This window comes from Bufo gargarizans, unplaced genomic scaffold (genome assembly GCF_014858855.1).
Source record: "Bufo gargarizans isolate SCDJY-AF-19 unplaced genomic scaffold, ASM1485885v1 original_scaffold_1160_pilon, whole genome shotgun sequence".
NCBI lineage: Eukaryota > Metazoa > Chordata > Amphibia > Anura > Bufonidae > Bufo > Bufo gargarizans.
The window spans coordinates 73,230-217,408 of record NW_025334261.1 but is presented as its reverse complement, the minus strand read 5'-3'; the positions used below and the strand labels follow the sequence as shown (position 1 = coordinate 217,408).

Below are 144,179 nucleotides of genomic sequence, written 5' to 3'. Positions count from 1 at the left end.
CCCCCCAAATGAATTTTACCTCCTTTTCTTCTGACTAATAGAGCTTTCATTTGGTGGTATTTCATTGCTGCTGACATTTTTACTTTTTTTGTTATTAATCGAAATTTAACGATTTTTTTGCAACAAAAATGACATTTTTCACTTTAAGTTGTAAAATTTTGCAAAAAAACCGACATCTATATATAAATTTTTCGCTAAATTTATTGTTCTACATGTCTTTGATCAAAAAAAAATGTTTGGGTAAAAAAAAATAATGGTTTGGGTAAAAGTTATAGCGTTTACAAACTATGGTACACAAATGTGAATTTCCGCTTTTTGAAACAGCGCTGACTTTCTGAGCACCTGTCATGTTTCCTGAGGTTCTACAATGCCCAGACAGTAGAAAACCCCCACAAATGACCCCCTTTCGGAAAGTAGACACCCTAAGGTATTCACTGATGGGCATAGTGAGTTCATAGAACTTTTTATTTTTTGTCACAAGTTAGCGGAAAATGTGGTTTTATTTTTTATTTTATTTTTTTCTTACAAAGTCTCATATTCCACTAACTTGTGACAAAAAATAAAAAATTCTAGGAACTCGCCATGCCCCTCACGGAATACCCTGAGGTGTCTTCTTCCCAAAATGGGGTCACTTGGGGGGGTAGTTATACTGCCCTGGCATTTTAGTGGCCCATATGCTTGAGAAGTAGTTTGCAATCAAGATCTGTAAAAAATGACCAGTGAAATCCGAAAGGTGCTCTTTGGAATGTGTGCATCTTTGCCCACCTAGGCTGCAAAAAAGTGTTACACATCTGGTATCACCGTACTCAGGAGAAGTTGGGCAATGTGTTTTGGGGTGTCATTTTACATATACCCATGCTGGGTGAGATAAATATCTTGGTCAAATGCCAACTTTGTATAAAAAAAATGGGAAATGTTGTCTTTTGCCAAGATTTTTCTCTCACCCAGCATGGGTATATGTAAAATGACACCCCAAAACACATTCCCCAACTTCTCTTGAGTACGGCGATACCAGATGTGTGACACTTTTTTGTAGCCTAGGTGGGCAAAGGGGCCTACATTCCAAAGAGCACCTTTAGGATTTCACCAGCCATTTTTTACAGATTTTGATTTCAAACTACTTCTCACGCATATGGGCCCCTAAATTGCCAGGGCAGTATAACTACCCCACAAGTGAACCCATTTTGGAAAGAAGACACCCCAAGATATTCCGTGAGGGGCATGGCGAGTTCCTAGAATTTTTTATTTTTTGTCACAAGTTAGTGGAATATGAGACTTTGTAACTTGTGCTAACTTGTGACAAAAAATAAAAAATTCTAGGAACTCGCCATGCCCCTCACGGAATACCTTGGGGTGCCTTCTTTCCAAAATGGGGTCACTTGTGGGGTAGTTATACTGCCCTGGCATTCTAGGGGCCCTAATGTGTGGTAAGTAGTTTGAAATTAAAATGTGTAAAAAATGACCTGTGAAATCCGAAAGGTGCTCTTTGGAATGTGTGCCCCTTTGCCCACCTAGGCGGCAAAAAAGTGTCACACATCTGGTATCGCCGTACTCAGGAGAAGTTGGGGAATGTGTTTTGGGGTGTCATTTTACATATACCCATGCTGGGTGAGAGAAATATCTTGGCAAAACACAACTTTTCCCATTTTTTTATACAAAGTTGGCATTTGACCAAGATATTTATCTCACCCAGCATGGGTATATGTAAAATGACACCCCAAAACACATTGCCCAACTTCTCCTGAGTACGGCGATACCACATGTGTGACACTTTTTTGCAGCCTAGATGCGCAAAGTGGCCCAAATTCCTTTTAGGAGGGCATTTTTAGACATTTGGATCCCAGACTTCTTCTCACGCTTTCGGGCCCCTAAAAAGCCAGGGCAGTATAAATACCCCACATGTGACCCCACTTTGGAAAGAAGACACCCCAAGGTATTCAATGAGGGGCCTGGCGAGTTCATAGAATTATTATTTTTTTGGCACAAGTTAGCGGAAATTGATTTTTTTTTTGTATTTTCTCACAAAGTCTCCCTTTCCGCTAACTTGGGACAAAAATTTCAATCTTTCATGGACTCAATATGCCCCTCACGAAATACCTTGGGGTGTCTTCTTTCCGAAATGTGGTCACATGTGGGGTATTTATACTGCCCTGGCATTTTAGGGGACCAAAAACGTGAGAAGAAGTCTGGAATATAAATGTCTAAAAAATGTTATGCATTTGGATTCCGTGAGGGCTATGGTGAGTTCATGTGAGATTTTATTTTTTGACACAAGTTAGTGGAATATGAGACTTTGTAAGAAAAATAAAATAAAAATAAAATATCTATTTCCGCTAACTTGTGCCCAAAAAAATGTCTAAATGGAGCCTTACAGGGGGTGATCAATGACAGGGGGGTGATCAGGGAGTCTGTATGGGGTGATCACCCCTCCGTATGTGTTTTGCGGATCCGATCCATGTATCCGTGGATCCGTAAAAATCATACGGACGTCTGAATGGAGCCTTACAGGGGGGTGATCAATGACAGGGGGGTGATCAATGACAGGGGGTGATTAGAGAATCTTTATGGGTGATTACCCGCCTGTCATTGATCACCCCCCTGTAAGGCTCCATTCAGACGTCCGTATGTGTTTTGCGGATCCGATCCGTGTATCCGTGGATCCGTAAAAATCATACGGACGTCTGAACGGAGCCTGACAGGGGGGTGATCAATGACAGGGGGGTGATCAATGACAGAGGGGTGATCAGGGAGTCTATATGGGGTGATCAGGGGTTCATAAGGGGTTAATAAGTGACAGGGGGGGGTGTAGTGTAGTGTAGTGGTGTTTTGTGGTACTTTACACAGCTACCTGTTTCCTCTGGTGGTTGATCCAAACAAAAGGGACCACCAGAGGACCAGGTAGCAGGTATATTAGACGCTGTTATCAAAACAGCGTCTAATATACCTGTTAGGGGTTAAAAAAATCGCATCTCCAGCCTGCCAGCGAACGATCGCCGCTGGCAGGCTGGAGATCCTGTCTCTTACCTTCCGTTCCTGTGAACGCGCGCGCCTGTGTGCGCGCGTTCACAGGAAGTCACGGCTCTCGCGAGATGACGCGTATATGCGTCACTCTGCGCAGAGCTGCCACCTCCGGACCGCAGATCTGCGTTAGGCGGTCCGGAGGCGGTTAAACTTACTGTTTCCATAGAACGGCGCTAGAGGAATTACAGAGTAAGGCCTCATGCACACGACAGTATTTTTTCACTGTCCGCAAAATGGGGTTCCGTTGGTCCGTGATCCGTGACTGTTTTTTCATCTGTGGGTCTTCCTTGATTTTTAGAGGATCCACGGACATGAAAAAAAAGTCGTTTTGGTGTCCGCCTGGCCGTGCAGAGCCAAACGGATCCGTCCTGAATTACAATGCAAGTCAATGGGGACGGATCCGTTTGACGTTGACACAATATGGTGCAATTGCAAACGGATCCGTCCCCATTGACTTTCAATATAAAGTCTGGAGTCCCTTTTATACCATCGGATCAGAGTTTTCTCCAATCCGATGGTATATTTTAACTTGAAGCGTCCCCATCACCATGGGAACGCCTCTATGTTAGAATATACTGTCGGATATGAGTTACATCGTGAAAACTCATATCCGACAGTATATTTTAACACAGAGGCGTTCCCATGGTGATGGGGACGCTTCTAGTTAGAATATACTACAAACTGTGTACATGACTGCCCCCTGCTGCCTGGCAGCACCCGATCTCTTACAGGGGCCGTGATCAGCACAATTAACCCCTCAGGTGCCGAACCTGAAGCGGTTAATTGTGCGTATCATAGCCCCCTGTAAGAAATCAGGGCTGCCAGGCAGCAGGGGGCAGACCCCCCCCCCCTTCCCAGTTTGAATATCATTGGTGGCCAGTGCGGCCCCCCTCCCTCCCTCTATTGTAATAAGAACATTGGTGGCAGTGTGCGGCCTCCCCCGGCCCCCCTCCCTCCCTCTATTGTAATTAGAACATTGGTGGCAGTGTGCGGCCTCCCCCGGCCCCCCTCCCTCCCTCTATTGTAATTAGAACATTGGTGGCAGTGTGCGGCCTCCCCCGCCCCCCCCCCCCTCCCTCCCTCCCTCTATTGTAATTAGAACATTGGTGGCAGTGTGCGGCCTCCCCCGGCCCCCCCTCTATTGTAATTAGAACATTGGTGGCAGTGTGCGGCCTCCCCCCCCCACTCCCGATCATTGGTGGCAGCGGAGTTCCGATAGGAGTCAGAGTTTAATCGCAATGGACAATGTCGGGAGCATGAGAGCGTCTGACGTGTGACGCTAAGGCTCCGCCCCCCGCCCCTCCCCCCGGCATGCTGGCCGCCCGAACTACCGCCTGCAACATCGGCTCGCTGAGCCCGCCGTGAGCTGCCTGTTGTGTGAGCTGGGTCTGGGACCGTTTGAACCTGCCCTGGCACTGATGCTCGGATCCCAATCTATGTTTTGGCTGCGGTCGCCGAGAGTCGTCGGGTGGTGAGTCATGCTGCGGCAGTATTGAGGAGAGGAGAGAACCGCAAGTATAGATCCCGGAGCGCTGAAAACAGGACCAGGCAGGGCATGAGAGTGTCCGACCTGTGACATTAAGTTCCGCCTCCTACCTCCCATGCATACTGGCTGAATGGAATACAGAGGGCCCGTTTGCTGGGTTTGGTGTGCCCGTTTGCTGAACTATCTGTGGGGGTTGTTTGATGTATTAATGCGACGTCCGGGATCTAAGTGTTGCCTGTCTGCCTGTCGCCGCCAGGAGTTACTGGACTGCGGCACTGTTGCCCGACGGGGACGCCGCTGTCTGGGTGGTGAGTCGGGTGAAGTGGTGGTGGGACGAGCTACTGGGCTGCTGCTGGTGTGAAGCTGGTGGTGTGAAGTGCAGGTGTTGGCGAAGACCTGTACCGGTGGAGTCTTGTGGAGTCACTGGAGATAGAGTGGCGGAGTGGCGGAGACGCACATTTGAACTGTTTAGAGACATGGAGCCCACAGCATCTTTCCTTTGAGCAGGTGGACTGTCTGCCCCTTTTCTGTCCATGTGGTTGCCCATTAGAGGGTGCAAGCAGTGTTGGTGGTGAATGAAGTGGAGTGAAGAAGGAGAAAAAGAGGAAAATAACGGTGTGGAGAGAAGAATTATAGATGTGGTGGCTTTTTTTTTCCCTCTCCATCCTCCAGCTGAATTCTGACTACCTCTGATTAACCCTTTCAAGAACTGGCTTCAGGAGTAAAAGCCCTTAATAACATCATTAACATTATTAACAACTTCAAAACTCCTGTTTTTTGTTTCCTCTTTTCCTTGTTTATAGGGAAAAACGTTTGCGATTCTGCTGCTGGACTTGTGCCTTTTTTTTTTTTCTCTTCCCTTTTGTGTCCCCCCTTCCCTCATTCTCCGCTCTTATAATAGTAACTGTTATGTGTTGCTAACAATTTTTTCCTTTCCCCACTCTCTCCCTGGAGCCAAATTATATGGTCTACCTGAACTGTTAGAATTTTGGTAATAGCTCACCAGATTGTAAAGTGTATTGTGATTATGTTTTCATAGACCTGATGTTCTCTACGACAACAATTATATATATATATATTTTGGTAATACGGAAGGAGAGGGGGAGATCAGGAGTAGAGATGCCAGCTAAGAGAAGGGAGGAGCAGCGCGGCCCTACTGGCGGCGGGGGTAGGAGATCCAAACAACAAGGATTAAATAAATTTTTGATCCCAAATTCACCGGGTTCTAGCCCCTCGCAGACAAAGAAAAGTATGGATGTAGAGCCTCAGGGTTTGACACAAGAAGATAGGTTTATGGGGGGGGCTGAAGTGAGGAGACCCCCGGCGCCATCTACGGAGATAGATCTGAACATGGTAAAAGATATTTTTTGCACTGTCTCGAGGATGGAGAACGTAATGGGGAATATAGTGACGCAGATCGGGGCAGTGCAAACGGATGTTAGTATAATACGGGATGAGATGGAAAAAATTAGGCAGCGTCTATATGAGATGGAAAAAAGGGTCCCTGTTTTGGAACATTTAGTACAAAACTTACAGAAGGAGGTGGTTTGCCTAAAGGAAGGGAATACCAATATGGAACAAAAATTAATAAGTCAGGAAGATAGATCAAGAAGATCCAATATAAGATGTGTAGGGGTCCCAGAGCGCGCAGAGGGGGATAATTGTACTGAATTTATGGAAAAATGGATCAGGGAGAACTGTAAGGAGGGTACTCTCTCCCCCCTGTTCGTCATTGAAAGAGCACATAGGGTCCCTACAAAAAATAGGGCTCCAGGGGACTATCCAAGGCCGATACTGGTGAAATGCTTATTAACTAAAGATCGTGATACTATATTAGCTGACGCCAGAAATTCTGAAAAATATCAGATACAGGGTGAAAAAATAAGACTATTTCCAGATTACTCTGCAAACACCAATGCCCGTAGAAGAGAGTTTATTTCTGTAAAAAAAAGATTAAGGGAGGCAGGCTTAAAGTATAGCTTGCTCTTCCCGGCTAAGTTAAGGGTGGAATTTAAAGGAAACAGTGTGTTTTTTCAGGATCCGGAAAAGGCTAGCGAGTGGGCGGACAGGGAGGGTATTCGTGCGGGGGGGGGGGGGGGGAGGTGGTAGAGGGGGAAAAGGAGCTACTATGCTAGGTTATGGAGTCCCTCGGACTGCTGGTTAGCAGACCGGGTGACTATTTGGGGGGGGGGGGCGGGTATTGGCAGGTCGGGGGGAAGGAGAGATGCGTGTTTTTTTTTTGTTTTTTTTTCTTCTCCCCCTGCTGAATGGTTAGAATTGTTTCATTGAACGCTAGAGGATTACGTGAGAGGGTAAAGAGACATGCTATCCTTGAGTGGATGAGGAGGTTCCTGCCAGCCATCATCTGCTTACAGGAGACACATTTGGATAAGGAATCTCTAAGATGGTTGGAGAAGAGATGGATAGGGGAAAGTTACCATTCTGTATATACTACTTACTCAAGAGGGGTCTCAATTTTGGTTCATAACAAAATTAAATTTGAGTGCTTGGCACATGAGGCCGATGACTGTGGCAGGTACCTCTTCTTATATTGTAACTTAGAAGGAGTTAAAATGGTAATTGCAAACATATACATTCCTCCACCATATAAGTCAGAAGTTTTGTACCAACTGTATAGATTTATGCTGAATAGATCGGAATCTATAATGATAGCAATAGGAGATTATAATGCGGTAATGGATCCACTCAAAGAACCCTTAGCAGAGGGGGAAGAACGCAAAAAGCAGATTTTTTTAAACTAGCCCATGAATTTAATTGGGTAGATGTTTGGCGTTTTCAGAACCCGGATGAAATTATGTATTCGTGTTACTCTAAAACTCATCAAACTTGGTCCAGAATAGATATGGTCCTGGGAAACAAGAACTTAATGGCCTATAATAGGATGAAAATACAGTATTTGCCCATGGCCCTATCAGACCACAATGCGGTGGTAATGGAATTAGATTTGAATAAAAAGAGGGAATTATCACTGTTTAAGTTTAACCCACATTGGTTATCAATTATTTCAGATAAAGAAAGTATATCCGAAGAATTAAAAAAGTTTTTGGGGGAGAATAATCACTCTGCGAGTAAGTTAATTGTTTGGGACACTGCTAAAGCATATCTGAGAGGATTGCTTTTTAAAAAAGTGAACTACTTGAAAAAAAACACAAGGGAAATGGGGATTGTATTGGAAAAAAAAGTTCAAGAAGCGGGAATAATATGTGTAAAATACCCTACTGAATATAATAAGAAAATATGGGAGGAAGAACAGGAAAAACTAAAGTTATATCAAATGGAGAGAAGCAGGAAAGAACTACTTTTTAAAGGGATCCGTCTAGCCTCAGAGGGAGAAAAAGTCGGTAAAATTTTGGCAAGTATAGTGAAAAATCAAAGAGGGAAATCTTGGATAGGCGCGATTAAAGATAAAATGGGTACAATAATTAATACCCCAGAAGGAATTAAAGGAGTGTTTTTGGAATATTTTCAGGAGATATATAAGTCTAAAGCACAGTACTCAATACATGATTTAGAGGTATATCTAGACCAGATTCCCCTCAGAGAGATATCCCAGGCCCAAAAAGAATTTTTAGAAAAAGAAATATCGACGAATGAAATAAATGAGGCGTTGGGGCAGGTAAAATCTGAAAAAGCACCAGGTTGTGATGGGCTCCCCTTCGAAGTATACAAAACTTTTTCCCAGGTGTTAGTACCCGAATTAAAAACAACTTTGGATGAGGCTAAAAAGGTTGGGGATTTACCAGACTCTATGAAAGAGGCAATTATTACACTAATCCCTAAAAAGAGTAAAGAACAACTAGAACCTGGGTCATATAGGCCAATATCACTCTTAAATACGGATGTTAAAATTTTGGCAAAAGTTTTGGCAGATAGGCTATCAAAAGTGGTTAAAAGTGTAATAAATGAAGACCAAACTGGCTTTCTACCCGGTAGAACGATATATGCAAATATAAGAAGGCTGTTTCTCAATATTAAAGCCAATAGATTAGAGGCGGGGGAGAAAGCGCTACTTTCACTAGACGCCCAAAAGGCATTTGATTGTATTGAATGGGAATATTTATGGATAGTACTAAAAAGGGTTGGTATAGGGGAGGGATTTATAAGGTGGGTACAGTTAATATATCACAATCCTAGGGCTAGAGTGATGGTGGACGGGAGCTTGTCCCTGCCCCTTGCCCTATATCGGGGCACTAGGCAGGGATGCCCTCTCTCTCCACTATTATTTGCTATTGCGATTGAACCACTGGCATGCATAATAAGAAGTGATAGGGAGATTAAAGGTTTTCACTATGAGGGTGGGGAAGAAAAACTGTTAATGTATGCAGATGACATTTTGTTATTTATGCACAATACTGGGGATCAGTTTAATAGAGTTATGCACATAGTAGATAAGTTTTTTTTTTTTTCAGGATTAAATATAAATTGGGGGAAATCATATATGTTGATGTTGGGAGATGCACAACCACAGGAGGATTTAAAGGTGCAGGTGCTTGGTAAACAGGAAAACTTTAAATATTTGGGGATACAAATTTCTGGAAATGTTGAAGAATATGAAAAATTAAACGTTCTGCCCCTTATAAAAGAACTTAGGGCCAAAATACATTTTTGGCGAAGACTACCGATGTCAATACAGGGTCGGGTAAATTTAATAAAAATGGTCTTCCTCCCCAAGATACTTTATGTTCTTCAAAACGCCCCAGTTAGGTTGCCACAGGATACCTTTAGACTACTTGATAGGCTAATGGGAGATTTCCTTTGGAAAGGTACGGCCCCCAGAATAAAGAGAGAGATACTTCAGCTACCAGTGAGAGAAGGTGGGCTAGCTGTCCCAAATTGGGCTCTTTACTATTTAATTACACAATATGGTCATATTAAAGCTAGCTTAAATGGTTTAGTGGGTAGGCAAGTATTGAATAGAGTGGGGTGGAAAGAAGAATGGAATTACTTAGAGGTATTGGAATCAGGTACACTTGGTAGAAATAATATTGGAAATAGAGTTTTAAACCTATTGGAACACGTATGGATGGAAATTAAAAAGATATTAGAGATTAAAGGGTTTTTGCACTATACACCTATTTGGAAAAATATTCATCTCAAGGAATTGCAACGGATTAAGGCTTATGTAGATTGGGAAAAAAAAGGGGTGAAGTATCTAAATCAGATATTTGAACAGGGTAAATTAAAAGACTTCAATACAATGGTTAGAGAGTTTGGTATACCACAAAAGGACATATATAAATATTTCCAGCTTAAAAACGCATTGTATACAGTTAGGCACGTGGATAAATATAAGGTAGAAACATCTGACACACTGTATAATTTCATTAACGTGGTTGAAAGAGGAGGTACAACAGCTAAAAGATATAGGATATTGATGGAAGGAAAAAAAAAACAGATTACAATGCCTGCTAGGAAAAAATGGGAAAATGAATTACAATTTTTTACGGAGGAAAAATGGAATGATGCATTAAAAAGCTATGCGGGAGTCTCAAATAGGGGCTCACATAAGATCTCACAATTTTTTGTAGTCCATAGGCTCCACCGATCACCACGGATATTGAAAAGAATGGGTGTAAGAGATTCGGATAATTGTATAAAATGCGGGGGAGAGAACGCTGATCTAATACATTGTTTTTGGAGATGCCCAAAACTGTTTAGGTATTGGACAGAAATAACAGATATGATATATCTGAATTTGAAGGTTCAGATATCTGAAGATCCTATGATTTGTATCCTGGGGGCAACAGAACATCTGGGCCTAAATAGAGATATACGAACTGTTCTAAAAAAGATACTATTTCAAGCTAGACTCCTTATACTCAGGAAATGGGTAGGAGCGGACCCTCCAACAGTGGGACAGTGGAGGAAAGCAGTGGATAATCTGATTAAGGAAGAACGAATGATGGAGGGCCAAAGTAGAAAAGCAAAAAAAGTTGATGAAATATGGAATAACTGGGTACTTTAGGGCTGGATAGACTATTATTATTTATTTATGATTTTTTTTTTTGTTTGTTGGTCGTGGCTACGCATATCTCCTCCCCCCCTCCCTCTCCAAAGGGGTGGTAGGGGGTGGGTAAATGGGAAAGATGGTTTATGATTATTAATGTATTTGTCTTTTTTGTGTATTGGAAAATAAAAAGAATATTTAAAAAAAAAAGAGTTTAATCGCTGGGGCTCCGATCGGTAACCATGGCAACCAGGATGCTACTGCAGTCCTGGTTGCCATGGTTACTTAGCAATAGTAGAAGCATCATACTTACCTGCTGGCTGCTGCGATGTCTGTGTCTGACCGGGAGCTCCTCCTACTGGTAAGTGACAGGTCTGTGCGGCGCATTGCTAAATGAACTGTCACTTTCCAGTAGGAGGAGCTCCCTACCGGCCACCAATGGCCACCAATGAAATTTAAACTAGGGAGGGAGGGGGGTCTGCCCCCCGCTGCCTGGCAGCCCCGGATCTCTTACAGGGGGCTATGATACGCACAATTAACCCCTTCAGGTGCGGCACCTGAGGGGTTAATTGTACGGATCACAGCCCCTTGTAAGAGATCGGGTGCTGCCAGGCAGCAGGGGGCAGTCATGTACACAGTTCGTTGTATATTCTAACTAGAAGCGTCCCCATCACTATGGGAACACCTTTGTGTTAGAATATACTGTCGGATCTGAGTTTTCACGAAGTGAAAACTCAGCTCTGAAAAAGTTTTTTTGCAGACGGATCTTCGGATCCGTCTGTATGAAAGTAACCTACGGCCATGGATCACGGACGCGGATGCCAATCTTGTGTGCATCCGTGTTCTTTCACGGACCCATTGACTTGAATGAGTCCGTGAACCGTTGTCCGTCAAAAAAATAGGACAGGTCATATTTTTTTGACGGACAGGATACACGGATCACGGAGGCGGATGACAAACGGTGCATTTTCCAAGTTTTCAACTGACCCATTGAAAGTCAAACGGCCACGGGTGCACACAACGTTGTGTGCATGAGGCCTAATAGACAGTCTGGTTAGACTAAAAGTCAGAGATATCAAAATTCTTCTAATGCCACAGCGCCATGGGCATAGCTATAGGGGGTGCAGAGGTAGCAGTCGCTACCGGGCCCAGGAGCCTGAGGAGGCCCAAAAGTCCCTTGTGCCACATAAGAAGACACACAACGCACTGAGGGAAGGGGGGCCCAAGCTGAACTCTTGCACCAGGGCCCCATGCACAGCGCAAAAGGCAATTCATAGTGCTGCGCCTGCTACACTGTATGTATGTAGTGAACATGGTTCTGGTTCTGTATTTATGTAGTGAACTTGGTTCTGGAGCTGTATTTGACCTATAGCCTTGGTTCTGGTGCTCTATGTATGTAGTGATCTTGGTTCTAGTGCTGTATTTGTGTGTTAAATGTGCAGCTTTGATCTAATATTATTCATTCAAATCTGAGTTCGGGCCACTCTCACAGATTCGGTCAAAGAAACCGGACAAAAAAGTCCTGTATGCAATAATCTTCTGTCCACTAAAGGAGCAGCATTCTGAGCAAACCCGATATGGCCAATGGAGGTTCCTCAGCTCAGGAGTTGGTAAGTCTTGCCCCTCTAATCAGTGTCGGACTGGGGTGCCTTGGAATTGATTCTGGGGGCCCACCGTACAGCTACCATAAATGGATAGGGAACGCGCCGTCCCAAATAACGCATTGACTGAACTGTGATTTGTGCCCACTTCACTTTCGCGAATCGCTGCGGTAAATCCTATACAACGGACTGGAACTAAATAGCTTTAAATGATCCTACCATCCCCAATATTGTGCCGCTGTGCTCCCCAATATTATACTGCAGAAACAGATAAACCTCGTGATAATACTAGTACCTCCCATGATAATGCCCCCTTCAATAATTATTGGCACACAGTGCCTTAAAATAACTGTGCCCAGCAAATAGTGCCCCAGACACTAATAGTTTAAACATAACATCCCCCCCAAAAAATTGTGGCAAACTGATAATGTGCCATAGTGCCCCCACAGCAATAGTGTTCCCAAAAGTCCCACCAATAGGAATAATTATCTGCTAGAGCACACATGGTAGTAATAGTGCTCCTACAGTGACCCCAACATGTCCCCAATGTGCCGCAGAAGTAATAATGCTCCCATAGTGCCCATACTAATAATCATGTTCCCCATAGACCCCCAGTAGTAATAAAGTCCACCATAATGCCCCCCAGTAGTAATAATTCTCCTTATAATGTGACAGTACAAAAATGCCCAATTATATTGTGTGCCAGTGCAAAAAAATACAATTTCAATGGCCCCCATTTGATCTAATGTCCCCATAGTGCCCCCAAAATGTGCCAGTATAAATGCCCCCATAGTGCTCCTCGCCCCCTTCCTCCTAGTGCCCCCCATAATGTACCAGTATAAAATGCCCCATATATAGTACTCCAGTAGAGGCCCTCAGTGTCCGCCATAATTTGCAAGTATAAAATACCCCTTCTTAGTGCCACCCTGTAGATGACCCCATGGTTCTCCTCTCCCCCCTTCCCCATAGAATCCACCATGATGTGTTCCAGTATAAAATGCCCCCACACAGAGCCCCAATATAAAATTCCCCTTCTTTGTGGCCTCAGTAGAATCTCCCCCATAGTGCCCCCCATATAAAATACATAGATGCCCCCATAATAATGTGACAGTAAGAAGGGCCCCGATTGTGCCCCCAATAATGTGTCAGTGAAAAGGGCTCCCATAGTGCCCCCTCAATAATGTGCCAGTAAGAAGTTCCCCATAGATGCCCCCCAATAATGTGCCAGTAAGAAGTCCCCCCATAGATGCCCCCCAATTATGTGCCAGTAAGAAGTGCCCCCCCAATCATGTGCCAGTAAAAAGTGTCCCCTACAGCGCTCCTCTCCTGTATTGTACCATATAAAAAAATAAACACATACACTTACCACCATCATGCTGTCAGCAATGCGATGCAGGCCTTTTCCGGCGTGTGTCCTGCGCTGTATGGCTCAGGCGGCGCGATGACGTCATCACACTGCCTGCACCGGCCTCTGATAGGCTGCAGGCCTAGTGCCTGCAGCCTATCAGAGGAACGGGGAAGGGAGATGCCTCTCCCCTGCCCCGCAGCATCCATCTGCATCACTGTCCTGAGGACGGCGATACAGATGACTATGGCAATGAGCGCTTCCACAATGGAAGTTCTCATCTCCCTGTGCCCTGCCGCTACGTCAGTGCTTGCTGGTTCGGAGGCCCACCGAGAATTTCCCCGGCTCCCCGGTGGGCCAGTCCGAGCCTGCCTCTTATGACCATGTTGTTGTTACAGACTCAGTCATGTACTGTGTCTGGGATTGCACATGTGTGTACGATCCCAACATGAAAACACAACCAGTTGCCGCCTTTTAACGATTAAAAGCCCATTTACCTATACCGCCTTTATATGGTAGGGAGAGTTAAACAAGTTAGGGGTCGGCCACTGCACATGGGCCAGTGCTGTGTGCTTGTCCCTCAGGCTACAATTTGCCAGCCAGCCCTGAGACAGGGCAAATAGAAAGGTGGTGAAGTGTGCTGTATGTATCGAGTAATATGAAAAGAAGCGTGAGAGAGGCAATTGTGAATGACAAGGATGTTAAATGGGATTACAAGGAAGAAAAACACTGCAAAAACAATATTTGGCTTATTTTGTGTATTTAGAAAAAAACTGCAGCACTCTTGACTTGAAATAAAGGAAGTGGTCCTTTTATTCATCAAAATACAAGTGTAATGCAACATTTCCAATGTTAAATTCCATAAGGTGTATATGATATAAAGTCTGCATCTGATAGATTTCCAGCAGGTTAAGTGTTGCTTGAAAAAATCAAGTAATTAGTGCATTTGGGATTCAGACATCCAGGTTTCCCTGGAGCATATGCACCAAAACTAAGGTGTCTATTAGAGAGCAATTCAAAGGGCCGCCAATGTCCATAAGGGAGAATTTGTGCATCAGCCTCTCCTGACCATTTCATCACAAAGGAAGGTCAGAATCAGTTAACTTGTGGTCCGTCTACTCTGCATGCCATACCAAATCCATGCTCAAAAGGTAACATGTCAACATACTCGGTCCCTATACCGCATGTATTGTACCATAATACCGTAAGTATTGAACAGTATCACAAGTTCATAGAAAAATAAAGAGGAGGAGATAATCTCCAGAACATGAAGATCCAAGGGAGAGCTGTACGAGCTGCAATCCTGATTCAAAATAGCATTAATCCCTCAGTCTGGAATTCTTCATTCATGTTGGAGAGTTACCTCGTGTCTGTGAAGATAAATATAATTAGAATCAAAGAAACACTTTCTCTAAAATTCAACAATAAACTTCTATATATACTGTGAGGCAGTGAAAGACCTCATGGTTGTTAAGGGAGATATATGGCAGGATTTTCTGTGTCTTCCCCACAATCACCAGGTCTGAAGCAAGACCAGGTGCAGTAATCAGCTGGGATTAAAAGTATCCTCAAAGTTAGGCTAAGTCTACACGACGACATTTGTCGCGCGACAGATAGGGCACAACAACACTGCAACATTTGTAGCGCAACATTTTGTTGCACCAATGTTGTGCGACAATTTTTCTAATGGCAGTCTATGGTGTCGCACTGCAACATGCAACATCTCAAATGGATTTTCTGCGACTGTTGCATCGCAGTCACAGCATGTTGCATGTTGCAGTGCGACACCATAGACTGCCATTAGAAAAATTGTTGCACGACATTAGTGCAAAAAAATGTCGACAAATGTCGTCGTGTAGACCTAGCCTAAGAGGCTGGGAGATAGCCCGGAGACTTGGAAGCAGAGGCCTGGGATGGCTGTGAGTGTGGTCTCAGCTGGGCTACGCTGAGGAACCACGAGGCTGGGAGATAGCCTGGAGTTGGGGGACGAAGCGACACCTGGGAGGGTCGCAGGGCCATAGTCAGGCGAACTACTGAGCCTTAAGCCCCCACAAGAGACATTGGACTTAAGACAGTGTGTGAACTGTGCTCTGTACAGCCAGGAGGCTGATGAACAATGGGCTGGGAAAGCTGCACCTGAGACAGTGTATGAACTGTGCTCTGCATGTGGGTCAGGGAATATGTTATGTATTAGGTAGTGCCTAGACGGGCAGGTGTTTGTTTTGTTTGCTGTGTTTATGCTGGTGTGCCACAATAAAGCACTGTTTGGACATTAAAGCCTTTGTCTGGAAGGAAATCTGTGCTTGAAAACCCGAGAGAAGACGATCCCTTACAATATCTATGTAATCCTAATATTCCAAGCTCATCCTGATGATATACATTACCAGTATATTGTTTCAAATGACCAACTAGACCCAGGAGGTCAAAATATGCAGTTCCAATAGTCAGCGACTATAATTCTTTTCTGGTCATGTTATTAAAATATAACTTTTATTTTTACTTTATTAAACAGACATTGCCACAAAAACATAAAGTGAAAATTTAAAAATACATATGGAGGGCCGAATGTATATGGGGCTTGGGGTATAGTGTCTCTACTTGATCAGTAGGTCAGATGATATTGCTGCATATCCCTCTGACAATGGAGTGCAGGTAGTATAATTGATCTTGTGTCTGTAGTGTCAGCCGACACCAGACACTCTGTAATTTATACTGCACTCTATTAGCTAGTTACCCTGCCTAAAGCGCTATTTGCGTGGTATCTGATGGGGCTGTTTTTAATGGCATGGGGGGAGGGGGGGGTGTTATGCTGTTATTACTGGCAAAGGGGGGGGGGCTGTTATTACTGGCATGGGGGGGGCTATTATTACTGGCACAGAGGGGCGCTGTTATTACTGGCACGGGGGGGGGGCTGTTATTACTGGCACAGGGGGGCTGTTATTACTGGCACAGGGGGGGGCTGTTATTACTGGCACCGGGGGGCTGTTATTACTGGCACAGGGGGGGGGCTGTTATTACTGGCACAGGGGGGGGGCTGTTATTACTGGCACAGGGGGGGGCTGTTATTACTGGCACAGGGGGGGGCTGTTATTACTGGCACATGGGGGGGCTGTTATTACTGGCACATGGGGGGGCTGTTATTACTGGCACATGGGGGGGCTGTTATTACTGGCACATGGGGGGGCTGTTATTGCTGGCACGGGGTGGGCTGTTATTGCTGGCACAGGGGGGCTGTTATTACTGGCACATGGGGGGCTGTTATTACTGGCACAGGGGGGGGGCTGTTATTACTGGCACAGGGGGGGGCTGTTATTACTGGCACAGGGGGGGTTGTTAATACTGGCACATGGGGGCATCTACTGAGGCCACAAAGAAGGGGTATTTTATATGGGCGCTCTTTACAGTACAATTTTATACTGGTTGTATGGTTTGGTACTATGGGGAAGGGGGGAGAGGAGTACTATCGGGTCATCTAGGGGGGGCACTAAGAAGGGGTATTTTATACTTGCAAATTATGGGGGACACTGAGGGCATCTACTGGAGCATTTTATACTGGTACATTATGGGGGGCACTAGGAGGAAGGAGGGTGTGGAGCACTATGGGGACATTTACTAGGGGCACTATATAGGGGTGTTTTATACTTGCACATTACACATCAGCTCCACCGAGCCAAAGTGTTGAAGTGGTCTTTGAGATTCCCAAGGGCCAAGTCAAGTAACTGTAAGTTTTCATGTGAAATATGTTTGTTATACACATATAGCCTACACTGTGTAGTCTGTTCTATAATCACCATTGTTTTGTGGCGGCGGACAGAAAATAATCTGAAAGTGCCCCTCCCGAGACCAGGCTCTGGATCCGCCACTGCATCTAATTTAGGACCCTCACAATTGAAACTTCGATTGGGGACAGTGTGATTCTAATGTCTGTAAAGCGCTGCGGAATATAAATGTATTATAATATATAAATAAGTCATCAAAGGGTTTTGTTCTTAATTGTAAAAAGACTTCAATAAAGAATAAATTAAAAAAAGTTCTGCATCTGGGTACTAATAATCTAGATGCAACATATGTCATAGGACAGTGATGGTGAACCTATTAGAGACAGAGCGCCCAAACTGCAACCCAAAAAACACTGATTTATTGCAAAGTCCCAACACAACAATTTAACCTGAATACTGAAAATACCGGCCAAGTTGATCTGTGGGGGCGTGGCTTAACACAAACCCCAGCATAATGAATGCCCCCATTTGTGCCCCAGAATTGCACTTGGAAATTGCTCTTATTGGATGTTCCTGAAGTTACACTTTGCACTTAGTAAAAAAGACTGTTGTACATTTACTTCTGGCCTCATTCTTCAACACTACATTTCCACTGCACTGATCCCCAGGGAGCAACGACCTGAGGGAGTGCACTGTGACAGACCATTGATCAGGGCCACTATCACTCCCATCCTCTGCACCCGCTCCTCAGGGGCTCGCTGCATATGCGCCAGGCTGCATTTTAGTCTCAGTCTTGCCCTGACATTGCCTTTATATTGTAACACTAGTCTTTTGGCTGAGGTCCTTGAATGGTCTGATATGATGCTTTGATCCCATCCATATTTGTTCAGCCAGGTTGTCACGACCCCTGGTCATGGTCGTGACTCCTTGGGAGCCGCATGCAGTTATCCGCGGTCTGGTGTTGTCGCAACCGCAGCTGGGGGCACTTAGTGGTTTGCCTCAGGTGCGGTTGCCGCGAATAACAGGCATGCGTGCGGTTGCCCTTGGCAACGTGTTTTGGTGTGCACGTCCTTCGTCTGTGTTTATGTGCACTCCCTTTGTGTGTTTGTTGTGCACGAGATTGTGTTGGTTGTATGCACTTGGACGCCTCCCTTCACCTGCGGTGGTCCGCGGCAACGTCTGGTGTTGTGTGCATGTGGTGGCAGGGTCTCGGCCTGCTGGTTGTTTCTTCAGGTCACGGCTGCCACGCATGCCGTTGCCAGCGGTAACAGGTGAGTGAGTGTGTGTGCTATTTCCCTTTAAGTTGGTGTTTTCCCTTCTCTTCTGTGGTGTAGGAAGGGTTAACTCCCTTCCCAGTGTGTGTGAGTCACTGGGTGTGTCTGGCCGTTTGGGTGTGGCCACTTGGCCTATATAGCCTGAGTCTCTTGCAGGCTTCAGTAGGTTGCTCTCAGCCATGCTGGCTGGAGCAGCCTCCTGTCTCCTCCATCTGCCTGGTGAGGACCATCCTTCTGGTCACAAAACCTTGTTAGTAAAACCTTTGTTACCTTGTCTGATGTTATGTTTATGTGTATGTGGTTGCTGGCTTGTTGCACCTTATGGTTCCCTGGTTCCCTGTGTGATGTATGGGTTCCGGGAGGTGTGTTTGTGGCAGGTAGGTGAAGTTGTAGTTCCACATACCTGCCACTGCCATAAGTGGTATTGGATTCCCCTTATTACCAGCTTGGCCTTTCTAGGCTCCTGTTCCTCCGTGTTCTGGAGGAACAGGTAGTCTATCTAGCTCCTAGCCTAGGGACCTGCGGAGGGATAGTAGGGACCCGAGGTTCCTGCGCATGGGTCCTCCTACCCTAAAGGTCGGCCCATGCAGGTTAGGAGTTAGGGTCAGATCAGGGAGACTTTAGGAGGTGACCTGCTCCCTGATCCTATGGTCTTGCAGCGACCAAACATCTCCGGGTACCGCACGGCTGGGGGTTTCCCCCACCGCCAGCCGTGACACAGGTATATCACGGGTAGATTCCCCTCCTGTCCTTAGCTGCTATCATACTATTCCATATGAAAACCTAGAATCTAGAAGACATATCTGCAATGTTATTCAATGTACAGAGCTACTAGCCAGTACTGTGTAGTAACTAATGATGACCTACCTTTATATAGGTGAGGTATGGCTTCAGAGAGTCCCCTGGCAGCAGGCGGCTGATCATAAGGATTTCTGGAAAAAAGTATACATTGTGTAAGATAATATCTGCATGTTCTGATGCTATTATCCTGATGTCTTCTTCTAGTCCCGAGCATTTTCATAAGTGGACACCGGACTGCATGAGATTGGTGTGTGACCTGCAGGAGGACATAGTGCAGCCTGGAGTCTACTGACAGCCCATAATGTTTTGTGATTAGTGTTGAGCGGATCGAATCAGAAGTGGGCTTCAAATTTCAGGAAAAATTAGATTTGTCACGAAGCCGAATTTCCTCCCGATTCGTGGTAACTAATCAATTTTCACTGAAATGGTGGTAAAAAAAAAACAAAAAAAAAAACATGCCTCATCTCATCCATTTGCTATCACAGCCATCTTGATTGTAAAAACCATGCAAAATCATGCCTGGCTAGCGTGATGACATCATGATGTCACCTCTTGAGATTTCGCGTGTTGTTTTCAATCAAGATGGCTGCGACGGCTTTCCACACAAGCAAATGGATAAGGTGATTTTTATTTTTTTATTTTTACCCTCATTAACCCCTGAAAGGCCTAAATTGTAGCCTCAGATGCCGCGATCGGTAATGAATGCGGCATCTAAAGGGGTTCAATGACAGGGAACAGTGCGATCGCTGATTCCTGTGATTCCGCCCCCAACGTACAAAGAAATGCGCTTTGTGAAGAAGTAAATCATCACAAATTAAATTTCTTTGTGAAATTCAGTGAAGCAGCCAAATCAAAGTTGTGATATTCAGGTCCCGGACAGGTAAAACATTAGGTAATTTGACTTCCCTACAGCCTTGTGTGTGATATCAGTCTCCATCAGAGCCTTTAGGATGACATTAGGGGACACAATTTCTATACGTTGGTATTTACTATGACACTTACATATATAGGGTGGAGCATCGAGCATGTCAGCCGTCACTGGTGCCACATTCAGATGTTCCAATGTCTGTAAAAGACAGGATATTGTATTTCATTGAAAATATTATAATATTTATAATTAATAGTAATAATAATATATTTACTTTCAAAGATTGGATTTTCTGTTACAGGACAAGTCAGAAATGGCGCACATGTTATAATACCAGTGTAAACCCAGGAAATTCACTATCATGGCGGAGAGGTTGCAGTCACACACAGGCCCTGGTGTCTGAGAGAGCCCAAAAGTGCCCATGCCATGAAAAACTGCTGCACTATTATGGTGTATGGTAGATGCAGGGCTCTGGTATATATTTGGCATCATGGCCTTCGAAATGAAGGGATTATGATGCTTTTACTAAGTGATGGACTATCTTCAGGATAGGGCACCACTACTTGATCGGCAGTGGTCCGATGCCCCAAACTCCTGCCAATTAGTTTGGTTGTAGCTCTGGTGCTGGAAGTTGGCAGAAGAAATACACCGCTCTGTCAACTGTAGAGTGGAGGGTGCTCCCATTGAAGTCAATGGAAATAGTGCTACAGTGACAAGCTCTGTCCACTACAAAGCTGAATGGCAGGAGTGTGGGGTGTCAGACCGCCATCAATCAGCTAGTGATAGCCTATACAGAGGAAAGACCATTGCTTAGTAAAAGGTGGACAACCCTCAGGACTAGGCGATTTTCAGTTTTTTATTCTTTTTTACTCCCAGCTTTCCCAAAGCCATAACTTTTTAACTTTTCCATTCGCATAGCCGTATGTCACAACCAGACAGCTGAGAAGCTCTGACAGAAGCCTTTCAGAAGCCCTGACAGAAGCCTTTCAGAACCTCCTCCTTGAGTTCTCTTTGTTGTGCTGTTCAGTTCCTCATCTCGTTGGCCTCTCTCAGCTGTCATGTGGTTGGACTGATTGCTTCCCTTTAAATTCCTCCCCATGGTGCATTACTGGGCGGCTTATACTACTTCCTGGAGTGTGTGTGCATGCTGATCTTGTTTTCCAGTCTGCTACAAAGTTAAGTGCTGAACATTTATCTGTTATTTTCTGTTTGCTGGATCCCAGGTGACCCTGACTCCCTCTGTGTCTGGTGTAGGGAGCCGGTGGTCGTGTCCCCTCACTATTGTAGGGTGTTCAGGGGTTATATAGTCGAGGTACGTGGATATGCAACCATCCACCTCTGGGATCTTTGCATAGGCTGAGCAGCCAGGGAAAGTCTCAGGTCTTGTGCAGGGGTCTCCCTTTTGGTTCCTTAGCTTTGGATCCACCCAGTCATATATGCATGTTGCTTTGTCTTGTTTCCTGTACTCCGTCCGTGACATTATAAGCCGCCAAAACAGTCTCAAGCATGGATCCGGTTTCACTTTTGGCTGAACGCTTCCAGGGTCTTTCATTGGAGGTAGCTGATCTCCGTAAGACTTTCCTCAGCTTCATGTGACCGGTTCAGCTTGCGTTCATGGAGTTTGTTCTGAGCCTAAGATCTCGCTCCCGGATACGTTCTCCGGGGGTAGTGAGAATTTTGTGCGTTTTAGAGAGGCTTGCAAACTCCATTTTCGCCTTCTTCCCCATTCCTCTGGTGATGAGGAACGGAGGGTGGGGATCATTATATCGCTGCTCAGGGGTAACGCTCAGTCTTGGGCCTTTTCGCTGCCGGAGGGGGCACGGCCTCTCCGTTCAGTGGATGAATTCTTTTTAGCCCTGGGTCAGATATATGATGATCCGGATCGTATTGCTCTGGCTGAGTCTAGACTACGTCTATTATGCCAGGGTAAACAATCCGCAGAAATATACTGCTCAGAATTTCGGAGATGGGCAGCTGAAACTGGTTGGAATGATGCTGCACTCTGAAGTCAATTTTGCCATGGTCTTTCAGAGGGATTGAAAGATGCACTTGCCTTTCATGAGAGGCCTATTTCTTTGGACTCTGCTATGTCTCAGGCCGTTCGTATTGACAGGCGTCTTAGAGAGAGAGGAGAGATCTCCCTGTCATACTCAGTCCCAGGACAGTGCAGCGGTCTCATCCTGTGCGCAGGGGTCTCGGTCGCTGTCAGCCCCTTCTGAGCAGGAGCCCATGCAGCTGGGGTTGGTTGCTTCTGACAATAGAAGATTCAGCTCGCATGGGAGGGTTTGTTTTTGTTGTGGAGGTATAAATCATTTGGCAAATATTTGTCCCTCTAGGAGATTCAGGCAGTTTTCTGGGAGTAATAAAGAAACAAACAGGAAAAAATCTTTTAAAAATGTTCCGTCTGTTACTATTGGCAGGGTTGAGGTGGAAATTGAAGGTTTTCCGTTTGCTTGTAGTTCCCGTTTTGTCCTGCCGGCTAGGGTGGCGCTAGAGAGCAAGAACATTTTTTGTGAGATTTTTGTGGATAGTGGAGCAGTGGTCAATCTCATTGATAATCAATTTGCAATAACTCATGGTTTCCAGGTGCACACTTTGGGAAAGGATATTCCTGTTTTTGCTATTGATTCCGCTCCACTTTCTCAGAAATCATTAAAGGGCATAGTTCACAATATCCGTTTAATTGTGAGTGATGCTCATGTTGAGGATGTGTCATGTTTCGTCCTTAGCAGTTTGCCTACTCCTCTAGTGTTGGGGCTACCCTGGCTCACTAAACATAACCCCACCATTGATTGGCAAGCGAGGCAAATAAATGGTTGGAGTGACTTTTGCAGAGAGAATTGCCTCACGACATCTGTTTCTGAGGTTGCTACTAAGACTGTACCATCTTTTCTCTCAGAATTTTCGGATGTCTTCTCTGAGAGTGGAGTTCAGGATTTGCCCCCGCACAGGGAGTACGATTGCCCTATTAATCTCATCCCAGGCGCCAAACTGCCTAAATCTCGTTTATACAATCTTTCCCAACCTGAGAGGATCGCTATGCGTGCTTATATCTCTGAGAGTCTGAGAAAAGGACACATACGACCCTCGAAGTCACCTGTTGCCGCTGGTTTTTTCATTGTTAAGAAAAAAGATGGTTCTTTAAGACCTTGTCTGGATTTCAGGGAGCTGAACAGTATCACTATTCGTGACCCTTATCCGCTTCCTCTGATCCCGGACCTGTTTAACCAGGTTGTTGGGGCTAAAGTCTTTTCCAAATTAGATCTAAGAGGGTCATACAACCTGGTCAGGGTCAGAGAAGGAGACAAATGGAAGACGGCCTTCAATACCCCTGAGGGCCATTTTGAGAATTTGGTTATGCCTTTTGGTTTGATGAATACCCCAGCCGTTTTTCAGCATTTCGTGAACAGCATTTTTTATCATTTGATGGGAAAATTTGTATTGGTGTATTTGGATGACATTTTGATTTTTTCTCCTGATTTCAAAACTCATAAGGAACATTTACGTCAGGTCTTGCTCATCCTGCGGGAGAATAAATTATATGCAAAACTGGAAAAATGTGTGTTTGCGGTTCCAGAAATTCAATTTCTGGGGTTTCTTCTCTCCGCTTCTGGTTTTCGCATGGACCCCGAGAAGGTCCGCGCTGTGCTTGAGTGGGAGCTTCCTGAGAATCAGAAGGCGCTGATGCGTTTTTTGGGCTTTGCCAATTATTACAGGAAGTTTATTTTGAAATATTCCCCTATTGCTAAACCACTCACTGATATGACCAGAAAGGGGGTAGATTTTTCTTCTTGGTCAGTAGAGGCGCATAAGGCTTTTTCTAATATCAAGGAGAGTTTTGCTTCCGCTCCCATCTTGGTGCAACCTGATATTTCTTTACCCTTCATAGTTGAGGTTGATGCTTCTGAGGTGGGTGTGGGGGCGGTCTTGTCTCAGGGTTCCTCTCCTGCCAAATGGCGACCGTGTGCCTTTTTCTCGAAAAAACTCTCCTCCGCAGAGAGAAATTACGATGTGGGAGATAGGGAATTGTTGGCCATCAAGTTGGCTTTTGAGGAATGGCGCCATTGGCTAGAGGGAGCCAGACACCCTATTACCGTATTTACTGACCATAAAAATCTGGCCTACTTGGAGTCAGCCAAGCGTCTGAACCCGAGACAGGCCAGATGGTCTTTGTTCTTTTCTAGGTTTAATTTTGTTGTCACGTTCCGCCCTGGAGTTAAGAATGTGAAGGCAGATGCCCTGTCACGTTGTTTTCCGGGAGGCGGGAATTTTGAAGACCCGGGTCCCATTTTGGCTGAAGGTGTGGTGGTCTCTGCTCTTTTTTCTGAATTGGAGGCAGAGGTGCAGGCAGCCCAGTCAGAGGCTCCTGATCTTTGTCCTCCTGGGAGGTTGTTTGTGCCTCTCGCTTTAAGACACAAGATTTTTAAAGAACACCATGATACGGTCCTTGCTGGGCACCCGGGGGCAAGAGCCACACTGGATCTCATAGCTCGGAGATTCTGGTGGCCTGCGCTTCGTAAGTCGGTTGAGGGTTTTGTGGCAGCCTGCGAGACTTGCGCTCGTGCCAAAGTCCCTCATTCACGGCCATCAGGTCCTCTCCTTCCCTTACCCATTCCTTCCCGTCCTTGGACACATCTGTCCATGGACTTTATAACGGACCTGCCTCGTTCCTCGGGGAAGAGTGTGATTCTGGTGGTGGTGGACTGTTTTAGCAAAATGGTGCATTTCATCCCTTTTCCTGGTTTGCCCAATGCTAAGACGCTGGCGCAGGCATTTATTGATCACATTGTCAAATTGCACGGTATTCCTTCAGACATAATCTCTGATCGGGGCACGCAGTTTGTTTCCAGATTCTGGAAGGCTTTCTGTTCTCGCTTGGGGGTTCGGTTGTCATTCTCTTCTGCTTTCCACCCGCAGTCGAATGGCCAGACAGAGCGCGTCAATCAGAATCTGGAGACATATCTGCGCTGTTTTGTGGCGGAGAATCAAGAGGATTGGTGTTCTTTTTTGTCCCTTGCTGAGTTTGCTTTAAATAACCGTCGTCAGGAGTCCTCTGATAAGTCACCATTTTTTGGTGCATATGGGTTTCATCCGCAGTTTGGGACTTTCTCGGGAGAGGGGTCTTCTGGTTTACCTGATGAGGACAGATTCTCCTCGTCTTTGTCATCTATTTGGCAAAACATTCAGGATAATCTAAAGAGCATGAGTGAGAGATATAAGCATGTGGCAGATAAGAGACGTGTGCTTGGTCCGGACCTGAATGTTGGTGATCTGGTGTGGTTGTCTACCAAGAATATCAAATTGAAGGTTCCCTCCTGGAAGTTGGGTCCTAGGTTTATTGGGCCTTACAAAATCCTGTCTGTCATCAATCCTGTTGCCTACCATCTTGATCTTCCTCAGACTTGGAAGATCCATAATGTTTTTCATAAGTCCTTATTGAAACCTTATGTTCAACCCATTGTACCCTCGCCTTTGCCTCCTCCTCCGATAATGGTTGATGGGAATCTTGAATTTCAGGTCTCTAGGATTGTGGATTCTCGTCTTGTCCGCGGTTCTCTTCAGTACCTTGTTCATTGGGAGGGTTATGGTCTTGAGGAGAGGATGTGGGTCCCAGTGACGGACATTAAGGCCTCTCGTCTCATCAGGGCTTTCCATAGGTCCCATCCTGAGAAGGTGGGCTCTGAGTGTCTGGAGTCCACTCGTAGAGGGAGGGGTACTGTCACAACCAGACAGCTGAGAAGCTTTGACAGAAGCCTTTCAGAACCTCCTCCTTGAGTTCTCTTTGTTGTGCTGTTCAGTTCCTCATCTCGTTGGCCTCTCTCAGCTGTCATGTGGTTGGACTGATTGCTTCCCTTTAAATTCCTCCCCATGGTGCATTACTGGGCGGCTTATACTACTTCCTGGAGTGTGTGTGCATGCTGATCTTGTTTTCCAGTCTGCTACAAAGTTAAGTGCTGAACATTTATCTGTTATTTTCTGTTTGCTGGATCCCAGGTGACCCTGACTCCCTCCGTGTTTGGTGTAGGGAGCCGGTGGTCGTGTCCCCTCACTATTGTAGGGTGTTCAGGGGTTATATAGTCGAGGTACGTGGATATGCAACCATCCACCTCTGGGATCTTTGCATAGGCTGAGCAGCCAGGGAAAGTCTCAGGTCTTGTGCAGGGGTCTCCCTTTTGGTTCCTTAGCTTTGGATCCACTCAGTCATATATGCATGTTGCTTTGTCTTGTTTCCTGTACACCGTCCGTGACACCGTATGAGAGCTTGACTTTTGAAGGACAAGTTGTGCTTTCTAATGGCACCATTTACAGTTGTAGTGGGAAGCGGGATAAAAATTCCAAATGGGGCGGAATTATAAATAAAAAAAATAGCTTTTACAGTGTTCACTGTGCGGTAAAGCTGACCTGTTACTTTCATTCTCTGGGTCAGTGCGATTATGGCGATACCACATATGTATATATTTTTTTTTTTTTAACTTTTTAATAGTTCCCCTAGGGAACCTTAACAAGCAATCATTAGATAGCTTCTCTCATAGACTTCATTAGCACTGGACTCTATGGAGATTACACTATGGGGGTCATTTATTATCCAGAAATATGCCTATATTGGGTGTATTTCTTGCACAGATTGTGCAGCAAAGGTTACTTGCACCGCAATCTGTGAATTTTCCCTGTCACGTCTAAAAAAGTGGGCGTTATGTGGAAGGGGTGGGCCAGCAGGCCTGTCTCATTTATAATTTTCTACTCCTGTTTCAGGCGTAGAAAATGGTCTAAATCAGTGATAGGCAAACTACGGCTCTCCAGCTGTTGGGAAACTACGCCCTGCTGTAGGCTGAAAGCTGTTGGCAGTCTTTGCATGCTGGGAGTTGTAGTTCTGCAATAGCTCGAGTTTGCCTATCACTGGTCTAAATGCAGGCTCTCCATAGGAATAAATGTGTGGCAGCCCAGTATCACTTAGCAATACGGAGGTTGTCGCACGCACACTCGGACTTCCCCGATCCTCACTGGAGGGAGCATGTCCAGGAGTTGCGTGCGCCTGGTTTTCGACCTCCCAGATGATCATATCAGACCACGGCATCTAAGGGGTTAAGTGTATGCGTACGGTGTTTTTGTCGATCACATACATTAGTCTTGACTGTAACCTGTTTTAAACAGGAGGCACCCGTTGGCTATGGTGCCCTCTTTAAACCCCCCACTGCCGGCACAATTTTACATTGGAGCAGCAGGAAGGGGTTAAAGTCATGCCTCTGTATGAACTTAGCCTTAAATGGTAACTATAGGGAAAATAAAACTCCTCTTCTTCATTTTTTGGGCTATGACAGTATAAGCATATTACTGGGTGTAATAGCAGATAAGTTTAGGTGGCAGCTTAGTGATAAGCCTGGCAGCTGGAGGTCACCATGCTCTAGTGGTCAGCAGCATGGTCTCCCTTTCTATATTATAGGGTGGCAGCTTAGTGATAAGCCTGGCACTTGGGGGTCACCATGCTCTAGTGGTCAGCAGCATGGTCTCCCTTTTTATAATATTATAGGGGGGCAGCTTAGTGATAAGCCTGGCAGCTGGGGTCTCCGTGCTCTAGTGGTCAGCAGCATGGTCTCCCTTTCTATAATATTATAAGGTGACAGCTTAGTGATAAGCCTGGCAGCTGGGGGTCACCATGCTCTTATGGGCAGCAGCATGGCCACCTTTTCTATAATATTATAAGGTGGCAGCTTGACAATAGAGACACTGGTTATATTTTGATAGATTGCTGTTTTTGAGAGTCAAAGTGGGAAGTGAGACCTCGGGTACCAGAAAGAATATTCAATAATGCTATAAGCAATCTGCCTGGAAAATGTGGGTGAGTGCAGAGATGGAGGAGATTGCGCTGACCTTGGACTCTCCTACTTCATGCTGGTGTCTTTCTTCAGTTGGGGGTGAGGTGGAGAGCTCGTCTTATTCTTTTAGCAGCTCTCCTACACCCGGACCTGATCCCATTAAACAGATGCCGTAAAGGTCTGAATGACCATCTGCATTGGCAGGTCAGATCAATGGTTATGACGTCGTACTGCGGTTCTGCTGGTGGATTTTGCTCTTGGACAACCATAGCCTGTAATAAATAGCATGGTTATACAGTGTATCAGCATTATGGTCATATTGCAGTATACAGCATCTAGTCTCAGGCTGGTCTGGATATGCTGTAGCTTTATATATGTATGTATATTACTTCCTTTCATAGGGGACTAGATCAGGGTATGGAATCAAGAACATGATTATGAGGCGGCCATCTTCCCTGAGCTGTTATAAAGGGCATCTGTCAGCAGTTTTGCACCTATGACACTGGCTGACCTGTTACATGTGCACTTGGCAGGTGAAGGAGTCTGTGTTGTGGACAATACTTATGGAAATTGTTGGTAAGCTGGGAAGGAAGGACATATGTGTAATGGCCATGTGAAGCCGTTTATTGCTGTATACTCCACACCTGGAGGATAGTCAGCCAGAAGTCACCACAGCCTGAGTGTGAGCAGAGTCTATACCTCACCCAGAGCCTGTTACTAGGAATACAGATAGAGCTGACTGTGATGTGCTTCAGGGGCGGACATGGCTCCTGTGCAGCCGGTTCAGCATGGGAGGGTCCTGTACTCGCCTCTCTCTTCCAGCCGACACCGAGCACAGCAGGATCGTTCAGTGCTCGGGAGGAAGGTCCTGCCCTGAGAGGACATGAGAACTCCAGTACAGCTTAAGGGCCTTTGATGATGTCATCAATGGGAGGAGCCAGAGCAGGAAGATTGTACAGCCAGCACTGGTGTAGGGAGATGGGAGTTTTTAACTGAAGGTGCTAAGTGAGTAAGTGTGTGTGTATGTGTGTGTATGCATGTGTGCATGTCTGTGTGTAGCAGAGCTGTGTGTGTGTATGTGTGTGTATGCATGTGTGCATGTCTGTGTGTAGCAGAGCTGTGTGTGTGTATGTGTGTGTATGCATGTGTGCATGTCTGTGTGTAGCAGAGCTGTGTGTGTGTAACTGAACTGTGTGTCGTAAACACTTAAAAATAATTTAGAAGAACAGGAAGCATGAAGTAAAGCAACAGAGACACATTTATTAGGATAGGTACATTTAATGAGGTGACCATATGCACTATTGCTGGTTGTAACAATGGTCAGCAGAGGAAATATTAAGGGCTACAGGAGCTGACCAAAACTATCCCCCCCCCCCCCCATACCCTATCGTTTCTGACCTTGACCCCTCCACTTCCATAAAACACTAGTAAACCACATTACCTTCAAAGAGGTAGAAAGTATTTTTTATCATTTTCTGTTTAAACTGGGGTGTGGCATATAGTCCAGTGCGTCTTATAAAGCAAAACATACGGTAGATCCTGTGGTGTAGCTACAGATGTCGCAACCGTCACAATTGCAACCGTCTCCTAAGCCAAGGCCCCTTGCCAGTGGAGCAGTGCTAATTACCGTATATTTCACTTTATAAGGCGCAATGTGTCCAGTGAATACTAGTGAGCTCACTAGTCTGCAGGAAGCAGGGGAGTGAAGCGCTGTGAGAGCTGTACTCACCCCTCTTCTCTGGTCTCCTCCGGACCGCTCTGCACTGTCCTATGAACATCTTCAGCGCTCACTATGACCTGACATTGTACGCAGCCAGGTGACAGTGCAGCGCGGGCTGGAGGAGGCCAGTGAGCAGGGACTGCAGGAGAGACCGCTGGACATGGATAGCATCTGATATGGGGGTCTGAGGATCTGATATGGGGGTCTGAGCATCTGATATGGGGGTCTGAGCATCTGATATGGGGGTCTGAGCATCTGATATGGGGGTCTGAGCATCTGATATGGGGGTCTGAGCATCTGATATGGGGGTCTGAGCATCTGATATGGCGATTTGATTTGAGGATCTGATTTGAGGTATGATATGGGGGGTCTGAAGGGAAAAGGGGTGTGTTTTTTTATTGTCGGACATTAATGGGAGTATTTTTGTACTGGTGCGCATTATAAGGGGGCATTGTTCTATGTTCTAATGGTGCCCCCTAGTGTTTAATCTGTATAGTAATGTACACATCCACTATTGAGCTGGATAAGCATGGTTGCACATTCTCAGTTCAATCCTATGTTTGTCACAAGCAATATCTAGTGTTAGAATCTGTAAAAGTTACAAGCAGAGAACTGCAGCAAAAAGGACACAACTAAAAATGACACGTTCCTTAAAGGACACACCCACTGATCTATGTCTCAGAAAGAGAGCTGTAGCAGAAAAAGAAAAATGTGAGCTTCCAGCTTGAAATAAATATAACAGCGCAAGTAAAGCAAAGATTGATGAGACATTAAACCTCAGGGCTGATAAAGGAAAGAGCACCATGAGTTTTTTTTAATGGCAGATTTTTGTGTACTCCTTTTCTTGTACCATGTCACATTTGAAGAGACCCTGAGGTACCCCGAAAATTTGACCCCATTTTGGAAAGTACACCCCTGAAGGAATGTACCGAAGGGTGTAGTGAGTGCTTCGACCCCACCGACGTTTCATAGCATTTAGAAACACTTGACTGTTAAAATTAAAATTTTTATTTTTTTTCAATAAAATGCTGCTTTAGCCCCAGATTTTTCACTTTCACAAGGGGTAACAGTAGCAAAAAATACCCTACACTTTGTCATGAAATTGCTATTGAATACAGTAGCACCCAATATATGGTCATAAAATGCTGTACAGGCACACCACAAGGCTCAGAAGGGAAAGAGCGCCTTGTGCTTTTGGAAAGCAGATTTTGCTGGAATGGTTTTTGGGTGCATGTTGCATTTGAAGAGACCCTGAGGCACCCCGATAGTAGAAACCCCCCAAAAATGACCCCATTTTGGAAACAGCATCCCCAATGGAATTTTCAAGGAGTGTAGTGAGCACTTTTACCCAACAAGCGTTTAACAGAATTTAGACATATTTGGCTGTGAACAATAAATATTACATTTTTTACAAGAAAATGTTACTTTAGGCCCAGATTTTCCATTATATAAAGGGGTAAAAGGAGAAAGGTGCACTCTAAAGTAAGCTGCAGTCTACTGTGCTTTCTTACATAGTTAAAAATGTACATTATCACCACTTAATGCCCAAAATTAGGCTAAAAGGTCTCTGTCAAGTGAATAAAGGCCAGTATGTGAACATAGACTTGTCAGTTTTGTACATACCTCATGGATGTCATTCAGGTCATGTGTTGGTGAAGGTTTTAATGCCCTCAATTCATTCCCCTATAGTGAACAAGAGTAAACAATCATGAATTATAATAGTAATTGTTAAAGTGACGGCCTGTGGCCACTGCTGCTTCACCCACCGGTCCCGTGTTTTGGCTTCCAGGAGGTTTGAACTCCCCCCTGACTAGGCTTGTGCTGGCTGGCCTGGCCTCTCATTCTGTGGCCATAGGGTGGTCACACACTCCCCTTTAGCTCTTCAAAGGCCAGCATGCACTCACCCTAATCTGCTCCAGCCTATGCTTGCTACCTAAGGGATCTTAAGGCACCTTCCCCTGTGGCAGTGTGCCTGAGCAACGGGTTCAATAGCTTGTTACTAAATTCCTGAAAAGGTGTGCTGTCGCTGTTGTCTGCATGTGTACCGGCCTCTGCCTGTTTATTTCAATCTGACCCTCTACTGTCTGACCTTAACCATGACTGACCGCCATACTGACCCTCTACTGCCTGACCTGATCCATGCCTCACTTCTGTATTGATCCTTCTCTTCATACAATGATCTCTGACCATTTACCATTAAGCACATACTCTGACTGCCCTGATCTTGGCCTGTCCTTGACTATGATGTTGGCCTGACCTTGACTATCAGCTGTTTGAAGAGGAGGCTTTGCTCCATTTGAGCGCAACTACTTCATTACTCAGTGCATTGTTTCCCTTGCAACAGCAGAGCAGTGTAATTACAAGTACTCACTTTATTCAAGTGAATGTATTGTGTACTTGTAACCGTACTGCGTCTCCGAGACTTCCAAGACGGCGGGCGGTGTAATGAAGAAGAAGTAGTGTTTGCATGGAGCACTGCCACCTCTTCAAACAGATGATGGGCTGGGATGCCTGGTGTAGGGCCCCCGCCAATCAGATATTGATGACCTACTGTATCCTGAGGATAGATCATCAATATAAAACCTCTGCACACCCCTTTAAATGGGATATAACTTGGAGCTAACTTATATGACATTCGAAAAACATGGCTGCTTTTTCTAGAAGCAGTACAGTAGGTAACTATAACATTTTGTAGAAGTCTTCACAACTGAATATCTATAGAAAATACCTCAGCATATTCCTCCATGCTGCTCTCATTTGATGTGGACATCGGAGGTGAAGACCTCGTCATATCGTCCTATAGTGAACACAGAGGAGAAGAGGCAAAAATCAGAAAACACTCCTGTAATTTGTCCCATGTGGCACATGAACATTACAGAGAGCTGGTGTAGAAGAGATGTTATAGAGAGGGCAGTACATACAATACCAGGATCCTGCTAAACCATTAAACATATAAATGATACCTAACCTAGTACTGGGTTGAATAATGAAAACTTCCTAACCAGTATCTTAAAAGGGTTTTTCGAGTTCAGCATTGATAGTGTATCCGATAGTCCATCACTATCTGGTCAGTGATGGTCCAACTCCCAGCACCTCCACTGGCCAAATGTTTAAAGAGGCAGCTACACTCCAGTGAGTGCTGCGGCCTCCTCACAGCATAACGTCACTGGCCTAAGAGGAGGTTACAGTCAATGGCGGATTATAATAGGGGCGTTCGGGTCGGCAGCCCTGGGCCCGGCATCGCTGGGGGGCCCAACACCCACCCGAACGCACACATACTGTGTTGCCTATAACCACCATAGACTTCAGGCCTAGTAGGGTAAAAGGCAGGCGCACGCGATGGCTTCATCACGCGCGATGATGTCATTGCGTGCCTGTGTCGGGGTGCAGGGCTTTGATGTACGCACACCTGCCTTACTATCACGGACACAGGTAAGTATTTGAGTTTAGTTATCTTTTTTGTGTGTGTGTCAACTTTGGGTGGGCAGAGAAGGTTATATTCATGCAGGGACAGTGGGGGGCAAATGATTACATGGGGGAAAATCACTTAATGGGGCAGTGTGGTGGTAAATTACTTAATGGGGCAGTGTGGTGGCAAATTACCTAATGGGGGCAGTGTGAGGGAAATTTCATTAATTGGGGCAGTGTGGGGGAAAAATTTTTCATGGGGCAGTGTAGGGGGCAAATTACTTTGTGGGGGCAGTGTGTGGTCAAAATACTTTATGGCAGGCAGTGTGGGGGCAAACTACTGCATGGGGGCAGTGTGGGGGAAATTACTTCATGGGCAGTGTGGGGGCAAATTAATATTTGGGGGCAGTCTGGGGACAAATTACTTTGTAGGGGCAAACTACTACATGGGGGGCAGTCTGAGGGCAAACTACTTTGTGGGGACAGTATGAGGGAAATTACTATATTGTGGCAGTGTTGCAGAAAATACTATATGGGGCAGTGCAGGAGAAATTACTATATGGGGGAAGTGTGGGGGAAATTACTATATGGGGCAGTGTAGGGAAAATGACTATATGGGGCAGTTTGGGGGAAATAAATATATAGGGCAGTGTGGGGACAATTACTATATGTGGCAGTGTGGGGGAAATTACTATAGGGGGCAGTCTGAGGGCAAAATAATATGTGGGGGCAGTCTGGGGACAAATAACTTTGTGGGGTCAAACTACTACATGGGGCAGTGTGGGGGAAAATTACTTTGTGGGGGCAGTGTGAGGGAAATTACTATATGGTGGCAGTGTAGGGGAAATTACAATATGGTAGCAGTGTTAGGGAAAATACTATATGGGGCAGTGTGGGGGGAATTAATATATGAGGTTAGTGTAGGGGAAATTACTATGTGGTGTCATTGTGGGGGACGTTGATATTGGGGAGGCGCTGTAGGGGCATTTCTATTACAGGACATTTAAGTGAACATTTTTTTGGGGGACACACTATTCAGGCATTATTACTTGGAGCACAATAGAGGGTGGTATTATTACTGGGGGCACTCTATGGGGCATTATAACTGCTGTAGACACTATAGGGACCTTTGGGATAATTTATCAAACTGGTGTAAAATAGAACTAGCTTTGTTGCCCATAGCAACCAATCAGATCCCACCTTTCATTTTTGACAGCAGCTCCTTTGGAAAATGAAAGGTGGGATCTGATTGACTGCTATGGGCAACCAAGACAGTTCTACTTTCAACCAGTTTGATAAATGACCCCAATTATGTCTACCGGGGTCACTATTTTTTCAGCAGTATAGTACCTGGGACACTGGGGAGCACAACGGGCACAGTATGGGGAGTGGCAGCAGGATGACACTGTTGGGACACCAGGATGGAGAGGTTGATGGAAAAATGTAGAAATCTAATGTGTCTGTGTAACAAACTCTGTAGAGACGAGATGTGGCTGAAAAAATTTGTCATGGTGGTCTGGGTCAGACGCAGGAGAAGAGGAAAGAGAAGGTCTACATGACAGCAGATGTCCCTGGATGTAAGAGATATGTGGTGCTGTATTCTCCTCCAAGTCTTTTTTATTATAATCATATGTATTTTAAATTTGGCAAATTTGTAACAGCCCAGATAACAGTGAAAACTTTGTGTGTACAGATAACGTAGTAGATGTTCTCTGCAGTCCTATGTAGCACCTAACATAACACGATAATTCACTGTGTTATGTGAGGTGTTACATAGGACTGCAGTAGCATCTATGACATCTGTACTCAAAGAGTTATGACATGGTGGGGGGTCCGACTCCTGGTGTAAGAGATTTCAAAAATAGGCACCCCATAAGAATAAACTAATATCTATATAATTTCTAGCTTCAACAATCCACAAGTATGACTGTACAGTATACTGAAGGTCATGTGTTTGTTCATTCCAGAACATGTTCAATAAAATCACTTCTGTCTTCACCCAGCCCGCTCCCTTCGCAATTGGAATTATTGACTATACTTTCAGCATATGTGCAACACTGGCACCCCCTCCAATAAGCTGCTTGAGGAGACCGCGATGTTCCAGTGAGCACCGCAGCCTCTTTACCAAGCACAGCGCTGTCCATTTGATAGCACTCTGCTTGGTATCGCAGCTCAGACCCAATCACCCTGATGGGACAGAGCTGCACCTAGGGCATGTGAACGATGAATGTGATGTCATATGGCCTAGGAAGAGACTGTGGTGCTCACGAAGCACTGCAGCCAATTCATACAGATTTTTTTAACTAAAATGGAGGGAGGGGCCCAAGATGGGTAGACAACCCCGGACCTATCATGTACTTAGGCTACTTTCACACTTGCGGCAGTGTGATCCGGCAGGCAGTTCCGTGACTGAAAGCATTTGTGAGACGGATCCGGATGCGGATCTGTCTCACAAATGCATTGCAAGAACGGATCCGCCTCTCCGCTTGTCATGCGGACAGACGGATCCGTCTTGTATTTTTTTTTCACATGTTTACCGGTCTGCGCATGCACAGGCCAGAAGGATGGATCCGGCATTTTGGTATTTTGAATGCCGGATCCGGCACTAATACATTCCTATGGGGAAAAATGCCGGCATTCAGGCAAGTCTTCAGTTTTTCTCGCTGGAGATAAAACCGTAGCATGCTACGGTTTTATCTTTTGCCTGATCAGTCAAAACGACTGAACTGAAGACATCCTGATGCATCCTGAACAGATTACTCTCCATTCAGAATGCATGGGGATATGCCTGATCAGTTCTTTTTCGGTATAGAGCCCCTGTGACGGAACTCAGTGCCGGAAAAGAAAAACGCTAGTGTGAAAGTACCCTTAATCCTCCGCTGGTTACAGTTCTCACCAGGGAGCTTCGGCCTCCTTAGGCTACTTTCACACTAGCGTTCTGCTGTCCGCTCGTGAGCTCCGTTTGAAGGAGCTCACGAGCGGAGCAGAACGCTTCCGTCCAGCCCTGATGCAGTCTGAATGGATGCGGATCCGCTCAGACTGCATCAGTCTGGCGGCGTTCAGCCTCCGCTCCGCTCGCCTCCGCACGGCCAGGCGGACAGCTGAACGCTGCTTGCAGCGTTCAGCTGTCCGCCTGGCCGTGCTGAGGCGTGCGGATCCGTCCAGACTTACAATGTAAGTCAATGGGAACGGATCCGCTTGAAGATGACACCATATGGCTCAATCTTCAAGCGGATCCGTCCCCCATTGACTTTACATTGAAAGTCTGAACGGATCCGCTCAGGCTACTTTCGCACTTAGAAATTTTTCTAAGTTATTAATGCAGACGGATCCGTACTGAACGGAGCCTCCGTCTGCATTAATATGATCGGATCCGTTCAGAACGGATCCGATCAAGCGCAAGTGTGAAAGTAGCCTTAAACAGCTGATCTGTGTGGGTGCCGGGAGTTGGGCCCCCACCCAGTGCAGTTTCTAGGTAAAATTTCTCTCAGGGCGAGTGTCAAAAAAACTCCCCCCCCCCCCGGTAACAGACAGGCAGGCAGTGCGGGCGGTACAGTGAGTGAGCGCCGCCGCCCGCACTGCCTGCCTGTGGGGGGACATTATTTTTAATAAGGATCACTATGGACATTATTTAGAATGGAGGCTGCTGTGGATGTCATTATAACTGTATAATGTCTGATAGGCCTAGTCCTGAGTTATATTACCCTGCCCTGTATAATAATGTACCCTGATACCCCTTAGTTATATTACTCCAGTGGGGTAATATAACTAAGGGGTATCAGGGATGGGTACATTATTATACAGGGCAGGGTAATATAACTCAGCTCAGGACTAGGCCTATCAGACATTATAGTTATAATGAGTAATGACACCAACAGCAGCCTCCATTCTAAATAATGTCCATAGTGATCCTTATTAAACTTAATGTCCCCCACAGTGACAGTGGCCCCCATTTTCATGTCTCCCACAGTGGCCCCCCCATTGTAATTAATTCCCCCCATTGTAATTAATGCCCCCCCCCTATTGTAATAACCCCCATCCCCCCCATTGTAATTAATGCCCCCCCAGGACCATCACTCGCCTCACAGCAGGCATCAGCACTGCTCAGGGGCTCAGGGCGGGCGGTAACAGGCAGGCAGTGCGGCGCTCACTCAGTCACTGTATGTCACGCGCCTGCGCCGCCTAGTGGGAGGATCAGGCGCGTTACATCAGTAAGTCTGACCAGGGCCGGTGCAAGGATTTTTGCCGCCCTAGGCAAGATAAAAATTGGCACCCCCGCCCCCCCCTTATCAGATCCGGAATTGCAGACCCGGATCCGAAATTCCGAACCTGAAAAAAAATAGTACATGTCCTATTCTTGTCCCCAATAACGGACAAGAATAGGCATATTCTCTTAGTGCCGGCAATGTGCGGTCCGCAAAATGTAGTATTAATAACTAAACAATTAAATAATACACATATTGCATTGTCGGACTCCCTTGTCACTCTCTTCCCCTCCCCCCCTCCCTTGTCACTCTCTTCTCCCCCCCCCTCCCTTGTCACTCTCTTCTCCCTCCCCCCCCTCCCTTGTCACTCTCTTCTCCCTCCCCCCCTCCCTTGTCACTCTCTTCTCCCTCCCCCCCTCCCTTGTCACTCTCTTCTCCTCCCCCCCTCCCTTGTCACTCTCTCCTCCCCCCTCCTTGTCACTCTCTTCTCCCTCCCCCCCTCCCTTGTCACTCTCTTCTCCCTCCCCCCCTCCCTTGTCACTCTCTTCTCCCTCCCCCCCCTCCCTTGTCACTCTCTTCTCCCTCCCCCCCCTCCCTTGTCACTCTCTTCTCCCTCCCCCCCTCCCTTGTCACTCTCTTCTCCCTCCCTTGTCACTCTCTTCTCCCTCCCTTGTCACTCTCTTCTCCCTCCCTTGTCACTCTCTTCTCCCTCCCTCCCCCCCTCCCTTGTCACTCTCTTCTCCTCCCTCCCCCCCTCCCTTGTCACTCTCTTCTCCCTCCCCCCCCCCCCTCTCTTGTCACTCTCTTCTCCCTCCCCCCCCCCCCTCTCTTGTCACTCTCTTCTCCCTCCCCCCCCTCCCTTGTCACTCTCTTCTCCCTCCCTCCCCCCCCCTCCCTTGTCACTCTCTTCTCCCTCCCTCCCCCCCTCCCTTGTCACTCTCTTCTCCCTCCCCCCCCTCCCTTGTCACTCTCTTCTCCCTCCCTCCCCCCCCTCCCTTGTCACTCTCTTCTCCCTCCCTCCCCCCCTCCCTTGTCACTCTCTTCTCCCTCCCTCCCCCCCCTCCCTTGTCACTCTCTTCTCCCTCCCCCCCCCCTCCCTTGTCACTCTCTTCTCCCTCCCCCCCCTCCCTTGTCACTCTCTTCTCCCTCCCCCCCCCTCCCTTGTCACTCTCTTCTCCCTCCCTCCTCCCCCCCTCCCTTGTCACTCTCTTCTCCCTCCCTCCTCCCCCCCTCCCTTGTCACTCTCTTCTCCCTCCCTCCTCCCCCCCTCCCTTGTCACTCTCACCTCTAATGTAGTGGCCGAGCTCTGTTCGCTCCGCGGTACAGGAGCTTTTGTTTCCTGTACCCGGCTGACAGGAAGTGCTCACTTAGTGTGCACTTCCTTTCAGTCCGGCCGGGTACAAGAAACAAATGCTCCTGTACCCCGGGCCGGACCGAACAGAGCTCGGCCACGCTACACTAACAACTCAGCAGTCTGCAGCGCAGGCAGGCTGCGCAGCACTGAGCCGGCCGCTCAGGAGGCTCAGCATGAGGGGCGCCGCCGGCCGGCCGCCCGATCCTTTACCATCATAACGAATTTTTTTTTTTTTTTTTTTTTTTTTTTTTACACCTCAACGGGCGCCCCCTGCTTCTGACAGCGCCCCGGGCGGCCGCCCGTCCCGCCCGCCCCTAGAAACGGCCCTGCCCCCACCAATCAGATGTTGATGACCTATCCTGAGGAAAACTATATTTTCATGGACAGGACGTTATGGAGCTGTTCTGGAAACAGACTCAGTATACATCTGTACAGTGTACATATAGAGCAGATGTTATTCCCAGGCCCTACAGAGCCAGGTCTTCTAATGTTCTCCTAATAAAACACAGGTTAGGAAAGTACAGATCAGAAGAGGGAACCGGAGATTTACCATTTTACCATCTAATGATCCATAGAAAGAAGAAGGACTAATGGATAATAGAGTAGGAACATTGCTGCATTTCCCCATAATACTCAACTTTTGCAACTTTTTCACATATTAACGATAGATTCTTATAAGAGGTCTCTAGTTTATGACTGTTTCCATATCTCCGATAACTTATAATAGAGAGTGAACAAATACAAGCACAGCCGCCTCTCAACCTGGAAAGAGGGACTAGAGCTGGAAAACCATTTAGATATGCATTAATTCCATAGTTTTATTGTTCATCTCATCCCTAGTATTGAAGGTCAGACATAAAAATAAGAGCAAAGAAAACCAGAATAGTCTAAGGCAGACAGAGAGATAGATAGATATATTGATAGATATTAGATCGATAAATAGAGATACCTCAGAGATGTAAAACTGAGAGAGCTGGGATGTTGCTTTTGGGGGAACCTGAAATAAAATTAGCGGTGAGTGTAATCCATAAGTATAAAAGTTTTACATCAGATCTTCTCCAGCCTTTAATAACACAGACACATACGGGGGTCTGGTAAATCCCTTGAGCCCCTTCTTAGAAGATTATTCTTATCAGTTATAAAGTGGTGTTCACTATGACCGGCATTTTATGTTCTGCTAATTCTATAAGGAATCATTTCTTACATTTGTACTTGTGAAATTTCAGTTTAGTAAAGAAAAAAAAAAGAAGTGGAAGCAGATTCTTATAGTCTGTTCTTGGAGGATATGAAATCTATCCACACATCTATAGAACACTTCGGGTGGGAACATTACTTGGAAGAAGAGAGTTGTGGGGCTACCATCTAAGAACATCAGTAGGGTTTTTCCTCAGTTAGTAGGATCACCTATTCTATTAGTAAGGCCACGTTCACAGTTACGTTTGGAATCTGGTAGTCTGATCCATCTGAGGATCAGGCTAATGGAGCTCACAGTATCTGGCATTGTCAGATACGACTGTATACTGCCAGATGTCCGTGATTTTGTCTGGTCGATTCATGGCATATACTGTATGCTAAAAATTGTCCGAATCTCTGCTGGATCCCATTATAGTCAATGAAGATCCAGCGATACACAGTCATATCCGGAAATGCCGGGTACGGTGAGCTCCGGTAGCTTTATAACGGATTCCAAACACAACTGGGAATGGGGCCTAATATTCTTATTTCAAACAAAATAAAGATAACAAAATCTATAACATTTATACATAAGGGTGCTTTCACACTAGCGTTAAACTTCTCCGGTATTGAGTTCTGTCCTAGGGGCTCAATACTGGAAAAAACTGATAGTTTTGTCCCAATGCATTCTGAATGGAAAGCAATCCGTTCAGTTTGCATCAGGATGCCTTCGGTTCAGTCACTTTTACGGTATTTGGACGGATAAAATAACTCAGCATGTTATGTGTTTGTGATGGTGGTGACGCCCTCAATTCATTCCCCTATAGTGAAAAAGAGTAAACAATCATGAATTATAATTGTAATTGTTAAAGTGACGGCCTGTGGCCACTGCTGCTTCACCCACCGGTCCCGTGTTTTGGCTTCCAGGAGGTTTGAACTCCCCCCTGACTAGTCTTGTGCTGGCTGGCCTGGACTCTCCTTCTGTGGCCATAGGGTGGTCACACACTCCCCTTTAGCTCTTCAAAGGCCAGCATGCACTCACCCTAATCTGCTCCAGCCTATGCTTGCTACCTAAGGGAACTTAAGGCACCTTCCCCTGTGGCAGTGTGCCTGAGCAACGGGTTCAATAGCTTGTTACTAAGTTCCTGAAAAGGTGTGCTGTCACTGTTGTCTGCATGTGTACCGACCTCTGCCTGTTTATTTCAATCTGACCCTCTACTGCCAGACCTGATCCATGCCTTACCTCTGTATTGATCCTTCTCTTCATACAATGATCTCTGACCATTTACCATTAAGCACATACTCTGACTGCCCTGATCTTGGCCTGTCCTTGACTATGATGTTGGCCTGACCTTGACTATCAGCTGTTTGCAGAGGAGGCTTTGCTCCATTTGAGCGCAACTACTTATTACTCAGTGCATTGTTTCCCTTGCAACAGCAGAGCAGTGTAATTACAAGTACTCACTCCATTCAAGTGAATGTATTGTGTACTTGTAACCGTACTGCGTCTCCGAGACTTCCAAGGCGACGGGCGGTGTAATGAAGAAGAAGTAGTGTTTGCATGGAGCACTGCCACCTCTTCAAACAGATGATGGGATGGGATGCCTGGTGTAGGGCCCCCGCCAATCAGATATTGATAACCTACTGTATCCTGAGGATAGATCATCAATATAAAACCTCTGCACACCCCTTTAAATGGGAAATAACTTGGAGCTAACTTATATGACATTCGAAAAACATGGCTGCTTTTTCTAGAAGCAGTACAGTAGGTAACTATAACATTTTGTAGAAGTCTTTACAACTGAATATCTATAGAAAATACCTCAGCATATTCCTCCATGCTGCTCTCACTTGGTGTGGACATCAGAGGGGAAGACCTCGTCATATCGTCCTATAGTGAACACAGAGGAGAAGAGGCAAAAATCAGAAAACACTCCTGTAATTTGTCCCATGTGGCACATGAACATTACAGAGAGCTGGTGTAGAAGAGATGTTATAGAGAGGGCAGTACATACAATACCGGATCCTGCTAAACCATTAAACATATAAATGATACCTAACCTAGTACTGGGTTGAAAAATGAAAACTTCCTAACCAGTATCTTAAAAGGGTTCTTCGAGTTCGGTATTAATAGCGTATCCGATAGTCCATCAATATTTGGTCAGTGATGGTCCACTGGCCAAATGTTTGAAGAGGCAGCTACACTCCAGTGAGTTCTGCGGCCTCCTCACAGCATGATATCACTGGCCTAAGAGGAGGTTACAGTCAATGGCGGATTATAATTCAGGCTTTCGTGTCGGCAGCCCTGGGCCCAGCATCGCTGAGGGGCCCAACACCGACCCGAAAGCCCGCATACTGCGTTGCCTATAACCGCCATAGGCTTCAGGCCTAGTAGGGTAAAAGCCCGTCGCAGGCGTGCGCGATGACTTGACTTCATCACGCGCGATGATGTCATCGTGTGCCTGTGCCGGGGTGCAGGGCTTTGATGTACACGCGCCTGCCTTACTATCACGGACACAGGTAAGTATTAGAGTTAAGTGTTTTTTTTTTTTTTGTGTGTGCCAACTTTGGGGGGCAGAGGAGGTTATATTAATGCTGGGACAGTGGGGGGGCAAATGATTACATGGGGCAAATTACTTAATGGGGCAGTGTGTAGGCAAATTACTTAATGGGGCAGTGTGTAGGCAAATTACTTAATGGGGCAGTGTGGGGACAAATTACTTAATGGGGACAGTGTGGGGGCAGATTACTTAATGGGTGCAGTGTGGTGGCGAATTTCTCAATGGGGGCAATGTGGGGGGAAATTACTTAATGGGCAGTGTGGGGGAAAATTTCTTCATGGGGCAGCGTGGGGGCAAATTACTTTGTAGCGACAGTCTGGGGGCAAATTACTTTGTGGCGACAGTCTGGGGGCAAATTACTTAGTGGGGGCAAACAACTACATGAGGGCAGTGTGGGGGAAATTACTATATGGGGCAGTGTGGCAGAAATTACTATGTGGCGACAGTCGGGGGGAAAATTACTTTGTGGGGATAAACTAATACATGGGGGCAGTGTGGGGGCAAATTACTTTTTGGGGGCAGTGTGAGGGAAATTTCTATATAGTGGCAGTGTAGGGGAAATTACAATATGGTAGCAACGTGGGGCCAAATACTATATGTGGCAGTGTAGGGGAAATTACTATATGAAGGGATTGTGGGGGAAATTAATATATGTGGGAAGTGTGGGGTAAATTAGTATATGGGGCAGTGTGGGGGAAATTAATATATGAGGGAAGTGTGGGGGAAAGTACTATATGGGGGCAGTGTAAGGAAAATTACTATATGGGGCAGTGTAATGAAAATTACTATTTGGGGCAGTGTTGGGGAAATTACTATATGGAGCAGTGTGGGGGAAATTACTAAATGGGGCAGTGTGGGTGACGTTGCTATTGGGGAGGCGCTCTAGGGGCATTTCTATTACAGGACATTTTAGTGGACATTATTTTTGGGGACACTCTATTCAGGCATTATTACCTGGAGCACAATATAGGATGTTATTACTGGGGCACAACTGGTGTAAAATAGAACTAGCTTTGTTGCCCATAGCAACCAATTAGATCTCACCTTTAATTTTTGACAGCTCCTTTGGAAAATTAAAGGTGGAATCTGATTGGCTGCTATGGGCAACCAAGACAGTTCTACTTTCCACCAGTTTGATAAATGACCCCAATTATGTCCACTTGGGTCACTATTTTTTCAGCAGTATAGTACCTGGGACATTGGGAGCACAAAGGGCACAGTATTGGGAGTGGCAGCAGGATGACACTGTTGGGACACCAGGGTGGGGAGGTTGATGGAAAAATTTAGAAATCTAACGTGTCTGTGTAACAAACTCTGTAGAGACGAGATGTGGCTGAAAGAATTTGTCATGGTGGTCTGGGTCAGACGCAGGAGAAGAGGAAAGAGAAGGTCTACATGACAGCAGATGTCCCTGGATGTAAGAGATATGTGGTGCTGTATTCTCCTCCAAGTCTTTTTTATTATAATTATATGTATTTTAAATTTGGCAAATTTGTAACAGCCAGATAACAGTTAAAACGTTGTGTGTACAGATAACGTACTAGATGTTCCCTGCAGTTTTATGTAGCACCTAACATAACACAATAATTCACTGTGTTACGTGGGGCGTTACATAGGACTGCAGTAACATCTATGACATATGTATGAAAGTTATGAGATGGTGGGGGGGGGGGTCCGACTCCTGGCACCCCCACCAATAAGCTGATTGAGGAGACCGCGATGTTCCAGTGAGCACCGAAGCCTCTTTGCTCTTTACCAAGCACAGCGCTGTCCATTTGATAGCACTCTGCTTGGTATTGCAGCTCAGACCCAATCACCCTGATGGGACAGAGCTGCACCTAGGGCATGTGAACGATGAATGTGATGTCATATGGCCTAGGAAGAGACTGTGGTGCTCACGAAACACTGCAGCCTCTTCATGCAGAAAATAAGAGCAAACAAAACCAGAATAGTCTAAGTCAGACAGAGAGATAGATAGATACAGGTGAAACTCGAAAAATTAAAATATTGTGCAAAAGTCCATTTATTTCAGTAATGCAAATTAAAAGAAATTGCATTAATGCAGCTTAATATTAGAAATTTGTGAAAAGATTCAATATTCTAGGCTCAAAGTGTCACACTCTAGTCAGCTAATTAATCCATACTCCCTGAGCAAAGGGTACCTCAAAATTAAGACTTTGGGGTTTCATAAGCTGTAAGCCATAATCATCCAGATTATAACAAATAAAGGCTTGAAATATCTCGCTTTGCCTGTAATGAGTCTCATATGTTAGTTTCATCTTTTAAGTTGCATTACTGAAATAAATAAACTTTGCACGATATTCTAATTTTTCGAGTTTCACCTGTAGTTAGATATATTAATAGATATCAGATCGATAAATAGAGATACCTCAGAGATGTAAAACTGTGAGAGCTGGGATGTTGCTTTTGGGGGAACCTGAAATAAAATTAGCGGTGAGTGTAATCCATAAGTATAAAAGTTTTACATCGGATCTTCTTCTCCCTTTAATAACACAGACACATACGGGGGTCTGGTAAATCCCTTGAGCCCCTTCTTAGAAGATAATTCTTATCGGTTATAAAGTGGTGTTCACTATGACCGGCATTTCATGTTCTGCTAATTCTATAAGGAATTATTTCTTACATTTATATTTGTGAAATTTCAGTTTAGTAACAAAAAAAAAAAAAAAAGTGAAAGCAGATTCTTATAGTCTGTTCTTGGAGGATATGAAATCTATAAAACACTTCGGGTGGGAACATTACTTGGAAGAAGAGAGTTGTGGGGCTACCATCTAAGAACATAAGTAGGGTTATTCCTCAGTTAGTAGGATCACCTATTCTATTAGTAAGGCCACGTTCACAGTTACGTGAATCTGGTAGCCTGATCCATCTGACAATCAGGCTACCGGAGCTCACAGTATCTGGCATTGTCGGATACGACTGTATACTGCCAGATGCCCGAGATTTTGTCTGGTCTGGCATGCGCAGACCTTCAAAAATTTGAAAAATAATAAATACCGGATCTGTTTTTCCGGATGACACCGGAAAAATGGATCTGGTATTGCAAAGTATTTGTCTGACTGATCAGGATCATGATCAGTCTGCAAATGACATGCGTTTGCGCACAGTTTTCCTGATCAGGCAACTGAACTACCTGCCGGAATCAAACAACGCAAGTGTGAAAGTACCCGAACAAGTAAGATGCAAGACACAATAAATCTAACCTCCACTCTACATTCAAACCATTGTCCTGGCAGCTCTGGGAATTGTGTCATAATCTGTGAAGACAAGATGAAAGAATATGATATAAAAATGACCATTTCTGAGTATGGTGTCAGTATTAGTAAGGGAATGATAAAGAAGAAACGTAAATGACTTATGTGGGATACAACGTGTATGAGATTAGAAAATCATGGCTGCTTCTTCCAGACACAGTACAGTAGGTAACTATAACATTTTATAGAAGTCTTCACAACTGAATATCTATAGAAAATACCTCAGCATAATTGTGGATGCTGGTCTCACTTGTTGAGGACATCGGAGTTGAAGACCTCGTCATATCGTCCTATAGTGAAGACAGAGGAAAAGAGGCAAAAATCAGAAAACACTCCTGTAATTTGTCACATGTGACACATGAACATTACAGAGAGCTGGTGTAGAAGAGATGTTATAGAGAGGGCAGTACATACAATACCAGGATCCTGCTAAAACATATAGATAATAACTAATCCCGTATTATAGAAAATAAAAAACATAGTAACCAGAATCTTAAAGGGGTTTTTCGAGAGTTTGATGTTGATCATTTTACCATCTAATGATCCATAGATAGAAATAGGCAGACAGAGAGATAGACAGACAGATAGTTAGATATATTGATAGATATTAGATCGATAAATAGAGATACCTCAGAGATGTAAAACTGTGAGAGCTGGGATGTTGCTTTTGGGGGAATCCTGAAATAAAATTAGCGGTGAGTGTAATCCATAAGAATATAAAAGTTTTATATCGGATCTTCTTCTCCCTTTAATAACACAGACACATACGGGGGTCTGGTAAATCCCTTCAGCCCCTTCTTAGAAGATAATTCTTATCAGTTATAAAGTGGTTTTCACTATGACCGGCATTTCATGTTCTGCTAATTCTATAAGTTTCTTTTTTTTACATTTATATTTGTGAAATTTCAGTTTAGTAAAAAAAAAGAAAAAAAAAGTGGAAGCGGATTCTTATAGTCTGTTCTTGGAGGATATGAAATCTATAGAACACTTCGGGTGGGAACATTACTTGGAAGAAGAGAGTTGTGGGGCTACCATCTAAGAACATAAGTAGGGTTTTTCTTCAGTTAGTAGGATCACCTATTCTATTAGTAAGGCCACGTTCACAGTTACGTGAATCTGATAGCCTGATCCATCTGACGATCAGGCTTCCGGAGCTCACAGTATCTGGCATTGTCGGAAACGACTGTATACTGCCAGATGCCCGTGATTCTGTCTGGTCGATTCATGGCATATATGCTGGAAAGCGTCCAAATTTCTGCTGGATCCCATTATAGTCAATGAAGATCCAGTGATACACAGTCATATCCGGCAATGCTGGGTACGGTGAGCTCCGGTAGCTTCATACTCAGCCGGTTTAGGCTACCGGATTCCAAACTCAACTGGGAATGGGGCCCAATATTCTTATTTCAAACAGAATAAAGATAACAAAATCTATAACATATATACATAAGGGTACTTTCACACTAGTGTTAAACTTTTCCGGTATTGAGTTCTGTCCTAGGGGCCCAATTGTAACGGGGTGCCGAAGGCGCACTCGGTCTCCCATCAGCCACAGACCTGCTGCTTAGCTTTGGGAGCGAGGATCTGTGTTTGACCTCGTTCCAAGGGCGGCTTTGCTAGCTGGGAGGCTCCCTGCTCCTAGGTCTGCCTTGAGCGCCGAGCTGATCACTCGGTGCTCGACTGGTCGATCTGTCGGTCATGTGAAGCTGTCCACGTCACATGTCCCTCACTCCCCACTATAAATACAGGCAGCCTTCTGACCCGGTCCGTTCATGTTCCGTATTTTGTCTTGTCTGTCTTCCCTGCACATATCCTAAGTAAGGGACTGTCGTCCAGTTGTCCCCTGTCATCAGGACTCGTGAGGCAAGTAGGCAGGGCCAGGGGGGAGGGTGGAGTGCAGTGGTCACTATCCTTCCCCCTGTGTGTGTGTGGACGTGACCGTTACACCAATACTGGAAAAAAAACTGATCACTTTTGTCCCAATGCATTCTGAATGGAAAGCAATCCGTTCAGTATGCATCAGGATGTCTTCAGTTCAGTCACTTAGAGTATTTGGACGGAGAAAATACCGCAGCATGCTGTGGTATTTTCTCCGGCCAAAATTCCGGTTCACTTGCCTGAATGCCCGTCATTAATTTCCATTGAAATGTATTAATGCCAGATCCAGTATCAAGTGTTCCAGTAAAACTGATCTGTTTTCCAGGTCAGCGCGTGCGTAGACCTTTAAAAATTTGAAAAATAATAAACATCGGATCTGTTTTTCCAGAAGACACCGGATCCCGTATTGCAATGCATTTGTCCGATTGACCAGGATCATGATCAGTCTGCAAATGACATGCGTCTGCGCACAGTTTTCCTGATCAGGTAACTGAACTACCTGCCGGAATCAAACAACGTAAGTGTGAAAGTACCCTAACAAGTAAAATGCAAGACACAATAAATCTAACCTCCACTCTACATTCAAACCAGTGTCCTGGCAGCTCTGGGAATTGTGTCATAATCTGTGAAGACAAGATGAAAGAATATGATATAAAAATGACCATTTCTGAGTATGGTGTCAGTATTAGTAAGGGAAGGATAAAGAAGAAACGTAAATGACTTATGTGGGATACAACGTGTATGAGATTAGAAAATCATGGCTGCTTCTTCCAGACACAGAACAGTAGGTAACTATAACATTTTATAGAAGTCTTCACAACTGAATATCTATAGAAAATACCTCAGCATAATTGTGGATGCTGGTCTCACTTTTTGAGGACATCGGAGTTGAAGACCTCGTCATATCGTCCTATAGTGAAGACAGAGGAGAAGAGGCAAAAATCTGAAAACACTCCTGTAGTTTGTCACATGTGACACATGAACATTACAGAGAGCTGGTGTAGAAGAGATGTTATAGAGAGGGCAGTACATACAATACCGGATCCTGCTAAACCATTAAACATATAGATAATAACTAATCCCGTATTATAGAAAATAAAAAGCATAGTAACCAGAATCTTAAAGGGGTTTTTCGAGAGTTTGATATTGATCATTTTACCATCTAATGATCCATAGATAGAAATAGGACGAATGGATAATCTAGCAGGAACATTGCTGCATGTCCCGGCCAACATTTCGCCATAATACTCAAATACAACTTTTTCCCATATTAACCTCCTCAGGACCGCCGTACGCAGGATTGCGTCCTGCCGGCGGCCCTGCTCTTCTGGGTGGACGCATATACGCGTCCTCCCGCGAGAGCCGAGATTTCCTGTGAACGCGCGCACACAGGCGCGCGCGCTCACAGGAACGGAAGGTAAGCGAGTGAATCTCCAGCCTGCCAGCGGTGATCCCTCGCTGGCAGGCTGGAGATCTGATTTTTTTAACCCCTAACAGGTATATTAGACGCTGTTTTGATAACAGCGTCTAATATACCTGCTACCTGGTCCTCTGGTGGTCCCTTTTGTTAGGATCGACCACCAGAGGACACAGGTAGGTCAGTAAAGTCGCACCAAACACTACACTACACCCCCCCGCCGTCACTTATTAACCCTTTATGAACCCCTGATCACCCCATATAAACTCCCTGATCACCCCCCTGTCATTGATCACCCCCCCCTGTCAGGCTCCGTTCAGACGTCCGTATGATTTTTACGGATCCACGGATACATGGATCGGATCCGCAAAACACATGCGGACGTCTGAATGGAGCCTTACAGGGGGGTGATCAATGACAGGCGGGTGATCACGCATATACACTCCCTGATCACCCCCTGTCATTGATCACCCCCCTGTCATTGATCACCCCCCTGTAAGGCTCCATTCAGACGTCCGCATGTGTTTTGCGGATCCGATCCATGTATCCATGGATCCGTAAAAATCATACGGACGTCTGAATGGAGCCTTACAGGGGGGTGATCAATGACAGGGGGGTGATCACCCATATACACTCCCTGATCACCCCCTGTCATTGATCACCCCCCTTCAAGGCTCCATTCAGACGTCCGCATGATTTTTACGGATCCATGGATACATGGATCGGATCCGCAAAACACATGCGGACGTCTGAATGGAGCCTTACAGGGGGGTGATCAATGACAGGCGGGTGATCACCCATATACACTCCCTGATCACCCCCCTGTCATTGATCACCCCCCTGTCATTGATCACCCCCCTGTAAGGCTCCATTAAGACGTCCGCATGATTTTTACGGATCCATGGATACATGGATCGGATCCGCAAAACACATGCGGACGTCTGAATGGAGCCTTACAGGGGGGTGATCAATGACAGGGGGTGATCAGGGTGATCACCCCCCTGTCACTGATCACCCCCCCTGTAAGGCTCCATTCAGACGTCCGTATGATTTTTACAGATCCATGGATACATGGATCGGATCCGCAAAACACATGCGCACGTCTGAATGGAGCCTTACAGGGGGGTGATCAATGACAGGCGGGTGATCACCCATATACACTCCCTGATCACCCCCCTGTCATTGATCAACCCCCTGTAAGGCTCCATTCAGACGTCCGCATGTGTTTTGCGGATCCGATCCATGTATCCATGGATCCGTAAAAATCATACGGACGTCTGAATGGAGCCTTACAGGGGGGGTGATCAGTGACAGGGGGGTGATCACCCTGATCACCCCCTGTCATTGATCACCCCCCTGTAAGGCTCCATTCAGACGTCCGCATGTGTTTTGCGGATCCGATCCATGTATCCATGGATCCGTAAAAATCATACGGACGTCTAAATGGAGCCTTACAGGGGGGTGATCAGTGACAGGGGGTGATCACCCTGATCACCCCCTGTCATTGATCACCCCCCTGTAAGGCTCCATTCAGACGTCCGCATGTGTTTTGCGGATCCGATCCATGTATCCATGGATCCGTAAAAATCATACGGACGTCTGAATGGAGCCTTACCAGGGGGGTGATCAATGACAAGGGGGTGATCAGGGAGTCTATATGGGTGATCACCCCCCTGTCATTGATCACCCCCCCTGTAAGGCTCCATTCAGACATTTTTTTGGCCCAAGTTAGCGGAAATTTTTTGTTTGTTTTTGTTTTTTCTTACTAAGTCTCATATTCCACTAACTTGTGTCAAAAAATAAAATCTCACATGAACTCACCATACCCCTCACGGAATCCAAATGCGTAAACATTTTTAGACATTTATATTCCAGACTTCTCACGCTTTAGGGCCTCTAAAAAGCCAGGGCAGTATAAATACCCCACATGTGACCCCATTTCGGAAAGAAGACACCCCAAGGTATTCCGTGAGCGGCATATTGAGTCCATGAAAGATTGAAATTTTTGTCCTAAGTTAGCGGAAAGTGAGACTTTGTGAGAAAAAAACAAAAAAAATCAATTTCCGCTAACTTATGCAAAAAAATAAAAAATTCTATGAACTTGCCAGGCCCCTCATTAAATACCTTGGGGTGTCTTATTTCCAAAGTGGGGTCACATGTGGGGTATTTATACTGCCCTGGCTTTTTAGGGGCCCGAAAGTGTGAGAAGAAGTCTGGGATCCAAATGTCTAAAAATGCCCTCCTAAAAGGAATTTGGGCCCCTTTGCGCATCTAGGCTGCAAAAAAGTGTCACACATCTGGTATCGCCGTACTCAGGAGAAGTTGGGCAATGTGTTTTGGGGTGTCATTTTACATATACCCTTGCTGGGTGAGAAAAATATCTTGGTCAAATGCCAACTTTGTATAAAAAAATGGGAAAAGTTATCTTTTGCCAAGATATTTCTCTTACCCAGCATGGTTATATGTAAAATGACACCCCAAAACACATTCCCCAACTTCTCCTGAGTACGGCGATACCAGATGTGTGACACTTTTTTGCAGCCAAGGTGGGCAAAGGGGCACACATTCCAAAGAGCACCTTTCGGATTTCACAGGCCATTTTTTACACATTTTGATTGCAAAGTACTTCTTACACATTTGGGCCCCTAAATTGCCAGGGCAGTATAACTACGCCACAAGTGACCCCATTTTGGAAAGAAGACAACCCAAGGTATTCCGTGAGGGGCACGGCGAGTTCCTAGAATTTTTTATTTTTTGTCACAAGTTAGAGGAAAATTATGATTTTTCGTTTTTTTTCTTTTTTCCTTACAAAGTCTCATATTCCACTAACTTGCGACAAAAAATAAAAAATTCTAGGAACTCGCCATGCCCCTCACGGAATACCTTGGGGTGTCTTCTTTCCAAAATGGGGTCACTTGTGGCGTAGTTATACTGCCCTGGCAATTTAGGGGCCCAAATGTGTGAGAAGAACTTTGCAATCAAAATGTGTAAAAAATGGCCTGCGAAATCCGAAAGGTGCACTTTGGAATATGTGCCCTTGCCCACCTTGGCTGCAAAAAAGTGTCACACATCTGGTATCGCCGTACTCAGGAGAAGTTGGGGAATGTGTTTTGGGGTGTCATTTTACATATACCCATGCTGGGTGAGAAAAATATCTTGGTCAAATGCCAACTTTGTATAAAAAAAATTGGAAAAGTTGTCTTTTGCCAAGATGTTTCTCTCACCCAGCAGGGGTATATGTAAAATGACACCCCAAAACACATTCCCCAACTTCTCCTGAGTACGGCGATACCAGATGTGTCACACTTTTTTTGCAGCCTAGGTGGGCAAAGGGGCACATATTCCAAAGTGCACCTTTCGGATTTCACAGGCCATTTTTTACACATTTTGATTGCAAAGTTCTTCTCACACATTTGGGCCCCTAAATTGCCAGGGCAGTATAACTACGCCACAATTGACCCCATTTTGGAAAGAAGACACCCCAAGGTATTCCGTGAGGGGCATGGCGAGTTCCTAGAATTTTTTATTTTTTGTCGCAAGTTAGTGGAATATGAGACTTTGTAAGAAAAAAATAAAAATAAAAAATCATCATCATTTTCCGCTAACTTGTGACAAAAAATAAAAAGTTCTATGAACTCACTATGCCCATCAGCGAATACCTTAGGGTGTCTACTTTCCGAAATGGGGTCATTTGTGGGGTTTTTCTACTGTTTGGGCATTGTAGAACCTCAGGAAACATGACAGGTGCTCAGAAAGTCAGAGCTGCTTCAAAAAGCGGAAATTCACATTTTTGTACCTTAGTTTGTAAACGCTATAACTTTTACCCAAACCATTTTTTTTTGCCCAAACATTTTTTTTTTTATCAAAGACATGTAGAACTATAAATTTAGCGAAAAATGTATATATGGATGTCGTTTTTTTGGCAAAATTTTACAGCTGAAAGTGAAAAATGTCATTTTTTTGCAAAAAAATCGTTACATTTCGATTAATAACAAAAAAAGTAAAAATGTCAGCACCAATAAAATACCACCCAATGAAAGCTCTATTAGTGAGAAGAAAAGGAGGTAAAATTCATTTGGGTGGTAAGTTGCATGACCGAGCGATAAACGGTGAAAGTAGTGTAGTGCAGAAGTGTAAAAAGTGCTCTGGTCATGAAGGGGGTTTCAGCTAGCGGGGCTGAAGTGGTTAATAATAGATTCTGATAAGAAGTCTCTTGTTTATGACTGTTTCCATATATATCTCCCATAATCTATAACAGAGAGAGGCCAAGTACAAGCACCGCCGCCTCTCAACCTGGAAAGAGGGACTAGAAAAACCATTTTGATAAGAATTAATTACATAGGTTTATTTTAAAGAACCGTTGCATTCATCTCATTCCTAGGCCACAATGTAAGTGTAGTACCGCAAAGGGGGCACTACAATTCCTACACCTAGCTGTTATCTCTAATGGCTAGCAAAGAATCCGCCGAACATTTGAACATATGCAATGTTCGCGGGCGCCATATTCTTTTGCATTGCACCGAACTTTGACCCATGACACATCCATCAGATAGGACAGGACAGCCAATTGAGACATTTCAGCACATGGACATACCCCCTACCGTATCAATAAACCTGATCTGGCAGACATTTTACATTCAGTCTTTTGCCAGTGTAGGGAGAGGTTGCTGTGTGGAGCAGGGACAGGCTGTTAGGGACGCCAAACGCTAGCTAATAGGGCCACAAAAGTCCTTTTAAGGACTGGTATAGGTGTGCTATCGATAGGTGTGATATAAAGAGGAGTGTGATATACTTATAATATACTTTCTAACATAGAAAGTATATTATTGTACATTTGTACTGTGCAGCAGTTGTGTGCGGTTCTGCTGCGATACTGCAGCTACATAGAGGGACAAACGGTATCGGAACAACTAATTGCAACGGCTGTGATATACCTGTAGACAGTGCCATTTTTATCCAGTGACCTCCTAATGTACCTCCAGCCACATAATGACAAGTTCTTTTCTGTGAGGTGAATGCCTAATTGTTGGGGACCGTACTCCCGTGGCCAAAAATAAAACATTTCTAGGCTCCAGCAGGGCACATTTTTGAGAGTTTCCCTTTAATACGCATAAAAATGGCCCCTAATTAAAATACATATTTTTGTGGGAATTGTTGCCAATGATCCCCCTCTGGTATATCACTGTACATGTGGTGGGACTATTTGTGTACTTCTAGTAAGTGTTTTCTGGCTACAAATATGACCTGAAGGTTTTTCAGGTTCGCCTGCCATTAAAGTGAATGTCCCGGACGTTGTTCGTCCATCACTAGCAGAGAAAATCTTTGGACAGAATGGAACTTACCATCCCATTCTTCCTCCTTTTAGGCAGAAGTGAGCTAGTCCTGTTTCCTACCAAGGGAGGAGTTGCAGGAAGCTGTGGGGAGTTGAATTGAGAGTCCAAGGAACCAGACATGAAGCAGTGTCATGGTCTTACCTTCTTACTGTTCTCCTTCGTTTGACATGTGCTGGCGGCCATCTTGGTTTCTGGGTTTCTTGTAGCCTCCCACCCTGCGGCTTCTCCTTCCCACTGGGAGGAGCTGGATGCCTAGCTCATATATATAGGAGGTCTGTGGCTTCAGTTCCTTGCTTGGTCCTCCTGTGTTCACATGCTTCTAAGACTGCTACTGCTTCTGGTTCCTGATCCTGGCCTCGTCTGACTACCCCGTTGGTTCCTGATCCTGGCTTCGTCTGACTACCCTGCTGGTTCCTGATCCAGGCTTCGTCTGACTACCCTTTTGGTTCCTGACCTCTGTCTACGCAAGACCCTGCTTCGGTTTAGCCATCCGTTTGGACTTTTGCTTACAGCTTGATTTTCAATAAAGCCTTCTTATTTCCACTTATCTCTTGTTGTACGTCTGGTTCATGGTTCCATGACATTAGGACCAAGCCATGAATTTTGACGGTACAGGGCCATCCTCGCTACCTACGCTGGTTGCCAGACTTGATCAGCAGGATCACCTGTTGGGTCGGTTCGCTGTGGCGTTGCAAACCCTGCTTGAACGCACGGCTCATTTAGCTTCCGTTGCCGATGGGTCGGTTGTCGCTCCTGGGCCCGCTCCTACTGCCGCTCCGGTTGTTGCGCCAGAGTCTACCCCGACACCTGTTGCTGCGCCTGCGGTGTCTCGGGGTATGACCGGTTCTGCCCCCCTTCCACAGCGCTTTGGGGGAGAGCCAACTCAGTGCCGAGGTTTCCTTAACCAGGTGGGCATTTATTTCGAGTTGCTGCCACATGCCTTTCCTACTGAGAGATCAAAGGTGGGCTTCTTGATCTCGCTGCTCTCGGACAAGGCCTTGGCCTGGGCCAGCCCTTTATGGGAGAACAACAATCCGGTGGTTGCCGAGTTTTCCGGTTTTGTTGCTTCTCTTCGGAAGGTATTCGATGTGCCGGCTCGTGCTGCCTCTGCTGCGAAGCTCCTTATGTCCATCAGACAGGGTTCACGATCCGTAGCTGAATACGCCATTGAGTTTCGTACCCTGGCAGCAGAGGTGGGCTGGAATAATGAGGCTCTGGTCGCTGCTTTCTCTCATGGTCTCTCGGATGCCTTGAAGGATGAGGTTGCAGCTAAGGACCTACCAGTGGAGCTCGAGTCTCTTATTTCTTTCCTGATTTTGATTGACACCAGACTCAGGGAGCGACCTTCCTTTAAGGAGAGCCTGCGGAGGTCTTCTAACAGATTGGCGCCTACGTTTGCTGTCCCACCCGTGCCTCCCTCTCCTCCCACGCCTCCTGGGGATGACTTGTCTGGGGGTGAACCCATGCAGCTGGGGTTTGCTCGCCTGTCCGAGGGGGAGAGGGTACTCCGGAGACGCGAGGGCCGATGCATGTACTGTGGTCTCGGTGGGCATTTTCGGTTGGCATGTCCGAACCGTCCGGGAAACGCTCGCACCTGAGATCCTGTCGGGGGCAGATCTTGGGTGGAGTCTCCTCGTCCCCGGTTTCCCGTGTTGACAAACCACTGATCACTGTTGTCCTCTCCTGGGTCGGGGGCTCGGTGACGACCCAGGCGTTGGTGGACTCTGGTGCTGGTGGTTTGTTCATCGATAGTGTGTTCGCTGCCGCCAATTCCATTCCTCTGCAGCCTCGAGGTTCCCCACTGGCTCTTGAGGCGATAGACGGCAGACCCCTTCTGCCGCCACACGTGACTCATGAGACCCTTCCAGTGGGGATAGCCATTGGTGCCGTTCACAGAGAGTCGGTCTGTCTCCAGGTGATTTCGTCTCCACACTACTCGGTGGTCTTGGGGTACCCCTGGCTCCAGAAGCATAATCCGACTTTCGATTGGAGATCGGCCGAGATCCTCTCGTGGTCACCGCAGTGTGGGGCTAGTTGCATCCATGGGCCTGTCAAGTTGCTGTGTACTTCCTCGGACTCTCTGTTGCCTCCTGAATACGAAGAGTACCGGGATGTATTCGATAAGGTGCGCGCGGTTGCCCTACCTCCGCACCGCCCATACGATTGTGCCATAGAGTTACAATCTGGTGCCGTTCCTCCTCGTGGCAAAGTCTATCCACTGTCGGTAGCGGAGAATGAGGCCACGGAGGAGTACGTGAGGGAGGCGCTTTCACGCGGACACATTCGCAAATCCTCGTCCCCGGCAGGGGCTGGATTTTTCTTTGTGAAAAAGAAGGGCGGTGAGTTGAGGCCTTGCATCGATTACAGGGGTCTCAATCGCATCACGATCAAGAACGCTTACCCGATACCCTTGATTTCCGAGCTGTTCGATCGCCTCAAAGGGGCCACGGTCTTTACCAAACTCGACCTGAGGGCGGCATATAACCTGGTAAGGATCAAGGCGGGCGATGAGTGGAAGACCGCGTTTAACACCAGGACCGGTCATTATGAATCCTTGGTTATGCCCTTTGGGTTGTGCAATGCGCCCGCAGTCTTCCAGGAATTCATCAACGATGTTTTCCGTGACCTGTTGCAGCAGTGTGTGGTGGTCTATTTGGATGACATCTTGGTATATTCTGAATCCATGGAGGCCCACATTATGGATGTCAGACGAGTGTTGCAACGGTTACGAGAGAACAGGCTGTTCGGTAAGCTTGAGAAATGCGAATTTCACCGATCCCAGGTAACCTTCTTAGGTTACATCATTTCCGCTGAGGGGTTCTCCATGGATCCTGAGAAGGTTTCGGCTGTCTTACAGTGGCCCCAGCCCAGTGGTCTCCGTGCCCTGCAGCGCTTTTTGGGCTTCGCCAATTATTATCGGAAGTTCATCAGGGACTTTTCTATGCTAGCCAAGCCTCTCACGGATCTGACCAGGAAGGGCAGTAATTTCCAGGTCTGGCCGCTCGAGGCCATCCGAGCTTTTGAGGCTCTAAAGTCCGCCTTTGTGTCGGCTCCGATTCTGTCGCATCCCAACCCTGGGTTGCCCTTTGTCCTCGAGGTGGACGCGTCTGAGACGGGAGTAGGCGCCCTTCTGTCTCAGCGTAGAACACCAGAGGGTCCTCTGCTTCCTTGTGGGTTTTACTCCCGGAAACTGTCTTCCGCGGAGTGCAACTATCAGATTGGTGACAGGGAGTTATTGGCCATCGTGCAGGCCCTTAAAGAATGGAGGCACTTGCTCGAGGGTTCGGTGGTTCCGGTTCTCATCCTGACGGACCACAAGAATCTGACCTACCTTTCTGAGGCCAAGAGATTGACACCACGTCAGGCCAGATGGGCTCTGTTCTTGTCACGTTTTAATTACGTGGTCTCCTACCTACCCGGTTCCAAGAACATCAGAGCGGATGCCTTATCACGGCAGTACTCCGAGCTGTCCGGGGAGGAGTCGATTCCGACTTCGGTCATACCTCCGAATCAGATCCTGGCCGCCATTCGCACCAGCCTGACCTCTCCCCTGGGTGAGCAGATTTTGGCGGCTCAATCTGGTGCTCCCTCTGGGAGACCCAACGGCAGGTGTTTTGTGCCTGAGGAGTTGCGCACTCGGTTGTTGCGAACCTACCATAACTCCAAGGCCGCGGGGCATCCTGGAAAGAATCAGCTGTCCTGGGCTGTTTCACGTCTGTTCTGGTGGCCTTCTCTACGTTCCGACATTGCCGCATATGTAGCGGCATGCTCCGTTTGTGCCCAGAGTAAGTCCCCTCGGCACCTTCCGTTGGGCCTTTTGCAACCCATAGCCACCGGGGAGCGCCCATGGTCACACCTGGGGATGGATTTCATTGTGGACCTCCCTGCATCCCGAGGCCATACGGTCATTCTCATGATTGTGGATCGGTTTTCCAAAATGTGCCACTGTGTTCCTCTCAAGAAGTTACCCTCTGCACAAGAGTTGGCCACGATTTTCGCCAGGGAGGTCTTCCGGTTGCACGGTTTGCCCAAGGAGATTGTGTCGGATCGGGGGAGTCAGTTTGTGTCCAGGTTCTGGCGCGCCTTTTGCTCCCAGTTGGGGATTCATCTCTCTTTCTCCTCGGCCTACCACCCTCAGTCCAATGGGGCCGCAGAACGATCCAATCAGGCCTTGGAGCAATTCCTTCGTTGCTATGTCTCCGATCACCAAGACAATTGGGTTGACCTCCTGCCTTGGGCTGAGTTTGCCAGGAACACGGCGGTGAACTCTTCCTCTGGGACGTCTCCCTTCATGGCCAATTATGGGTTCCAACCTGCCGTGTTACCGGAGGTATTCTCTCCCCAGGATATTCCGGCTGTGGAGGATCACCTTTCCGTCCTACGTGCTTCTTGGGTACAGATACAGAGGTCCCTTGAGGTCTCTGCGCAGCGCCAGAGACTCCAGGCTGATCGCAGACGAGCACCCGCTCCTTCCTACCAGGTCGGAGACCGTGTATGGTTGTCCACCCGCAACCTCAACCTTCGAGTGCCCACTCCCAAGCTGGCGCCTCGCTTTGTTGGTCCCTTCCGAGTGCTTCGCAGGGTAAACCCGGTAGCCTATGCCCTTGCGCTTCCTCCTGGCATGCGGATCTCCAACGTGTTTCATGTCTCCCTGTTGAAGCCATTGGTGTGTAATCGTTTCACTTCCTCGGTTCCTCGGCCCCGTCCGGTCCAAGTGGGTAATCGTGAGGAATATGAGGTGAGCAATATCCTGGACTCACGCCTGGTCCGCGGTCGGTTGCAGTTTTTGGTCCACTGGCGTGGTTATGGTCCAGAGGAGCGTTCCTGGGTTCCCTCCGCAGATGTCCATGCTCCTGCTTTGCTCCGAGCCTTCCACGCACGCTTCCCTCAGAAACCGTTCCTTACTCCGTGGAGGAGGGGCCCTTGAGGGGGTACTGTCATGGTCTTACCTTCTTACTGTTCTCCTTCGTTTGACATGTGCTGGCGGCCATCTTGGTTTCTGGGTTTCTTGTAGCCTCCCACCCTGCGGCTTCTCCTTCCCACTGGGAGGAGCTGGATGCCTAGCTCATATATATAGGAGGTCTGTGGCTTCAGTTCCTTGCTTGGTCCTCCTGTGTTCACATGCTTCTAAGACTGCTGCTGCTTCTGGTTCCTGATCCTGGCCTCGTCTGACTACCCCGTTGGTTCCTGATCCTGGCTTCGTCTGACTACCCTGCTGGTTCCTGATCCAGGCTTCGTCTGACTACCCTTTTGGTTCCTGACCTCTGTCTACGCAAGACCCTGCTTCGGTTTAGCCATCCGTTTGGACTTTTGCTTACAGCTTGATTTTCAATAAAGCCTTCTTATTTCCACTTATCTCTTGTTGTACGTCTGGTTCATGGTTCCATGACAAGCAGTGAGCGGAACGTTGTTCCCTCCTGCAGCAGAAGTCTTCTAGGAGGAGCAGATTTTGGTAAGCTCCCTGACTCCTTGCAGTTCAAAAACAGTATAATGAGGGGGTCAACAGCCAAAAGGCACCCCACTTAACGGTACCAGAACCTCTACAAAGTCCAGTAACTAGAGACATAAAGCAAAGTATACAAGTTTACCTGCTATTTTACCCTTAGCCTGCTGGAGCCAAGAGAAAGATCGAGTATTGTCTGGAGGACACAAGTTTATTGCACGTTTATTCAAGTAACAACCGTTGAAGTTTACCAAGTCTGGACTCTACTTATTCCACCAACTACAACTCCTTTGTTGCTACGGAGCCTAACTCCAAGGACCGACAGTATTCAGGTAGGAGCACCGTGACACAAACTATAAAGGCCACAGCACCACTCTCCATTTCTAAACACTGGGACCCAATCGGCCCTTGGGCGCTGCATTTAGCAAATGTATTGAATATCAAACATGAAAATGAGAGCAAAGAAAGACACAATAGTCTAAGGCAGACAGATAGATCGGTAGATAATTAGATCTAATATCTATTAATATATCAATAAATAGAAATACCTCAGAGTCATAAAAGTGTGAGAGCTGAGATGTTACTTTAGGGGGAACCTGAAATAAAATTAGTGGTGAGTGTAATCCATAAGTATAAAAGTTTTACATCAGATATTCTTCTCCACCCTTTAATAACACAGACACATACGGGGGTCTGGTAAATCCCTTGAGCCCCTTCTTAGAAGATAATTCTTATCAGTTATAAAGTGGTGTTCACTATGACCGGCATTTCATGTTCTGCTAATTCTATAGGGAATTATTTCTTACATTTTTAATTGTGAAATTTCGGTTGGAGTTTAGTAAAATAGAAGCAGATTCTTATCGTCTGTTCTTGGAGCACATGAAATCTATCCACACATCTATAGGACCCTTCAGGTGGGGACATTACTTGGAAGAAGAGTTGTGGGGCTACCATCTAAGAACATAAGTAGGGTTTTTCCTCAGTTAGTAGGATCACCTATTCTATTAGTAAGGCCCCATTCACAGTTAGGTTTGGAATCTGGTAGTCTGATCCATCTGAGGATCAGGCTAATGGAGCTCACAGTATCGGGCATTGTCGGATACGACCATCTACCACCGGATGCCCGTGATTTTGTCTGGACGATTCATGGCATAGATGCCGGAAAGCATCCGGATCTCTGCTGGAGTAAAATGGAAGACAAAATAAATCTAACCTCTACTCGATATTCAAACCAGTAGCCTGGTAGTTCAGAGAATTCTGTCATAATCTGTGAAGACAAGATGAAAGAATATTATATAAAAATGACCATTTCTGAGTATGGTGTCAGTATTAGTAAGGGAATGATAAAGAAGAAACGTAAATGACTTATGTAGGATACAACGTGTATGAGATTAGAAAATCATGGCTGCTTCTTCCAGACACAGAACAGTAGGTAACTATAACATTTTATAGAAGTCTTCACAACTGAATATCTATAGAAAATACCTCAGCATAATTGTGGATGCTGGTCTCACTTGTTGAGGACATCGGAGGTGAAGACCTCGTCATATCGTCCTATAGTGAAGACAGAGGAGAAGAGGCAAAAATCAGAAAACACTCCTGTAATTTGTCACATGTGACACATGAACATTACAGAGAGCTGGTGTAGAAGAGATGTTATAGAGAGGGCAGTACATACAATACCAGATCCTGCTAAATCATTAAACATATAGATAATAACTAATCCCGTATTATAGAAAATAAAAAACATAGTAACCAGGATATTAAAGTTTTTTTTCCGAGAGTTTGATATTGATCATTTTACCAGCTAATGATCCATAGATAGAAATCGGACGAATGGATAATCTAGCAGGAACATTGCTGCATGTCCCGGCCAACATGTCACCATAATACCTCATTAACTAATCCCTTACTATAGTAAATAATGAAAAACGTCCTAACCAGAATCTTAAAGCGGCTTCTCGAGAGTTCGATATTGATGGCCTATCCGACAGGACATTAACATCTGATTGGTAAGGGTCCATCTCCCAGCACCTCCAGTCGGTCAACTGTTTGAAGTGGCCGCTGCGCTATATTGAGTGCTGCCGCCTCCTTACAGCGTACCAAGCACAGCGCCGCACGTTGTATAGTGGCTGCGCTTTGAAGCCATTCCCCTGACGAAGCCATTGGGCGAAACGCAGTGGATAAGTGAGGGACACTGGTGTTGCAGAGATGTATTAGATAAGCAATTGGTATATTATTGTTCTATATATGCGAGTCACTGCTTTAGGCTTTTCCGCCTCTGTTACCGCTTTGATCGCATCGGTTGACTGTATATAACTTATGAAGGTATCTACATGCTATTTTAAACTTTGATCCTATGAAATGTAGTAAGGTATTGACATGCCATTAGTCTATGCTGGTCTATGTATACATCTAATGTCTCATCGCTAGCCTCACTCCAGTGGTCCCTCTTATGCAGGTCACCTTGCAATGTGGACCTCTATGTATGTTTTTTAGCCTTTTATTAGTATGACATTAAATAAAGATTTTTTGATACTTTATGATCGTTTGGATTCTGAATGATCTGGGCATCCATGTGTTTTTGTAGGTATTGTATGGTTACGGTATATACCAGAGATGTGCGGATTATACACAGACACGGTATATAAGCCACTAGTACATAGACAGAAGGGTAAGATAAAGCAGTTTACCTCAGTGGAAAAATTCAGACTTCTTAAAGTCTTCATAATAACTAAGAAAATAAAGAATTATTCATATATTATAAAGTATTCAGACAGTGAACTAAACAAAACAAGACGCCATATGCAAAACTAAAAAAGTCTAAAACAAAGGAAGAAGCAAATATTTCCCGACCATCATCCAGCAGCAATAATCTGCCCTCTGGTTCAGCTGCAGTTAGGCTACTTTCACACTCGCGTTTGGTGCGGATCAGTCATGGATCTGCACAGACGGATCCGTTCAGATAATACAAACGTCTGCATCCGTTCAGAACGGATCTGTTTGTATTATCTTTAATTAACATAGCCAAGACGGATCTGTCTTGAATACCATTGAAAGTCAATAGAGGACGGATCCGTTTTCTATTGTGCCAGATTGTGTCATAGAAAACGGATCCGTCCTGACACACAATGTAAGTCAATGGGGACGGATCCGTTTGGCTCAGTTTCATCAGATGGACAGCAGAATGGAGACTGAACGGAGGCAAACTGATGAATTCTGAGCGGATCCTTTTCCATTCAGAATGCATTAGGGCAAAACTGATCCGTTTTGGACGCTGGTGAGAGCCCTGAACGGATCTCACAAACGGAACGCCAAAACACCAGTGTGAAAGTAGCCTTACAGGCAGCAATCCTCCCTGTGTACGGGGGTGAACAATCATTACCACCATCGCTCATCCCCATACAGATTCATTATCTGTCGGTGGCAGATCCCTGGTCACACACAGAGCTGTGCTGCCGACAAACGCTGATGACTTGTGTGGCGTAAATGTGGCATCGCTCAATCGGCAGCATTTTTACAAAACACATTTAGCACACAATCCCGATAACCGGTCTGACAATCTGTCCCTGTAAATGGCCATAACTGTGGTAAATGACCGACCAGATGACATCATCAGAAATGGTGGAAGCAGCAATCTATAGGAGATGCAGCTTCAGCTATAACTACCCATTACAATGTGGACGCCGATCACCAGCACGTGGAAATGTGGCCCCTTTATTGACCCCATCTGTGATTGAAATTCACAGAAAATGAAAATGAATGACTTCTATACGTTCCTTTGTCACTGGACTCACTGCCCCCAATAAACGTTTCCATCTGTGACTGACCTATAGATAGAATCATATATACCCATGTGTTTGACCTCCTGTGTTTTATTTGAGGTCATCATGTGAATATTGTGAAATACAGCATCGAATCGTTCAGGAGGACTTAGACCGCCACACACAGCGCTCCCCGGACCTTTAGTCCCCAGATGCCATGGTCACCGCATCTGAGGGTTAATTTCCTGCGTTCGATCTTATCACCGATCGCAGACATCAGCCCTTGGTGTCTGCTGTAGAAAACAGAAGTCCCCCAGTGCCTATGCGCCCGCTCGTCTCACTTGGGAAGGGGGTAAACACCTGTCTGCAGGATCAAGCCTATAAGACTGGCATACTGCTGGTAGTGTTACTCCTGTTGATTAAAACGATATCTTAAAACCTGCTGCTCCATTCCAGAGATCTGGTCGTTTTTAATCAATATGCAAATTAGGACTTCAGTGCACCGAGGGGCAGACCCTAGGCCCTTGTCCTCTGGCCTGGCCCTGTAAGGCCCACAAAAACATTGTTGACTCTATTATCACCGCTTGCCCCGTGCACTTCACTAGGTTTTCCTGCTGATAAAATGCTTACTGCCAGTGGGTTAGTACCATCAATGGAGGCAGACCACACAGTCCCTATGGGGACCCTGAGGTCAGTGGGCCAGGCTGGGCTGAATGGCAATGACGGTCTTCTGACCTAAATTCACCCCATGGCATTGACACAGTAACACTAGACCAGCAGCTGCCGGATCAGGAGAACATATTGTACGCTCCTGCCCCTGGGCATCCTGTCCCTGTCCTCCTCCAGATGCTTCCTCCAGGGAATGGAGTAAGGAGAGGCTGAAGAGGAGGAAAGCTTAGCACATCAGGGGTAATTTACAATGGTCCCTATGCCAGAAGCTATTTTATAAAAATTGGCAAACTGTGGGTTTGCCATTGTTTAAACGCCATTGCGACTAAATGTAGTGATGGTTGGCATGGTGAGAACAGGGCCACCCGCCCTGGTAGATTTATCATTTATGCCAGTTTTCCAATGAGAATATAGAGGCTAGTTACAATGATTGTACTTTGGGGGAAGGGGGACCAATTCTGAGTTTTGCTATAGGGCCCTATTATTTCAAGGACACCTCTACTTACTGTGCATGTCTGGATTATACCTGGATTGGTCCTGCTGACTGCTCCTCTTTCAGGTCTAGTTCACACATCAGAGTCTACATTCAGCTTTACAATGTTTTTTTATTATTTTAATGAAAATGGCGAACTCCAACTTCCATTGCCACATTATTGACCAACACGTTTTCGAGGAGGAATTAATTAGAGAAATCTGTATCTACAATGAGGAAATATGTCACAAGCTCCACTGGTCCAGTTTGGACTTGGCAGTTTATAAGACATTTCCCTGAATCACAGCCCAACTGCTGATAATCCGGATGAAGAGAAGTCCTCCCGCGTACAGCTGTGGTGAGGTATCGGTGTGATTAGAAACGGTATCACTTGTGTCCAGAGTCAATCTGGCCGTATATAAGACGCAGAGAGAGTATACACCTCGTATAGTAACCTACAGAGTTATACCTAATGACATTATAGCGGATAAATGCTGCGCCTTACCTGTCAGTCAGACAGTAACGTCCTGGTCCAGATGTTATTTCCAGAAAGCAAAGAAATAGCCAAAAAATTGCGAGCGATAGGATACACACCGATCAACTATCTAGCGCAAAATGGGAATAAATCATCTATGGGAACTTTAGGACTAGAACTCTGTTGTGACATCATCCTCAGAAGCAGCTGCAATTGTTACATCACCATTAACCACTTAGTGACCAGACTGTTACAGACCAAGCAATATTTTTTTTTCTTTTTTTTTTTTCTTTCAAGAACTATAACTTTATTATTTTTCTGTTGATGTAGCCATATGGGGGCTTGCATTTTGCAGGACAAGTTCTAGTTTTTAATGTTATCATTTTGCGGTTACACATAACTTACTGATTAACTTTTATTAAAGGGAACCTGTCACCTCCAAAAGTGATATAAAACTGCCAGCATTACCTTATAGCAGCCCCCAGTCTGTTATTGATCATGTGTGTGAGCCAGAGGTTCGATAATCCATACTTGAGAAAAACGCTTTTTTAATCTCCATGAGCGCTCTGTTTCCTGTGAGATTGAAGTCAAGCAAAGCCTGCCTCTTACCCGTCCCCTCTTGACTTTGATTTATATATTTTCTATTCCTTCGGATCGCGCAAGTCTGGCGCCTGCGCGGTGCGCCCATTGTGACTGCACGATCCCGTCTCCGGCTCCCGCAGTCAGCCGGGCATAATTTTCTCTGTGCGCACGGCAGCAAGAATCAGTGTGTGCGCTGGCGCCGGTGAGGTATATTCACAGCGCAAGCGTGATCACTGGTTGCAGGAGCAGAAGAACTCAAGCCAGTGATCACGCTCGTGCTGTGAATATACCTCGCCGGCGCGAGCACTCACACTGATTCTTGCCGGTGCATGGGCAGTGAGAAAATTATGCCCGGCTGACTGCAGAACCCCGAGACGGAATTATGTAGTCACAAGGGGCGCACCGCGCAGGCGCCAGACTTGCCCGATCCAAACGAATAGAAAATATGTAAATCACAGTCAAGAGGGGACGGGTAAGAGGCGGGCTTTACTTGACTTGAAGCAAGGAGGCCGCTGCCCCCTTGACTTCAAGCTCACAGGAAACATATCGCTCATGGAGATTAAAAAATTGTTTTTCTCAAGTATGGATTATCGAACCTCTGGCTCACACACATGATCAATAACAGACTGGGGGCTGCTATAAGGTAATGCTGGCAGTTTTATATCACTTGGAGGTGACAGGTTCCCATTAACCACTTCAGCCCCGCTAGCTGAAACCCCCTTCATGACCAGAGCACTTTTTACACTTCGGCACTACACTAGTTTCACCGTTTATCGCTCGGTCATGCAACTTACCACCCAAATGAATTTTACCTCCTTTTCTTCTCACTAATGGAGCTTTCATTTGGTGGTATTTTATTGCTGCTGACATTTTTACTTTTTTTGTTATTAATCAAAATGTAACGATTTTTTTTGCAAAAATAAGACATTTTTCACTTTCAGCTGTAAAATTTAGCAAAAAAAACGACATCCATATATAAATTTTTCGCCAAATTTATTGTTCTACATGTCTTTGATAAAAAAAAAATGTTTGGGCAAAAGTTATAGCGTTTACAAACTATGGTACAAAAATGTGAATTTCCGCTTTTTGAAACAGCTCTGATTTTCTGAGCACCTGTCATGATTCCTGAGGTTCTACAATGCCCAAACAGTAGAAAAACCCCACAAATGACCCCATTTCGGAAAGTAGACACCCTAAGGTATTCGCTGATGGGCATAGTGAGTTCATAAAACTTTTTATTTTTTGTCACAAGTTAGCGGAAAATGATGATGATTATTTTTTTTTTTCTTACAAAGTCTCATATTCCACTAACTTGCGACAAAAAATAAAAAATTCTAGGAACTCGCCATGCCCCTCACGGAATACCTTGGGGTGTCTTCTTTCCAAAATGGGGTCACTTGTGGCGTAGTTATACTGCCCTGGCAATTTAGGGGCCCATATGTGTGAGAAGAACTTTGCAATCAAAATGTGTAAAAAATGGCCTGCGAAATCCGAAAGGCGCACTTTGGAATATGTGCCCCTTTGCCCACCTTGGCATCAAAAAAGTGTCACACATCTGGTATCGCCGTACTCAGGAGAAGTTGGGGAATGTGTTTTGGGGTGTCATTTTACATATACCCATGCTGGGTGAGAGAAATATCTTGGCAAAAGACAACTTTTCCCATTTTTTTATACAAAGTTGGCATTTGACCAAGATATTTATCTCACCCAGCATGGGTATATGTAAAATGACACCCCAAAACACATTCCCCAACTTCTTCTGAGTACGGCGATACCAGATGTGTGACACTTTTTTGATGCCAAGGTGGGCAAAGGGGCACATATTCCTTTTAGGAGGGCATTTTTAGACATTTGGATCCCAGACTTCTTCTCACGCTTTAGGGCTCCTAAAAAGCATGGGCAGTATAAATACCCCACATGTGACCCCACTTTGGAAAGAAGACACCCCAAGGTATCCAATGAGGGGCCTGGCAAGTTCATAGAATTTTTTTTTTTTTCGCATAAGTTAGCGGAAATTGATTTTATTTTATTTTTTTCTCACAAAGTCTCACTTTCCGCTAACTTAGGACAAAAATTTCAATCTTTCATGGACTCAATATGCCCCTCAGCGAATACCTTGGGGTGTCTTCTTTCCAAAATGGGGTAATTTGTGGGGTGTTTGTACTGCCCTGGCATTTGAGGGTCTCCGCAATCATTACATGTATGGCCAGCATTAGGAGTTTCTGCTATTCTCCTTATATTGAGCATACAGGTAATGAGATTTTTTTTTCCGTTCAGCCTCTGGGCTGAAAGAAAAAAATGAACGGCACAGATTTCTTCATTCGCATCGATCAATGTGGATGAAAAAATCTCTGGCAAAAAAAAAATAATGGAGGGGAAAGGCGTCTGCCAGGACATAGGAGCTCCGCCCTACATCCATACCCACTTAGCTCGTATGCCCTGGCAAACCAGATTTCTCCATTCGCATCAATCGATGTGGATGAATAAATCATTGCCGGGATTTTTTTATATTTTTTTTATATATATACAAAGTGTTTGCCAAAGCATAGGAACGCCGCCTCCTCCTCAGCTCGTATGCCTTGGCAAACGTATCTGTCACTGCAGAGGAGAAAATCCCGTCTTGCAGCGCCGCATACACTGACTTGCGTGTAATCTGACAGCAGCGCAATGCTTCTGTCAGAAGGTAAAAAAAAAAAAAAAAAAACAGGCCACAACGCAATAATTTTATTAACTTTGGAACAGAACATGTAAACTTTAACTTTTTGAACTAAACATTAACGTGTTTGCTTACCTTTATAGAACAAACCTCTCCTTCCCCATGGGTCAATGTGCAAAGCGCAAATCGCCCAAAGATGTGGCGAAGTGCGTTATGCACTTTGTCCCATGTGAAAGGAGACGTTTGCAGCAGCTGTGAGTGAATGGGCCCTAATAGCCCTGTGTGCCTGTCCTGGTGAGATGATCCCTATGCTAGGTGTACCTGTGTGTGGTACTTCCGGAAACACTCCCCTAAGCATAGGGCAGGGTGGTCAGGACAGTCAGGACAGAAATAGCGGGTGTCACGCCTTATTCCACTCCTGCTACAGACACGACATCTTTTTCGGGGTGACGGGTGGGTTGAGGTACCAGCAACGACATTGGGGAAATGTCGCTCGTGTAGACGGCTAACTACACTGGTGGATGGGGCCACGGAACCTCCTGGATACAGGAGGTTCTCGATGATCTCTTCCTGAAATTTGAGGAAGGATCCAGTTCTCCCAGCCTTACTGTAGAGAACAAAACTATTATATGCAGCCAATTGAATTAAATATACAGACACCTTCTTATACCAGCGTCTGGTTCTGCGGGAAACTAAATACGGAGACAACATCTGGTCATTGAAGTCCACCCCTCCCATGTAAAGGTTATAGTCGTGGACTGAGAGGGGCTTTTCAATGACACGGGTTGCTCGCTCAATTTGTATTGTCGTGTCTGCGTGAATGGAGGAGAGCATGTAAACGTCACACTTGTCTCTCCATTTCACCGCGAGCAGTTCTTCGTTACACAGTGCGGCCCTCTGCCCCCTTGCAAGACGGGTGCTAACGAGCCGTTGGGGGAAGCCCACGCGACTAGTTCGCGCGGTACCACAGGCGCCAATCCGTTCTAGAAACAAATGCCTAAAGAGGGCCACACTTGTGTAAAAATTGTCCACATAAAGATGGTACCCCTTGCCGAATAAGGGTGACACCAAGTCCCAAACTGTCTTCCCACTGCTCCCCAGGTAGTCAGGGCAACCGACCGGCTCCAGGGTCTGATCTTTTCCCTCATAGACACGAAATTTGTGTGTATAGCCTGTGGCCCTTTCACAGAGCTTATACAATTTGACCCCATACCGGGCGCGCTTGCTTGGGATGTATTGTTTGAAGCCAAGGCGCCCGGTAAAATGTATAAGGGACTCGTCTACGCAGATGTTTTGCTCTGGGGTATACATATCTGCAAATTTCAGGTTGAAATGGTCTATGAGGGGCCGAATTTTGTGGAGCCGGTCAAAAGCAGGGTGGCCTCTGGGACGGGAGGTGGTGTTGTCACTAAAGTGCAGGAAACGCAGGATGGTCTCAAATCGTGTCCTGGACATAGCAGCAGAGAACATGGGCATGTGATGAATCGGGTTCGTGGACCAATATGACCGCAATTCATGCTTTTTTGTCAGGCCCATGTTGAGGAGGAGGCCCAGAAAAGTTTTAATTTTGGAAACTTGGACTGGTTTCCACCGGAAAGGCTGGGCATAATAGCTTCCCGGGTTGGCGGTTATAAATTGTGTGGCATACCGGTTTGTCTCTGCCACAACTATGTCCAAGAGCTCCGCAGTCAAGAACAGCTCAAAAAATCCCAGGGCCGAACCGATCTGAGCTGTTTCAACCCGAACTCCAGACTGGGCGGTGAAAGGGGGAACTACAGGTGCGGCTGAAGTTGGGGACTGCCAATCAGGGTTTGCCAGCACCTCTGGGATTCTAGGGGCTCTACGGGCACGTCTTTGTGGTGGCTGCGACGGGGTCACTACTGCACGTGCCACCGTACCAGCTTCAACTGCCCTTCTGGTGCTCGCTACTTCACCATGTTCTACGGCAGTGCTGGTACTAGGTCCAGGAAGGGCTGGGCTGCTGGTGTATGCCTCACCACGTAATCCGACAGCACCAGCCCCACTCTGCTGCTCTTGAAGCGGATCCTGCGCAACCTGCGGTCTAGCGACACGGGGCCGGGTACGCCTGCTGCTATCAGGGACCTCAGCCTCCTCGTCCGAACTTTGGGTCAGACTGCCACTGCTTTCTACAGGTTCGTATTCTGACCCGCTGGATTCATCAGACGAGGGTTCCCACTCCTCATCCGACTGGGTCAGAAGCCTGTAGGCCTCTTCAGAGGAATACCCCCTGTTTGACATGTGGGCAACTAAATTTAGGGGTATTCCCTGAGACTACCCAAGAAAAAAAAAGCAAGCCTGTCTTACAAAGGGGAGGCTAGCGAAGTACCGGAGGCTGCTGCGGTTGATAAAAAATATCAAAACTGATTTTTTTATCGCCGCAGTGCGTGTAAAGTGAATGTGCAGCGATCAAAAAAAAATTTTTTTTTGCACTGCGGTGGGGCGGGCGTGGGCGAACGCACGTGTGGGCGACCGATCAGGCCTGATCGGGCAAACACTGCGTTTTGGGTGGAGGGAGAACTAAAGTGACACTAATACAATTATAGATCTGACCGTGATCAGTTTTGATCACTTCCAGATACTATAAAAGTACAAATGCTGATTAGCGATACGCTAATCAGCGAATAGCGGACTGTGGTGCGGTGGGCTGGGCGCTAACCGATCCCTAAACTACCTAACCAAGGGGCCTAAACTATACTAAAACCTAACAGTCAATACCAGTGAAAAAAAAAAGTGACAGTTTGCACTGATCACTTTTTTCTTTTCACTTGTGATTGACAGGGGCGATCAAAGGGGTGATCAAAGGGTTAATAGGGGTGATCTGGGGGCTAAGTGTGGTGTAGTGGGTACTCACAGTGATGTGTGCTCCTCTGCTGGAACCAACCGACCAAAAGAAGGAGCAGAGGAGCACAGCAGCCATATAACCACATCATATTTACTAATATGATGGGTTAAATGGCTGCTGATTGGATTTTTTAAAAATCAGCAACCTGCCAGCCAATGATCGTGGCCGGCAGGCTGCTGACGAAATACTCTGCTGCAAAATGCCGGCCCGCGATGCGCATGCGCGGGTCGGCTGTGACGTAATCTCGCGTCTCGCAAGATGACGCGCCGATGCGTCCAGGAGGAACAAATCAACCACCTCCCGGACGCATCGGTGCGTTAGGCGGTCGGGAGGTGGTTAAGGGCTGCTTCAAACTGAGCGAGTCAATTGTGGGAATCACGCCCTGTGTGTGAGCGTGACCCTCCGTTCTGGACTTGCAGGAGCGCAGGCATGATACTGATTTATAATGCTTTGTGCCTCTGTATGACCTTATTGCTACAGGATCATATTGTAGAAGGAAGGTCAAGCAGACAGCATTATAAATCAGTATAATGCCTGCGCCGCTCCTGTAAATCACACTCACACACGAGCGCGATTCCCGCAATGGATTCGCCCATGTACAAAAGCCCTAACTATCTGGGAGGGGGGTAGAAAAAATCAGCAATACTGCCATTGAGTTTTTTTTGTTTTTTTTTGCAACATTCTCTGTATGGGATAAATTACATGATAATTGTGTAGTGTGGTTCGTTATGGATGCGGTAATACCACGTGGAAGAGATTTTATTTTTGCCATTGAAAAAAGTTTTATCCAAGGAAAAAGATGTCGTTTTTATATGGATTTTCTTATTTATTATATATTTTTGGGTGGTAGCTGGGGTGCCCGTGAGGTTAGATGTTGCAGGGCCGATTCTAGCTTTTCAGCTTCCTGAGGCTAAAATTGAAATGGTGCCCCAACCCCCAAAGGTAAAAAGCCAAGTAGCCAACTGAATATACCACACACATAAATATATACCGGCAGTGAATAAACATACCAATATCTACCAGCAGTGAATATACAGCACATACCAATATCTACCAGCAGTGAATATACAGCACATACTAATATCTACCAGCAGTGAATATACAGCACATACCAATATCTACCAGCAGTGAATATACTACACATACCAATATCTACCAGCAGTGAATATACTACACATACCAATATCTACCAGCAGTGAATATACAGCACATACCAATATCTACCAGCAGTGAATATACAGCACATACCAATATCTACCAGCAGTGAATATACAGCACATACTAATATCTACCAGCAGTGAATATACAGCACATACCAATATCTACCAGCAGTGAATATACTACACATACCAATATCTACCAGCAGTGAATATACTACACATACCAATATCTACCAGCAGTGAATATACTACACATACCAATATCTACCAGCAGTGAATATACTACACATACCAATATCTACCAGCAGTGAATATACTACACATACCAATATCTACCAGCAGTGAATATACTATACATACCAATATCTACCAGCAGTGAATATACTACACATACCAATATCTACCAGCAGTGAATATACTATACATACCAATATCTACCAGCAGTGAATATACTATACATACCAATATCTACCAGCAGTGAATATACTACACATACCAATATCTACCAGCAGTGAATATACAGCACATACCAATATCTACCAGCAGTGAATATACAGCACATACCAATATCTACCAGCAGTGAATATACTATACATACTAATATCTACCAGCAGAGAATATGCAACACGCCAGACCTGCAGGGTATAGCGAAGTGAGGTCACGGTAAATGGGCAATCGAGGGTTGCTCACTGTATTGGAGAACCCTGGGCAGGCGCGTGGCAGTGAAGGAGAGGTAGACACGGTTCCTCTGGGGCACACTCTGTATGTAGGGACCAGGCCTGATGGTGGATGAGGTGCCCTGGATGTTACGGGTATTTTGAGTGCCTGGGGCAAGGTCCCTTTAAGGTTCGTGACGCCAGTGCCTGTGACGGTGGCACACCGATTTATAGTTGGAATAAGTGAGGTACACAGGTGGTATAGTGAACCAAACGTTGCTTTACTTAACAGTCCAACTTTATACATCAAGTACAGAAGAGGTTAATACAGTCCTTTACAGTTCCAAAAGCACAGCAGGTTTATATCACAGCAGGTTGATATCACAGTAGCTTGCAATCTTGCAAGATACTTGGAGGGTATATAATTAATGCTTGGCAGTGCTATGCTGCTCTATCCCCACAGCTATTCTAGCTGGCTGGATCCCAAGGCCCGGATGCCTATTCGCTGGCTTAAATCCTTGGTAAGAATTCCTTCCTCCAGTATTAGCGCTTGCTTAAGGTTACAAATACCTTTGCTTCCTAGCTGTATCTCTCTGCTTCCGCTGACAGGTGACTGCAGGTTTCTCCCAGGAGGTGCTGTCCTACTACTGGGGTGTCTCAACTGAGCTATCCTTAGCCTCAGGAGCTTCAGGCTGACGAGGTAACTCCTCTAGTCCCCTGGAATACACCACGGTCTCCAAGCAGGCTGTACTCCATCTAGCCTCCTGGTGCAGCTAGAAACCAGGACTATCCAGCTGCATGTCAGGAGGAGGCCCTCAGCATATCCTGGGCTGGTGCCTTCTCACTTCTGTCTCCACAGACTCCTGACTATGACCTAACCCCTCCCTGTCTGGGCCTGGACATTTATACTAGGGGCTCCCTATTTCCCTCTAGTGTCTGGGAGGCTAAATTACACCCCACTAGGCCTGCAAAGCATATAACAGGGAAAACCATTGCATGTAAAACACACAGTAAATTACATTAAATGCATAGATCAATACAATATCACTGTCCCTTGTGAGTAGAAGTACACGCTACCCAATTGACCCTTGTGTAGTGCCCACTCCTACCTAGTGGGACACTACAAATATACTACACATGCCAATATATTCCAGCAGTCAATATACCGCACATACTAATATCTACAAGCAGTCAATGTACCACATACACCACTATGTTCAAGCATTCAATATACAGCACATACCGATATCTGCCAACAGTCAGTATACTGCACACACCAATACCTACCAGCAGTGAATATACAGCACATACCAATATCTACCAGCAGTCAATATACTGTACACACCAATACCTACCAACAGTGAATATACAGCACATACCAATACCTACCAGCAGTGAATATACAGCACATACCAATATCTACCAGCAGTCAATATACTGTACACACCAATTTGTACCAGCAGTCAATATACTGCAGTAAACAATATCTACCACAGGGGCGAGCTGGGCCGGGGGGTAAGGGTACACATACCCCCTGGGCTGGTAAATGTTCAAGGCGGCCGGTTTCTGTGCGGCCCCTGAACTCAATTGTATCTGTGTCCACTGGATGCAGGTACAAGTAACCATGCAGAAGTGCTGGCCGGACAAGTGAACCACTGGTTCCCTGCCATCCTATTCCAGGAGCATCGATGTGAGGTAGGGTGTGCAAGCACTCGCGTCGCATGCAACATTCCACAGGAGCAGACCCGCCAGAGGAGGCCAGGTCTGCATCGCTGCATTGTGGGATTGTGCCGGAACAGGTAAGTATAGACTGCCCTCCCCTATTCTCTTTATGTGCCCTAACCCTGACCGTAACCTTAATTACAACCCCCAAAACCTCATGTACCTCACACAGTGACCATAATATATGACTGTCCACATATATCTGTACCTACTGAATCTATTATACCTGACACATAGTATACACATAGAGTACCGTTACGTCAGGTACGAGGTATAATAGACGCAGTATGTACAGATATATAGTATATAAAGCAGTGTATTGATATGTCAGATACAAGGAATAAAAGAAGAAGTGTGTACAGGTATATATGTAATGACCCAGAGTGCCATTACCACTCCTTTTGACACCTTGCTACCATTTCCTATGTGCTAATACCTGTCATCCAATGTAATTTATGTCATCTTCTGATAATGTGCATATTTACTCCAAGTAATTGTTATGTTCATGTAATGTGCCAGGTTGCCACAAGGTGTCAGCAAAACTTGGCAGTGCTATTAGCAGGGAATGGACTGGATTGTCCATTCTCTCTCTCCCTCTAGAGGGAGAAGGAGAGGAGGAGTTTAGTGTTAGTGGGAGTCTAGCTTAGCCCCTGTAAGGGGAAGCAGCAGAATTTCGGCCCTCCTGGGCGAGCCTGCAGAGAGTTCTAGTCCACCCTCCCAAGGGATAGGTTGTGTACAGACCAGCAGAGCATTGCCTGCTCTTCTGGGCCTGCAGGTTCTGCCTGCAAAGGACTATATAGTTGTGCATGTCCCCTCCTTGGGCTTGCATTGCCTTCACCCAAGCTGAGCCGAAGCTTGAGGTACTAAATACCAGGACAACAAGTTCCTAGGAATACATACAGAAAGAGACTACTACTATTGCTAACATAGCAGAGCTGAGGAAGCTACAGCACAGCAGACTAAGATTTTTTTTCAGAAGTATTTGCCTGCCATTTGCCTGCTGAAAACGATTGGAAACCACGATAAAGTCTGGAAACTGTATGGATTACCTTTTATGCCAAGTAATAGCGACTGTTCAATTTTTACCAAGTTTGGACTCAACTTTGTTCTACCCCATCCAAGTTCTTCATCCCCTTTTGTACTGCTTCGGTGGACCACATCTGGGATCCAACAGTATTCAGGTAGGAGCACCGTGACAAAAGTGCTACACAACATCTCCAGGGATATTGTTACCTATTCAACACCACTTTGGCCTTCCTACACTGGGTACCAACATTACCATCTACAAAGGAGACTCCACATCCTCGTTGCTTAACTGGCATCACGTTTACTTGCTCTATAAGAGGGTCATATTTCGTAGAAACCTCCTAAGGGGCAAGGGATCCCTCAGGCGCTGGGCCCAGCCGTTGCATATAGTATATACAGTAGTGTCGAGCGAGCATGGTCAGCCAAATACCTGTTCGGCTAGAGCATCGTTATGCTCGGCACATGGCGGTACTCGGCCGAGTACTGCATGTGTTCGAGTGACATGCTCGAGTCTCCTTCCCGCACGTTTCCCGGCTGCTAAGCAGCCAATAAACGTGCAGGTAAGTACTGCCATCTCTGTAATACCAGTAACCATGTTGGCTACTGGCATTACAGTGATTGGCTGGCTGGAACACGTTATCGGGTGCTATATAGCACCCGATTACGCGGGTTCGGCTCATTGTGAGTCACGGAGAGCTGCGATTAGAAGGGACAGATAGTGTAGAGAGTGTGATCGCAATATATTCAATAGAAAAACGTTTCAAAGACCCAAAAGTCCTTTTAAGGACTATTGTGTGTGGTGGCAGGCTGGCAGCAATATAATATATCCAGCAAAAAAATTTTTTCCCATACTTTGCAATACTTTTTCGATAGAGGGTGTCTGCAGTGACTTGTGACATCTGTTCAGCATTACCTTCTGTGTGTCAGGAGCAGAGATAGGAAGAATATTATTGAAAACAATTATATTATTTCCATAATTTATCAACATTTTATCTATAAACGGTCCCTGCAGTGAATTGTCACATTTTGCTGCAATAGGGTGTGTCCGTCAGGCCCAGATATTGGAAAAAATATTACTGACAACAAATATATTTTTTACATAATTGTCCTATAAACGGTACCTGACAGAAATTGTTACATTTGTTCTGCAATAGTGTGTGTGCGTGTCAGGGCCAGATATTGGGAAAAATATTAGCGAAAACATATTTTTTACATAATTTATCCACATTTTTCCTATAAACGGTCCCTGCAGTGAATTGTCACATTTGTGCTGCAATAGCTTCTGTGTGCCACGGCCAGATATTGGGAAAAATATTACTGACAACAAATATATTTTTCCATAATTGTCCTATAAATGGTCCCTGCAGTGAATTGTTACATCTGTGCTGCAATAGTGTGTGTGTGTCAGGGCCAGATATTGGGAAAAATATTAGCGAAAACAATTATATTTTTTTCATAATTTATCCACACTTTGCCTATAAATTGTGTCTGCAGTGAATTGTTACATCTGTGCTGCAATAGCGTGTGTGTGTCAGGCCCAGATATTGGGAAAAATATTAGCAAATTTTTCCATAATTTATCCACATTTTTCCTAAAAACGGTCCCTTATAACATATAACATTTAATATTAAGAAGGCGAGCATTAAGGGACGGGGAAGTGGCCATGATGCTGATGGTGCACCCAGATGCTGTGACCCTGGGCGCGTTGAAACTGTGCCTGCTGCCAGAGCACAAGAAAAACAATCATGCCAGAGCACAAGAAAAACAATCATACCTATCTTCATGTCCCAGTTTGCAGGGCGGCGCAGGAGATCACTCTTGAAGTCAGCCCTGTGCAAGCAGGTGGTCGGTTGGATTGCAGCAGATAGGGCTTCCAGTCGGTAAAGCACCACCCTGTCTTCCACCAAGTCCAGTCTCAGTAGCCTGGAGTCTGGTCCACACAATCCTCACTCACCCTGATCCTTCTTCCTCGCACCATTTACAGTTTGGTCAAACAAGTGATCCCACACTCGGATATCCCGAGGACCTCTTTGCATCTCCATTAAAGGATTTGGCCCTCTCACCAAGCACGCTTGAAGAGGGACCGAAGATCTTGTGCCCTAATTCCTAACCTCTTGAGCATCCAGAGTCACAAGAACATGACGCTGGGGAACGGCAATTAGTGTTTAATGAGGTGGATGATGATGAGACACAGTTGCCAATGACTCAACCACAATTACTGTTTTAAAGAGGAAAACAGTAGGAAGAGGATGATACACAGTGTCAATCACTGAGGTTGTGGTTAGGTCAACAAAGAACAGAGGGGGAGGGATCTGCAGCACTGCAACAGGCTGGAAGAGGCAGTGGTGTGGCAAAAGATAGAAGGCGGGCACCAATGAACAGGCCCGCAACTGTTCCACGGAGCACCCCCTTGCGTAAATCTCCCTTGCCAAGGGGTAGGTGTTCGGCAGTATGGTGATTTTTTGTGGAAAGAGTGGACGACAAAAGAATAGTAGTGTAACGGTCACGTCCACACACACACAGGGGGAAGGATAGTGACCACTGCGCTCCAACCTCACCCCTGGCCCTGCCTACTTGCCTCACGAGTCCTGATGACAGGGGACAACTGGACGACAGTCCCCTACTTAGGATATGTGCAGGGAAGACAGACAAGACAAAATACGGAACGTGAACGGACCGGGTCAGAACCAAGAGAGCTACGCAGTACAAAGGGTTAAGCAAAGATTGGTCAGGAGAAGCTGGGGTCAAATACCAGGAGAGTAGAGAGGTACCAGAGGAGTCCGCAAAGAGTAGTCAGGTGGGAGCCGAGGTCACAATACCAGGACGGATGCGCAGTACAGGAGGAGCAGGCAAAGGATCGTCAGGGAACAGGATCAGGTGAGTATTCAGTAGTCCAACAAATAGACAGGAACCTAGAAATTAACAGGCAACCTGTGGCCAGCAGGCTGCCTGTATTTATAGTGGGGAGTGAGGGTCATGTGACGTGGCCAGAGTCACATGACCGACAGTCCGACCAGTCGAGCACCGAGTGATCAGCTCGGCGCTCAAGGCAGACCTAGGAGCAGGGAACCTCCCAGCTAGCAAAGCAGCCCTGGGAACGAGGTCAAACACAGATCCTCGCTCCCGAAGCTAAGCAGCAGGTCTGCGACTTATGGGAGACCGAGTGCGGCTTCGGCACCACGTTACAAGTAGTTTGCAACCTGTGCCACACCAAAATGACCCGAGGCGTGAACACTAGCAACCTCACCACCACCAGCATGGTCTGCCACATGGCATTACAGCACCCTAATAGGTGGGCCGAACGCCTGGGTCCCAAATCTCTGTTTGCGGGTCATACCACTGCTGCCTCTTCCCCTGTGTTACGTGCTGGCCAATTCCCTGTCCAAGACGCAGGCCCGGATGCCTCTCGCCCTGCACCTGGACCTTCGCGACCACATCCACTTCCCTGTCCCAGTGCAGCGTCCAAATGTCATTACCCCAGGCATTTGAACGCAAGCGCAAATATCCTACCACCCACCCACAGGTCATAACACTAAATGCACAGCTTTCCAAATTACTGGCCCTGGAAAGGTTGCCATTTAGGCTTGTGGACACTGAGGCCTTCTGCACCCTGATGTCGGTGGCCGTCCCTCGTTACTCAGTCTCAAGCCGCCACTATTTTTCAAGGTGTGCCGTGCCAGACTTACACCAACATGTGTCCCTTAACATCACACGTCCCCTGACCAACGCAGTTACTGGGAAGGTCCACTTAACCACGGACACATGGACAAGTGCTTTCGGCCAGGGATGCTACATTTCCCTGATGGCACACTGCGTGAATGTTGCGGAGGCTGGGAGCGACTCGTACCCTGGAAAGACGCCAAGGGTTGCGGGCCCCAATTCCATCAGGGTTTCCGCCACCACCTACGTTAGTGGATCCAACCCCCACTTCCCCTCCTCTGCCTCCTCCTCCACTTCCACCTCCGAAGTGTCCGCGTGCAGCACCAGCCAGTCATCAGTCGGTAGCTGGAAGCAGTGTAGCACAGCAGTGGGGAAGCGGCAAAAGGCTGTGATGAAGCTGATCTGCCTAGGTGACAAACAGCACCTGTCGTAGAGATGTGGCAGGGGATAAGAGACCAGACTGAGGTGTGGCTCTAGCCACTCAACCTAGAACCAGGCATGGTTGTGTCTGATAATGGCCGTAACTTAGCGGCTTTGGAGCTGGGCAACCTTAGACACATCCCATGCCTTGCCCACGTATTCAACCTTGTGGGGTCAGTGGTTTCTAAAAACATACCCCAATCTGCCTGAGCTACTGTTGAAAGTGTGCTGCGTGTGTGCACATTTCCGCAAGTCACCGACAGCTTTGGCTGGTCTGTGAAGGCTGCAGCAGCGCTTGAAATTACCAGCTCACCGACTGTTGTGCGACGTGAGCACACGCTGGAACTCCATTTGACATACAAGGTGTACCGTAGTTTATACTGAGTACCACACATATCAGCACACTGCTGTATATAGAAAAACAAAAAAGACCAAGGGTGTCCCAAAGGGGAATGGAAAACAGTGCCCACCTAATATAGCCACAAAGGACACCCATAATTTGTAACCCGGTACAAGCTCCCGAGTAAAATAGCGAAAAAACAAGAGAACGGAGCTCATAGTACCAAAAGTAAAAATATTTATTTTATTGTAACATGATGGGGTAGCGTCATCCTGGGTGACATAGCACACAGTCTTTTTCAGGTGAGTCTCCGTTCTCCTCCTACCTATACGGCATTAGATTCATGGCATATTTTATACCTGGCCTCACTGTGGTTTGTTTTCTGCTCTCCATGTTGCACTTGCAATACAAACCCTGCTCTATTGCCGTGTAGGTTCATTTTTGACTGTTGACTCACCTGTGCATCAAGGTTATTATACTGTTCCCTGGTCATTGGCTGGTCACTGTACCATGTATTTTCCATTGATCCATATATATATATATTTTACAACTGACACATGTGCTATCCCAGGGTGGCGCTTTTTTTCTGCTCTCATTCACTTTTTAATGGCATATTATTTACTTGTTTCTTTACATATAATTTTTTTTTACTCATGTTACAATAAAATATATATTTTTACTTTTGGTACTATGAGCTCCGTTCTCTTGTTTTTTTCACCACTGCTGTATATAGTATCTATATCCACTGCATCTATTATAACTCTTACAACGATTATCAAAAAAATGTGAGGCCTTATGCACGCGGCTGTTGGGCGGCCGTGGCCATATTGTGGCCAGCAAAGAACGGATCGGCAATCCACAGCCGCCAGCCATGTGCACCCCGCATCACGGTTGCGGACCCATTCCTTGAAGTTGGTGACATAGTGTTAGTGAAAGAAGAAGAATTATCTAGCAGTTCTAGAAGTTCAAAAGGATGAAGACAAACTAGAGTGTTGTTATAAATAGGACACTCAAAACCTGACAAAAAAGGAAAACGTCTCACTACTCCACTCAAGTTGGAACCTCCTATACAGAAGTTAGTTGTTCTACTTGAGAGTGATAAAAGACACTTGGAAGTTGAGAACTTGATGGAAAATTCCTCAAATTCATGTTCAAGTCCTACCACTAAGAACATAGAATTATAGGCAATTTTTGTGGGAGTGTAGCTGGCCAATTAAGACCTGTCCTAGGTTGCTAATATAGCTTATATGTTTATTTAGCTAGACCTGCCAATAACCTTAATACAGCTCCTATGTTTGTGTGTTAAAGACAAATACAGAGTTATTTACAGTGACTTCATGTTTGGATGTCATATAACTGTTATATATTGTGTTCACAGAAGATGGAGATAATATGCCTTTAAGATTCATTATATGGATGTGAGATAAGCTCAATGACACAGCAGAAACAACAGAAAGCATAGAGTTAAACTGTTGTTGCTGGGCAGGAGTCTTGACCAATCACAGCCAGCCTCACACACAGCAGGAGTTTTGACCAATCACAGCCAGCCTCACGCACAGCCTGTGTGGGAAATTCCCCTAGCAGGAGCTGCTTGAATAATTACACCAGAAAGAGGAGCAGAACAGACACACACTACACTAAGAGCTGTGTTTTATGGAAGTAAGAGGCCAAAATAGTTCCATCAAACCATAAATTCAATTGCAAAATACAAAGTTCACAATCCAAATTCAAATTCCATATTGCAATCCAAATTGCATAAAACCATACCAGATCATACTCAACCAATCTGCAAATAGTTACTGCTAACTGCATACTGCAAATTGTGACCTAATTCAGCAAATGAACTATTAGTTAGACCTCAAATATACTTGAGTACAGATACTTTTCTCTTGAGTACAGATACTCAAGAGAAAAATACATCCACCATTTTTTGTTGAATGACAAGATTGAACAGTTGAACCACCATCTTATGCATACCGCCATTTTGCGATACTTTATTCAACACGTGTTTTGTTGCGGTGGCGACAGTGTTATATGAAGAAAAGTTGAAGGTCATAAAGAAGTTATTTCAAGCATTTGGTGTGCTCTTTAACCACTTCAACCCCGCTAGCTAAAACCCCCTTAATGACCAGGCCACTTTTTACACTTCTGCACTACACTACTTTCACCGTTTATTGCTCGGTCATGCAACTTGGTGGTATTTCATTGCTGCGGACATTTTAACTTTTTTTGTTATTAATCGAAATTTAACAATTTTTTTGCAAAAAAATGACATTTTTCACTTTAAGTTGTAAAATTTTGCAAAAAAACCGACATCCATATATACATTTTTCGCTAAATTTATTGTTCTACATGTCTTTGATTAAAAAAAAATGTTTGGGTAAAAAAAAATAATGGTTTGGGTAAAAGTTATAGCGTTTACAAACTATGGTACAAAAATGTGAATTTCCGCTTTTTGAAACAGCTCTGACTTTCTGAGCACCTGTCATGTTTCCTGAGGTTCTACAATGCCCAGACAGTAGAAAACCCCCACAAATGACCCCATTTCGGAAACTAGACACCCTAAGGTATTCACTGATAAGCATAGTGAGTTCATAGAACTTTTTATTTTTTGTCACAAGTTAGCGGAAAATGATGTTTTATTTTTTATTTTATTTTTTTCTTACAAAGTCTCATATTCCACTAACTTGTGACAAAAAATAAAAAATTCTAGGAACTCGCCATGCCCCTCACGGAATACCCTGAGGTGTCTTCTTCCCAAAATGGGGTCACTTGGGGGGTAGTTATACTGCCCTGGCATTTTAGTGGCCCATACTCTTGAGAAGTAGTTTGCAATCAAAATCTGTAAAAAATGACCGGTGAAATCCGAATGGTGCTCTTTGGAATGTGTGCATCTTTGCCCACCTAGGCTGCAAAAAAGAGTTACACATCTGGTATCACCGTACTCAGGAGAAGTTTGGCAATGTGTTTTGGGGTGTCATTTTACATATACCCATGCTGGGTGAGATAAATATCTTGGTCAAATGCCAACTTTGTATAAAAAAAATGGGAAATGTTGTCTTTTGCCAAGATATTTCTCTCACCCAGCATGGGTATATGTAAAATGACGCCCCAAAACACATTCCCCAACTTCTCCTGAGTACGGCGATACCAGATGTGTGACACTTTTTTGTAGCCTAGGTGGGCAAAGGGGCCTACATTCCAAAGAGCACCTTTAGGATTTCACCAGCCATTTTTTACAGATTTTGATTTCAAACTACTTCTCACGCATATGGGCCCCTAAATTGCCAGGGCAGTATAACTACCCCACAAGTGAACCCATTTTGGAAAGAAGACACCCCAAGATATTCCATGAGGGGCATGGCGAGTTCCTAGAATTTTTTATTTTTTGTCACAAGTTAGTGGAATATGAGACTTTGTAAGAAAAAAAATCATCATTTTCCGCTAACTTGTGACAAAAAATAAAAAATTCTAGGAACTTGCCATGCCCCTCACGGAATACCTTGGGGTGTCTTCTTTCCAAAATGGGGTCACTTGTGGGGTAGTTATACTGCCCTGGCATTCTAGGGGCCCTAATGTGTGGTAAGTAGTTTGAAATCAAAATGTGTAAAAAATGACCTGTGAAATCCGAAAGGTGCTCTTTGGAATGTGTGCCCCTTTGCCCACCTAGGCGGCAAAAAAGTGTCACACATCTGGTATCGCCGTACTCAGGAGAAGTTGGGGAATGTGTTTTGGGGTGTCATTTTACATATACCCATGCTGGGTGAGAGAAATATCTTGGCAAAACACAACTTTTCCCAGCGATACAGCGAGTACAGCGATACCACATGTGTGACACTTTTTTGCAGCCTAGATGCGCAAAGTGGCCCAAATTCCTTTTAGGAGGGCATTTTTAGACATTTGGATCCCAGACTTCTTCTCACGCTTTCGTGGGCAGTATAAATACCCCACATGTGACCCCACTTTGGAAAGAAGACACCCCAAGGTATTCAATGAGGGGCCTGGCGAGTTCATAGAATTTTTTTTTTTTGGCACAAGTTAGCAGAAATTAATTTTTTTTTGTATTTTCTCACAAAGTCTCCCTTTCCGCTAACTTGGGACAAAAATTTCAATCTTTCATGGACTCAATATGCCCCTCACGGAATACCTTGGGGTGTCTTCTTTCCGAAATGGGGTCACATGTGGGGTATTTATACTGCCCTGGCATTTTAGGGAGAAAGCGTGAGAAGAAGTCTGGAATATAAATGTCTAAAAAATTTTATGCATTTGGATTCCGTGAGGGGTATGGTGTGTTCATGTGAGATTTTATTTTTTGACACAAGTTAGTGGAATATGAGACTTTGTAAGAAAAATAAAATAAAAATAAAATATCTATTTCCGCTAACTTGTGCCCAAAAAAATGTCTAAATGGAGCCTTACAGGGGGTGATCAATGACAGGGGGGTGATCAGGGTGTCTGTATGGGGTGATCACCCCCCTGTCATTGATCACCCCCCTGTAAGTCTCCATTCAGACGTCCTTATGTGTTTTGCGGATCCGATCCATGTATCCGTGGATCCGTAAAAATCATACGGACGTCTGAACGGAGCCTGACATGGGGGTGATCAATGACAGGGGGGTGATCAATGACAGGGGGGTGATCAATGACAGGGGGTGATCAGGGAGTGTATATGAGGTGATCACCCCCCCTGTAAGGCTCCATTCAGACGTCCGTATGTGTTTTGCGGATCCGATCCATGGATCCGTAAAATCGTACGGACGTCTGAACGGAGCCTGACATGGGGGTGATCAATGACGGGGGGTGATCAATGACAGGAGGTGATCAGGGAGTGTATATGAGGTGATCACCCCCCCCTGTCATTGATCACCCCCCTGTAAGGCTCCATTCAGACGTCCGTATGTGTTTTGCGGATCCGATCCATGTATCCGTGGATCCGTAAAAATCATACGGACGTCTGAATGGAGCCTTACAGGGGGGTGATCAATGACAGGGGGGTGATTAGGGAATCTTTATGGGTGATTACCCGCCTGTCATTGATCACCCCCCTGTAAGGCTCCATTCAGACGTCCGTATGTGTTTTGCGGATCCGATCCATGTATCCGTGGATCCGTAAAAATCATAAGGACGTCTGAACGGAGCCTGACAGGGGGTGATCAGGGAGTGTATATAAGGTGATCACCCCCCTGTCATTGATCACCCCCCTGTAAGGCTCCATTCAGACGTCCATATGTGTTTTGCGGATCCGATCCATGTATCCATGGATCCGTAAACATCATACGGACGTCTGAATGGAGCCTTACAGGGGGGTGATCAATGACAGGGGGGTGATCAATGACAGGGGGTGATCAGGGAATCTTTATGGGTGATCACCCTCCTGTCATTGATCACCCCCCTATAAGGCTCCATTCAGACGTCCGTATGTGTCTTGCGGATCCATGTATCCGTGGATCCGTAAAAATCATACGGACGTCTGAACGGAGCCTGACAGGGGGGTGATCAATGACAGGGGGGTGATCAATGACAGAGGGGTGTACAGGGAGTCTATATGGGGTGATCAGGGGTTCATAAGGGGTTAATAAGTGACAGGGGGGGGGGTGTAGTGTAGTGGTGTTTTGTGGTACTTTACACAGCTACCTGTTTCCTCTGGTGGTTGATCCAAACAAAAGGGACCACCAGAGGACCAGGTAGCAGGTATATTAGACGCTGTTATCAAAACAGCGTCTAATATACCTGTTAGGGGTTAAAAAAATCGCATCTCCAGCCTGCCAGCGAACGATCGCCGCTGGCAGGCTGGAGATCCTGTCTCTTACCTTCCGTTCCTGTGAACGCGCGCGCCTGTGTACGCGCGTTCACAGGAATTCACGGCTCTCGCGAGATGACGCGTATATGCGTCACTCTGCGCAGAGCTGCCGCCTCCGGACCGCAGATCTGCGTTAGGCGGTCCGGAGGCGGTTAAACTTACTGTTTCCATAGAACGGCGCTAGAGGAATTACAGAGTAAGGCCTCATGCACACGACAGTATTTTTTCACTGTCCGCAAAACGGGGTTCCGTTGGTCCGTGATCTGTGACCGTTTTTTCGTCCGTGGGTCTTCCTTGATTTTTGGAGGATCCACGGACATGAAAAAAAAGTCGTTTTGGTGTCCGCCTGGCCGTGCAGAGCCAAACGGATCCGTTTGACGTTGACACAATATGGTGCAATTGCAAACGGATCCGTCCCCATTGACTTTCAATATAAAGTCTGGAGTCCCTTTTATACCATCGGATCAGAGTTTTCTCCAATCCGATGGTATATTTTAACTTGAAGCGTCCCCATCACCATGGGAACGCCTCTATGTTAGAATATACTGTCGGATATGAGTTACATCGTGAAAACTCATATCCGACAGTATATTCTAACACAGAGGCGTTCCCATGGTGATGGGGACGCTTCTAGTTAGAATATACTACAAACTGTGTACATGACTGCCCCCTGCTGCCTGGCAGCACCCGATCTCTTACAGGGGGCCGTGATCAGCACAATAAACCCCTTAGCACAATTAACCCCTCCCCCGGCCCCCCTCCCTCCCTCTATTGTAATAAGAACATTGGTGGCAGTGTGCGGCCTCCCCCGGCCCCCCTCCCTCCCTCTATTGTAATTAGAACATTGGTGGCAGTGTGCGGCCTCCCCCGGCCCCCCTCCCTCCCTCTATTGTAATAAGAACATTGGTGGAAGTGTGCGGCCTCCCCCGGCCCCCCTCCCTCCCTCTATTGTAATTAGAACATTGGTGGCAGTGTGCGGCCTCCCCCGGCCCCCCCTCCCTCCCTCTATTGTAATTAGAACATTGGTGGCAGTGTGCGGCCTCCCCCGGCCCCCCCTCCCTCACTCTATTGTAATTAGAACATTGGTGGCAGTGTGCGGCCTCCCCCCCCCCCCCACTCCCGATCATTGGTGGCAGCGGAGTTCCGATAGGAGTCAGAGTTTAATCGCTGGGGCTCCGATCGGTAACCATGGCAACCAGGACGCTACTGCAGTCCTGGTTGCCATGGTTACTTAGCAATAGTAGAAGCATCATACTTACCTGCTGGCTGCTGCGATGTCTGTCTCTGACCGGGAGCTCCTCCTACTGGTAAGTGACAGGTCTGTGCGGCGCATTGCTAAATGAACTGTCACTTACCAGTAGGAGGAGCTCCCGGCCGGACACCAATGGCCACCAATGAAATTTAAACTAGGGAGGGAGGGGGGTCTGCCCCCTGCTGCCTGGCAGCCCCGGATCTCTTACAGGGGGCTATGATACGCACAATTAACCCCTTCAGGTGCGGCACCTGAGGGGTTATTTGTACGGATCACAGCCCCTTGTAAGAGATCGGGTGCTGCCAGGCAGCAGGGGGCAGTCATGTACACAGTTCGTTGTATATTCTAACTAGAAGCGTCCCCATCACTATGGGAACGCCTCTGTGTTAGAATATACTGTCGGATCTGAGTTTTCACGAAGTGAAAACTCAGCTCTGAAAAAGTTTTTTTGCAGACGGATCTTCGGATCCGTCTGTATGAAAGTAACCTACGGCCACGGATCACGGACGCGGATGCCAATCTTGTGTGCATCCGTGTTCTTTCACGGACCCATTGACTTGAATGAGTCCGTGAACCGTTGTCCGTCAAAAAAATAGGACAGGTCATATTTTTTTGACGGACAGGATACACGGATCACGGAGGCGGATGACAAATGGTGCATTTTCCGAGTTTTCAACTGACCCATTGAAAGTCAAACGGCCACGGGTGCACACAACGTTGTGTGCATGAGGCCTAATAGACAGTCTGGTTAGACTAAAAGTCAGAGATATCAAAATTCTTCTAATGCCACAGCGCCATGGGCATAGCTATAGGGGGTGCAGAGGTAGCAGTCGCTACCGGGCCCAGGAGCCTGAGGAGGCCCAAAGACCCTTGTGCCACATAAGAAGACACACAACGCACTGAGGGAAGGGGGGCCCAAGCTGAACTCTTGCACCAGGGCCCCTGCACAGCGCAAAAGGCAATTCATAGTGCTGCGCCTGCTACACTGTATGTATGTAGTGAACATGGTTCTGGTTCTGTATTTATGTAGTGAACTTGGTTCTGGAGCTGCATTTGACTTATAGCCTTGGTTCTGGTGCTCTATGTATGTAGTGATCTTGGTTCTAGTGCTGTATTTGTGTGTTAAATGTGCAGCTTTGATCTAATATTATTCATTCAGATCTGAGTTCGGGCCACTCTCACAGATTCGGTCAAAGAAACCGGACAAAAAAGTCCTGTATGCAATAATCTTCTGTCCACTAAAGGAGCAGCATTCTGAGCAAACCCCCGATATGGCCAATGGTGGTTCCTCAGCTCAGGAGTTGGTAAGTCTTGCCCCTCTAATCAGTGTCGGACTGGGGTGCCTTGGGCCCACCAGTGGAATTGATTCTGGGGGCCCACCGTACAGCTACCATAAATGGATAGGGAACGCGCGGTCCCAAATAACGCATTGACTGAACTGTGATTTGTGCCCACTATACAACGGACTGGAACTAAATAGCTTTAAATAATCCTACCATCCCCAATATTGTGCCGCTGTGCTCCCCAATATTATACTGCAGAAACAGATAAACCTCGTGATAATACTAGTACCTCCCATGATAATGCCCCCTTCAATAATTATTGGCACACAGTGCCTTAAAATAACTGTGCCCAGCAAATAGTGCCCCAGACACTAATAGTTTAAACATAACATCCCCCCCAAAAAATTGTGGCAAACTGATAATGTGCCATAGTGCCCCCACAGCAATAGTGCTCCCAAAAGTCCCACCAATAGGAATAATTATCTGCTAGAGCACACATGGTAGTAATAGTGCTCCTACAGTGACCCCAACATGTCCCCAATGTGCCGCAGAAGTAATAATGCTCCCATAGTGCCCATACTAATAATAATGTTCCCCATAGACCCCCAGTAGTAATAAAGTCCACCATAATGCCCCCCAGTAGTAATAATTCTCCTTATAATGTGACAGTACAAAAATGCCCAATTATATTGTGTGCCAGTGCAAAAAAATACAATTTCAATGGCCCCCATTTGATCTAATGTCCCCATAGTGCCCCCAAAATGTGCCAGTATAAAATACCCCTATATAGTGTCCCCAGTAAATGCCCCCATAGTGCTCCTCGCCCCCTTCCTCCTAGTGCCCCCCATAATGTACCAGTATAAAATGCCCCATATATAGTACTCCAGTAGAGGCCCTCAGTGTCCGCCATAATTTGCAAGTATAAAATACCCCTTCTTAGTGCCCCCCCGTAGATGACCCCATGGTTCTCCTCTCCCCCCTTCCCCATAGAATCCACCATGATGTGTCCCAGTATAAAATGCCCCCACACAGAGCCCCAATATAAAATTCCCCTTCTTTGTGGCCTCAGTAGAATCTCCCCCATAGTGCCCCCCATATAAAATACATAGATGCCCCCATAATAATGTGACAGTAAGAAGAGCCCCGATTGTGCCCCAAATAATGTGTCAGTGAAAAGGGCTCCCATAGTGCCCCCTCAATAATGTGCCAGTAAGAAGAGCCCCCATAGATGCCCCACAATAATGTGCCAGTAAGAAGTGCCCCCATAGTTGCCCCCATAGTGCCACCCAATAATGTGCCAGTAAGAAGTTCCCCATAGATGCCCCCCAATAATGTGCCAGTAAGAAGTCCCCCCATAGATGCCCCCAATAATGTTCCAATAAGATGTTCCGCCCATAGATGCCCCCCAATCATGTGCCAGTAAGAAGTGCCCCCCAATAATGTGCCAGTAAGAAGTCCCCTCATAGATGCCCCCCAATTATGTGCCAGTAAGAAGTGCCCCCCCAATCATGTGCCAGTAAAAAGTGTCCCCTACAGCGCTCCTCTCCTGTATTGTACCATATAAAAAAATAAACACATACACTTACCACCATCATGCTGTCAGCGATGCGATGCAGGCCTTTTCCGGCGTGTGTCCTGCGCTGTATGGCTCAGGCGGCGCGATGACGTCATCACACTGCCTGCACCGGTCCTCTGATAGGCTGCAGGCACGAGGCCTGCAGCCTATCAGAGGAACGGGGAAGGGAGATGCCTCTCCCCTGCCCCGCAGCATCCATCTGCATCACTGTCCTGAGGATGGCGATACAGATGACTATGGCGATGAGCGCTTCCACAATGGAAGTTCTCATCTCCCTGTGCCCTGCCGCTACGTCACTGCTTCCTGGTTCGGAGGCCCACCGAGAATTTCCACAGCTCCCCGGTGGGCCAGTCCGAGCCTGCCTCTTATGACCATGTTGTTGTTACAGACTCAGTCATGTACTGTGTCTGGGATTGCACATGTGTGTACGATCCCAACATGAAAACACAACCAGTTGCCGCCTTTTAACGATTAAAAGCCCATTTACCTATACCGCCTTTCAATGGTAGGGGGGGTAAACAATTTAAGGGTGGGCGCTACACATGGGCCAGTGCTGTGTGCTTGTCCCTCAGGCTACAATTTGCCAGCCAGCCCCTGAGACAGGGCAAATAGAAAGGTGGTGAAGTGTGCTGTATGTATCGAGTGATATGAAAACAAGCGTGAAAGAGGCAATTGTGAATGACAAGGATGTTAAATGGAATTCCAAGGAAGAAAAACACTGCAAAAACAATATTTGGCTTATTTTGTGTATTTAGAAAAAAACTCTTGACTTGAAATAAAGGAAGTGGTCCTTTTATTCATCAAAATACAAGTGTAATGCAACATTTCCAATGTTAAATTCCATAAGGTGTATATGATATAAAGTCTGCATCTGATAGATTTCCAGCAGGTTAAGTGTTGCTTGAAAAAATCAAGTAATTAGTGCATTTGGGATTCAGACATCCAGGTTTCCCTGGAGCATATGCACCAAAATTAAGGTGTCTATTAGAGAGCAATTCAAAGGGCCGCCAATGTCCATAAGGGAGAATTTGTGCATCAGCCTCTCCTGACCATGTCATCACAAAGGAAGGTCAGAATCAGTTACTTGTGGTCCGTCTACTCTGCATGCCATACCAAATCCATGCTCAAAGGTAACATGTCAACATGCTCGGTCCCTATACCGCATGTATTGTACCATAATACCGTAAGTATTGAACAGTATCACAAGTTCATAGAAAAATAAAGAGGAGGAGATGATCTCCAGAACATGAAGATCCAAGGGAGAGCTGTACGAGCTGCAATCCTGATCCAAAATAGCATTAATCCCTCAGTCTGGAATTCTTCATTCATGTTGGAGAGTTACCTCGTGCCTGTGAAGATAAAATATAATTAGAATCAAAGAAACACTTTCTCTAAAATTCAACAATAAACTTCTATATATACTGTGAGGCAGTGAAAGGCCTCATGGTTGTTAAGGGAGATATATGGCAGGATTTTCTGTGTCTTCCCCACAATCACCAGGTCTGAAGCAAGACCAGGTGCAGTAATCACCTGGGATTAAAAGTATCCTCAAAGTTAGGCTAAGTCTACACGACGACATTTGTCGCGCGACAGATAGGGCACAACAACACTGCAACATTTGTAGCGCAACATTTTGTTGCACCAATGTTGTGCGACAATTTTTATAATGGCAGTCTATGGTGTCGCACTGCAACATGCAACATCTCAAATGGATTTTCTGCGACTGTTGCATCGCAGTCACAGCATGTTGCATGTTGCAGTGCGACACCATAGACTGCCATTAGAAAAATTGTCGCACGACATTAGTGCAAAAAAATGTTGCGCGACAAATGTCGTCGTGTAGACCTAGCCTAAGAGGCTGGGAGATAGCCCGGAGACTTGGAAGCAGAGGCCTGGGATGGCTGTGAGTGTGGTCTCAGCTGGGCTACGCCGAGGAACCACGAGGCTGGGAGATAGCCTGGAGTTGGGGGACGAAGCGACACCTGGGAGGGTCGCAGGGCCATAGTCAGGCGAACTACTGAGCCTTAATCCCCCACAAGAGACATTGGACTGAAGACAGTGTGTGAACTGTGCTCTGTACAGCCAGGAGGCTGATGAACAATGGGCTGGGAAAGCTGCACCTGAGACAGTGTATGAACTGTGCTCTACATGTGGGTCAGGGAATATGTTATGTATTAGGTAGTGCCTAGACGGGCAGGTGTTTGTTTTGTTTGCTGTGTTTATGCTGGAGGGCCACAATAAAGCACTGTTTAGACATTAAAGCCTTTGTCTGAAAGGAAATCTGTGCTTGAAAACCCGAGAGAAGACGATCCCTTACAATATCTATGTAATCCTAATATTCCAAGCTCATCCTGATGATATACATTACCAGTATATTGTTTCAAATGACCCACTAGACCCAGGAGGTCAAAATATGCAGTTCCAATAGTCAGCGACTATAATTCTTTTCTGGTCATGTTATTAAAATATAACTTTTATTTTTACTTTATTAAACAGACATTGCCACAAAGACATAAAGTGAAAATTGAAAAATACATATGGAGGGCCGAATGTATATGGGGCTTGGGGTATAGTGTCTCTACTTGATCAGTAGGTCAGATGATATTGCTGCATATCCCTCTGACAATGGAGTGCAGGTAGTATAATTGATCTTGTGTCTGTAGTGTCAGCCGACACCAGACACTCTGTAATTTATACTGCACTCTATTAGCTAGTTACCCTGCCTAAAGCGCTATTAGCGTGGTATCTGATGTCTGCCTGGATACTCTTAGTGGCACCGCCACTTGCACTTCAATTTATCGGCACTGCCCCTTTAATGTGATTATGTATACAGCGTCTGCAGTTCGCCGTACATCTATTGGTTTCCTTTCCCTGCCATAATAAAAAAAAAAAAAAGAGAATGCAGCTTCCCCTGGGGGGGCTGTTATTAATGGCACGGGGGGGGGGGGGGGGGCTGTTATTACTGGCACAGGGGGGGGCTGTTATTACTGGCCAAGGGGGGGGGCTGTTATTACTGGCATGGGGGGGGCTATTATTACTGGCACAGGGGGGCGCTGTTATTACTGGCAAAGGGGGGGGGCTGTTATTACTGGCACGGGGGGGCTGTTATTACTGGCACAGGGGGGGCTGTTATTACTGGCACAGGGGGGGCTGTTATTACTGGCACAGGGGGGGGCTGTTATTACTGGCACAGGGGGGCTGTTATTACTGGCACAGGGGGGGCTGTTATTACTGGCACAGGGGGGGCTGTTATTACTGGCACAGGGGGGGCTGTTATTACTGGCACAGGGGGGGCTGTTATTACTGGCACAGGGGGGGCTGTTATTACTGGCACAGTGGGGGGGGGCTGTTATTACTGGCACAGGGGGGGGCTGTTATTACTGCCACAGGGGGGGGCTGTTATTACTGGCACGGGGGGGCTATTATTACTGGCACAGGGGGGCGCTGTTATTACTAGCAAAGGGGGGGGCTGTTATTACTGGCACGGGGGGGGCTGTTATTACTGGCAAAGGGGGGGGCTGTTATTACTGGCACAGGGGGGCTGTTATTACTGGCACAGGGGGGCTGTTATTACTGGCACAGGGGGGCTGTTATTACTGGCACAGGGGGGCTGTTATTACTGGCACAGGGGGGCTGTTATTACTGACACGGGGGGGCTGTTATTACTGGCACAGGGGGGGGGCTGTTATTACTGGCACAGGGGGGGCTGTTATTACTGGCACAGGGGGGGCTGTTATTACTGGCACAGGGGGGGCTGTTATTACTGGCACGGGGGGCTGTTATTACTGGCACATGGGGGGGCTGTTATTACTGGCACATGGGGGGGCTGTTATTACTGGCACATAGGGGGGCTGTTATTGCTGGCACGGGGTGGGCTGTTATTGCTGGCACGGGGTGGGCTGTTATTATTGGCACATGGGGTGGCTGTTATTACTGGCACATGGGGGGGCTGTTATTACTGGCACATGGGGGGGCGGTTATTACTGGCACAGGGGGGGGTTGTTAATACTGGCACATGGGTGGCTGTTAATACTGGCACATGGGGGGCATCTACTAAGGCCACAAAGAAGGGGTATTTTATATGGGCGCTCTTTACAGTACAATTTTATACTGGGACACATTATGGTTTGGTACTATGGGGAAGGGGGGAGAGGAGTACTATGGGGTCATCTAGGGGGGGCACTAAGAAGGGGTGTTTTATACTTGCAAATTATGGGGGACACTGAGGGCATCTACTGGAGCATTTTATACTGGTACATTATGGGGGGCACTAGGAGGAAGGAGGGTGTGGAGCACTATGGGGACATTTACTAGGGGCACTATATAGGGGTGTTTTATACTGGCACATTACACATCAGCTCCGCCGAGCCAAAGTGTTGAAGTGGTCTTTGAGATTCCCAAGGGCCAAGTCAAGTAACTGTAAGTTTTCATGTGAAATATGTTTGTTATACACATATAGCCTACACTGTGTAGTCTGTTCTATAAGCACCATTGTTTTGTGGCGGCGGACAGAAAATAATCTGAAAGTGCCCCTCCCGAGACCAGGCTCTGGATCCGCCACTGCATCTAATTTAGGACCCTCACAATTGAAACTTAGATTGGGGACAGTGTGATTCTAATAGTCTGTAAAGCGCTGCGGAATATAAATGTATTATAATATATAAATAAATCAAAGGGTTTTGTTCTTAATTGTAAAAAGACTTCAATAAAGAATAAATTTAAAAAAGTTCTGCATCTGGGTACTAATAATCTAGATGCAACATATGTCATAGGACAGTGATGGTGAACCTATTAGAGACAGAGCGCCCAAACTGCAACCCAAAAAACACTGATTTATTGCAAAGTCCCAACACAACAATTTAACCTGAATACTGAAAATACCGGCCAAGTTGCTCTGTTGGGGCGTGGCTTAACACAAACCCCAGCATAATGAATGCCCCCATTTGTGCCCCAGAATTGCACTTGGAAATTGCTCTTATTGGATGTACCTGAAGTTACACTTTGCACTTAGTAAAAAAGACTGTTGTACATTTACTTCTGGCCTCATTCTTCAACACTACATTTCCACTGCACTGATCCCCAGGGAGCAACGGCCTGAGGGAGTGCACTGTGACAGACCATTGATCAGGGCCACTATCACTCCCATCCTCTGCACCGGCTCCTCAGGGGCTCGCTGCATATGCGCCAGGCTGCATTTTAGTCTAAGTCTTGCCCTGACATTGCCTTTATATTGTAACACTAGTCTTTTGGCTGAGGTCCTTGAATGGTCTGATATGATGCTTTGATCCCATCCATATTTGTTCAGCCAGGTATATCACAGGTAGATTCCCCTACTGTCCTTAGCTGCTATCATACTATTACATATGAAAACCTAGAATCTAGAAGACATATCTGCAATGTTATTCAATGTACAGAGCTACTAGCCAGTACTGTGTAGTAACTAATGATGACCTACCTTTATATAGGTGAGGTATGGCTTCAGAGAGTCCCCTGGCAGCAGGCGGCTGATCATAAGGATTTCTGGAAAAAAGTATACATTGTGTAAGATAATATCTGCATGTTCTGATGCTATTATCCTGATGTCTTCTTCTAGTCCCGAGCATTTTCATAAGTGGACACCGGACTGCATGAGATTGGTGTGCGACCTGCAGGAGGACATAGTGCAGCCTGGAGTCTACTGACAGCCCATAATGTTTTGTGATTAGTGTTGAGCGAATCGAATCAGAAGTGGGCTTCAAATTTCAGGAAAAATTAGATTTGTCATGAAGCCGAATTTCCTCCCGATTCGTGGTAACGAATCAATTTTCACTGAAATGGTGGTAAAAAAAAAAAAAAAAACATGCCTCATGTCATCCATTTGCTATCACAGCCATCTTGATTGTAAAAACCATGCAAAATCATGCCTGGCCAGCGTGATGTCACCTCTTGAGATTTCGCGTGTTGTTTTCAATAAAGATGGCCGCAACGGCTTTCCACATGAGCAAATGGATAAGGTGATTTTTATTTTTTTATTTTTACCCTTATTAACCTCTGAAAGGCCTAAATTGTAGCCTCAGATGTCGCGATCGGTAATGAATGCGGCATCTAAAGGGGTTCAATGACAGGGAACAGTGCGATCGCTGATTCCTGTGATTCCGCCCCCAACGTACAAAGAAATGCGCTTTGTGAAGAAGTAAATCATCACGAATTAAATTTCTTTGTGAAATTCAGTGAAGCAGCCAAATCAAAGTTGTGATATTCAGGTCCCGGACAGGTAAAACATTGGGGAGTTTGACTTCCCTACAGCCTTGTGTGTGATATCAGTCTCTATCAGAGCCTTTAGGATGACATTAGGGGACACAATTTCTATACATTGGTATTTACTATGACACTTACATATATAGGGTGGAGCATCGAGCATGTCAGCCGTCACTGGTGCAACATTCAGATGTTCCAATGTCTGTAAAAGACAGGATATTGTATTTCATTGAAAATATTATAATATTTATAATTAATAGTAATAATAATATATTTACTTTCAAAGATTGGATTTTCTGTTACAGGACAAGTCAGAAATGGCGCACATGTTATAATACAAGTGTAAACCCAGGAATTTCACTATCATGGCGTAGAGGTTGCAGTCACACACAGGCCCTGGTGTCTGAGAGAGCCCAAAAGTGCCCATGCCATGAAAAACTGCTGCACTATTATGGTGTATGATAGATGCAGGGCTCTGGTATATATTTGGCATCATGGCCTTCGAATTGAAGGGATTATGATGCTTTTACTAAGTGATGAACTATCTTCAGGATAGGGCACCACTACTTGATCGGCAGTGGTCCGATGCCCCAAACTCCTGCCAATTAGTTTGGTTGTAGCTCTGGTGCTGGAAGTTGGCAGAAGAAATACACCGCTCTGTCAACTGTAGAGTAGAGGGTGCTCCCATTGAAGTCAATGGAAATAGTGCTACAGTGACAAGCTCTGTCCACTACAAAGCTGAATGGCAGGGGTGTGGGGTGTCAGACCGCCATCAATCAGCTAGTGATAGCCTATACAGAGGAAAGACCATCGCTTAGTAAAAGGTGGACAACCCTCAGGACCAGGCGATTTCAGTTTTTTATTTTTTTTACTCCCAGCTTTCCCAAAGCCATAACTTTTTAACTTTTCCATTCGCATAGCCGTATGTCACAACCAGACAGCTGAGAAGCTCTGAAAGAAGCCTTTCAGAACCTCCTCCTTGAGTTCTCTTTGTTGTGCTGTTCAGTTCCTCATCTCGTTGGCCTCTCTCAGCTGTCATGTGGTTGGACTGATTGCTTCCCTTTAAATTCCTCCCCATGGTGCATTACTGGGCGGCTTATACTACTTCCTGGAGTGTGTGTGCATGCTGATCTTGTTTTCCAGTCTGCTACAAAGTTAAGTGCTGAACATTTATCTGTTATTTTCTGTTTGCTGGATCCCAGGTGACCCTGACTCCCTCTGTGTCTGGTGTAGGGAGCCGGTGGTCGTGTCCCCTCACTATTGTAGGGTGTTCAGGGGTTATATAGTCGAGGTACGTGGATATGCAACCATCCACCTCTGGGATCTTTGCATAGGCTGAGCAGCCAGGGAAAGTCTCAGGTCTTGTGCAGGGGTCTCCCTTTTGGTTCCTTAGCTTTGGATCCACCCTGTCATATATGCATGTTGCTTTGCCTTGTTTCCTGTACACCGTCCGTGACATTATAAGCCACCAAAACCGTCTCAAGCATGGATCCGGTTTCACTTTTGGCTGAACGCTTCCAGGGTCTTTCATTGGAGGTAGCTGATCTCCGTAAGACTTTTTCTCAGCTTCAAGTGACCGGTTCAGCTTGCGTTCATGGAGTTTGTTCTGAGCCTAAGATCTCGCTCCCGGATACGTTCTCCGGGGGTAGTGAGAATTTTGTGCGTTTTAGAGAGGCTTGCAAACTCAATTTTCGCCTTCTTCCCCATTCCTCTGGTGATGAGGAACGGAGAGTGGGGATCATTATATCGCTGCTCAGGGGTAACGCTCAGTCGTGGGCCTTTTCGCTGCCGGAGGGGGCACGGCCTCTCCGTTCAGTGGATGAATTCTTTTTAGCCCTGGGTCAAATATATGATGATCCGGATCGTATTGCTCTGGCTGAGTCTAGACTACGTCTATTATGCCAGGGTAAACAATCCGCAGAAATATACTGCTCAGAATTTCGGAGATGGGCAGCTGAAACTGGTTGGAATGATGCTGCACTCCGAAGTCAATTTTGCCATGGTCTTTCAGAGGGATTGAAAGATGCATTTGCCTTTCATGAGAGGCCTATTTCTTTGGACTCTGCTATGTCTCAGGCCGTTCGTATTGACAGGCGTCTTAGAGAGAGAGGAGAGATCTCCCCTCCCTGTCATACTCAGTCCCAGGACAGTGCAGCGGTCTCATCCTGTGCACAGGGGTCTCGGTCGCTGTCAGCCCCTTCTGAGCAGGAGCCCATTGTCATGGAACCATGAACCAGACGTACAACAAGAGATAAGTGGAAAATAAGAAGGTTTTATTGAAGAGCAAGCCGTAAGCAAAGTCCGAACGGATGGCTAAACCGAAGCAGGGTCTTGCGGAGACAGAGGTCAGGAACCAGAAGGGTAGTCAGACGAAGCCAGGAACAGGAACCAACGGGGTAGTCAGACGAAGCCGGAATCAGGAACCAACGGGGTAGTCAGACGAAGCCGGAATCAGGAACCAACGGGGTAGTCAGACAAGGCCAGGATCAGGAACCAGAAGCAGCAGCAGTCTTGGAAGCATGTGAACACAGGAGGACCAAGCAAGGAACTGAAGCCACAGACCTCCTATATATATGAGCTGGGCATCCAGCTCCTCCCAGTGGGAAGGAGGAGCCGCAGGGTGGGAGGCTACAAGAAAACCCAGAAACCAAGATGGCCGCCAGCACATGTCAAACGAAGGGAACAGCAAGGAGGTAAGACCATGACAGTACCTCCCCCTCAAGGGCCCCTCCTCCGCGGAGTAAGGAACGGTTTCTGAGGGAAGCGTGCGTGGAAGGCTCGGAGCAAAGCAGGAGCATGGACATCTGCGGAGGGAACCCAGGAACGCTCCTCTGGACCATAACCACGCCAATGGACCAAAAACTGCACCCGGCCGCGGACCAGGCGTGAGTCCAGGATATTGCTCACCTCATACTCCTCACGATTGCCCACTTGGACCGGACGAGGCCGAGGAATCGAGGAAGTGAAACGATTACACACCAGTGGCTTCAACAGGGAGACATGAAACACGTTGGAGATCCGCATGCCAGGAGGAAGCGCAAGGGCATAGGCTACCGGGTTTACCCTGCGAAGCACTCGGAAGGGACCAACAAAGCGAGGCGCCAGCTTGGGAGTGGGCACTCGAAGGTTGAGGTTGCGGGTGGACAACCATACGCGGTCTCCGACCTGGTAGGAAGGAGCGGGCGCTCGTCTGCGATCAGCCTGGAGTTTCTGGCGCTGCGCAGAGACCTCAAGGGACCTCTGGATCTGTACCCAAGAAGCACGTAGGACGGAAAGGTGATCCTCCACAGCCGGAATATCCTGGGAGAGAATACCTCCGGTAACACGGCAGGTTGGAACCCATAATTGGCCATGAAGGGAGACGTCCCAGAGGAAGAGTTCACCTGCCGTGTTCCTGGCAAACTCAGCCCAAGGCAGGAGGTCAACCCAATTGTCTTGGTGATCGGAGACATAGCAACGAAGGAATTGCTCCAAGGCCTGATTGGATCGTTCTGCGGCCCCATTGGACTGAGGGTGGTAGGCCGAGGAGAAAGAGAGATGAATCCCCAACTGGGAGCAAAAGGCGCGCCAGAACCTGGACACAAACTGACTCCCCCGATCCGACACAATCTCCTTGGGCAAACCGTGCAACCGGAAGACCTCCCTGGCAAAAATCGAGGCCAACTCTTGTGCAGAGGGTAACTTCTTGAGAGGAACACAGTGGCACATTTTGGAAAACCGATCCACAATCATGAGAATGACCGTATGGCCTCGGGATGCAGGGAGGTCCACAATGAAATCCATCCCCAGGTGTGACCATGGACGCTCCCCGGTGGCTATGGGTTGCAAAAGGCCCAACGGAAGGTGCCGAGGGGACTTACTCTGGGCACAAACGGAGCATGCCGCTACATATGCGGCGATGTCGGAACGTAGAGAAGGCCACCAGAACAGACGTGAAACCGCCCAGGACAGCTGATTCTTTCCAGGGTGCCCCGCGGCCTTGGAGTTATGGTAGGTTCGCAACAACCGAGTGCGCAACTCCTCAGGCACAAAACATCTGCCGTTGGGTCTCCCAGAGGGAGCACCAGATTGAGCCGCCAAAATCTGCTCACCCAGAGGAGAAGTCAGGCTGGTGCGAATAGCGGCCAGGATCTGATTCGGGGGTATGACCGTAGTCGGAATCGACTCCTCCCCGGACAGCTCGGAGTACTGCCGTGATAAGGCATCCGCTCTGATGTTCTTGGAGCCGGGTAGGTAGGAGACCACGTAATTAAAACGTGACAAGAACAGAGCCCATCTGGCCTGACGTGGTGTCAATCTCTTGGCCTCAGAGAGGTAGGTCAGATTCTTGTGGTCCGTCAGGATGAGAACCGGAACCACCGAGCCCTCGAGCAAGTGCCTCCATTCTTTAAGGGCCTGCACGATGGCCAATAACTCCCTGTCACCAATCTGATAGTTGCACTCCGCGGAAGACAGTTTCCGGGAGTAAAACCCACAAGGAAGCAGAGGACCCTCTGGTGTTCTACGCTGAGACAGGAGGGCGCCTACTCCCGTCTCAGACGCGTCCACCTCGAGGACAAAAGGCAACCCAGGGTTGGGATGCGACAGAATCGGAGCCGACACAAAGGCGGACTTTAGAGCCTCAAAAGCTCGGATGGCCTCGAGCGGCCAGACCTGAGGATTACTGCCCTTCCTGGTCAGATCCGTGAGAGGCTTGGCTAGCATGGAAAAGTCCCTGATGAACTTCCGATAATAATTGGCGAAGCCCAAAAAGCGCTGCAGGGCACGAAGCCCACTGGGCTGGGGCCACTGTAAGACAGCCGAAACCTTCTCAGGATCCATGGAGAACCCCTCAGCGGAAATGATGTAACCTAAGAAGGTTACCTGGGATCGGTGAAATTCGCATTTCTCAAGCTTACCGAACAGCTTGTTCTCTCGTAAGCGTTGCAACACTCGTCTGACATCCAGAATGTGGGCCTCCATGGATGCAGAATATACCAAGATGTCATCCAAATAGACCACCACACACTGCTGCAACAGGTCACGGAAAACATCGTTGATGAATTCCTGGAAGACTGCGGGCGCATTGCACAACCCAAAGGGCATAACCAAGGATTCATAATGACCGGTCCTGGTGTTAAACGCGGTCTTCCACTCATCGCCCGCCTTGATCCTTACCAGGTTATATGCCGCCCTCAGGTCGAGTTTGGTAAAGACCGTGGCCCCTTTGAGGCGATCGAACAGCTCGGAAATCAAGGGTATCGGGTAAGCGTTCTTGATCGTGATGCGATTGAGACCCCTGTAATCGATGCAAGGCCTCAACTCGCCGCCCTTCTTTTTCACAAAGAAAAATCCAGCCCCTGCCGGGGACGAGGATTTGCGAATGTGTCCGCGTGAAAGCGCCTCCCTCACGTACTCCTCCATGGCCTCATTCTCCGCTACCGACAGTGGATAGACTTTGCCACGAGGAGGAACGGCACCGGATTGTAACTCTATGGCACAATCGTATGGGCGGTGCGGAGGTAGGGCAACCGCGCGCACCTTATCGAATACATCCCGGTACTCTTCGTATTCAGGAGGCAACAGAGAGTCCGAGGAAGTACACAGCAACTTGACAGGCCCATGGATGCAACTAGCCCCACACTGCGGTGACCACGAGAGGATCTCGACCGATCTCCAATCGAAAGTCGGATTATGCTTCTGGAGCCAGGGGTACCCCAAGACCACCGAGTAGTGTGGAGACGAAATAACCTGGAGACAGACCGACTCTCTGTGAACGGCACCAATGGCTATCCCCACTGGAAGGGTCTCATGAGTCACGTGTGGCGGCAGAAGGGGTCTGCCGTCTATCGCCTCAAGAGCCAGTGGGGAACCTCGAGGCTGCAGAGGAATGGAATTGGCGGCAACGAACACTCTATCAATGAACAAACCACCAGCACCAGAGTCCACCAACGCCTGGGTCGTCACCGAGCCCCCGACCCAGGAGAGGACAACCGTGATCAGTGGTTTGTCAACACGGGAAACCGGGGACGAGGAGACTCCACCCAAGATCTGCCCCCGACAGGACCTCAGGTGCGAGCGTTCTCCCGGACGGTTCGGACATGCCAACCGAAAATGCCCACCGAGACCACAGTACATGCATCGGCCCTCGCGTCTCCGGAGTACCCTCTCCCCCTCAGACAGGCGAGCAAACCCCCGCTGCATGGGTTCACCCCCAGACAAGTCATCCCCAGGAGGCGTGGGAGGAGAGGGAGGCACGGGTGGGACAGCAAACGTAGGCGCCAATCTGTTAGGAGACCTCCGCAGGCTCTCCTTAAAGGAAGGTCTCTCCCTGAGTCTGGTGTCAATCAAAATCAGGAAAGAAATAAGAGACTCGAGCTCCACTGGTAGGTCCTTAGCTGCAACCTCATCCTTCAAGGCATCCGAGAGACCATGAGAGAAAGCAGCGACCAGAGCCTCATTATTCCAGCCCACCTCTGCTGCCAGGGTACGAAACTCAATGGCGTATTCAGCTACGGATCGTGAACCCTGTCTGATGGACATAAGGAGCTTCGCAGCAGAGGCAGCACGAGCCGGCACATCGAATACCTTCCGAAGAGAAGCAACAAAACCGGAAAACTCGGCAACCACCGGATTGTTGTTCTCCCATAAAGGGCTGGCCCAGGCCAAGGCCTTGTCCGAGAGCAGCGAGATCAAGAAGCCCACCCTTGATCTCTCAGTAGGAAAGGCATGTGGCAGCAACTCGAAGTAAATGCCCACCTGGTTAAGGAAACCTCGGCACTGAGTTGGCTCTCCCCCAAAGCGCTGTGGAAGGGGGGCAGAACCGGTCATACCCTGAAACACCACAGGCGCAGCAACAGGTGTCAGGGTAGACTCTGGCGCAACAACCGGAGCGGCAGTAGGAGCGGGCCCAGGAGCGACAACCGACCCATCGGCAACGGAAGCTAAATGAGCCGTGCGTTCAAGCAGGGTTTGCAACGCCACAGCGAACCGACCCAACAGGTGATCCTGCTGATCAAGTCTGGCAACCAGCGTAGGTAGCGAGGGTGGCCCTGTACCGTCAGAATTCATGGCTTGGTCCTAATGTCATGGAACCATGAACCAGACGTACAACAAGAGATAAGTGGAAAATAAGAAGGTTTTATTGAAGAGCAAGCCGTAAGCAAAGTCCGAACGGATGGCTAAACCGAAGCAGGGTCTTGCGGAGACAGAGGTCAGGAACCAGAAGGGTAGTCAGACGAAGCCAGGAACAGGAACCAACGGGGTAGTCAGACGAAGCCGGAATCAGGAACCAACGGGGTAGTCAGACGAAGCCGGAATCAGGAACCAACGGGGTAGTCAGACGAGGCCAGGATCAGGAACCAGAAGCAGCAGCAGTCTTGGAAGCATGTGAACACAGGAGGACCAAGCAAGGAACTGAAGCCACAGACCTCCTATATATATGAGCTGGGCATCCAGCTCCTCCCAGTGGGAAGGAGGAGCCGCAGGGTGGGAGGCTACAAGAAAACCCAGAAACCAAGATGGCCGCCAGCACATGTCAAACGAAGGGAACAGCAAGGAGGTAAGACCATGACACCCATGCAGCTGGGGTTGGTTGCTTCTGACAATAGAAGATTCAGCTCGCATGGGAGGGTTTGTTTTTGTTGTGGAGGTATAAATCATTTGGCAAATATTTGTCCCTCTAGGAGATTCAGGCAGTTTTCTGGGAGTAATAAAGAAACAAACAGGAAAAAATCTTTAAAAAATGTTCCGTCTGTTACTATTGGCAGGGTTGAGGCGGAAATTAAAGGTTTTCCGTTTGCTTGTAGTTCCCGTTTTGTTCCCGTTTGTGGCGCTAGAGAGCAAGAACATTTTTTGTGAGATTTTTGTGGATAGTGGAGCAGCAGTCAATCTCATTGATAATCAATTTGCAATAACTCATGGTTTCCAGGTGCGCACATTGATAAAGGATATTCCTTGTTTTTGCTATTGATTCCGCTCCACTTTCTCAGAAATCATTAAAGGGCATAGTTCACAATATCCGTTTAATTGTGAGTGATGCTCATGTTGAGGATGTGTCATGTTTCGTCCTTAGCGGTTTGCCTACTCCTCTAGTGTTGGGGCTACCCTGACTCACTAAACATAACCCCACCATTGATTGGCAAGCGTGGCAAATAAATGGTTGGAGTGACTTTTGCAGAGAGAATTGCCTCACGACATCTGTTTCTGAGGTTGCTACTAAGACTGTACCATCTTTTCTCTCTGAATTTTCGGATGTCTTCTCTGAGAGTCGAGTTCAGGATTTGCCCCCGCACAGGGAGTACGATTGCCCTATTAATCTCATCCCAGGCGCCAAACTGCCTAAATCTCGTTTATACAATCTTTCCCAACCTGAGAGGATCGCTATGCGTGCTTATATCTCTGAGAGTCTGAGAAAAGGACACATACGACCCTCGAAGTCACCTGTTGCCGCTGGTTTTTTCTTTGTTAAGAAAAAAGATGGTTCTTTAAGACCTTGTCTGGATTTCAGGGAGCTGAACAGTATCACTATTCGTGACCCTTATCCGCTTCCTCTGATCCCGGACCTGTTTAACCAGGTTGTTGGGGCTAAAGTCTTTTCCAAATTAGATCTAAGAGGGGCATACAACCTGGTCAGGGTCAGAGAAGGAGACGAATGGAAGACGGCCTTCAATACCCCTGAGGGCCATTTTGAGAATTTGGTTATGCCTTTTAGTTTGATGAATGCCCCAGCCGTTTTTCAGCAATTCGTGAACAGCATTTTTTATCATTTGATGGGAAAATTTGTATTAGTGTATTTGGATGACATTTTGATTTTTTCTCCTGATTTCAAAACTCATAAGGAACATTTACGTCAGGTCTTGCTCATCCTGCGGGAGAATAAATTATATGCGAAACTGGAAAAATATGTGTTTGCGGTTCCAGAAATTCAATTTCTGGGGTTTCTTCTCTCCGCTTCTGGTTTTCGCATGGACCCCGAGAAGGTCCACGCTGTGCTTGAGTGGGAGCTTCCTGAGAATCAGAAGGCGCTGATGCGTTTTTTGGGCTTTGCCAATTATTACAGGAAGTTTATTTTGAATTATTCCTCTATTGTTAAACCACTCACTGATATGACCAGAAAGGGGGTAGATTTTTCTTCTTGGTCAGTAGAGGCGCATAAGGCTTTTTCTAATATCAAGGAGAGTTTTGCTTCGGCTCCCATCTTGGTGCAACCTGATATTTCTTTACCCTTCATAGTTGAGGTTGATGCTTCTGAGGTGGGTGTGGGGGCGGTCTTGTCTCAGGGTTCCTCTCCTGCCAAATGGCGACCGTGTGCCTTTTTCTCGAAAAAACTCTCCTCCGCAGAGAGAAATTACGATGTGGGAGATAGGGAATTGTTGGCCATCAAGTTGGCTTTTGAGGAATGGCGCCATTGGCTAGAGGGAGCCAGACACCCTATTACCGTATTTACTGACCATAAAAATCTGGCCTACTTGGAGTCAGCCAAGCGTCTGAACCCGAGACAGGCCAGATGGTCTTTGTTCTTTTCTAGGTTTAATTTTGTTGTCACGTTCCGCCCTGGAGTTAAGAATGTGAAGGCAGATGCCCTGTCACGTTGTTTTCCGGGAGGCGGGAATTTTGAAGACCCGGGTCCCATTTTGGCTGAAGGTGTGGTGGTCTCTGCTCTTTTTTCTGAATTGGAGGCAGAGGTGCAGGCAGCCCAGTCAGAGGCTCCTGATCTTTGTCCTCCTGGGAGGTTGTTTGTGCCTCTCGCTTTAAGACACAAGATTTTTAAGGAACACCACGATACGGTCCTTGCTGGGCACCCGGGGGCAAGAGCCACACTGGATCTCATCGCTCGGAGATTCTGGTGGCCTGCGCTTCGTAAGTCGGTTGAGGGTTTTGTGGCAGCCTGCGAGACTTGCGCTCGTGCCAAAGTCCCTCATTCACGGCCATCAGGTCCTCTCCTTCCCTTACCCATTCCTTCCCGTCCTTGGACACATCTGTCCATGGACTTTATAACGGACCTGCCTCGTTCCTCGGGGAAGACTGTGATTCTGGTGGTGGTGGACCGTTTTAGCAAAATGGTGCATTTCATCCCTTTTCCTGGTTTGCCCAATGCTAAGACGCTGGCGCAGGCATTTATTGATCACATTGTCAAATTGCACGGTATTCCTTCAGACATAGTCTCTGATAGGGGCACGCAGTTTGTTTCCAGATTCTGGAAGGCTTTCTGTTCTCGCTTGGGGGTTCGGTTGTCATTCTCTTCTGCTTTCCACCCGCAGTCGAATGGCCAGACAGAGCGCGTCAATCAGAATCTGGAGACATATCTGCGCTGTTTTGTGGCGGAGAATCAAGAGGATTGGTGTTCTTTTTTGTCCCTTGCTGAGTTTGCTTTAAATAACCGTCGTCAGGAGTCCTCTGATAAGTCACCATTTTTTGGTGCATATGGGTTTCATCCGCAGTTTGGGACTTTCTCGGGAGAGGGGTCTTCTGGTTTACCTGATGAGGACAGATTCTCCTCGTCTTTGTCATCTATTTGGCAAAAGATTCAGGATAATCTAAAGAGCATGAGTGAGAGATATAAGCGTGTGGCAGATAAGAGACGTGTGCTTGGTCCGGACCTGAATGTTGGTGATCTGGTGTGGTTGTCTACCAAGAATATCAAATTGAAGGTTCCCTCCTGGAAGTTGGGTCCTAGGTTTATTGGGCCTTACAAAATCCTGTCTGTCATCAATCCTGTTGCCTACCGTCTTGATCTTCCTCAGACTTGGAAGATCCATAATGTTTTTCATAAGTCCTTATTGAAACCTTATGTTCAACCCATTGTACCCTCGCCTTTGCCTCCTCCTCCGATATAGGTTGATGGGAATCTTGAATTTCAGGTCTCTAGGATTGTGGATTCTCGTCTTGTCCGCGGTTCTCTTCAGTACCTTGTTCATTGGGAGGGTTATGGTCTTGAGGAGAGGATGTGGGTCCCAGTGACGGACATTAAGGCCTCTCGTCTCATCAGGGCTTTCCATAGGTCCCATCCTGAGAAGGTGGGCTCTGAGTGTCCGGAGTCCACTCGTAGAGGGAGGGGTACTGTCACAACCAGACAGCTGAGAAGCTTTGACAGAAGCCTTTCAGAACCTCCTCCTTGAGTTCTCTTTGTTGTGCTGTTCAGTTCCTCATCTCGTTGGCCTCTCTCAGCTGTCATGTGGTTGGACTGATTGCTTCCCTTTAAATTCCTCCCCATGGTGCATTACTGGGCGGCTTATACTACTTCCTGGAGTGTGTGTGCATGCTGATCTTGTTTTCCAGTCTGCTACAAAGTTAAGTGCTGAACATTTATCTGTTATTTTCTGTTTGCTGGATCCCAGGTGACCCTGACTCCCTCCGTGTTTGGTGTAGGGAGCCGGTGGTCGTGTCCCCTCACTATTGTAGGGTGTTCAGGGGTTATATAGTCGAGGTACGTGGATATGCAACCATCCACCTCTGGGATCTTTGCATAGGCTGAGCAGCCAGGGAAAGTCTCAGGTCTTGTGCAGGGGTCTCCCTTTTGGTTCCTTAGCTTTGGATCCACTCAGTCATATATGCATGTTGCTTTGTCTTGTTTCCTGTACACCGTCCGTGACACCGTATGAGAGCTTGACTTTTGAAGGACAAGTTGTGCTTTCTAATGGCACCATTTACAGTTGTAGTGGGAAGCGGGTAAAAAATTCCAAATGGGGCGGAATTATAAATAAAAAAAAATAGCTTTTACAGTGTTCACTGTGCGATCAAGCTGACCTGTTACTTTCATTCTCTGGGTCAGTGCGATTATGGCGATACCACATATGTATATATATATATTTTTTTTTACTTTTTAATAGTTCCCCTAGGGAACCTTAACAAGCAATCATTAGATAGCTTCTCTCATAGACTTCATTAGCACTGGACTCTATGGAGATTACACTATGGGGGTCATTTATTATCCAGAAATATGCCTATATTGGGTGTATTTCTTGCACAGATTGTGGAGCAAAGGTTACTTGCACCGCAATCTGTGAATTTTCCCTGTCACGTCTAAAAAAGTGGGCGTTATGTGGAAGGGGTGGGCCAGCAGGCCTGTCTCATTCATCATTTTCTACTCCTGTTTCAGGCGTAGAAAATGGTCTAAATCAGTGATAGGCAAACTGGTGCTCTCCAGCTGTTGCAAAACTACAACGCCCACCATGCCCTGCTGTAGGCTGAAAGCTGTAGGCAGTCTTTGCATGCTGGGAGTTGTAGTTCTGCAACAGCTGGAGTTTGCCTATCACTGGTCTAAATGCAGGCTCTCCATAGGAATAAATGTGTGGCAGCCTAGTATCACTTAGCAATACGGAGGTTGTCGCACGCACACTCGGACTTCCCCGATCCTCACTGGAGGGAGCATGTCCAGGAGTTGCGTGCGCCTGGTTTTCGACCTCCCAGATGATCATATCAGACCACGGCATCTAAGGGGTTAAGTGTATGCGTTCGGTGTTTTTGTCGATCAGATACATTAGTCTTGACTGTAATCTGTTTTAAACAGGAGGCACCCGTTGGCTATGGTGCCCTCTTTAAACCCCCCACTGCTGGCACAATTTTACGTTGGAGCAGCAGGAAGGGGTTAAAGTCATGCCTCTGTATGAACTTAGCCTTAAATGGTAACTATAGGGAAAATAAAACTCCTCTTCTTCATTTTTTGGGCTATGACAGTATAAGCATATTACTGGGTGTAATAGCAGATAAGTTTAGGTAGCAGCTTAGTGATAAGCCTGGCAGCTGGGGGTCACCGTGCTCTAGTGGTCAGCAGCATGGTCTCCCTTTCTATAATATTATAGGGGGGCAGCTTAGTGATAAGCCTGGCAGCTGGGGGTCACCATGCTCTTATGGGCAGCAGCATGGTCTCCCTTTCTATAATATTATAGGGGGGTAGCTTAGTGATAAGCCTGGCAGCTGGGGGTCACCATGCTCTTATGGGCAGCAGCATGGCCACCTTTTCTATATTATAAGGTGGCAGCTTGACAATAGAGACACTTGTTATATTTTGATAGATTGCTGTTTTTGAGAGTCAAAGTGGGAAGTGAGACCTCGGGTACCAGAAAGAATATTCAATAATGCTATAAGCAATCTGCCTGGAAAATGTGGGTGAGTGCAGAGATGGAGGAGATTGCGCTGACCTTGGACTCTCCTACTTCATGCTGGTGTCTTCCTTCAGTGGGGGGTGAGGTGGAGAGCTCTTCTTATTCTTTTAGCAGCTCTCCTACACCCGGACCTGATCCCATTACACAGATGCCGTAAAGGTCTGAATGACAATCTGCATTGGCAGGTCAGATCAATGGTTATGACGTCGTACTGCGGTTCTGCTGGTGGATTTTGCTCTTGGACAACCATAGCCTGTAATAAATAGCATGGTTATACAGTGTATCAGCATTATGGTCATATTGCAGTATACAGCATCTAGTCTCAGGCTGGTCTGGATATGCTGTAGCTTTATATATGTATGTATATTACTTCCTTTCATAGGGGACTAGATCAGGGTATGGAATAAAAAACATGATTATGAGGCGGCCATCTTCCCTGAGCTGTATAAAGGGCATCTGTCAGCAGTTTTGCACCTATGACACTGGCTGACCTGTTACATGTGCACTTGGCAGCTGAAGGCGTCTGTGTTGTGGACAATACTTATGGAAATTGTTGGTAAGCTGGGAAGGTAGGACATATGTGTAATGGCCATGTGAAGCCGTTTATTGCTGTATACTCCACACCTGGAGGATAGTCAGCCAGAAGTCACCACAGCCTGAGTGTGAGCAGAGTCTATACCTCACCCAGAGCCTGTTACTAGGAATACAGATAGAGCTGACTGTGATGTGCTTCAGGGGCGGACATGGCTCCTGTGCAGCCGGTTCAGCATGGGATGGTCCTGTACTCGCCTCTCTCTTCCAGCCGACACCGAGCACAGCAGGATCGTTCAGTGCTCGGGAGGAAGGTCCTGCCCTGAGAGGACATGAGAACTCCAGTACAGCTTAAGGGCCTTTGATGATGTCATCAATGGGAGGAGCCAGAGCAGGAAGATTGTACAGCCAGCACTGGTGTAGGGAGATGGGAGTTTTTAACTGAAGGTGCTAAGTGAGTAAGTGTGTGTGTATGTGTGTGTATGCATGTGTGTATGTCTGTGTGTAGCAGAGCTGTGTGTGTGTGTATGTGTGTGTATGCATGTGTGCATGTCTGTGTGTAGCAGAGCTGTGTGTGTGTGTATGTGTGTGTATGCATGTGTGCATGTCTGTGTGTAGCAGAGCTGTGTGTGTGTATGTGTGTGTATGCATGTGTGCATGTCTGTGTGTAGCAGAGCTGTGTGTGTGTGTAACTGAACTGTGTGTGTCGCAAACACTTAAAAATAATTTAGAAGAACAGGAAGCATGAAGTAAAGCAACAGAGACACATTTATTAGGATAGGTACATATAATGAGGTGACCATATGCACTATTGCTGGTTGTAACAATGGTCAGCAGAGGAAATATTAAGGGCTACAGGAGCTGACCAAAACTATCCCCCCCTACACCCTATCGTTTCTGACCTTGACCCCTCCATTTCCATAAAACACTAGTAAACCACATTACCTTCAAAGAGGTAGAAAGTATTTTTTATAATTTTCTGTTGTTTAAACTGGGGTGCGGCATATAGTCCAGTGCGTCTTATAAAGCAAAACATACGGTAGATCCTGTGGTGTAGCTATAGATGTCGCAACCGTCACAGTTGCAACCGTCTCCTAAGCCAAGGCCCCTTGCCAGTGGCGCACTGCTAATTACCGTATATTTCACTTTATAAGGCGCAATGCGTCCAGTGAATACTAGTGAGCTCACTAGTCTGCAGGAAGCAGGGGAGTGAAGCGCTGTGAGAGCTGTACTCACCCCTCTTCTCTGGTCTCCTCCGGACCGCTCTGCACTGTCCTATGAACATCTTCAGCGCTCACTATGACCTGACATTGTACGCAGCCAGGTGACAGTGCAGCGCGGGCTGGAGGAGGCCAGGGAGCAGGGACTGCAGGAGAGACCGCTAGACATGGATAGCATCCGATATGGGGGTCTGAGCATCTGATATGGGGGTCTGAGGATCTGATATGGGGGTCTGAGGATCTGATATGGGGGTCTAAGCATCTGATATGGGGGTCTAAGCATCCGATATGGGGGTCTGAGCATCTGATATGGGGTCTGAGCATCCGATATGGGGGTCTGAGGATCTGATATAGGGGGGTCTGAGGATCTGATATGGGGGTCTGAGCATCTGATATGGGGGTCTGATCATCTGATATGGGGGTCTAAGCATCTGATATGGGGGTCTAAGCATCTGATATGGGGGTCTTAGGATCTGATATGGGGGTCTAAGCATCTGATATGGGGGTCTGAGCATCCGATATGGGGGTCTGAGCATCCGATATGGGGGTCTGAGCATCTGATATGGCGATTTGATTTGAGGATCTGATTTGAGGTATGATATGGGGGTCTGAAGGGAAAGGGGGTGTGTTTTTTTATTGTCGGACATTAATGGGAGTATTTTTGTACTGGTGCACATTATAAGGGGGCATTGTTCTATGTAGGGCTGCAACGATTAATCGATGTAATCGATTATATTCGATAACTGGATTCGTTGTCGACGAATCCAGTTATCGAATAATCGCCGATTCGTTGCTATGCGGGCGGGCGGTCGCTGCATCTTTATTTTACCTTTTTACAATGACGCTCCTGTAACAGCCAGGCAGAGCGGACGGCGGCGTAACGTCACTCACTCACGTGACACGCCTGCTCCGCCTCCTTCATTCATGAGGTGGGCGGAGCAGGTGCGTCACGTGAGTGAGTGACGTTGCGCCGCCGTCCGCTCTGCCTGGCTGTTACAGGAGCGTCATTGTAAAAAGGTAAAATAAAGATGCAGTGATTAATCCGACTTAAGCATCGGGGCCGGGGCTGTTATGGGGAGGGGGGAGGATCTGTCTATGGCACTGCTATGGGGAGGGGGGGGTCTGTGTATAGCACTGCTATGGGGAGGAGGGGGGGTCTGTGTATGGCACTGCTATGGGAAGGGGGATCTGTGCACTGTTATGAGGAAAGGGATCTGTGCACTGTTATGCCCATAATAGTGCACATATCCCCCTCTCCATAACAGCGCCACCCACAGATCCCCCTCTCCATAACTGCGCCGTCCACAGATCCCCCTCTCCATAACAGCGCCGCCCACAGATCCCCCTCTCCATAACTGCGCCGTCCACAGATCCCCCATAATAGTGTCGTCCACAGATCCCCCATAAGTGTCATCCACAGATCCCCCATAAGTGTCGTCCACAGATCCCCCATAAGTGTCGTCCACAGATCCCCCCCATAAGTGTCGTCCACAGATCCCCCCCATAAATGTCGTCCACAGATCCCCCCATAAGTGTCGTCCACAGATCCCCCCATAAGTGTCGTCCACAGATCCCCCCATAAGTGTCGTCCACAGATCCCCCCATAAGTGTCGTCCACAGATCCCCCCATAATAGTGTCGTCCACAGATCCCCCCATAATAGTGTCGTCCACAGATCCCCCCCATAATAGTTTCGTCCACAGATCCCCCCCATAATAGTTTCGTCCACAGATCCCCCCATAATAGTGTCGTCCACAGATCCCCCATAATAGTGTCGTCCACAGATCCCCCATAATAGTGTCGTCCACAGAGCCCCCATAATAGTGTCGTCCACAGAGCCCCCATAATAGTGTCGTCCACAGAGCCCCCATAATAGTGTCGTCCACAGAGCCCCCATAATAGTGTCGTCCACACAGCCCCCATAATAATGTCGTCTACAATTTGTTTTAATATGGCCTTTGAACATCATTTTTCAAGTAAGATCATATAAACCTCTCTGTTTTGTAATTTTGTCGTTTTTCCCGATTAATCGATTAATCGTAGAAATTAATCGGAAACTAATCGATTATTCAAATAATCGTTAGCTGCAGCCCTAGTTCTATGTTCTAATGGTGCCCCCTAGTGTTTAATCTGTATAGTAATGTACACATCCACTATTGAGCTGGATAAGCATGGTTGCACATTCTCAGTACAATCCTTCATTTGTCACAAGCAATATCTAGTGTTAGAATCTGTAGAAGTTACAAGCAGAGAACTGCAGCAAAAAGGACACACCTAAAAATGACACGTTCCTTAAAGGACACACCCACTGATCTATGTCTCAGAAAGAGAGCTGTAGCAGAAAAAGAAAAATGTGAGCTTCCAGCTTGAAATAAATCTAACAGAGCAAGTAAAGCAAAGATTGATGGGACATTAAACCTCTGGGCTGATAAAGGAAATAGCACCATGAGTTTTTTTTAATGGCAGATTTTTGTGTACTGCTTTTCTTGTACCATGTCACATTTGAAGAGACCCTGAGGTACCCCGAAAATTTGACCCCATTTTGGAAAGTACACCCCTGAAGGAATGTACCGAAGGGTGTAGTGAGTGCTTTGACCCCACCGACGTTTCATAGCATTTAGAAACACTTGACTGTTAAAATGAAAAATTTTATTTTTTTCAATAAAATGCTGCTTTAGCCCCAGATTTTTCACTTTCACAAGGGGTAACAGTAGCAAAAAATACCCTACACTTTGTCATGAAATTGCTATTGAATACAGCAACACCCAATATATGGTCATAAAATGCTGTACGGGCACACCACAAGGCTCAGAAGGGAAAGAGCGCCTTGTGCTTTTGGAAAGCAGATTTTGCTGGAATGGTTTTTGGGTGCATGTTGCATTTGAAGAGACCCTGAGGCACCCGATAGTAGAAACCCCCAAAAAATGACCCCATTTTGGAAACAGCATCCCCAATGGAATTTTCAAGGAGTGTAGTGAGCACTTTTACCCAACAAGCGTTTAACAGAATTTAGACATATTTGGCTGTGAACAATAAATATTACATTTTTTACAAGAAAATGTTACTTTAGGCCCAGATTTTCCATTATATAAAGGGGTAAAAGGAGAAAGGTGCACTCTAAAGTAAGCTGCAGTCTACTGTGCTTTCTTACATAGTTAAAAATGTACATTATCACCACTTACTGCCCAAAATTAGGCTAAAAGGTCTCTGTCAAGTGAATAAAGGCCAGTATGTGAACATAGACTTGTCAGTTTTGTACATACCTCATGGATGTCATTCAGGTCATGTGTTGGTGATGGTGGTAATACCCTCAATTCATTCCCCTATAGTGAAAAAGAGTAAACAATCATGAATTATAATTGTAATTGTTAAAGTGACGGCCTGTGGCCACTGCTGCTTCACCCACCGGTCCTGTGTTTTGGCTTCCAGGAGGTTTGAACTCCCCCCTGACTAGGCTTGTGCTGGCTGGTCTGGACTCTCCTTCTGTGGCCATAGGGTGGTCACACACTCCCCTTTAGCTCTTCAAAGGCCAGCATGCACTCACCCTAATCTGCTCAAGCCTATGCTTGCTACCTAAGGGAACTTAAGGCACCTTCCCCTGTGGCAGTGTGCCTGAGCAACCGGTTCAATAGCTTGTTACTAAGTTCCTGAAAAGGTGTGCTGTCGCTGTTGTCTGCATGTGTACCGACCTCTGCCTGTTTATTTCAATCTGACCCTCTACTGTCTGACCTTAACCTTTACTGACCCTCTACTGCCTGACCTGATCCATGACTGACCTCCATACTGACCCTCTACTGCCTGACCTTAACCATGACTGACCTCCATACTGACCCTCTACTGTCTGACCTGATCCATGCCTTACTTCTGTATTGATCCTTTTTTTCATACAATGATCTCTGACCATTTACCATTAAGCACATACTCTGACTGCCCTGATCTTGGCCTGTCCTTGACTATGATATTGGCCTGACCTTGACTATCAGCTGTTTGCAGAGGAGGCTTTGCTCCATTTGAGCGCAACTACTTATTACTCAGTGCATTGTTTCCCTTGCAACAGCAGAGCAGTGTAATTACAAGTACTCACTTTATTCAAGTGAATGTATTGTGTACTTGTAACCGTACTGCGTCTCCGAGACTTCCAAGACGACGGGCGGTGTAATGAAGAAGAAGTAGTGTTTGCATGGAGCACCGCCACCTCTTTAAACAGATGATGGGATGGGATGCCTGGTGTAGGGCCCCCGCCAATCAGATATTGATGACCTACTGTATACTGAGGATAGATCATCAATATAAAACCTCTGCACAGCCCCTTTAAATGGGATATAACTTGGAGCTAACTTATATGACATTCGAAAAACATGGCTGCTTTTTCTAGAAGCAGTACAGTAGGTAACTATAACATTTTGTAGAAGTCTTCACAACTGAATATCTATAGAAAATACCTCAGCATAATTGTGGATGCTGGTCTCACTTTTTGAGGACATCGGAGTTGAAGACCTCGTCATATCGTCCTATAGTGAAGACAGAGGAGAAGAGGCAAAAATCAGAAAACACTCCTGTAATTTGTCCCATGTGACACATGAACATTACAGAGAGCTGGTGTAGAAGAGATGTTATAGAGAGGGCAGTACATACAATACCGGATCCTGCTAAACCATTAAACATATAAATGATACCTAACCTAGTACTGGGTTGAATAATGAAAACTTCCTAACCAGTATCTTAAAAGGGTTTTTCGAGTTCAGCATTGATAGCGTATCCGATAGTCCATCACTATCTAGTCAGTGATGGTCCAACTCCGAGCACCTCCACTGGCCAAATGTTTGAAGAGGCAGCTACACTCCAGTGAGTGCTGCGGCCTCCTCACAGCATAACGTCATTGGCCTAAGAGGAGGTTGTTACAGTCAATAGCGGATTATAAAAGGGGCGTTCGGGTCGGCAGCCCTGGGCCCAGCATCGCTGGGGGGCCCAACACCCACCCGAACGCACACATACTGTGTTGCCTATAACCACCATAGACTTCAGGCCTAGTAGGGTAAAAGTCCGGCGCAGGCGCACGCGATGGCTTCATCACGCGCGATGATGTCATCGCGTGCCTGTGCCGGGGTGCAGGGCTTTGATGTACGCACACCTGCCTTACTATCACGGACACAGGTAAGTATTTGAGTTTAGTTATCTTTTTTGTGTGTGTGTCAACTTTGGGTGGGCAGAGAAGGTTATATTCATGCAGGGACAGTGGGGGGCAAATGATTACATGGGGGAAAATCACTTAATGGGGCAGTGTGGAGGAAATTTACTTAATGGGGCAGTGTTGGGGCAAATTACTTAATGGGGTCAGTGTGGTGGTAAATTACTTAATGGGGGCAGTGTGGTGGCAAATTACCTAATGGGGGCAGTGTGAGGGAAATTTCATTAATTGGGGCAGTGTGGGGGAAAAAAATTTCATGGGGCAGTGTAGGGGGCAAATTACTTCGTGGGGGCAGTATGTGGTCAAAATACTTTATGGCAGGCAGTGTGGGGGCAAACTACTGCATGGGGGCAGTGTGGGGGAAATTACTTTATGGGCAGTGTGAGGAAAATTTCTATGTGGGGGCAGTCTGGGGACAAATTACTTTGTAGGGGCAAACTACTACATGGGGGGCAGTCTGAGGGCAAACTACTTTGTGGGGACAGTATGAGGGAAATTACTATATGGTGGCAGTGTTGCAGAAAATATTATATGGGGCAGTGTAGGAGAAATTACCATATGGGGGAAGTATGGGGGAAGTATGGGGGAAATTACTATATGGGGCAGTGTAGGGGAAATTACTATATGGGGCAGTGTAGGGGAAATTACTATATGGGGCAGTTTGGGGGAAATTACTATATGGGGCAGTTTGGGGGAAATTACTATATAGGGCAGTGTGGAGGAAATAAATATATAGGGCAGTGTGGGGACAATTACTATATGGTTCAGTGTAGGGAAAATTACTATATGGGGCAGTGTGGGGGAAATTACTATAGGGGGCAGTCTGAGGGCAAAATAATATGTGGGGGTAGTCTGGGGACAAATTACTTTGTGGGGTCAAACTACTACATGGGGGGCAGTGTGGGGGAAAATTACTTTGTGGGGGCAGTGTGAGGGAAATTACTATATGGTGGCAGTGTAGGGGAAATTACTATATGGTGGCAGTGTAGGGGAAATTACTATATGGTGGCAGTGTTAGGGAAAATACTATATGGTGGCAGTGTTAGGGAAAATACTATATGGGGCAGTGTGGGGGGAATTAATATATGAGGTTAGTGTAGGGGAAATTACTATGTGGTGTCATTGTAGGGGACGTTGATATTGGGGAGGTGCTGTAAGGGCATTTCTATTACAGGACATTTAAGTGGACATTTTTTGGGGGGACACACTATTCAGGCATTATTACTTGGAGCACAATATAGGATGTTATTATTACTGGGGCACTCTATGGGGCATTATAACTGCTGTAGACACTATAGGGACCTTTGGGATAATTTATCAAACTGGTGTAAAATAGAACTGGCTTAGTTGCCCATAGCAACCAATCAGATCCCACCTTTCATTTTTGACAGCAGCTCCTTTGGAAAATGAAAGGTGGGATCTGATTGACTGTTATGGGCAACCAAGACAGTTCTACTTTCCACCAGTTTGATAAATGACCCCAATTATGTCTACCGGGGTCACTATTTTTTCAGCAGTACATTGGGAGCACAAAGGGCACAGTATTGGGAGTGGCAGCAGGATGACACTGTTGGGACACCAGGATGGAGAGGTTGATGGAAAAATGTAGAAATCTATTGTGTCTGTGTAACAAACTCTGTAGAGACGAGATGTGGCTGAAAAAATTTGTCATGGTGGTCTGGGTCAGACGCAGGAGAAGAGGAAAGAGAAGGTCTACATGACAGCAGATGTCCCTGGATGTAAGAGATATGTGGCGCTGTATTCTCCTCCAAGTCTTTTTTATTATAATCATATGTATTTTAAATTTGGCAAATTTGTAACAGCCAGATAACAGTTAAAACGTTGTGTGTACAGATAACGTAGTAGATGTTCCCTGCAGTCCTATGTAGCACCTAACATAACACAATAATTCACTGTGTTATGTGAGGTGTTACATAGGACTGCAGTAGCATCTATGACATCTGTACTCAAAGAGTTATGACATGGTGGGGGGTCCGACTCCTGGTGTAAGAGATTTCAAAAATAGGCACCCCATAAGAATAAACTAATATCTATATAATTTCTAGCTTCAACAATCCACAAGTATGACTGTATTATATTAAATTTATGACATTGCTATTAACCACCAGTAGATGGCAGCAGAGCAAAAGCTTGACTAGCAGAGCTGCAAACAGCAAAGGGGAACTGAATAACGCAGATCTTGGTTTATGGGAGGACAGGATTTACTGCTACATTTCCAGTATCCCCATACTGAAGGTGATGTGTTTGTTCTTTCCAGGTAAGGGAACACAAATTCAGAGCCATAAATAGGCTAAAATGATGTAAAACACATTCCTATAATCAGCTAAGGCTGCTGTGATGCAGTGTGAGAATATAAAATATGCACCAGTGCTAGTGAAGTACAATGAGGTTTCACATGGTACTAATATGTAGTGACTATGATTACTGTAGAAGCTGATGTCACTATGATATTATACTGCACTATTGGTTTACTGTGATGCAGATTAAATAATCCGAGAGCAACTCTCATGTTAATGGTTTAATATCTCTTATAGGAAAGTTATACCTGTTATAGAGAATGTATTATTGAATATAGAGATGTGCATTAATATGGGAGGACAGGATTTACGGCTACATTTCCTATATCTCCATTCTGAAGGTCATGTGTTTGTTCATTCCAGAACATGTTCAATAAAATCACTTCTGTCTACACCCAGCCCGCTCCCTTCGCAATTGGAATTATTGACTATACTTTCAGCATATGTGCAACACTGGCACCCCCTCCAATAAGCTGCTTGAGGAGACCGCGATGTTCCAGTGAGCACCGCAGCCTCTTTACCAAGCACAGCGCTGTCCATGTGATAGCACTCTGCTTGGTATCGCAGCTCAGACCCAATCACCCTGATGAGACAGAGCTGCACCTAGGGCATGTGAACGATGAATGTGATGTCATATGGCCTAGGAAGAGACTGTGGTGCTCACAAAGCACTGCAGCCAATTCATACAGATTTTTTAAACTAAAATGGAGGGAGGGGCCCAAGATGGGTAGACAACCCCGGACCTATCATGTACTTAGGCTACTTTCACACTTGCGGCAGTGTGATCCGGCAGGCAGTTCCGTGACTGAAAGCATTTGTGAGACGGATCCGGATGCGGATCTGTCTCACAAATGCATTGCAAGAACGGATCCGCCTCTCCGCTTGTCATGCGGACAGACGGATCCGTCTTGTATTTTTTTTCCACATTTTTACCGGTCTGCGCGTGCACAGGCCAGAAGGATGGATCCGGCATTTTGGTATTTTGAATGCCGTATCCGGCACTAATACATTCCTATGGGGAAAAATGCCGGCATTCAGGCAAGTCTTCAGTTTTTCTCGCCGGAGATAAAACCGTAGCATGCTACGATTTTCTCTTTTGCCTGATCAGTCAAAACGACTGAACTGAAGACATCCTGATGCATCCTGAACAGATTACTCTCCATTCAGAATGCATGGGGATATGCCTGATCAGTTCTTTTTCGGTATACAGGTCCTTCTCCAAAAATTAGCATATTGTGATAAAGTTCATTATTTTCTGTAATGTACTGATAAACATTAGACTTTCATATATTTTAGATTCATTACACACAACTGAAGTAGTTCAAGCCTTTTGTTGTTTTAATATTGATGATTTTGGCATACAGCTCATGAAAACCCAAATTTCCTATCTAAAAAAATTAGCATATTTCATCCGACCAATAAAAGAAAAGAGTTTTTAATACAAAAAAAGTCAACCTTCAAATAATTATGTCCAGTTATGCACTCAATACTTGGTCAGGAATCCTTTTGCAGAAATGACTGCTTCAATGCGGCGTGGCATGGAGGCAATCAGCCTGTGGCACTGCTGAGGTGTTATGGAGGCCCAGTATGCTTCGATAGCGGCCTTAAGCTCATCCAGAGTGTTGGGTCTTGCGTCTCTCAACTTTCTCTTCCCAATATCCCACAGATTCTCTATGGGGTTCAGGTCAGGAGAGTTGGCAGGCCAATTGAGCACAGTAATACCATGGTCAGTAAGCCATTTACCAGTGGTTTTGGCACTGTGAGCAGGTGCCAGGTCGTGCTGAAAAATGACATCTTCATCTCCATAAAGCTTTTCAGCAGATGGAAGCATGAAGTGCTCCAAAATCTCCTGATAGCTAGCTGCATTGACCCTGCCCTTGATAAAACACAGTGGACCAACACCAGCAGCTGACATGGCACCCCAGACCATCACTGACTGTGGGTACTTGACACTGGACTTCAGGCATTTTGGCATTTCCCTCTCCCCAGTCTTCCTCCAGACTCTGGCACCTTGATTTCCGAATGACATGCAAAATTTGCTTTCATCCGAAAAAAGTAGTTTGGACCACTGAGCAACAGTCCAGTGCTGCTTCTCTGTAGCCCAGGTCAGGCGCTTCTGCCGCTGTTTCTGGTTCAAAAGTGGCTTGACCTGGGGAATGCGGCACCTGTAGCCCATTTCCTGCACACGCCTGTACACGCTGGCTCTGGATGTTTCTACTCCAGACTCAGTCCACTGCTTCCGCAGGTCCCCCAAGGTCTGGAATCGGTCCTTCTCCACAATCTTCCTCAGGGTCCGGTCACCTCTTCTCGTTGTGCAGCGTTTTCTGCCACACTTTTTCCTTCCCACAGACTTCCCACTGAGGTGCCTTGATACAGCACTCTGGGAACAGCCTATTCGTTCATAAATTTCTTTCTGTGTCTTACCCTCTTGCTTGAGGGTGTCAATGATGGCCTTCTGGACAGCAGTCAGGTCGGCAGTCTTACCCATGATTGCGGTTTTGAGTAATGAACCAGGCTGGGAGTTTTTAAAAGCCTCAGGAATCTTTTGCAGGTGTTTAGAGTTAATTAGTTGATTCAGATGATTAGGTTAATAGCTCGTTTAGAGAACCTTTTCATGATATGCTAATTTTTTTAGATAGGAATTTGGGGTTTTCATGAGCTGTATGCCAAAATCATCAATATTAAAACAATAAAAGGCTTGAACTACTTCAGTTGGTGTGTAATGAATCTAAAATATATGAAAGTCTAATGTTTATCAGTACATTACAGAAAATAATGAACTTTATCACAATATGCTAATTTTTTTAGAAGGACCTGTAGAGCCCCTGTGACGGAACTCAGTGCCGGAAAAGAAAAACGCTAGTGTGAAAGTACCCTTAATCCTCCGCTGGTTACAGTTCTCACCAGGGAGCTTCGGCCACCTCAAACAGCTGATCTGTGTGGGTGCCGGGAGTTGGGCCCCCACCAATCAGATGTTGATGACCTATCCTGAGGAAAACTATATGTCCATGGACAGGACGTTATGGAGCTGTTCTGGAAACAGACTCAGTATACATCTGTACAGTGTACATATAGAGCAGATGTTATTCCCAGGCCCTACAGAGCCAGGTCTTCTAATGTTCTCCTAATAAAACACAGGTTAGGAAAGTACAGATCAGAAGAGGGAACCAGAGATTTACCATTTTACCATCTAATGATCCATAGAAAGAAGAAGGACTAATGGATAATATAGTAGGAACATTGCTGCATGTCCCAGCCAACATTTCCCCATAATACTCAACTTTTTCACATATTAACGATAGATTCTTATAAGAGGTCTCTAGTTTATGACTGTTTCCATATCTCCCATAACTTATAATAGAGAGTGAACAAATACAAGCACAGCCGCCTCTCAACCTGGAAAGAGGGACTAGAGCTGGAAAACCATTTAGATATGCATTAATTCCATAGGTTTATTGTTCATCTCATCCCTAGTATTGAAGGTCAGACATAAAAATAAGAGCAAAGAAAACCAGAATAGTCTAAGGCAGACAGAGAGATAGATAGTTAGATATATTGATAGATATCAGATCGATAAATAGAGATACCTCAGAGATGTAAAACTGTGAGAGCTGGGATGTTGCTTTTGGGGGAATCTGAAATAAAATTAGCGGTGAGTGTAATCCATAAGTATAAAAGTTTTACATCAGATCTTCTCCCTTTAATAACACAGACACATACAGGGGTCTGGTAAATCCCTTGAGCCCCTTCTTAGAAGATAATTCTTATCAGTTATAAAGTGGTGTTCACTATGACCGGCATTTCATGTTCTGCTAATTCTATAAGGAATTATTTCTTACATTTGTACTTGTGAAATTTCAGTTTAGTAAAGAAAAAAAAAAAAAAAGAAGTGGAAGCAGATTCTTATCGTCTGTTCTTGGAGGATATGAAATCTATCCACACATCTATAGAACACTTCGGGTGGGAACATTACTTGGAAGAAGAGAGTTGTGGGGCTACCATCTAAGAATATAAGTAGGGTTTTTCCTCAGTTAGTAGGATCACCTATTCTATTAGTAAGGCCACGTTCACAGTTACGTTTGGAATCTGGTAGTCTGTTCCATCTGACGATCAGGCCACCGGAGCTCACAGTATCTGGCATTGTCAGATACGACTGTATACTGCCAGATGTCCGTGATTTTGTCTGGTCGATTCATGGCATATACTGTATGCTAAAAATTGTCCGAATCTCTGCTGGATCCCATTATAGTCAATGAAGATCCAGCGATACACAGTCATATCCGGAAATGCCGGGTACGGTGAGCTCCGGTAGCTTTATAACGGATTCCAAACACAACTGGGAATGGGGCCTAATATTCTTATTTCAAACAGAATAAAGATAACAAAATCTATAACATTTATACATAAGGGTGCTTTCACACTAGCGTTAAACTTTTCCGGTATTGAGTTCTGTCCTAGGGGCTCAATACTGGAAAAAACTGATCAGTTTTGTCCCAATGCATTCTGAATGGAAAGCAATCCGTTCAGTATGCATCAGGATGCCTTCAGTTCAGTCACTTTTACGGTATTTGGACGGATAAAATAACGCAGCATGCTATGTGTTGGTGATGGTGGTGACGCCCTCAATTCATTCCCCTATAGTGAAAAAGAGTAAACAATCATGAATTATAATTGTAATTGTTAAAGTGACGGCCTGTGGCCACTGCTGCTTCACCCACCGGTCCCGTGTTTTGGCTTCCAGGAGGTTTGAACTCCCCCCTGACTAGGCTTGTGCTGGCTGGCCTGGACTCTCCTTCTGTGGCCATAGGGTGGTCACACACTCCCCTTTAGCTCTTCAAAGGCCAGCATGCACTCACCCTAATCTGCTCCAGTCTATGCTTGCTACCTAAGGGATCTTAAGGCACCTTCCCCTGTGGCAGTGTGCCTGAGCAACCGGTTCAATAGCTTGTTACTAAGTTCCTGAAAAGGTGTGCTGTTGTCTGCATGTGTACCGACCTCTGCCTGTTTATTTCAATTTGACCCTCTACTGTCTGACCTGATCCATGCCTTACCTCTGTATTGATCCTTCTCTTCATACAATGATCTCAGACCATTTACCATTAAGCACATACTCTGACTGCCCTGATCTTGGCTTGTCCTTGACTATGCTCTTGTCTGACCACTAAGGGCTCTGCACCGATGTGTCTGACCCCCCTGGATCAGCTGTCAATCACACAGAGACTATTACAGAAGGTAGCGTGTCAATCAGCTGTTTGCAGAGGAGGCTTTGCTCCATTTGAGCGCAACTACTTCATTACTCAGTGCATTGTTTCCCTTGCAACAGCAGAGCAGTGTAATTACAAGTACTCACTCCATTCAAGTGAATGTATTGTGTACTTGTAACCGTACTGCGTCTGTGAGATTTCCAAGACGACGGGCGGTGTAATGAAGAAGAAGTAGTGTTTACATGGAGCACTGCCACTTTTTCAAACAGATGATGGGATGCCTGGTGTAGGGCCCCCGCCAATCAGATATTGATAACCTACTGTATCCTGAGGATAGATCATCAATATAAAACCTCTGCACAACCCCTTTAAATGGGAAATAACTTGGAGCTAACTTATATGACATTCGAAAAACATGGCTGCTTTTTCTAGAAGCAGTACAGTAGGTAACTATAACATTTTGTAGAAGTCTTTACAACTGAATATCTATAGAAAATACCTCAGCATATTCCTCCATGCTGCTCTCATTTGATGTGGACATCAGAGGTGAAGACCTCGTCATATCGTCCTATAGTGAACACAGAGGAGAAGAGGCAAAAATCTGAAAACACTCCTGTAATTTGTCCCATGTGACACATGAACATTACAGAGAGCTGGTGTAGAAGAGATGTTATAGAGAGGGCAGTACATACAATACCGGATCCTGCTAAATCGTTAAACATATAAATGATACCTAACCTAGTACTGGGTTGAAAAATGAAAACTTCCTAACCAGTATCTTAAAAGGGTTCTTCGAGTTCGGTATTAATAGCGTATCCGATAGTCCATCAATATTTGGTCAGTGATGGTCCAACTCCCAGCACCTCCACTGGCCAAATGTTTGAAGAGGCAGCTACACTCCAGTGAGTTGTGCGGCCTCCTCACAGCATGATATCACTGGCCTAAGAGGAGGTTACAGTCAATGGCAGATTATAATACGGGCTTTCGGGTCGGCAGCCCTGGGCCCAGCATCGCTGAGGGGCCCAACACCGACCCGAAAGCCCGCATACTGCGTTGCCTATAACCGCCATAGGTTTCAGGCCTAGTAGGGTAAAAGCCCGGCGCAGGCGTGCGCGATGACTTGACTTCATCACGCGCGATGATGTCATCGTGTGCCTGTGCCTGGGTGCAGGGCTTTGACGCGCCTGCCTTACTATCACGGACACAGGTAAGTATTAGAGTTAAGTGTTTTTTTTTTTTTTGTGTGTGCCAACTTTGGGGGCAGAGGAGGTTATATTAATGCTGGGACAGTGGGGGCAAATGATTACATGGGGCAAATTACTTAATGGGGCAGTGTGTAGGCAAATTACTTATTAGGGCAGTGTGGGGGAAAATTACTTAATGGGGGCAGTGTGGGGACAAATTACTTAATGGGGACAGTGTGGGGGCAGATTACTTAATGGGTGCAGTGTGGTGGCGAATTTCTTAATGGGGGCAATGTGGGGGGAAATTACTTAATGGGGCAGTGTGGGGGCAAATTACTTAATGGGCAGTGTGGGGGAAAATTTCTTCATGGGGCAGCGTGGGGGCAAATTACTTTGTAGCGACAGTCTGGGGGCAAATTACTTTGTGGCGACAGTCTGGGGGCAAATTACTTAGTGGGGTCAAACTACTACATGAGGGCAGTGTGGGGGAAATTACTATATGGGGCAGTGTGGCAGAAATTACTATGTGGCGACAGTCGGGGGGAAAATTACTTTGTGGGGATAAACTAATACATGGGGGCAGTGTGGGGGCAAATTACTTTTTGGGGGCAGTGTGAGGGAAATTTCTATATAGTGGCAGTGTAGGGGAAATTACAATATGGTAGCAACGTGGGGCCAAATACTATATGTGGCAGTGTGGGAGAAATTACTATATGGGGCAGTGTGGGGGAAATTACTAGATAGGGGCAGTGTGGGGGAAATTACTATATGGGGCAGTGTGTGGGAAATTACTATATGGGGGCATTGTGGGGGAAATTAATATATGTGGGAAGTGTGGGGTAAATTAGTATATGGGGCAGTGTGGGGGAAATTAATATATGAGGGAAGTGTGGGGGAAAGTACTATATGGGGGCAGTGTAAGGAAAATTACTATATGGGGCAGTGTAAGGAAAATTACAATTTGGGGCAGTGTTTTTTTTTTTTTTTTTTTTTTAAGTATCTTTATTATTTTTTCCAAATATGAACAGTATAAAAACAGATATCTGATCACAGGAAATGAACACATATAACAATTACATATAAAACAATGTATCGCTTCCATACCATAGAGCAAACATATATAGAGAGATATCTATAATCAGGGTAGCCCAGCTTTGATGTCGATTCTCTGGCCTAGATATCAAGACCCAAGAAAAGACCCATCCCCCCCTCCCTCATCACCCCCCACCCATCCCACCTGGCTTGGTGCGGCCGCCGCGAGGGGCGGCGGGGTACTCTTGCCCCCCTCATAGATATTTTCTTCAATCCTTTATAATATCAAACCTGCTTACTGTGGGCTGTGTTGATAGAATTTATCATTTAAGGATGTATAATGATTTGTAGGGTTGTAATTATGCCGTAGTCTCCACCGATAAATGGTCGTCAGTTCTAATCAGGATGTTTCTTCTAGCTGTTTCCCCTCTCTATACGCCCATTCCTATGGCATCGCTCAACCCGCGTCGTTTCATGCCCTCAAAATGTGTTATTCTCGTCATTAAATTTTGCCATTCATTTATTGTTGGAGGTCTATCTTTCACCCACTGTCTCAGGATTATCACCTTAGCCAATAGAAATCCCTTCAGCCAGTACGCCTGTTCATTTTTGGTGGTTTTATTTTTGTACTCGGGGGGGAAAAGTCCAAGCACAACTACTTGGATAGTCAAGGGGGGGCTGTTCCTACTGTTTACCGCCATTGTCTGAAATATGCAGCCCCAAAAGGTCCTAATAGCAGGGCAGTCCCACAACATGTGTACAAGCCCTGCGGCAACAAAAGAGCATTTCAGACAACTAAATTCTTGACCCTTATTGATGTACATTTTGGATAATAGACTCGGGGTAACATATAGACGATGTATTATTTTAAATTGTATCAATCGGTGTTGTCGTGAAAGGGAAGCCTTCTTAATGTTTTGGTATATTTCCCGCCATTGTGAGGGGTTACATTCCCCGATGTCCATCTTCCATTTATCTACACTTTTAAATTTAGTGATAGTGCTTAATTCCTCAATGAATCTCCTATATATTAGTGAAATCTTAACTTTATTCCCTACTATATTATAACAAAATAGTAAAAACCCCTGAGTGACTCTTGTCAGAGGTGTTTTTTTAAGCGTGTATGCTAATGCGTGTTGTAATTGACAATATCTATAGTGCTCTAATATTGTTATTGGTGTCTGTTGTATCAGTTCCCTTATTGGTTTGATTTTCCCTTTAGTGTATATATGTGAAACTAATGTGATACCTTTTCGAGTCCAGTATTCGTTTTCGTTAAGTGTCAGAAATTCTGTTAGCGCGGGATTATCCCATAACGGGGAGAAGTCCAGGATTTGAGGAGCATGGATAAGTACCTTGATTTTATTCCAGGCTTTCTGTAGCGCGGCCCCGATGGGGCAAGAGTAATCTGCACGCTGAAGCAGCCCGGATTCCAATATACTGAAAATGTTATTTACAGTGCTGTTGGCGTTGACCTAGGATATGGGATAGTAATACTCCATCCCCGGTGTTAACACACCATTGTAGTTGTGCACACAGATAATAGATTTGAAAATGGGGCAGGCCTAGGCCCCCATTACTTGCGGCCATTCGCAAATATTGTAATTTAATGCGGACCCTTTTTCTGCCCCATATCAAATCATTTATCAAGCGATCAATCAAATTGAAAACACTATCCTCAATCCAAGCAGGGCAGGAGCTGACCGTGTACAATATCCAAGGCAGCAAAACCATTTTAATCAGCGCAATCCTGTTAATCTGCGAAAGCGGAAGTTTCTGCCAAACTCTTATTTTTTCTTTTATCTTCCCGACTAAAGGGGTAATGTTTAGCTGATTATACTCCCTAATGTTATTGCTAATTTTTATCCCAAGATAATCTAAGTGGTCTGTTGGGGCAATAATTCTGATCCTGAGGTCGTTTGGGGGGGGCATCCGGTTCAGGGGGAAGAGTACAGACTTTACCCAGTTTATCTCATATCCGGCAATTCTGCCGAATTCCTCTGTTATCCGCATAACATCAGAGACGCTTCTCCATCCATCATTCAGGTAGAGTAAAACGTCATCTGCGTATAAACAAATCTTGTCATCCGTCCCTCTCCCCCCGAAACCCACTATACCAGGTTCAGCCCGTATCCTGCAGGCAAGGGGTTCCATAAAGATTGAAAAGAGAAGTGGAGAGAGGGGGCATCCCTGACGTGTTCCCCGCTTTAGGGAGACAGCCGGGGTGAGCACCCCGTTAACCTTAATTCTGGCAGTTGCTTCACTATATAGCAATTTAACCCATCCAATAAATTCCTGGCCCAGATTCATCCTATACATAACACGCCAGAGGAAGGGCCACTCGACCCGATCGAACGCCTTAGCGGCGTCCAATGACAGGATCGAGCGGTCCTCCCCCCCTCCAATCTGAATGTTAAGGATGGTCCGGCGTATATTGGTCTGTATCTGTCGCCCAGGAATAAACCCTGTCTGGTCTACATGGACCAGGCGGGTTATTACTTTTTTTAACCTGTTAGAAAGAACTTTTGCGATTATTTTATAATCTGCATTAAGCAGTGATATTGGGCGATAATCCTCAACTTTATTGCCCTTTTTCCCTTTTTTGAGGATCAATGTAACCGTTGCTTCAGTCAAAGACGGGGGCAGCTTTCCACATTTGCTAGACTCATTTAGGACCTGCAACAGTCCAGGCAGAAGCACCTCCGCATGGCGCTTATATATGCCAAATGGGAGTCCATCCGATCCGGGCACCGAAGAACCCCGAGTCTCATGCAGAGCCGCCTGTAGTTCCTCCAAAGAAATGGGGGCGCTCAAGGGGGCAGAGTCGGAGTCCGACAGCACCGGGATCTTGACTTGTTCTAGAAAGTCATCTATTTTAGTCACTGTATCTACCACGCCGGATCGATATAAATTGTCAAAATGATTAAAAAACTCTGCCACCATCTCCATTCCTCTTTCCAATCTACGCCCATCACCCGTCAGTATTTGTCTAATTCTTTGGGGGGGTTTTTGATTCGCTATAATAGAGGCCAATAGCTTACTCGGGGTGCCACCCTCGCAGAAATCTTTATAGCCCATAAAAAATAATTGATTCTGCGCTTTTTCCTTCATAAAGGTGGTATAGTGGTCTTTAGTAGATTTTAACTTGGTGCGCATATTCGCATCGTTCCGTACTCGGATACAGCCCTCCAGGTATGCAATATTTGCCTCCAACTTTTTTTGTTCCGCAAAAAATTCATTTTTTTTCTTTTTTATTCTAGAAAAATAAAGCCCGCGCATAAATGCCTTCATGGCATCCCAAACAAAGTGGACATGTGCTGTACCAATATTCTCTTGCCAAAATTGTAAAAGTTCTTTATCTATCCCTACGGGGTCGTTTAGTATGGTTAGCCAGTGTTCATTCAATCTGAACGATCTGCTAATCCCAGCTTGTTGTCCGGTCTTCATCACCAGTAAAATCGGTGAGTGATCGGAGATGCCATGGATCTCATATGTCATTTTTAAGATGGATTCAAGCATCTGCTCATTGGCCAAGGCCATATCAATCCTGGACATAGCGCTGTACGCTTTACTAAAGCAAGAGAACACCTGTTTGTTGCCATAGAGCCATCGCCAAACATCTGTTAAACCTATCTCCTCACAAAACCCTCGAAGTAAGGCATGTTTTCCCTGCGCACTTTTCCGGGCAACTGAAATTCTATCCAGCGCCGGGTCAAGCACGCAGTTAAAATCGCCGCATATTAATATCGGAGATCGCTCTATATTATGCATAAAAAGCGCCAGCTGCTTTAGGACTGTCATTGTAAACGGTGGCGGGATATACAGGAAAGCAAGGACGCACTTTCTGCCATTCCATTGGGCAAAGAGGAAGATATATCTCCCATCTCTATCAATCGACTGGTCAAGCAGGATAAAGTCAATGCTTTGATGTATATACACGCTGATCCCTCGGGAATATGCCGAGAAACCAGAGTGGAATTGATGCCCTGCCCATCTCTTTATTAAATATTCAGGGATATTAGGTGTAGCGTGCGTTTCTAGTAGAGCTACTATTGCAGGGAGATGTCGAATAATCAAATCAAAAACCACTACCCTTTTCGTTCTATCAGCCAGTCCACGCACATTCCATATCATGACTCTATTATTAGTCATATCATGAATTATAAAGGAGGCGTCCGTCGCCCCCCAAAGGCAACCGCAACCAAGCCAGGGTCCCCCCCCACCCACTACCCGCCCACCCCCTTTGACCCCCACCCCCCGGTGACCCCCTTACTGGTTCACTGATGCGAAGCATCGTTGTCAACCTCTTACATTTCGCCCATCCGTCCATGGGCCGCCCACCGCTATTCCCCCACCCCTTGATTGAGTGGCATTCCTGCCACATCAACCAAGACCCGGCGTCTAAACCCTGACAGAATCTAGCCATTCTAAGGTTTCTCTAGGGGAATGAAAAAACATTACGGTATCTCTATACACCACTCTTAACTTGGCGGGATATAACATAGAATATTTAATATTTCCCTCACGTAATCTTTTCTTGATATCAAAATATTCCCTGCGCTTGCTTTGGGTATCCCTGGAAAAGTCGGGGTATATCTGTATCGAATGTCCGTCAAGTATAGTGTCAGCTAGATCCCTCTTGCGTCGAAGCACCCAGTCTCTATCACTGGAGGAAAGTATCCTGATTAGGATGGCTCGGGGGGGGCCACCCGGCGGGGTCTTTTTTGCAGGAATTCTATGCGCTCTCTCCACACATAGTGCAGGAGTATCTCCACCGGATCCTAGCGTTTCAATCAGCCATTTTTGCATAAACGCCACGGGGTTCCCCCCCTCTACCCCCTCAGGGAGGCCCACTATTCTGAGATTGTTACGGCGTGCCCTATCCTCCATATCAGTTAGTCTTGCATTAATCCGTTTGTTTTCTTTGTCCAATTCTTCTATTTTTTTTGACATCTGTAGCTGTTCTGTTTGAACCTTGGATAACCCAGTTTCTACAAGTGAGATGCCGGCCCTAATTTGGTTCATATCTTCTCTAATGAGAGTAAGTTCAGTCTGCAGTGTCTGTGCGGTGGTGGAGACGTCTAGGACTGATTGATTGGTGGTCTGCACTACCGATAATATGTCCGTTAATTTGTTCTCAATAATGTCAAATCTCATACATTGTTCAGTCTGTGCGGATGGGTCTATCTGTATTTCCGCCAGTTCGGGTATTTTTTTCCCCCCCCCTCTGTTTAGGTGGAGGCGATTTCAGGTATTTATCCATTCTCGCCTGTGGACTGCTACCACCGCCCGCCCTAGGGGATCCCGTACCCCCGGATCTCCTATTATATTTAGGAGGCATATTTTCAAATCTTTCAAACAAGGGTACACCGTATACTATTCCAAAAGCAGATGCTCTCGCAGTGCCGCCCCCTGGCGAAAATATCCCAACACTATTTCAGCATCTGGTTTTGTAGTTGTATCTATCAAATAGCAAAATGAAGTTTATATGCAAACCTGACATTAATTTGTACAAACCCATCTAGGGGGGGGGTATAGCTATATAAACATATACATATATAATGAAACCAGCGCTTGTTTACATGGCATAAAAATCAATAAATATCAAAAGCTTGACCAGTAGCAAACTATGAAAACAGATGTCAAGCGTGAACAAGGCACCCATTTAGATCAGTGGTACAAGCGAAGTCAGTAGTAGTGGATAAGGGTCACGGACACCGTCACCGCGCACCACATGTACCCAGGTGATGCCCGGTAACCATTAGGGCCCCAGATTGACGTCAGCGAATGGTGTCCATCGCGGAAACTCCAGAGTAGTGGAGAGTAATCCCTCATATAAATTGCCGCGGAGGTAGTCCAACCGATCCGGCCAAGCTCAGCACAATAACGTAGAGGTAACCTCTATTAGCTTTTTATAAGGGAAAGTATCAGCAATAGGCCCCCATAGACCCTTATATGTTCCTTGTAGTTTTAGATTCTTCTACGGCACATATTCAATGTTCATTCATCGTGGGGGAGCGTGTAAAGGCTGCTGCCATTGAGGGGTTAAATAGACATCAACTGGAGCTTGAGAAAGAGCCACATAACGGCTAACCGCGTAATTGGCTCGCACCCACGTATCAAAAGGAGTGTCGGGATTCCAGCCCCCCGTCACCAACCATCAATTTCATAGGGGGTTGTCACGGGGTCATCCCGTATAGCCATTTCAATAGTATATGCAGGAGTCATGCTCCTAACTAACCCAATAGCCAGTAATCAACAGATAGACCAAAACTGGACCAAGCAGGCGGCAGCCATCCGTACACGCAGGGTTAGAATAAGCGACGTTGGTTAGTAGGGAGGGATGACAATGGGCGACTTGACACAGAGGCGATCTCGATCTCACCAGTCTTCAGCAGCAGCCAGCCATCAAATACATCCGGCGCATCACTGCCACATGACAGGTACCCCTCAGTCATCAGCCATCCATAGTCGGCGATCCCAACGTGCAGCAGACGGCACCCGACGATACCTCTAGGTCCGCCACCGGCAGGCATCAGGTGAGCGCCGCTCCATGAGCCTCAGTCCACATTCTTCCTCCAGGACACAACAGCAGGGCAGTTCAACAACTCCACCTCTTCCCTGCCTCGGTCAGATTTCAGTAGACCGCGCTGGGGGCTGCAAGGCAGGAGAGAGGGCCAGGACGCCGAGACGCCGAGTCGAGGCGAGTTGGTAGCGGGTGGGCGGTACCCATGCGGACGTGCGGTACGCCTACGCAGCTACTCCGCTACGTCATACCGCTACGCCTCATTCTGGAGCCGTGTTGGGCAGTGTTGGGGAAATTACTATATGGAGCAGTGTGGGGGAAATTACTAAATGGGGCAGTGTGGGTGACGTTGCTATTGGGGAGGCGCTCTAGGGGCATTTCTATTACAGGACATTTTAGTGGACATTATTTTTGGGGACACTCTATTCAGGCATTATTACCTGGAGCACAATATAGGATGTTATTACTGGGGCACTCTATGGGGTATTATAACTGCTGTAGACATTATAGGGATCTTTGAGATAGTTTAGTAAACTGGTGTAAAATAGAACTAGCTTTGTTGCCCATAGCAACCAATTAGATCTCACCTTTCATTTTTGACAGCTCCTTTGGAAAAAGTCTTTTTTATTATAATTATATGTATTTTAAATTTGGCAAATTTGTAACAGCCCAGATAACAGTGAAAACTTTGTGTGTACAGATAACGTAGTAGATGTTCCCTGCAGTCCTATGTAACACCTAACATAACACAATAATTCACTGTGTTACGTGGGGTGTTACATAGGACTGCAGTAACATCTATGACATCTGTATGAAAGTTATGAGATGGTGGGGGGGTCCGACTCCTGGCACCCCCACCAATAAGCTGATTGAGGAGACCCCGATGTTCCAGTGAGCACCGAAGCCTCTTTGCTCTTTACCAAGCACAGCGCTGTCCATTTGATAGCACTCTGCTTGGTATTGCAGCTCAGACCCAATCACCCTGATGGGACAGAGCTGCACCTAGGGCAGTGTTGGCGAACCTATGGCACGGGTGCCAGAGGCGGCACTCTGAGCCCTCTCTGTGGGCACGGGTGCCCTGGAAAAAGTCTATGGTGTATCAGAATGCCTTAGACTTTTCCTGCCCTTCATTAGACAGGGCGCACTCTGAACAGCACAGGCAGCGCATTGAATGTAGGCAGGCTATTATAGCTAAGTGATTAAGTATATAGAAGATATATATGTATTGGTATTCAGGTTACATTGTTGGGTTGGCACTTGGTGATAACTGGCCTTTGGGTTGCAGTTTGGGCACTCAGTCTCTAAAAGGTTCACCATCACTGACCTAGGGCATGTGAACGATGAATGTGATGTCATATGGCCTAGGAAGAGACTGTGGTGCTCACGAAACACTGCAGCCTCTTCATGCAGAAAATAAGAGCAAACAAAAACAGAATAGTCTAAGTCAGAGAGATAGATAGATAGATAGATAGATAGATAGATAGATAGATAGATAGATAGATACAGGTGAAACTCGAAAAATTAAAATATTGTGCAAAAGTCCATTTATTTCAGTAATGCAGCTTAATATTAGAAATTTGTGAAAAGATTCAATATTCTAGGCTCAAAGTGTCACACTCTAGTCAGCTAATTAATCCATACCCCCTGAGCAAAGGGTACCTCAAAATTAAGACTTTGGGGTTTCATAAGCTGTAAACCATAATCATCCAGATTATAACAAATAAAGGCTTGAAATATCTCGCTTTGCCTGTAATGAGTCTCTCATATGTTAGTTTCATCTTTTAAGTTGCATTACTGAAATAAATGAACTTTGCACGATATTAAAATTTTTCGAGTTTCACCTGTAGTTAGATATATTAATAGATATCAGATCGATAAATAGAGATACCTCAGAGATGTAAAACTGTGAGAGCTGGGATGTTGCTTTTGGGGGAACCTGAAATAAAATTAGCGGTGAGTGTAATCCATAAGTATAAAAATTTTACATTGGATCTTCTTCTCCCTTTAATAACACAGACACATACGGGGGTCTGGTAAATCCCTTGAGCCCCTTCTTAGAAGATAATTCTTATCAGCTATAAAGTGGTGTTCACTATGACCGGCATTTCATGTTCTGCTAATTCTATAGGGAATTATTTCTTACATTTATATTTGTGAAATTTCAGTTTAGTAACAAAAAAAAAAAAAAGTGGAAGCAGATTCTTATAGTCTGTTCTTGGAGGATATGAAATCTATAAAACACTCCGGGTGGGAACATTACTTGGAAGAAGAGAGTTGTGGGGCTACCATCTAAGAACATAAGTAGGGTTTTTCCTCAGTTAGTAGGATCACCTATTCTATTAGTAAGGCCACGTTCACAGTTACGTGAATCTGGTAGCCTGATCCATCTGACAATCAGGCTACCGGAGCTCACAGTATCTGGCATTGTCGGATACGACTGTATACTGCCAGATGCCCGAGATTTTGTCTGGTCTGGCATGCGCAGACCTTCAAAACTTAGAAAAATAATAAATACCGGATCTGTTTTTCCGGATGACACCGGAAAAATGGATCTGGTATTGCAATGTATTTGTCTGACTGATCAGGATCATGATCAGTCTGCAAATGACATGCGTCTGCGCACAGTTTTCCTGATCAGGCAACTGAACTACCTGCCGGAATCAAACAACGCAAGTGTGAAAGTACCCGAACAAGTAAAATGCAAGACACAATAAATCTCACCTCCACTCTACATTCAAACCATTGTCCTGGCAGCTCTGGGAATTGTGTCATAATCTGTGAAGACAAGATGAAAGAATATGATATAAAAATGACCATTTCTGAGTATGGTGTCAGTATTAGTAAGGGAATGATAAAGAAGAAACGTAAATGACTTAAGTGGGATACAACGTGTATGAGATTAGAAAATCATGGCTGCTTCTTCCAGACACAGAACAGTAGGTAACTATAACATTTTATAGAAGTCTTCACAACTGAATATCTATAGAAAATACCTCAGCATAATTGTGGATGCTGGTCTCACTTTTTGAGGACATCGGAGTTGAAGACCTCGTCATATCGTCCTATAGTGAAGACAGAGGAGAAGAGGCAAAAATCAGAAAACACTCCTGTAGTTTGTCACATGTGACACATGAACATTACAGAGAGCTGGTGTAGAAGAGATGTTATAGAGAGGGCAGTACATACAATACCGGATCCTGCTAAACCGTTAAACATATAGATAATAACTAATCCCGTATTATAGAAAATAAAAAACATAGTAACCAGAATCTTAAAGGGTTTTTTCGAGAGTTTGATGTTGATCATTTTACCATCTAATGATCCATAATAGAAATAGGCAGACAGAGAGATAGATAGACAGATAGTTAGATATATTGATGGATATTAGATCGATAAATAGAGATACCTCAGAGATGTAAAACTGTGAGAGCTGGGATGTTGCTTTTGGGGGAACCTGAAATAAAATTAGCGGTGAGTGTAATCCATAAGTATAAAAGTTTTACATCAGATCTTCTCCAGCCTTTAATAACACAGACACATACGGGGGTCTGGTAAATCCCTTGAGCCCCTTCTTAGAAGATAATTCTTGTCAGTTATAAAGTGGTTTTCACTATGACCAGCATTTCATGGTCTGCTAATTCTATAAGGAATTTTTTTTTACATTTATATTTGTGAAATTTCAGTTTAGTAAAAAAAAAAAAAAAAGTGGAAGCAGATTCTTATAGTCTGTTCTTGGAGGATATGAAATCTATAGAACACTTCGGGTGGGAACATTACTTGGAAGAAGAGAGTTGTGGGGCTACCATCTTAGAACATAAGTAGGGTTTTTCTTCAGTTAATAGGATCACTTATTCTATTAGTAAGGCCACGTTCACAGTTACGTGAATCTGATAGCCTGATCCATCTGACGATCAGGCTACCGGAGCTCACAGTATCTGGCATTGTCGGAAACGACTGTATACTGTCAGATGCCCGAGATTTTGTCTGGTCGATTCATACTCAGCCGGTTGAGGCTACCGGATTCCAAACTCAACTGGGAATGGGGCCTAATATTCTTATTTCAAACAGAATAAAGATAACAAAATCTATAACATATATACATAAGGGTAATTTCACACTAGCGTTAAACTTTTCCGGTATTGAGTTCTGTCCTAGGGGCCCAATTGTAACGGGGTGCCGAAGGCGCACTCGGTCTCCCATCAGCCACAGACCTGCTGCTTAGCTTTGGGAGCGATGATCTGTGTTTGACCTCGTTCCCAGGGCGGCGTTGCTAGCTGGGAGGCTTCCTGCTCCTAGGTCTGCCTTGAGCGCCGAGCTGATGACTCGGTGCTCAACTGGTCGATCTGTCGGTCATGTGAAGCTGTCCACGTCACATGTCCCTCACTCCCCACTATAAATACAGGCAGCCTGCTGGCCACAGGTTGCCTGTTAATTTCTAGGTTCCTGGCTATTTGTTGGACTACTGAATACTCACCTGATCCTGTTCCCTGACGATCCTTTGCCTGCTACTCCTGTACTGCGCATTCGTCCTGGTATTGTGACCTCGAACTCCTCTGTTACTTCTCTACTCTCCTGATATTTGACCCCGGCTTCTCCTGACCATTCTTTGCTTAACCCTTTGTACTGCGTAGCTCTCTTGGTTCTGACCCGGTCCGTTCACGTTCCGTATTTTGTCTTGTCTGTCTTCCCTGCACATATCCTAAGTAAGGGACTTTCATCCAGTTGTCCCCTGTCATCAGGACTTGTGAGGCAAGTAGGCAGGGCCAGGGGTAAGGGTGGAGCGCAGTGGTCACTATCCTTCCCCCTGTGTGTGTGTGGACGTGACCGTTACACCAATACTGGAAAAAAAACAGATCACTTTTGTCCCAATGCATTCTGAATGGAAAGCAATCCGTTCAGTATGCATCAGGATGTCTTCAGTTCAGTCACTTAGAGTATTTGGACGGAGAAAATACCGCAGCATGCTGAGGTATTTTCTCCGGCCAAAATTCCGGTTCACTTGCCTGAATGCCCGTCATTAATTTCCATTGAAATGTATTAATGCCAGATCCAGTATCAAGTGTTCCAGTAAAACGGATTTTTTTTCCAGGTCAGCGCGTGCGTAGACCTTTAAAAATTTGAAAAATAATAAACATCGGATCCGTTTTTCCAGAAGACACCGGATCCCGTATTGCAATGCATTTGTCCGATTGACCAGGATCATGATCAATCTGCAAATGACATGTGTTTGCGCACAGTTTTCCTGATCAGGTAACTGAACTACCTGCCGGAATCAAACAACGCAAGTGTGAAAGTACCCTAACAAGTAAAATGCAAGACACAATAAATCTAACCTCCACTCTACATTCAAACCATTGTCCTGGCAGCTCTGGGAATTGTGTCATAATCTGTGAAGACAAGATGAAAGAATATGATATAAAAATGACCATTTCTGAGTATGGTGTCAGTATTAGTAAGGGAAGGATAAAGAAGAAACGTAAATGACTTATGTGGGATACAACGTGTATGAGATTAGAAAATCATGGCTGCTTCTTCCAGACACAGAACAGTAGGTAACTATAACATTTTATAGAATTCTTCACAACTGAATATCTATAGAAAATACCTCAGCATAATTGTGGATGCTGGTCTCACTTTTTGAGGACATCGGAGTTGAAGACCTCGTCATATCGTCCTATAGTGAAGACAGAGGAGAAGAGGCAAAAATCAGAAAACACTCCTTTAGTTTGTCACATGTGACACATGAACATTACAGAGAGCTGGTGTAGAAGAGATGTTATAGAGAGGGCAGTACATACAATACCGGATCCTGCTAAACCGTTAAACATATAGATAATAACTAATCCCGTATTATAGAAAATAAAAAACATAGTAACCAGGATCTTAAAGGGGTTTTTCGAGAGTTTGATATTGATCATTTTACCATCTAATGATCCATAGATAGAAATAGGACGAATGGATAATCTAGCAGGAACATTGCTGCATGTCCCGGCCAACATTTCGCCATAATACTCAAATTCAACTTTTTCCCATATTAATAATAGATTCTGATAAGAGGTCTCTTGTTTATGACTGTTTCCATATATATCTCCCATAATCTATAACAGAGAGAGGCCAAGTACAAGCACCGCCGCCTCTCAACCTGGAAAGAGGGACTAGAAAAACCATTTAGATAAGAATTAATTCCATAGGTTTATTTTAAAGAACCGTTGCATTCATCTCATTCCTAGGCCACAATGTAAGTGTAGTACCGCAGAGGGGGCACTACCATTCCTACACCTAGCTACTGTCTCTAATGGCTAGCAAAGAATCCGCCGAACATTTGAACATATGCAATGTTCGCGGGCGCCATATTCTTTTGCATTGCACCGAACTTTGACCCATGACACATCCATCAGATAGGACAGGACAGCCAATTGAGACTAATTTACCTCCAGCCACATAATGACAAGTTCTTTTCTGTGAGGTGAATGCCTAATTGTTGGGGACCGTACTCCCGTGGCCAAAAATAAAAAATGTCTATGCTCCAGCAGGGCACATTTTTGAGAGTTTCCCTTTAATACGCATAAAAATGGCCCCTAATTAAAATACATATTTTTGGGGGAAATTTTTGCCAATGATCCCCCTCTGGTATATCACTGTACATGTTGTGGGACTATTTGTGTACTTCTAGTAAGTGTTTTCTGGCTACAAATATGACCTGAAGGTTTTTCAGGTTCGCCTGCCATTAAAGTGAATGTCCCGGCCGTTGTTCGTCCATCACTAGCAGAGAGTACCTTTGGACAGAATGAAACTTACCATCCCATTCTTCCTCCTTTTAGGCAGAAGTGAGCTAGTCCTGTTTCCTACCAAGGGAGGAGTTGCAGGAAGCTGTGGGGAGTTGAATTGAGAGTCCAAGGAACCAGACATGAAGCAGTGAGCGGAACGTTGTTCCCTCCTGCAGCAGAAGTCTTCTAGGAGGAGCAGATTTTGGTAAGCTCCCTGACTCCTTGCAGTTCAAAAACAGTATAATGAGGGGGTCAACAGCCAAAAGGCACCCCACTTAACGGTACCAGAACCTCTACAAAGTCCAGTAACTAGAGACATAAAGCAAAGTATACAAGTTTACCTGCTATTTTACCCTTAGCCTGCTGGAGCCAAGAGAAAGATCGAGTATTGTCTGGAGGACACAAGTTTATTGCACGTTTATTCAAGTAACAACCGTTGAAGTTTACCAAGTCTGGACTCTACTTATTCCACCAACTACAACTCCTTTGTTGCTACGGAGCCTAACTCCAAGGACCGACAGTATTCAGGTAGGAGCACCGTGACACAAACTATAAAGGCCACAGCACCACTCTCCATTTCTAAACACTGGGACCCAATCGGCCCTTGGGCGCTGCATTTAGCAAATGTATTGAATATCAAACATGAAAATGAGAGCAAAGAAAGACAGAATAGTCTAAGGCAGACAGATAGATGATAGATAGGTAGATAATTAGATCTAATATCTATTAATATATCAATAAATAGAAATACCTCAGAGTCATAAAAGTGTGAGAGCTGAGATGTTACTTTAGGGGGAACCTGAAATAAAATTAGCGGTAAGTATAAAAGTTTTACATCAGATATTCTTCTCCACCCTTTAATAACACAGACACATATAGGGGTCTGGTAAATCCCTTGAGCCCCTTCTTAGAAGATAATTCTTATCAGTTATAAAGTGGTGTTCACTATGACCGGCATTTCATGTTCTGCTAATTCTATAGGGAATTATTTCTTACATTTTTAATTGTGAAATTTCAGTTGGAGTTTAGTAAAATAGAAGCAGATTCTTATAGTCTGTTCTTGGAGCACATGAAATCTATCCACACATCTATAGGACCCTTCAGGTGGGGACATTACTTGCAGAACAGTTGTGGGGCTACCATCTAAGAACATAAGTAGGGTTTTTCCTCAGTTAGTAGGATCACCTTTTCTATTAGTAAGGCCCCATTCACAGTTAGGTTTGGAATCTGGTAGTCTGATCCATCTGAGGATCAGGCTAATGGAGCTCATAGTATCTGGCATTGTCGGATACGACCATCTACCACCGGATGCCCGTGATTTTGTCTGAACGATTCATGGCATAGATGCCGGAAAGCATCCGGATCTCTGCTGGAGTAAAATGGAAGACAAAATAAATCTAACCTCCACTCTACATTCAAACCAGTAGCCTGGTAGTTCAGGGAATTCTGTCATAATCTGTGAAGACAAGATGAAAGAATATTATATAAAAATGACCATTTCTGAGTATGGTGTCAGTATTAGTAAGGGAAGGATAAAGAAGAAACGTAAATGACTTATGTGGGATACAACGTGTATGAGATTAGAAAATCATGGCTGCTTCTTCCGGACACAGAACAGTAGGTAACTATAACATTTTATAGAAGTCTTCACAACTGAATATCTATAGAAAATACCTCAGCATAATTGTGGATGCTGGTCTCACTTTTTGAGGACATCGGAGTTGAAGACCTCGTCATATCGTCCTATAGTGAAGACAGAGGAGAAGAGGTAAAAATCAGAAAACACTCCTGTAGTTTGTCACATGTGACACATGAACATTACAGAGGGCTGGTGTAGAAGAGATGTTATAGAGAGGGCAGTACATACAATACCGGATCCTGCTAAACCATTAAACATATAGATAATAACTAATCCCGTATTATAGAAAATAAAAAACATAGTAACCAGGATCTTAAAGTTTTGATATTGATCATTTTACCAGCTAATGATCCATAGATAGAAATCGGACGAATGGATAATCTAGCAGGAACATTGCTGCATGTCCCGGCCAACATGTCACCATAATACCTCATTAACTAATCCCTTACTATAGTAAATAATGAAAAACGTCCTAACCAGAATCTTAAAGCGGTTTCTCGAGAGTTCGATATTGATGGCCTATCCGACAGGACATTAACATCTGATTGGTGAGGGTCCATCTCCCAGCACCTCCATCGGTCAACTGTTTGAAGTGGCCGCTGCGCTATATTGAGTGCTGCCACCTCCTTACAGCGTACCAAGCACAGCGCCGCACGTTGTATAGTGGCTGCGCTTTGAAGCCATTCCCCTGACGAAGCCATTGGGCGAAACGCAGTGGATAAGTGAGGGACACTGGTGTTGCAGAGATGTATTAGATAAGCAATTGGTATATTATTGTTCTATATATGCGAGTCACTGCTTTAGGCTTTTCCGCCTCTGTTACCGCTTTGATCGCATCGGTTGACTTTATATAACTTATGAAGGTATCTACATGCTATTTTAAACTTTGATCCTATGAAATGTAGTAAGGTATTGACATGCCATTATTCTATGCTGGTCTATGTATACATCTAATGTCTCATCGCTAGCCTCACTCCAGTGGTCCCTCTTATGCAGGTCACCTTGCAATGTGGACCTCTATGTATGTTTTTTAGCCTTTTATTAGTATGACATTAAATAAAGATTTTTTGATACTTTATGATCGTTTGGATTCTGAATGATCTGGGCATCCATGTGTTTTTGTAGGTATTGTATGGTTACGGTATATACCAGAGATGTGCGGATTATACACAGACACGGTATATAAGCCACTAGTACATAGACAGAAGGGTAAGATAAAGCAGTTTACCTCAGTGGAAAAATTCTGACTTCTTAAAGTCTTCATAATAACTAAGAAAATAAAGAATTATTCATATATTATAAAGTATTCAAACAGTGAACTAAACAAAACAAGACGCCATATGCAAAACTAAAAAAGTCTAAAACAAAGGAAGAAGCAAATATTTCCCGACCATCATCCAGCAGCAATAATCTGCCCTCTGGTTCAGCTGCAGTTAGGCTACTTTCACACTCGCGTTTGGTGCGGATCAGTCATGGATCTGCACAGACGGATCCGTTCAGATAATACAAACGTCTGCATCCGTTCAGAACGGATCTGTATTATCTTTAATTAACATAGCCAAGACGGATCTGTCTTGAATTCTATTGAAAGTCAATAGAGGACGGATCCGTTTTCTATTGTGCCAGATTGTGTCATAGAAAACGGATCCGTCCCCATTGACTTACATTGTGTGTCAGGACGGATCCGTTTGGCTCAGTTTCATCAGATGGACAGCAGAATGGAGACTGAACGGAGGCAAACTGATGAATTCTGAGCGGATCCTTTTCCATTCAGAATGCATTAGGGCAAAACTGATCCGTTTTGGGCCGCTGGTGAGAGCCCTGAACGGATCCCACAAACGGAAAGCCAAAACACCAGTGTGAAAGTAGCCTTACAGGCAGCAATCCTCCCTGTGTACGGGGGTGAACAATCATTACCACCATCGCTCATCCCCATACAGATTCATTATCTGTCGGTGGCAGATCCCTGGTCACACACAGAGCTGTGCTGCTGACAGACGCTGATGACTTGTGTGGCATAAATGTGGCATCACTCAATCGGCAGCATTTTTACAAAACACATTTATCACACAATCCCGATAACTGGTCTGACAATCTGTCCCTGTAAATGGCCATAACTGTGGTAAATGACCGACCAGATGACATCATCAGAAATGGTGGAAACAGCAATCTATAGGAGATGCAGCTTCAGCTATAACTACCCTTTACAATGTGGACGCCGATCACCAGCACATGGAAATGTGGCCCCTTTATTGACCCCATCTGTGATTGAAATTCACAGAAAATGAAAATGAATGACTTCTATACGTTCCTTTGTCACTGGACTCACTGCCCCCAATAAACGTTTCCATCCGTGACTGACCTATAGATAGAATCATATATACCCATGTGTTTGACCTCCTGTGTTTTATTTGAGGTCATCATGTGAATATTGTGAAATACAGCATCGAATCGTTCAGGAGGACTTAGACCGCCACACACAGCGCTCCCCGGATTTTTAGTCCCCAGATGTCATGGTCACCGCATCTGAGGGTTAATTTCCTGCGTTCGATCTTATCACCGATCGCAGACATTAGCTCTTGGTGTCTGCTGTAGAAAACAGAAGTCCCCCAGTGCCTATGCGCCCGCTCGTCTCACTTGGGAAGGGGTTAAACACCTGTCTGCAGGATCAAGCCTATAAGACAGGCATACTGCTGGTAGTGTTACTCCTGTTGATTAAAACGATATCTTAAAACCTGCTGCTCCGATCCAGAGATATGGTCGTTTTTAATCAATATGCAAATTAGGACTTCAGTGCACCGAGGGGCAGACCCTAGACCCTTGTCCTCTGGCCTGGCCCTGTAAGGCCCACTAAAACATTGTTGACTCTATTATCACCGCTTGCCCAGTGCACTTCACTAGGTTTTCCTGCTGATGAAATGCTTACTGCCAGTGGGTTAGTACCATCAATGGAGGCAGACCACACAGTCCCTATGGGGACCCTGAGGTCAGTGGGCCAGGCTGGGCTGAATGGCAATGACTGTTTTCTGACCTAAATTCACCCCATGGCATTGACACAGTAACACTAGACCAGCAGCAGTCGGATCAGGAGAACATATTGTACGTTCCTGCCCCTGGGCATCCTGTCCCTGTCCTCCTCCAGATGCTTCCTCCAGGGAATGGAGTAAGGAGAGGCTGAAGAGGAGGAAAGCTTAGCACATCGGGGGTCA

The 144,179-nt window shown here is 45.8% G+C and overlaps 1 protein-coding gene and 1 long non-coding RNA gene across 2 annotated transcripts; both read right to left on the bottom strand.

The window, feature by feature from the left end:
• Positions 1-44,800: 44,800 nt before the first annotated feature.
• Positions 44,801-138,234, bottom strand: LOC122923022. Its single transcript, XM_044273809.1, has 11 exons — positions 138,170-138,234; positions 137,898-137,951; positions 135,971-136,018; positions 135,558-135,626; positions 135,286-135,339; positions 134,453-134,500; positions 115,555-115,623; positions 48,041-48,094; positions 45,815-45,883; positions 45,543-45,596; positions 44,801-44,821 (listed from the first exon to the last, which is right to left on the bottom strand). The coding sequence occupies exons 1-11, from the start codon at positions 138,230-138,232 to the stop codon at positions 44,801-44,803; spliced, it is 603 nt and encodes a 200-aa protein (XP_044129744.1). The 5' UTR covers positions 138,233-138,234.
• LOC122923023 lies at positions 91,280-96,451 on the bottom strand. Its single transcript, XR_006387227.1, has 3 exons — positions 96,416-96,451; positions 95,496-95,560; positions 91,280-91,389 (listed from the first exon to the last, which is right to left on the bottom strand). It is a non-coding gene; the product is annotated as an uncharacterized LOC122923023 (long non-coding RNA).
• Positions 138,235-144,179: the final 5,945 nt, after the last annotated feature.

Coding starts and splice junctions, on each gene's coding strand:
- LOC122923022 (XM_044273809.1), bottom strand. CDS start 138,232: ATGACGAGGTCTTCAACTCCGATGTCCTCAAAAAGTGAGACCAGCATC. Junction 136,019..137,897: donor GGTTTGAATGTAGAGTGGAG/GTTAGATTTATT, acceptor ATTTTATTTCAG/GTTCCCCCAAAAGCAACATC. Junction 48,095..115,554: donor GCATCCACAATTATGCTGAG/GTATTTTCTATA, acceptor TTGTCTTCACAG/ATTATGACACAATTCCCAGA.